We start from the raw sequence: 135,353 nt of genomic DNA on the forward strand, positions 1-135,353 counted from the left end.
ACAAAATATTCCCAAAAAGCTCTTACGAGCCTATTAAAGAAGAAAAGACAGCTAGTTCGTGCAAATAACAAGATATTATTGTTGTGCTGATAACATTTCCCTTACTTTTCGGGAAATGATAATGCAGCTGGGAGACACCGTGTCTCAACTCCCAAGTGATGAAAAGGGTATTCACCATTTCCCTCTTTATCTTGTTGCAAATAATACGTCCCATTTGAAGGGTATTATGGTAACACTGCAGAACAAGAAGTAAATGAAAAGGGTGTTACAGTAATTTAGTTGCTATATTTTCTTGCCTACACATGCTTTCCATACTCTGTATCTTCTGTTTTTCAGCAAGTCCTTCAGTGAGAGATCTCCAATCAAAGAGGAAGCCGGAAAAACGTTGGTCATTGATTTTCTGATTTAGGGGCGTCTCTTTGCAAATGGGTTCTGAGTTCTGACGTATTTTAGCCCGATATCTCGGTGGGTTAAGCAGGAAGCCTTCAAAAATTGAGAAGAAAATGGAAAGAGGTAGGGTTTGAAGAGACGTCTTTTAGGCGGGTCATTGATTTTTCGATACATGGGAGCGTTTCTGCAAATGGGTTTGGATGGATTTTTGCCAGGTTGAACAGAAAGTTGAAAAAATTCGAAGGTTTTGATCCCTTGTCTTTTAAAATGAAGGAGAGATTGAGGAGAATGTTCGTTTAATGGGTCCAGATTCAAGGTGGGTTGATGGCAGCGAAGTAGATTTGGAATCACCTCCTTGGTCTCTTCTCGAAGAGGAAGAGCAAAGGGAAGAACATGGGACTCTTAGAAGGAGGCTCTCTAAAAAGCCCAAGAGAGTAAACTCATTTGATGTTGAAGCCATGGCTATAGTTGATTCTCATGGCCACCATTCCAAGGTAACTTTTGAGTTCTATGCTTTTTATTTTGTGTGAAATCTCATTTGGTTCTTGATTTAATACATTGGTGGTGTTCTGTTTTGTGTATTCTTCGGGTTAATAAATATGCTGTTTTAGTGCTGAAGAAATTGACAATCACACAACACAACAATTTACGTGGTTCGGCAGTGCCTACTCCACGGTGAGATCTCTCCTTTGTTCTTTCATTCATAGGAAAAATAATACAAGTCTAGAAATAATATATAGAAGAAGATGTAACGGGCATGCCACAATTACTCAATCAAATCCCATGAGATTTACCCAATCTTCCAATTTAGAGATCAAGTAAATCTTCCAAGAGTAGAAACAAGAGTGCAACAGTAAAGAGGTAAAATGGCAAGTGGTGAGAAAGGTAAGACCAGCTTGCACATTCCAACACTCCCCCTCAAGTTGATGCGAAGATGTCAATGGAGCCCAACTTGAAAAGAATCTGCTGAAGTCTTGACTTTGAAACTGCTTTTGTGAATATGTCCGCAAGTTGGTCTTCACTTCGAGTATATGGAGGAGTGCTAATAATTTTCTCTTGAACCTTCTCTCGTACAAAGTGACAATCGACTTCTATATGTTTGGTCCGTTCATGAAACACGGGATTAGCAGCAATGTGAATAGCAGCACGATTATCACAAAACATTTGAATTGGTTTTTTAGCATAAAAACCCATATCCTGAAGAAAGGACTTTATCCAGACAATTTCACTACCTCCAGCTGCCATAGCTCTATACTTAGCTTCGGCACTGGATCTGGCAACCACAGACTGCTTTTTGCTTTTCCAAGTGACAAGATTACCACCGACCATCATACAATAGCCAGTTGTAGATTTTCTATCAATACTTCCAGCCCAATCTGCATCAATATATCCCATAATATCTATATTGGAATTATTTTTCATCCAAATTCCTCTACCAGGGGAACCGTTTAAGTATCTTAGAATTCTTTCAACAGCTTCTAAATGATTTGTTCTAGGAGCATGCATATATTGACTAACAGCACTCACAGCATGACTTATGTCAGGATGAGTAATGGTAAGATATATCAATCTTCCTACCAGTCTTTGATATCTCCCAACATCTTCAAGTATTTTTCCATCAGAGGGATTCATCTTGTTTTTTGTTATAAGTGGAGTTTCACACGGTTTTGCTCCCAATTTTCCAGTTTCTTTAGTAAGTCTAAAGCATATTTTCGTTGAGATAAGAAAATCCCCCTTTTTGAGCATGTGACTTCAATCCCTAGAAAATATTTTAGTTTCCCTAAATCCTTGATATCAAATCTATTACGAAAGTAAGCTTTTAAGTTTGAAATCTCATCTTCATCATTTCCGGTAATAACAATATCATCGACATAAATCAATACAATAATTATTCCTTTCAAATTTCTTTTTGTAAACATGGAAGAATCAGCCGAACTTCTTTTAAATCCTGCCTTAAACAAAGCATCACTCAACTTAGCGTACCAAGCCCGAGGAGACTGTTTTAACCCATATAGTGCCTTTTTTAATTTGCAGACAATTCCATGCTTTCCTTCAATAGGATGTCCTGGAGGAAGATTCATATAGACATCTTCTTCTAGATCCCCATGTAGGAATGCATTTTTTACATCCATTTGATAAAGATTCCATCCATGGTTAACCGTAATAGAGATAAGGATTCTAATGGATCCCATTTTAGCTACTGGAGCAAAAGTCTCCTTATAATCAATCCCATAGGTTTGGGTCCTTTGGCCACTAGCCTTGCTTTGTATCGCTCAATTGAGCCATCACTATTGTGTTTAATCTTGTAAACCCACTTACACCCGACGGGTTTTATCCCAACTGGCAATTGGACTATATCCCATGTATGGTTTTTGTCCAATGCAGAAAGTTCTTATTGCATAGCCCTCCTCCAAAGAGGTTGTGAGTTAGCGTCATGAAAGAAGGTGGGTTCAACTTTATCAGAAATTTTTGAAAGAAAAGAAGAGTGTGAAGCAGATACGTTACAATACGACAAATGATTTTGGATGGGATACAAACACGAGTGATATGTAAAAAAGTCTTTCAAGTGATGAGGGGGATGAGAGGTACGATTAGACCTGCGTAAGGGTGGAGAGTCAAGAGGGTGATCATCTTCAGGAGATCGGACCACAGGTACTTCATCTTGTTCATGGTCGCCTTGTCATCCTTGATCTCCACTTTCTTCATCATTATTTATAGGTCTTTCTTGATCTTCTTGAATTTGGACAAAAATTTTCACATTTTTACTATTTGTTACAGGAAACATCCCAGAATACCCCCCTGAGTCCTTTTTTCAGGATTATTTAAACTGTGTTCTTGGAAGAATGACTCATCTTCATTAAATTTGACATCCCGAGAGATGTAAAGTTTTTTACTTGTTGGATCGTAACACTTGTACCCCTTTTTTGTAGATGAATATCCTAAGAAAACACATTTAATGGCATGCGGATCCAATTTATCTCTTAGATGAGAATTATTATAAACAAAGCAAAGAGATCCAAAAATACATAAATGAGATAAATCAATCTTTCTGCCTTTCAAAATTTCAAGTGGAGACTTATTTCTAAGAATCTTGCTTGGGAGCCTATTAATCAAATAACATGAAGTGAGAATGGCTTCAGATCAAAAACTTTTGGGAACATTCTTCTCAAACATAATCGATCGAGCAACTTCTAACAGGTGTCTATTTTTCTTCTCGGACACACCATTCTGTTGAGGTGTGGAGATGCATGAGGTTTGATGAAAAATACCTTGATCTAAGAGATATTTTGAAAAAGTTTTATTTTTATACTGGGTTCCGTTATCGGAACGGAAAATCTTGATATTAGCATTATATTGAGTTTTAACCTGGTTTGAAAACTCTTTAAATTTTTCAAAAACCTCACTTTTAAATTTGAGTAGAAAAATCCATGTCATTCTTGAAAAATCATCAATAAACAACACAAAATATCTTAGACCATTATATGATCCAACAGGGGCCGGTCCCCACACATCAGAGTGAATCAAGTCAAAAGGTTGTTCAGCCTTATTTTCAGAGGACTGAAATGGAAGTCTTGCCTGCTTAGAGAAATGACACACATCACAATCATTAAACACTTAAGGTAATTCTGATTTTAAGCAATGTAAAACCTTATTAGCAGGATGGCCAAGACGAGAATGCCAAGTCCTACTCAGATCAACTTTATTAGCCACCAAAGCTTTATTTTTCTGATTCAAGTAGTACAACCCTCGAGACATTTTTCCTTCACCAATCGTCTTCCTCGTGACCCGATCCTGAAAAGAAACATAAGATGGAGAAAAAATAACATTACAATTCAGGTTTTGGGTGAGTTTGCTAACAGATAGAAGATTTGAAGGAAATGAGGGCATAAAAAGAACATCAGACTTGGCATTTTCTGAAAAGAAGTTAGTTCTTCCTACTCCTGTAACCGGAACAAGAGAACCATTTGCAATTGAGACAGGGGTTTTATTAGATACATCATGATAAGAGGTTAAACCGTTTTTATTTCTAGTCATATAGTCTGTAGCCCCTAAATCAATAATCCAACCACCGTCATTAGAAGAAAGACTTGATTGGAGAGCACATAGATTACCTGTGTCACGAGTAGCATCCTGTGTGGAAGAAGAGCCATTTTTAGCAAATTGTTGAAGAAGTTGGGCGAACTTTTCAATAGTAATTTGAGTATCAGCGGTCTGAGCAGATGAAGTTCCACCTTTTCTATTGTGATTGGGTCTTAAGTGATGATACTTCTGCCAACATCTATCAATAGTGTGCTTTGTTTTGCCACAATGATTATAGCGTAGAGAATGTCTGTTGGCTTGACTTTTTTCACATACACTATTTCCATCATATTCTCCCTTTCCAGGGACATTATTTCTAGCTCTTTTGATATGTTCAAAGTTTGGCTTAGTTGAAACAAAAGCAGATTTTTCATTTTCTTCAGGTTCATACTTTGTTTCAACACTCATAATTTTTTTCCGAGTTTCTTCCTTCATTAAGGCGGCACAAACTTTAGACAAACTTGGCAGTTCGGAAGAAAGAATAACTTGGCTCCTAACCTGCTCATATTCAGGTTTTAAAGCACGCAACAGTTGAAATTTTTTCTCTTGTTCGGCCCTCTTTTTTAACTCGGCAAGATTAGTGGTAATAGGACAATAGATATTCAATTCATCCCACATAGGTTTTAATGTGGCAAGAAGTTCAGTTATAGTCTTATTTTTTTGATTAACTTGAGAGATTTCTTGTTTTAGTTGAAATATTCTTGCAAAATTATCTTGGTGCCCATAAATCTCAATAATGGCAGCCCAAAGCTCTTTAGCATTCTCTGATTGTGTGAAAATTTCGGCTATAGCGGGCTCCATAGAATTTAAGATCCAAGACATAACTAATTGATCATTGGTTTGCCAATCATCAAAATTAGGATCAGTGATTTTGGGAATTTCCTTCTTCCCATTTATGTAGTCTAATTTTCATCTCCCACCAAGGGCTAACGATGCAGTTCTAGACCAAGACACATAGTTTAGCCCATTGAGGGGAACCGAGGTAAGTTTTATTCCAGTATTATGTTCATATTCATGAACAATATTTTTACCCTTGGATTGATCACCCATGATTCACAAATTTAACAAGAATAAAAGAGCGAATGTACCAATAACGATGCGTCAGAAGAAGACACCCTCTAAGAGCACCAAAGCCTCCACTTATTTTTACCCTTTAGAAGTTGGCAACAAGATACACTCTTCTTGTGACCCGTGCCTTTCAAAAAATATTGTTACGCCACCGATCATCTGACAATACAAGTCTGCCCAAGAGTCTTGAAAAACTTAAACCAGTGAGAAGTCTCGGGGTAAAGAGGGGAGCTAAAGATGAAAATTGAGGGTATAATTATCAAATAAAGAGGGGCATGAATTAATGGCTTGCAACTGCCTTGGGCAGAAATTAGGGTGGAAATAAATTAATGGGGTTGTAATGATGGGAATAAATTAATGAATTAAAAAAAGGATTCACGTAAGAGAGGGTTGAAAAAAATCTTGCCTCGTTCATAGAGATAAAATAACTTGATATAATAAAATAACCTTAGCCCTTCTTGTCTTTCACCTTGAAGAGACAAGAGTGCTAGCGGAAGAAACAAAATTGGATGTAACAGAAGTTTTGTGGGATAAGCAACAAAAAATTGGTTTTGTGAGGGTTGCAGAAACCCACTTTGAAGTGGTTTTGAAAAAAAAAATCAGCCTCACAGCAACGATGAGATTGGTGTACAGCAGACAACGGTGAGGGCCATGTTAGGGTTCTAGAACAAAAATAAGGTTATCTTTGGAGAGTTGCAGAAACCCACTTTCAACAGAAGTATGGCTATGGAGAGGGCGCAAAGGTTATAGCGGCTATGGATCTTGCTCTGATACCATGAAGACATTGACAATCACACAACACAACAATTTACGTGGTTCGGCAGTGCCTACTCCACGGTGAGATCTCTCCTTTGTTCTTTCATTCATAGGAAAAATAATACAAGTCTAGAAATAATATATAGAAGAAGATGTAAAGGGCATGCCACAATTACTCAATCAAATCCCATGAGATTTACCCAATCTTCCATTTTAGAGATCAAGTAAATCTTCCAAGAGTAGAAACGAGAGTGCAACGGTACAGAGGTAAAATGGCAAATGGTGAGAAAGGCAAGACCAGCTTGCACATTCCAACAAGTACCCTATCTATATTAATCCAGTGCATAAATTAAATTGTTCATTTTTAAGAGGAATTGGTAAAAAGGATAGACTGAAGAGGCATTCGTGTTTAATTCTCCCACCCTCAGTCATCCTGGTAACATCTGTAAGATCAATTGGTGTACCCTAAGCCATGGATTCGTGGACCCATTCATTTCTAGAACGTCTCCAACTGAGCCAACGACATGGGTCTTGAATCCTCTAGTAAAGCAAAAGGGGCTAGTGGGGAATGCCCAATATTTTTGGGACTGAAAGATGACAGATGGAACAGTGACCCTAAACATGTTTTTCAACGAGATAATGATCTATGATGCAATTTATCTTCTGTAAGAATCCAATTGCTGATAACTAACAAGATAAAGGGAGTAGTCCTAGGTGTTTGCTATTTCTCCTTTCAGATGGAAATTGTCTATGACCTGCTTTTTCCAACTTGCAAGACTTAATTATCTCACAGGCGAGATCTGTGATGGCTCTCTTGCCCAAAACACTGTATTTTCAATTGGAAGTCAGTTCCTTCTGGTAAACTTCTATGTGCAGAATCATTTCAATGGCAACTCTGAGGTCATTGTCATTCCAACTATTTACATTAATAATACATCAATATTTTGTCGAGTAACCACTGTTTGTTTTAGCATTCTTTTATTGGATTCTTTATGATAAAACAGACATAAAGGTGGTTTTGACTATACACCCAGATTGCAATTTTTGGGTTCCTGAAAGTTATGCTCGTTTTCTAAGAAACTACAGTCTTTTGATGTTGATCACTTTTTAAAGATAATTTGACGAAGTAGTTCCCGCTACAAATATAACCAAGAATAGTACTACATCAACTTTCGCCAGATTAGTTTTAACAATTTTCTTAGTCCCTTGTAAAAATCAAATGCGCAACTTTTCCCGCTTGTTATGATTTTTTTTTTTTTTTTTTTTTTTAATTTGTGTGAGTGTGAATGTATGCCTGCGTGCATGCGTTTCTTATATAGAATTTCTAGATTGCCAATTAGAAATTGTTGAACAATTACTAATACATTCTAGGAAACAGTGACCTCGTCTCAATTCTGGATGGAAGACCCTAACCTAACTGAAGTGCATCAGGAATATAAACCATTTGACAACTCTCGGGACAAAAAAATGTTTGATTACTTCATTTGTATAATCATTACTAGCAAGGGTGATCAATCTCAAATGAGTGCCTTCAGTGACATGGGCACTTTTGTCTCTTCTTGTATAATTATATGTATTTTTAACTCAGGACATCTCTTTCTGGGGCACCCTTGCGCTGGCATTTCAAACTCTTGGTGTGGTCTATGGTGACATGGGAACAAGTCCGTTATATGTATTCAGTGACGTGTTCAGCAAGGTGCAGATAAAATCAGAAGTTGATGTCTTGGGGGCTTTATCGTTAGTGATGTACACAATTGCACTTCTCCCTTTTGCAAAATATGTTTTTATAGTGCTCAAAGCTAATGATAATGGTGTGAAGGTACGCATTTATGAATCTGAACATATTCTTTTGCCTCCAAATTGTTTATATCCCCGTAGTCGAATTGTCAAGACTATTCTGTATAGAGTAACTTTTTCTGTATTTTCCCATGTATTACTCTGTATTTGTGATTATTGTGTTCATTGACCCAAGTATGGCACAGAGCCTGAAATACGATACTGTAACTGCAGGAGGTGCCTTTGCCTTATATTCATTGATTTGCAGATATGCGAAAGTAAATTTACTGCCAAATCAACAGCGTGCTGATGAACAAATCTCAAGTTTCCAGCTCAAACTGCAGGAGGTACCTTTCCAACTCCTGAGTTGGAAAGGGCACTGAATATAAAAGACAGCTTGGAACGGAGATCCTCTTTAAAAACCCTTTTGTTGCTCTTGGTTCTGATGGGCACTTCCATGATCATTGGAGACGGCATTCTTACTCTGGCAATGTCGGGTAAATTGAATGCTCCTTATGTAGTTGCACATTTCCTAGTTGTCTATCTTCTACTTGGATCTCATTAAGGCACATGGTCCTTTTCCATTGTAGTTATGTCTGCTGTCAGTGGCCTGCAGGGTCAAATTCCCGGATTTAATACAGGTTGTTTGGCTTATTTTTTTCATTCATTTTTTGTCATTTATGTCTTTATGTCAATGCCATTTATATCGTTTAGTCAGGGATCCTTATTGACCAGTTTCTAATCTATGATGTGAATTGATTTACTCTGTTGTTTACAGATGCTGTCGTACTTGTTTCAATTGTAATCCTCGTGGCATTATTCAGCGTGCAGAGGTTTGGGACTAACAAAGTTGGTTTCATGTTTGCTCCTGCACTGGCACTTTGGTTCTTCTCTCCGGGATCCATTGGAATGTACAACACAATTACATATGATATCACTGTTCTGAGGGCATTCAATCCAGTTTATATCTATTTATTCTTCCTGAAGAACAGTAGAGAGGCATGGTTTTCTCTTGGCGGTTGTGTTTTGTGCATTACAGGTTATCTCTATAAATTCCTATTTATGTTTGTTTCTTCACAAAGTCTCTTTTCAAAACCACCTATTTGGATTATTCATTCTCTAAATTTACTCCATGAGATTCACTCTTACTGCTTTTGTTTATTTAATATTCTTTGTTACTTTGTACACTTATATCTAGTTATGGTTCCATGCACTCGTCAATTCCTAGTTTTCATTCAAATGTGTACCTGGTGAACTTGACTGTCTGAGTCTAATTTATTCCGTGAGATTTTCTCTTCTTACTTTTTTTTTAAATTTCAAATCCATTGTTCTGTGTACACCTATAGCTAGTTACTGTTTCATGCATTTCTGGACCCCAGTTTTAACATTGAAATATATCTGGTGAATTGGGTGCAAATCTTTGAATAATATTCCATTTTAAAAAAAAATCTTTGAATAGAATTCCGTGCAACTTATGGGGCATGATAAATGACTGGTTAGATGTAATAAACTACTGCTGTTCTTGGCATTTGTTTTTCTTACTCCGTTATAGCGTTAAATACTTCCATAATTTGTTTGTTTGATTTTCCTTGCACGGTCCTGTCACATCTTTCTATCTTTGGCTTGATGGGTTGTTTGACCTTCTTGAGGAAAAGATTCCTATATGACTTGGTGATGTAGGATGATCGAAGGTTGAAATGATATTTAGCTTTGATACAAAAATTGACGGAGGATAGATCTATGGGAGGAGGATGAAGGAATATTTGCAATAGGAGGGATCTAAATTTCTGCAAAAAGTCTAACAACAGATCGTAAAAAGGATCGAACGGAACAATCCGACCGTTGGATTGACTTGACTCTTGGATATGTTGTAGGGGATATTATGGGAATGAATATATCCAATTTTAGTGCAAATCTGACCGTCCGATCGTAAATTGAGTGAAAATACAGAATCTGTAATTTTGGTCAATCGACGGTCCAAATCTAATTTCGGGATCAGATCCAAATGTTGGATTACTCCAGGTTTTGGATATGTGAGAACAACCTATAAGAAGTAACAAACGCAAAAGTTTGGCCTTGATCAGACTGTTGGATGGCCCGATTGGGGCTGATCTATAGAAATTGATTAAGAAATGGCTGATTTAGGGGGGGGGGGGGAAGGAAAAAGAAAAATGAATGAGAGATAGAAAGGAATGTTGGAATCTCACCGACCAAAAGACTACCATATGTTCCGATGCATTGCCCGTTATGGATACAAAGATGTCAGAAAGGAAGACCATCATGCATTCGAGAAACTTTTGGTTGAGAGCCTTGAGAAGTTCTTGAGAAGGGAGGCTCAAGAACTCGCACTGGAGGACACTTTAATGGAGATGGGATTCGACAGTGAGTCAATGAGGTCCAAGGAATCGGGGGAACCAAGCATTGTTCGGGAGCTTCAAATTCCATTAATGTCTGATGTGAGAACTGAAGAGGTGGGGAATACTAATTCAGAAACAACTGTCGCTCTGTTGCAGTCTAATGCGATGTCATCGGAAGAAAATGATATGGCTTGCAATTGTGGCTTGTTTTATCTTGCTTTTGATCGCAGGTTTTGATCGGACCTTGTTCGTTGATTTTCTACAGAAGTGCATTCGAGACCTATTTACAACTGCAAAGGTCCCCTCCCACTAACCTACTCTTCCATCCCATGCCCTAATCCCCCACCCTTCTCAAGTGATACAAGAAGTAAGAGCAATTAGGATTCAGAATCGATGTACAACACTTGCCCAATCCACTTTAAAGCTTCAACTCTGAAACAACTGGGAAGTTCATTGAAGACTTAAATAGATAGCAGCCTATGACTAAAAAAGGGCATTATGAGCTAACAATACTTTATTAGCGTAAGATTAACCAAAAGAAAAACCAATGCAAAGCAGCCTATGACTGAAACAGAGTGCTCAAAGCAGCCTGTGACGGAAACAAATGAAGATTTCTCTCAGCCTATTATGGCAGTAAAATCTAGAAAGGAAAAAACTGTTGGTTTCAGTACAGCAATGCGGTAGGAAAAATATTCCAACAGTGAGTCCAAATGAACATCAGAACTTGAAAATTTGAGGTCTGAACTCCTAAGACAAAAGATAGCATTTCAAGATATAGAAGACGGGAATTACACTTATGTTGGTGTTGGTGCTGGTTGGTTACTTTTACTTTTATGTTTAATTTTTGCACGATCAGATTGATTTGCCCGGCGGATTATCTTAACAAGAAGGTATATAATCAATACAGCTAATGTGATTAAGGCTTCATCAAGATGATTAAGAAATATCTTTTTTCATTCCCATCAGCCGTGGCTTCATGGCTTGGATTTCTTTTGTGAATTCCCATTTTTTCTAATAAACATTTCAATAATTTCTATCCCCCATCCTTCACATGAGGACTTTAAAACTGTTGGGGGGCTAAATTCTGATACATATCTTGGTAGGAGGGGATTAGGATGTATAACGCATATGTTTGAACAGCTTAACAACCATATGATACATCTAATGAGCCAAAACTAATCCCGAATTTATTTTTTTCACTGTGAGCAACCAAACAATTAGGTCATGTTCGTCTACACTCAATTTTCATTCACATGGAAAATTTCCACAAAAAAAAAACCCCCCATGTTTGTTTTTTTTTTTTTTTCAAGAATTTCTTATGATTTTTTATTAAAAATTCTTGCTAGAAAAATGGGTTGCGAAATTCAGAAATTTTGATTTTTGCGGAATTTTTTTTTCCAGAGTAGCCAAACATGTGGATCACTTATCTTGGTAATTGGGTTGAGTGAAACTCACCTTAAGACGTATATAAAATCAGCCCTCTAGATTATGATCTTAGGAAACGAATATAACAGCACCTCTATTTAAAGCATTATTCATGTATATATAAATCACAAATTACAAAACACATGGAAATTGTGTGCAACTAAAACATAGATAACATGCATGAAGAATAGACTGTTGATAATAATTAAGCAAGCATGATACATGATGAGAAAGGGGGTAGAGGCAGAGGATGAGTAGCCTGATTGATAAGCCCATCTAAACATTCATCTCATTTCTCACTTTCCGTTCTCGTCGGGCTATTGTGGACACTGTCATAAAGAATGTCAGGCTAACAAAATAAGGAATAATCATCATGCGCATCAACCACAACCCAATTACAATGGAGACGTGGTGCCAGTTCCCACACTGTAAGTAATCAAAGTGGAAATTAAAGCAGTCCATAAAGAGTACATCCGAGTGATACCATAAGACCCTCGTAGGAGGAGAGGGATATTCCATATCATGGATAGGATTAAGAAGACAGACGATGCAAAACCAATCGTATTTAAGAAGGTGCAAGCTGTGTAAGCATCACTATTGGTAATTCCCAACGATTGCCACCCCACTATAATCAGAAATATGGCTTGTATCCATTTTGTTGAATTCACCTTGCCAGACCCCACCAGGGGGGGCTTAGTCCGGCTTGGTAGGTCACCGTCGCAATAAGTATTGCCAACACCACTAGTGTGTCTCGTGCCTCATTTTCGTTCATCGGGTTTTCATTCCTTTCCATCGCTGCTCGAAGCATTCCCACGATTCTAACACTCTATATTGCTGGAAGCCACATCGAAGGCTGTTAATCCCTCCATGTTCATGGCATTTACGTCCATTCCAATGTTATGAAGCAAATATTTTATGGTCTACATGCATGGATGTTCAAGCTTTTAATTTAAACTTACATTATGATCAAGTCTTATATGGACTATATATACCCTGACTTCCTTTTAGAGAGGCAGAGGAAATTAAAGAAAAAAAAAGAAATTCTCAGCATTTTTTCCCCTTATATTGACTTAAAAACGATATCAATTATATTCCAGATGGTGAGGTTGGAGTTGGTGGGGTGAAATTTGATTAATTCGTTTTTTGTGGATTGTTTCCAAAATGTTTTTTTTTTTTCACTTCTGTGAAATTTTCAACCAACTAGACCTTGGAATCCCTTTTTCATTGCAAAACAAGATTTTCATATTTTTTTTTCGCAAATCCAAATGGCGCTAGGGCTATTCGAATAGAATATAGTTTTATAAGAGAAGATAAATTGTTAGGAATCCGTATATATTCGCAATGCAATTGATCTTCTTAGAGGGAAGATCGGCCTCTTGATCCACTTCGAGGGAACGATCAGTCCTCCTTTGTGCACAAGACACAATTTCAAAGATAATTTCTTCATTGATTTTCATTAACAATAACATCTACTTATATAAAGCACTCAAAAATAAACATAGAAAGATCTAGAAAGATCTTATTATAAGAACAGAAATAGCTAATTAGGGACTATCCTAATCTAGCCTAACTAATAAATATATCAAGATATGATCTCAGTCACTAAAATATCTAATTAATCTATTCCACTAAGCGGGACCCATCTAGGTACGTATCATTCGCACCCTATATTGGATAATTCGCACCTCAAGTTTACAAACTCGTCGCGCTCATTAACATCAACTAACTCTACCAACTTTTTTATGCACTCGAAAGTCAAAACGAATACGTTTGTGTTTACCACATAAGTGCAGAATTGATTCCCCACCATCTGTCAAGACCCGACTCGTTATAGCTTGGGCACTCACTAGCGCTTCCAAAACCTCAACTCGGCCTCTTATTGAAGTTGTATGGAGAGGAATCATTCCATCTCGATCAAGAACAAGACAAGTGTCAGGGTCTACTGGTAACAAATCTTTTACCATTGCTACCTTTAGAGGCAAATAGCCTTTGGAGTTTAATTGGAGAGCGAATTCCAATTTTCTGCTTAAAATCTCTTTGGCAAAACTGTCGTGTCCATAGAGAGATGCAACATGTAAAGAATTTCCTTCAACATCAATCACTTCACATTTATCTAGAATGCAACCGTTTTGTTTCAGAAGCAACTTTCCTGGCAGCGCTGCTTTGTAAACTTTATTCCACACACACACACTCTCTCTCTCTCTCTCTCTCTCACTCAGTGGTGTGTCTATTGAGTTGAACTGAGCTTTTATAGCAATTGTAAACTAACCGATGATGTAATTGGAAAACCTTTCTAATAGTACCAAAATCATGCCAAACGGATGAGATTTGATGCCTAAAAATTAGGCTACAAATAAAATGATGAAAATAATAGTTAAAATAAATAAATAAGAGACTTGTTCCATGCCAATGATCTGAATTTTCTTGTTGATTTTCATCTGCAACATTGATGATAGATTTATTTCTTTTGTCTATATTTCTAGAATTGCCAACGATCTTGTAGATTGATTGGCCAAATCAGGTGCCTTGCGGGATTCCATGTATATTGGGCAATCTTTGCCCGCCGACTTGCACTTGTAATCTTTTCTCTCTTTTAATGTTAAGATATGTGAGATCCACCGTTGGATTAGGTGTAGATCTCACCGTTAGATCTTCTTGTGGGAGATTAGGCAAATTGGTTAATGAGGCAACCCACTAGAATAGGCAGCTAGATTTAATTAGTAACTAGATTAGATTAGAATATTCCATCATTATCTCTTTCCATAGTCTGCTTGATCTCTTTCTATGTTTATCATGTATGAGCTCAATATAAGCACACCTTGAGCTCTATTGTAAATCAATCCAAGAATTAGTGAAATCTCAGAATTTTGTCATGGTATCAGAGCCAGCGATCCCCCGGCCCCATTATATCTAGGAACCCATGGCTTCCCGCTGCAAACTCGAACTCCTTTCTCCCTGTCTACTTCTCTCTTAGACCCTTCTACAAATAGCTTGTGGGCATCTCTTACAATTTAGAGATCTGCATCTCTAAATTGTTGCATCCCGTTTGCAACCTTGGAGTTGTGCCTTGGCCCTACTTCTGACTGTTCATCCATTGGAACCCTCGACAGAGGTACCCAAAGGCCATTCTTCTCAGTCCCCAACTTTCTTCTTTCTCATCTCTCATATTACGTATTGGTGAGTGAAGGATATGAAACAGAAACAAAAAAGAAAAGAAAAGAAAAGGTGTTCTTACTTTTGTTTGGGGAGGTCAGAAAAGACTGAGAGATAAAAAGCAAGAGAAGAGGGGTGGAAATTACATCGTAGTATTTTTCTCACACCACCCCATTTCATGTCTTTCAAATAATTTCTACACATGTACATGATATCTGCACCCCATTTCATCATCATTTCTTACCTTTATCTCTTTGCACTTTAGAACCACCTATATTTTTTTATCACATTCATCCCTTCAACATACCCCAAATGATAGTGGCACCCCTTTGAATTCAAATCCCAAGAAAGAGAAGATGTCATGTGCCACAATAGCACCCTTATTTTACTATGCACACATCCTTTTTTGTCATTAGCAATATTTACACTCCCATATTTGATATTTTCACCCCATTATTCTCTTGGAAACCACCACCTCGCCTTATCTAAGACCCCCAGATTTGATGCTTACACCCGCACTTTCTAAATCCGTAACATTCCTAGGCTTGTTAGAATGCTACTAATTTTTGCCGCATCATTTATCGTTCGTTGTCACTCCATCTTATTTTCTTTTTCTTTCAAACCCTTATCTCTCAAATCTTCTCCAATTTCAGTTGAGGTACCTTTCTTTAAGTGCGTGCCTGAAATATTGACTGATTTCTGTTGAGGTGCTTCATTCATTTTGAAGTGCGTGCCTGAAGGAGGATTTTTAGTTCCATGAGGATCGGTATTCAAAGCCGACCCATGCTATCTTGCCCATCAAGGCTCATTCTTGCCCATTCCGGCATTGGACCATTGTGACCCATTCTTGCCCATTCCGGCATCGGTCCATAGTGACCCAATTTACTCGCCCATCGAGGCTTGAGTCTTCTCTAGGATCTATGATACATTGGCTTTTATAAGCCCTCTTGGCGGCATATCAACAAGCTGCATTTCATCAACAACATCAGGATATTATAAGATCAAGGGAAATTCATCAGCAAAATTTGTCAGCGTGCTCAAATCATAGGATTCTATTTTCATATAGGGGATTTTTATTGTAATCAAACGTATATCGATTTTCAATCCCTATACGTTTGAGAGGGCATGTTAAGATATGTGAGATCCACCGTTGGATTAGATGTAGATCTCACCGTTAGATCTTGTGTGGGAGATTAGGCAAATTGGTTAATGAGGCAACCCACTAGAATAGGCAGCTAGATTTAATTAGTAAGTAGATTAGATTAATATATTCCATCATTATCTCTTTCCATAGTCTGCTTGATCTCTTTCTATGTTTATCATGTATGTGCTCAATATAAGCACACCTTGAGCTCTATTGTAAATCAATCCAAGAATTAGTGAAATCTCATAATTTTGTCATTTAATATAGTTATCTTTTGCTAAAAAAAAAACATGGTAGTGCTAACATCAATATTGTTTGCTCATTTCAATAACTTATTGTATTTAGTTGATAACGAATCTATTTTTTGATTTAAACTGACATTTTCAATATTTTTCAACTATCTGTAAATATTCCTATCTATAGGATTTGGGAAATATTGGCTTATATATCAAATTTATATGGGAGCAGTTTTTTGTATTTAAAAAATAACGAAAATCAAATAAATATAAAAAAAATCAGCGGATACATAGAACCGATAGCAATTGCTCACAACTGGTAAGGGAGATGATGAATTAAAGTCTAGACTTCCATCCTTAATTTGTGGGAGGGTTTATAGAGGAACTAGCTGTAGTAGCATGAGAACTTATAATGTCAGTTTTGGCTACAAATCATGTTATTTACTTATAATTGTTTTTCTATTGTTCTATTGTATCGTTCAACTCGTCTGGAAAGATGGTATTGTAATTTATGAAGCATGCCTAACCAATTAGGCCCAATTTGGATTGTTGAAAAAACTTTTGTCATAGAAATTTTTTTCCTAGGAAACATTTTTGTTGCCATGATTTTGGAAAGGGAACTGTTATCAGTACTACTGTATTTTGATTAGGGCACTCCCCACTTCATTAAAAGTACGGTATGGCCCACACCATAGGTTGATCCAAATCGTCCATTAGATGGGCAACAGCCTAAATAGGTTGTGCCCCAAAAATCATTTCCATAGGTTGATCCTAACCCTCCAATCTGAATGTTAGAGGGTTGATCCTAACCTTCTATAGATCAGAGGGTTAGGTCAACCTATGGAAATGATTTTTGGGGCACAACCTATTCAGGCTGTGGCCCATCTAATTGACGGTTTGGATCACCCTATAGTGCGGGCCATACCTTACTTTTAATAAAGTGAGGAGTGCCCTCATCAAAATACAGTAGTGCTGATAACATTTCCCTTTTGGAAAATGATATGGTTTTGTCTTATTTAGAGGGATATCATTATAAATTGAAGGTTCCTCTGTATAAAACTTGAACTGCAGTGCTTCAAGTTACTTTTTCCATTTGCAATTAAACAATGGAAAAATAAGAAGTTTTGGAAACGTTTATTTTCCTATCATTCCCAGAAAATTCTTCCATTCCAAACAGGGCCTAAGAAAGTATATACGCTCTTAAAATAGGGATCACTGATGTTGGATTAGTGGTGTGGCACTCTCCTTAAGATAAAATCACCCCCTTTAGATTGTGATCTTAGCAAGGAGGGTAACAACCTGTTACGTGCCTAATTGGCCGTAACGGAAATAAACAAACATAAAATAGAAATGAGGGGGAGAGGTTGATTCAAGGCAACCGGACCACCTAATGGCTCGATTTGAGAGGAACCATGACTCTCCTACAAAGTTTCCTTTGCTGTAACATTAGCTTCTTCTCCTCCATTTCATTGAATTGCTTTTACATAAATATAAACAAGAGGGAGTGCCACATCACAAGCACACTTACCCACTAACAAGACACATCATAAATAACTAACTCCAATGTTAGGTACCTTACCGATACGCCAAAAGCTCCAGAGCTGAAGGAACGCGTTAGGCAAGACCCTTTAAACATGTCCCATACCAGGCTGGGTCCCACCCAGTCCCATACCTAGGCGGGCCCCCACTTAGGACCGTAACATACCACCACGCTTCCACACTCGCCATCTTCAGCAGCTGACTCTGTGATGGCTTTTACTCTGACCTTTTTTCTAGGTAGCCCTCTTCAATTCACAGGTCGCTCCTTCCGTGACTCGAACATGGGACCTGGTGGTTGCTCTGATACCAAATGTTAGGTACCTTACCGATACGCCAAAAGCTCCAGAGCTGAATGAACGAGTTAGGCAAGGCCCTTTCAACCTGTCGCATACCAGGCTGGGTCCCACCCAGTCCCATACCTAGGCGGGCCCCCATTTAGGACCGTAATACAACCCTCTCTTTTTTAGCATTTCCCATGTACATAGGTCATAAATTATGTGACACATGACATCCTGCGGAACTAAAACAGAAATAACAGGAAGATTACTGGATCATTCATAACATCTAGAAAGAGGGAAGAGGCAAACACGAAGAGTAGCGCTACTATACATATAACAAGAATAATACATAACAAGAAAGAGGGAAGAGGCAAACATGAAGACTACTAGATCATTCATAACAAGAAGAGAGAAGAGGCAAACATGAAGACTAATAGAGAATTCTCAAATACATAACAAGAAAGAGGGAAGACACAGAGGAGCAACAGTAGCATCTGTTAAGAAGGAAGAGGCAGAGGAGGATTAGCTAAACTTCCCCCCCTTTTCTCTCTTCTTTAGGAGTTCCAACTTTTCTTGGCATTCGCGCAACCAATAATTTTCCTCGCCATTGTCCAACCAAGCGGGCAAAGGGGCCTCCCAGAAGTAGTAAGCCCATCAACCCCAATGAAAGGAACGTTACGGTTCTTTTTCTTGGACCTAGACCTGCACGAATTGCCCACTTACAAGTGTGGACAACTCCCACTGTGTAACTGATCACCATTGAAGAGATAGCAACCCATAAAATCACCATCAAAGCGATCCTACAACGCCTTCTTCGAATTGGGAATCCGCTTATCAACAATAGGATTATGCTCAGAGATGCTACAAAACCTATCGAATTAAAGATAATGTAATGGGTGTAAGCTTTATTATTTTTGATAGCCAGGACGGCCACCCCACTTTCATTTTTTGCCTTCAATTCCGTTTCCATTTTGGCCACCCCACTTTCATTTTTTGCCTTCAATTCCGTTTCCATTTTGGTCTGTTCTTTCTCATTATTTTCGAATTCACCTTCCCAGAAACCACCAGGTGGGGGGACGGCCACCCCACTGTGATTTTTTGCCTTTAATTCCGTCTCCGCTTTGTTATCTTCTGTCGTATTATTTTTGGGTTCACCTTGCCAGAAACCACCAGGTGGGGTTAGGCCGGATGTGTAAGTCACTGTCGCAATTAGTATTGCCACCACTATTAGCGTGTTTCTCGCGTCATTCAAGCTTGCTTCATTTTTCTCAAGCTGTTTCTTACTTTTGCCAATGCTCCCTCCTGAACACACCATCCCAAGGAACTGTACCATATTTTTCTTTTCAACTTTGGATCTTTTAGCTTCGGCGGATCGAAGCATTCGTTCTATTCGTCCATCACCACAGGATTCCTCTGAAGTCTCTAACAAAACATCCAAAGCTGTGAATCCGTTCACGTTCACGGCGTTTACATCCACTTCAGTTTTGTCAAGCAAAAATTCTATGGTCTGCATGCATGCACATGTTGATGTATTAGATTAGATATAGAAAGATCTGACCGGTTGATGACTATAATGGGAGATTAGGAAGTTATTTATTTATATATTTTGAATTTTAAACACAAGTAGTTATAGGAAGTTAAGCACATCTTTAACATGTTTTTTGGGGTAAGATGGTGAGCCCACCCATCCCCACAGTATGCATGGTTTTGGGTGGTGATTGTGGGGTGTTTTGAACAATGAAAAAGGTCATAGAAATATTCTATATAAAATAATAGTCTATGGGAAAAAAAAATCCAAGCTTTTGGAGGTAGTAGATTTGCAATTACTTTCAAAACAGATTTTTTTTAGGGAAATGATATCAGCACAACCATGTTTTGATATTTGCACTAACCCTACTTGTCGTTTATTATTTAAGTAACTATTGAAGGTTATTACAGTTCCTAAAAAGCTCTCAAAAGCCAATTAAAAAACAAAAGACAAGCTGAGTTTGTGCACTGATAAAGCATGGTTGTGATGATATCATTTCTCTTATTCCATTATGGAAAATAAATTTTAAAGTAAATCAGTTTACAAAATGCTAAAAATTTTATTTTTTATGAAAAAAATATAATAAAAATTTTCGTGGAAAAATTTCTAATATAATTTTCTAAGGAAAAATTCCAATAAATCATTTTTCTTGGAAAGAAATTTCCAATAAAAATTTTCCATGAAATAAAACTAATAACAAAAGGAAAGACTCACGTTTTAGTATGTATTATAGATAGATATATGTATCTTAGACAAAATACACTCTGTTCCTTTAGAACGATGGAGGAAATTAAGCCCTATTTGGATTGTAGGTATTTTTAGGAAAAGCTTGGAAATGATTTTTTTTGCAAAATTTCCTACTTTTTCAATGTTTGTTTACGCAAGAAAAACTCTACTGTTCAAGTTTTATTTAGAGGGATCTTTAATTAATAAATCAGTCCCTCTAAATAAGTCATAACAATGGAATGAAAAAAAAAGCCACAAGAAAAATTTCTACATGAAAAAAGTAACTCAACAACTGCCGTTCAAGTTCTATTTAGAGGGAACTTTAATTTATAATGATATCCCTCTAAATGAGCCATTATCAATATCATTTTTTTTGCAAAATCCCCATTTTTTATTATCTTAAACCTGATTACTCTATTTGCAAATTGTAAAACTAGAAGATTCTTTTTGCAAAATCCCCATTTTTATTAACTTAAACGATCTTAATATCTTATCTCTTTCTCTCTCTTCTTTCTGTTCGTGTGAGAAAAACCAGGAATGGAAATGGCATTTGTCATTTTGACACAAAAGATTATAAAGAAGAGGTGAAATTTTCCAAGTAAGAGGGGTTTTTTAAATTTTGTAAAACAGAGGTCTTTTTGACAAAATGGAAGATTTATTGGCGGAATCAGATATTGAGTTGATTCATGTTAGAAGGTCTGTCAACGAGAAGGCGGACGCTTTGGCTAGAAGAGGGGTGGTATGCATCTCGATGAATTGGTGTGATCAATTTCCTATTTGATGGCCTAGTCATTTTGTAATTAGATTTTTTTATTTTTTATTTTTTATATTTTTGTTCTATATCTTTGGGTTTTCCCTTTCGGGTGTCCCTTCTGTTTCTTTTATAAAATATGCCATTTCAAAAAAAAAGATAAATCATACCTGAAACTGTCTGTTAGCTGTAGAGAGGTGGAGGATAGTATTGTCATCATTATCCTTCATCTTGACTAACTCACCACGCTCCTTAACATCAACCAACTCTACCAACTTTTTTATGCACTTAAAAAGATCATTTTCCTGTTTCAGACATAAGTGCAGAATCGATTCTCCACCTTTTGTCAAGACCCGAGTCGTTACAGGTTTGGCACTCACTAACGCTTCCAAAACCTCGACTCGGCCTTTTATTGCAGCCGTATGGAGAGGAATCCTTCCCTCCGGATCACGAACAAGACAAGTCTCAGGGTCTGCTTGTAACAAATCTTTTACCATTTCGACGTTCCCTTTTGCCGATGCCAAGTGCAGAGGCAAATAGCCTTGCGAGTTTAATTCACGGACGAATTCTGGTTTTCTGTTTATAATCTCTTTGGCAAAATCGGCGTGTCCATGTAAAGCTGCAATGTGTAGAGGATTTCCTTCCATACCAAGCACTGAACATCTATCAAGAATACGCGCGTCTTGTTCGAGCAATTTGAGTAGGGAAGTTACACTCCCCTCCAATGCTGCTTCGTAAACCTTACTCTCCATTCTCTCTCTCTCTCTCTCTCTCTCTCTCTCTCTCTCTCTCTCTAGCTCTAGCTCTAGCTCTGAGTTGTGTTCTTCTTCCAAATTGAGTCGAGCTAAGCTTTTATATCATTTGTGAACAATCCGGCATCTAACTTATAGGAGCGGACATTTTGAAAAGGGGGATGATATTTTCACTCCCCCTGCATTATGCATGCGCCCCCATTGTAACCTGATTTGACGTGAACAGTGGGCAACTGTAACGCTTTTTGCCGTCACATCCGTGTCACTTTAGCCTAGACAGCTACAAGCATTCCACCGTTCATCATATCAATTGGTTGTTGAATCTAGGACGTGATTGGTGTGAGTTACACTATTCAATTAGGGAAATGATTTCGGCACTCCAATGTTTTGATAAACATGAGCTCCTTTTTTTTTTGTCGTGTAGCATTTAAAGGGCTGCAGGAGGATATTACGGTTCTCGAAAAGCTCTTAAAGCCCTTTAAATACTTCACGACAAACAAGTGGAGCTTGTTTATCAAAACATCGGAGCGCTGAAATCATTTCCCTTCAATTATTGGGTCTAGCAAAGTTCTATTTTGTGGATAATTTTCTAGCTACTTTTTAAAAAGCCATACTTTCTTTGCTGACATTGACACGTAGTGGGTCGTACAATTGTTTGAAAGGTAAAGAGTGAAACGTGTATCACGGGCTACGGTGAGAAATGGTGAGAAAAACGGAGTAAGGGGGGGTGAAAATATCATACCCTTTTGAAAATTATGAATTATTAGAAGGTAGTGCTCGGTGATGTTACGGTGAAAAGATGTACAAAAGGACGAACTTTCTTTTTAAAGAAATTGCAAATTGAATTAATGTGAACCGTAAATCAGCAAAGAGAATCTAGGATGTGATTGGTGTGAGTTACACTATTCAATTAGAGAAATGACCTCAGCGCTCTCTTTTTTTTCGTGTATTATTTAAAGGGCTGTCAGATGATATTACGGTTCTCAGAAAGCTCTTAAAGCCCTTTAAATACTTCACGACAAACAAGTGGAGCTCATATTTATCAAAACATTGGAGCGCTGAAATCATTTTCCTTCAATTATTGGTTCTAGCAAAGCTCTATTTTGTGGATAATTTTCTAGCTACTTTTTAAAAAGCTTTACTTTCTTTGCTGACCTTGACTTGATTGTTTTTGGAACTTTTACAAATAACGAGAGAGAGAGAGAGAGAGCCCATCTAAAAAAAGAGAAAGAGAGAGCCACCTGGTATTTACACGTAGTGGGTCGTACAATTATTTGAAAGGGAAAGAGTGAAACGTGTATCACGGGCTACGGTGAAAAATGTAGAGAAAAACGGAGTAAGTTTTAAAACCACGAGTCCAAGATATATAGCATCCCGTAGTCAAATAAATTAGCCGGAATTAGAATTAACCATATTTGCTTGATGAAGAGGCAATCAAGAAAGGTGCGTAAGTGAAGATATAATGTACAGAAAAGTGGGCTAATCCAACTAATCTTTATTTTACAATGAAAAGAGCCACATGTTTATATATCCCCCCTCGAATCAAGTTAGCCAAAGGCATGACTTCACCAGCCTATGCTAAAATTTCAGTCAATTCCTGGTGATATACCAATATCCACACCAAGAAATTAAGAACATAAATCTAGTAGCCCAAACGAGATACCAAATAAAAATTTTCACTTTCACTGATAAACTATTCGTACCAAAAGGGATATATGCATTGATAAGTTGTGAAGAGTTTAACGATAGATAATATCTTAACCATCACATCAATTAAGTACAGGATTCATTACACTGTGAAACATTACTCTGCCTAGGGCTGCAAAAACAAGCTGAGCCAAAGATTGGGTTGTTTGTGTTCGGCTCGCTTAGTTCGAGGGTCAGCTAGTGTTCATGACGAGATTTTTACTACTGGCTCGTGTTTGGCTCGCCAAAATTTAACAAAGATCGAGCTCAGCTCGGCTCGTTTAGTATACGAACGAGCCCGAGCCGAGCGGAGCCAGGCTCGAGCTTGGTTGGGTTCAGCTCGTTTAGTAAACACACCAAATAAATATCATTAATATATATATATATATATATATATATATATATATATATATATATGAGGAAAGTTAAGCTACACCGCCGGCTTAAAATACAATGGGCCCACATTGTTTTGGTGATCCAAAGAATTCATTTGATTGGCCCTCACATAGATAGGGTGTCCACCAAAAATCAGCTCCATAGGATCATCCCAACCCTACGATTTGTGGAGGCAAAAATGAACGTGTAAAAACCTTCACAAATTTATCGATTTTTGCCTCCATAGTTTGAAGGGTTGGGATGATCCTATGGAGCTGATTTTTGGTGGACACCCTATCTATGTGAGGGCCAATCAAATGAATGGTTTGGATCACCAAAACAATGTGGGCCCATTGTATTTTAAGCCGGCGGCGTAGCTAAGTTAGCTACACCGGTGGTGTAGCTTCACTTTCCTCTCTCTCTCTCTCTCTCTCTCTCTCTCTCTCTCTATATATATATATATATATATATATATATGAGAAAAGTGTAGCTACACATACGTGTAGCTAACTTAGCTACACCAACGGCTTAAAATACAGTGGGCCCCACATTGTTTGGGTGATACAAACCATTCATTTGATGGGCCCTCACATAGATAGGGTGTGCCCAAAAAATCAGCTCCATAGGATCATCCCAACCGTACGATTTGTGGAGGCAAAAATGGACGTGTAAAAACCTTCACAAATCTGTCCATTTTTGCCTCCACAGTTTGAAGGGTTGGGATCATCCAATGGAGCTGATTTTTAGGGCACACCCTATCTATGTGAAGGCCTATCAAATGAATGGTTTGGATCACCCAAACAATGTGGGCCCACTGTATTTTAAGCCGTCGGTGTAGCTAAGTTAGCTACACGTATGTGTAGCTTCACTTAACTCTCTCTCTCTCTCTCTCTCTCTCTCTATATATATATATATATATATATATATATATATATATATATATATATATATATATATATATATATATATATAAGGAAAGTGAAGCTACACCGCCGGTGTAGCTAACTTAGCTACACGGTCGGCTTAAAATACAATGGGCCCACATTGTTTTGGTGATCCAAAGAATTCATTTGATTGGCCCTCACATAGATAGGGGCTCCACCAAAAATCAGCTCCATAGGATCATCCCAACCCTTCAGACTGTGGAGGCAAAAATGAACAAATTTGTGAAGGTTTTTACACGTTCATTTTTGCCTCCACAAATCGTAGGGTTGGGATGATCCTATGGAGCTGATTTTTGGTGGACACCCTATCTATGTGAGGGCCAATCAAATGAATTCTTTGGATCACCAAAACAATGTGGGCCCATTGTATTTTAAGCCGGCGGTGTAGCTTCACTTTCCTCTCTCTCTCTCTCTCTCTCTCTCTCTCTCTCTATATATATATATATATATATATATATATAACGAACATAACCCGATCTTTTTAAAGCTCGGCTCGGCTTTATGAACCGAGCCTAAAAAATTCACAAGCTTGTTCGAGCCGAACTATACAAAGCTTGAGTTCGGCTCGTTTATTTGACGAGCCTAATTTTTGGGCTCGGATTCGACTCGTTTAGTAAACGAACGAGCCTGAGCCGAGCTTTTAATGAGTTGAACCCAAACATGTTCATGATCCGGCTCGGTTCATCCTATGGTATTTCAAATAACGAGAGAGATATTTAGATACTTTCTTTGCTGTCATTGACTGACTTGACTATTTTTTGGAACTTTTACAAATAACGAGAGAGAGAGAGAGAGAGAGCCCTGGTATTGACAGGAAGTGGGTCGGTACAATTATTTGAGAGGGAAAGAGTGAAACGTGTATCACGGGCTACGGTGAAAAATGTAGAGAAAAACGGAGTGAGTTTTAAAACTAAGAGTCCAAGATTTATAGCATACCGTAGTCAAATAAATTAGCCGGAATTAGAATTAACCATATTTGCTTGATGCAGAGGCAATCAAGAAAGGGGCGTAAGTGAAGATATAATGTACAGAAAAATGGGCTAATCCAACCAATCTTTCTTTTACAATGAAAAGAGCCACATGTTTGTATATATCCCCATCGAATCAAGTTAGCCAAAGGCATGACTTCACCGGCCTATGCTAAAATTTCAATCAATTCCTGGTGATATGCCAATATCCACACCAAGAAATTAAGAACATAAATCTAGTAGCCCAAACAAGATACCAACGAAAATGACGCAGAGACACGCACACTAGTGGTAGTGGCAATACTAATTGCGACGGTGGCAATACTAATTGCGACGGTGACTTCTGGTTATAGTGGGGTGGCCATATTTCTGATTATAGTGGGGTGGCCATCTTGGGAAAAGTAAAGGCTCTTAGAATAGTAGAAAATCCCCGCGTAGACTTTTCTAGAAACAAAAAATAGAATATAAACTTCATCTTTGTGTTGAGTTTTTATAAGCCGGGCACTAGGGGTGTTCGTTCGGTTATAACCGAACCGAAAACGAACCAAAATTTCCAAAAGCCGAACCGAAACCGAACCGATTAAAAATTCGGTTATAGTGGGAGAAAAAGAGGAAAAAAAAGTAAAATCTCGGTTTGGATCGGAGGGCTAGGATCATCCAATTGAAATGATTTTTTGAGCACAACCTAATTAAGTTGTGATCAATCAAATGGACGGTTTTGATCATCTTACGGAGTGGCCATATAGTAATTTTTTTGAAAAAATAATGGTTTTTATCCATAATTTCAGTTATTCGGTTAACCGAATTTTTTTTTGAGATAACCGAACCCGAACCCGAATAACCAAATTTTCAAAAAAAATAAAATAACCGAAACCGAACCGAAAAGGGAAAAAACCGAACCGACCAAACCAATTCGGTTCGGTTCGGTTATTCGGTTATAACTGAATGATGAACACCCCTACCGGGCACCATATAATTTCTCATGTGTTTATCTTTTCCTTAACATCAAATAGTTAGATACGGGTAAATTAAGTTCCCATACTATTAGCGCTGCAACTCGAGCCGGGTTTTACCCGACCCGCATCGACCCGACCCGAAAATAGCCTGGGTTGGGTTCAGGTTTCATGGGTTTCGAGTCGAGCCGGGTTGAGCATTCAAAAGCCCGCATGAATCTCGGGTCGAGCCGAGTTTGAAGGGGCCCGACCCGAGTTACATGTTATAGTATGTACATTTTTTTCTATTGTTAGTTAAAAGTTAAAAGTAAAAACCCACGCACCCACTATTATTGTATGTGAGTGTAATTTCCGCTTCTATGAGTTGAGTTGATTCAAGTGTTTGATTCAGCATTGTTTGATTGTAATTACAACATTGTTTGATTACAGCATTGTTTGATTCAAGTGTAATGTGAGTGTAATTACATCATTGTTTGATTCAAGTGTACTGTGAGTGTAATTTCTACTTCTATGAGTTGAGTTGCCTTGCCAAACAAGAATTTTCCTTAAAAATTTGCGTCAACGTGAAAAAACCCGACCCGACCCGACCCGAGATATTTCTCGGGTAGGGTTGGGTTCTCCAAAACCCGACCCGCCCGACCCGAGTTGCAGCCCTACATACTATATAAAACATCAGCTGCACTCAATTGGGAGATAAAAACACACACACACACCATTTAGAGAGAGAGAGAGAGAGAGAGAGAGAGAGGTTTACGAAGCAGTGCTGAAAGGGAGTGTAACTTCCCTGAATGAATTGCTCAAACTAGACGCTCGCGTTCTGGATAAATGTGCAGTGACTGATGAAGGAAATCCTTCACACATTGCAGCTCTATATGAACACGCCCGATGCCAAGTGCAGAGGCAAATAGCCTTTGCCAAAGAGATATTATGCCGAAAAACCGGAATTCGCCAGCCAATTAAAGTCCAAAGGCTATTTGCCTCTGCACTTGGCATCGGCAGTGGAAATGGTAAAAGATTTGTTAAAAGTAGACCCTAAGACTTGTCTTGTTCGTGATACAGAGGGAAAGATTCCTCTCCGTAATGCTGAAATAAACGGCCTAGTCGAGGTTTTGGAAGTATTAATACGGTAACAGATTCAGGTATGAATTATCTTCTTCTTCGATCTCTATTTTTTTTTTCCAAAATAAAAAACACCCCCCAATTTTCCAAAATTTTCAATCTTGTTGGGCCTTGGATTCTTTTTCATAGATATATAAAATTTCGCAGAAAGCCATTTCGCGGCTGACTTTTGCATGAGATAACGGCGCCCCAGGTGAATTAATTCAACGAAAACACAAAAAAAAAACACTACTGGTGGTGGTGGTACTAATTGTGACAGTGACCTACCAATCGGGACTAACCCCACCTGGTGGCTTCTGGCAAGCTGAACTCAACACAACGGCAAAGATACAAGCAGTTAGCCATAATATTTCCCACTATAGTAGGTTGGCGGTCATGGCACTTAAAAACTATTGTGATTACAAAATTTTTGTTTCCTCTAATTCGCTTGCTTTTGCAGTGTCCGTAGGCATAATCTTTGTGCTACTGGTTCCTAAAAACCCTCGAGGCCGAAGGGGTGTGATGACCACTTTGTTATTTGCTGTGGGTAGCATGTGTGCAGGTTACACCCGGGGAGTCACTACCATCTATCTCTCCGGGGGAAAACATTAGCCTATTCTTTTTATTGACGTTGTGTTTGTTTATGGAAGAGAGACACATGGCGAATGTTTAGATGGGCTTATTTTGGAATTAAGAAGAAAACTTTGCTCCAGACCGGAAGAAGTTTCCTTCAAGCCCTTGCTAATAATCTAATAGCAAGGGGTATGGAAATACCAATTCCTTCTGAAAATAAAAAGCAAGCATGGAATTGACATTTCCACATTAGAGGGGATGGAGGAAGTTCCTCCAGACCGGTCTGGAGCCAAGTTTTGTTCTGCAATTAATCATCAATCATACTCCTCCTCCTCCTATTCTGCCTCTTGCCTCATTCAAACATCCTATTTAATATTCTTATTATGAATGATCTAATAGCCTTTTGTTATGTATATTCTTATTATGAATGATCTGATTCTCTTTTGTTATTTATATTTTCGTTGTCGTGCATGCAGTTTATGATATATATGGGATTTATTAGGCACCAGCGCAAAAGTCATTTCACAGAAGGGCTGTGTTGCATGAGAGAGCAGCCACCTCGGATGAATTAAATGAATAAGACCAAATCTGTTGAAAAGTGAGCGTATGTGGCTGCTCTCTCATGCAACAGTAGGTGGCTGTTAAAGGCAAAATGGAAAATACAAAGTTAAAAACAGATGGTAAAATACATGGACATGTCATCCCGACCTGCGTTATGTTCATATGCGGCACGCTCATTATTGCAGCACCAACTCAGCAATTCCTTCCTAGGAATGAATATAGTAGTAGTTTATAACCATGGGAATGTAGATATGAAAATCCAGTTTCCATAGCTTCCCCAAGCTCCGAATGTTCATGTTCCAAGCTCGGGTCTTCTTCTAATGACATTATATTAGATGGCAGCATAGTCACAGGCTTCTTTTGAAGTAGAAGCTGTCAATTGAAGCTTCCCAACAACCTCCCCCATTCCGTAAAACTCACGGATTAACCCGGGAGGGTGTGGCTCTTTGGCGTAAAGTCATGGGTATTGTTAGACCTAAAATCGGTAAGGGATTTTTCATTACCCATTGGTCTGAGCTTTGATCCCCTATTTATAGGGAAAATCTGGTGAGGTGTCCTGGACAGGTGTCCAGGACAGGTGGCGGCCTGTGAGAGGCTGCAGCTCACCTACTCTGAGACAGGTGGCGGCCTGTGAGAGGCTGGTGTTTTCACACCCCATCAGGTATGCTCCCCAGTGACGAGCGTTCGAATCCCCCCTTGTTCAACCGATGCGCGTGGTCTACCGGGTGCCTGCGTGCATCCCTAGGGACTAGTCCCGGCCCACAAAGTGGGGTGGGGATACCCTATGGCATTAAAAAAAAAAAAAAAAAACTCACGGATTCGCTGTTGAATTCCATATTACCCTGTCGTCCAGTTCAAATTCTTGAGCCTCAAGAACTTCTCAAGTCTCTCAACCAAGAGCTGAATGCATGATGATGTTCGACTTCGAATCAGATACACCTATGTCATGATCCGTTCAGATTCCTTATAGGTCTTATCCTTTTCAGAGTGCTTTTCAAAACCTAATTTGAGTCTAGTTCACAATCCATTTCGAATCAGATCCTCTGTCGGACAATCCTAGGTCCTACTAACGTTGTGCATTGCCTAGGATTAAGGCATGGAAGAGGTAAGAAACTCAAGAGAGAGGAGAGTCCTAGGTCCTACTAACTTTGTACCTTTCCAGATGAAGACCATCGATGTAGCGTGCCACACATTGTGTCTCGGTCTCCGAAATATCGTTCCTAGACAATAGTTTGTAAAACTCCTCTTTTTTTATTCCTTACTGATTTACTACCTTGACGGCAAGTTTGGTAGTGCTGGAAGAGTAACAAATCCAAAGCCCCTCGAAAGGCTCAAGCCTTTCCCTCCACAGTATCTCTTATATGGATACAAAAGTTTATTCTACTTTCTAATGTGGGACCAAACTTATTGGGAGAGAAGTGAACAAGCTCAAAATTTTGAATTTAGATGGCAAAATTGTAAATAAGAGGAATCAGTTGAAAATGCAAAACTTTTATTTTTTATATTAAAATAGTAAAAGTGTGTTGTCTTATCTATGACAGAGGTAGATATATCGCATAGTAAAAGTGTGTTGTCTTATCTATGACAGAGGCAGATATATCGCTACTACTGAGATAGGAAAAGATATGATGGATAAAAAGATTTTAAGAACAGGTTTTGAAGGAACAAGAGTGTGGTTTGTTGTAATAGTGCCATAGACTTAAGCAAGACTTTCAAATTACTTAAATATTATTTAATGGATGAAAATGGGAGAATTTATAATCCTTATCCATGCAGGAACATCTCCAGAAAATAGACAGGATTTTAGGATTCCTCCATGAGGACTCCGAAAAGGTACTTTTGGAACACCTCAGTTTGCAACACATCACTACCGCACCAGGAAAATTGATATTTGGTATCACCATATCCGTGATGTGATTGAGAAACAGTTGAAGCAATTGGAGAAGGTTCATAGTAACATGAACCCATCTGATATGACAAGTAAGGTTGTACCTAGAGAAAAGCTCGATCAATTGCAAAGACATGGTCGCTATGGACTCCAAGTGAGGGGTTAAGGTTGGTGCTCCCTCTTCCATGGGGTTTGGGCGGAGGAGATTGTTGTCAGGTCCATCCCCATGATGTTAGTCCACGCCCCCCACACACATATAATTGCCTAAAATCCTATTTTGAATATGATACAAGTGAATGATGAGTGAATCCTCATTGAGAAAGGGATAGGAGACAAGAAGAAAGAAAGACCTCATTGAGGGTTTCTTATGTGTTTCAGGTTTGCTTTGGTATCGAAACCTACGGCTTTTTCGGGCACAGTCCTTAAAGATTTTTACCGTGGTTTTAATCCTCCTTATGTAGTAGACTTTGTGAGGGTTTGATTTCTCCATCCTGAAGATCAGTATGTGTATGTGGGAAGAGATTGGGATTTGTCGTTTCTAAGAAGGTAACCCATATATCTCTCTAATTTCTTATATTTTCTCACGATTTGGGTGAAAACTTGAGAGGGACATTGCATTATCTATTTTAATTAGTGGAGATTTTCGTCGGATTTGCCCCGTGGTTTTTCCTTTTTTATTAAAGGGTTTTCCACGTAAATCCTTTGTGTTCTATCGAGTGAATGTTCTCTTGATGGTTTGATTCTTTAATTCACATATAGACTTGTTTTACCATTTCAATAGTTGTTCTTCGAAAAAATCCTACAATAAAAACCCCTCGACAAACTCTTAGATCTCAAAACATTGGGCTAAATGCAACAATGTTTTAGAATAGGCGGTGTCAAATGCTCATTACGCGATCTAAAAGCACAAATTTTAGGTTCTTTACTTGCCTTGAGAGTTAGGACATGCTTGTAGGGTTGCATGCCCCATTTCCCATTTTACATTTATGATTGCCATTTATGTGGATCTTTATTCAAGTTTGGTAGTTTATATATGGAGAATATAAATGAGAATTTATTTTTCTTTAATTTCCTCTGCCTCTCTAAAAAGAAGTCAATGTATAGTCCATAAGATTCGAACATGCATTTTTATTTATGTATAAGAAATTAAGTTTAAAAGCCTCAACTTTGCAGACCATACAATATTTGCTCCGTAACACCGGAGTGAACGTAAATGCCTCGAATGTGGACGGATGTACAGCATTGGATGTTTGGCTGAACAATAGAGACTCATATGTCGATGTTATAATCAATGTTTGGCAGAACAAAAGAGAAAAGATGATGATGATGATGACATGTTTTCCTTTCTGTCTTATAGTGCAATTCCAACTAATAGGGATGCAAATATTTGTAAGAGAACAAAGACTTCAAATTCAAGCGAGTCATGTTGTGAATGTTTAGATGGGCTTATTGAGCAATCATAATCAGGCTACTTATCCTCTGCGTCTAGCCTGCCTCGTTCTCGGCATGTATTTGTTATGCTTATTATGAACAATCTATTCTGTCTTCTTCATGTTATTTATGGGTATTTATGTTTTAGTCATGTGTTATGTAATTTATGATTTATATGTACATGGAAAATGCTTGAAATAGAGGTGCCTTTACATTCCTTCCTAAGATCACAATCTTGAATCTTGAGGGCTGATTTAATCTTAAGGAGAGTGTCACTCAACTCGACCAAGGTAAGCGATCCAGCCTTTAAGGGCATGTTTGGATACTCTGAACAAAAAAACTGAAAATATTTCTCCACAAAAATCATTTTTTCCTAACTTGGTAAGCCATTTTCTACCTAGAATTTTTAATAAAATATCATCAGAAATCCTTATAGAACTTGGATTTGCCAGTTAGCAGTGTACAGTTTACAGTTATTGCATTGATTTGCCACTTAGCAGTGACTATCATATATGCTTGATATTTATGTTGTTACTTATAGAACTTTTTTTCTTTTTTTAATCATTTACTTATAGAACTTGTATATCTCATTGGGCTTTAGCACACTCGTTAGTATATATATTTACAGATGCTGAACAGTAAGTGAGGAAGTTGAGAAGAAAGTACTTTCAACACCAACCACTGCACATGTAAAGGATTTCTTTACATCTCAAAGTCTTCAGTAGTAAACATTCAGTAATTGATTTAATTAGTTGACTAAATTGTCATTCAGTGTAGTCCAGGTAGGACATGACATTTACTTTAGCTCAGCAGTATACTTTTTTACACATGAAACTTATCCATTTAAATTTATGAAATTATTTAGTTTAGTTATGCTCTGTTTATTGCATGGTTTGTTGGAATGCCTTGCATATCTGTGCACTTACGTGTGGCGTTGTCACGTGCCTAGGGCCGAGTTTCGGTTTGGGACGTGACAAAATGAATACCAACACAACTTCAAGGTGAAAAGCTCAACCAGAGTTGCACTAAGTACTATGGGTAAGATTGAGCACAGGCATTCACATGGATTCTTAACTGAATGATTTACACAACAGAGTGTATGATCCAGATGATGTTGACTAAGCAAAATAAGAAATCCAATAATTAAAATATCCAAACTTTAAAAGAGACTAATAAAGATACTTATGTATGATCCTTCAGATTAACAAATGAGCAGATCAAATAATTTAGAGGATCCGCATACACAATCATTTTTTCTTGTATTAGATACTCATATCTGAATCCAGGTAAAATGGATATCAACAACTTAGACAAGGTCAGATATCAACAATACCAGCAATCACATTTAATAGAAAAAACATTTTCCTATACTGAAGATAACTAAAACACAAAGTAGTTGCATAATAGTAACTAATTTATCTAGGGCAGTGATAAATCGACCCCTAATATCTTAAATCGACCCCCATCTCTCTCTCTCTCTCTCTCTCTCTCTCTCTCTCTCTCTCTCTCTCTCTGCACTGCCCTATATGGGGGTCAATTTAAGATATATGGGGGTCGATTTGTCACTGCCCTTTATCTGTTATCTACTTAGTGTGGAAATGACAGTTTCTAATAGCAACCGAGAAAGCATTCGCCTGGTTGGAACCAAGGATTTGACATGCTTGGCAATGTGGGTAAGTTCTATTTCAGAGCCCAGACAGGTGGTGTGATGACAGAGCTTTTGTTCATGTTCGAATAAGTTCCAGGATTTGGCAAGAGCTTTTGCTCATGTTCTTGGGAATGAAAAGGAAATAAAGAAAGTGTACAATATCTCTGGAGAAAAACAAAAAAAATTCCATAATTATATTTACATGAATAAATAAAAAAAGAAAACAGAAGTATTTACTCTCACATTCCACCTGAAATGACAGAAGCAAAACTTGGCAAATTTCAAAGACATAAAAATTCCAGTAAAACTTGCCTTCACCCATTTTGGTGCATTTCCACAGGTAAAATTCTGGCCCTGGGCAAGAAAAATCAGGAAGCATATCAATTACTACCAACTGATGAGTATTAGTATGATTTGCCTGAAAGTAAAAGGCTAAAATCACAAATGGGTTATTCTTTTAAACACAGGTTTCTATGGGGAATAAGCTATAAAAAGGCGAAATTGAACTTACTATTACATATATAATGTTTATGAAAAGAATGGCATTTCACTGGACCGTGTTGCTATACATACGACAATCAAACTTCAATTCAACCACGCAAAGTAACTCAACATAAATCTATTAAGCACTAAAACTTGGGGATTTAAACTAAAAGTCATAGATTCCATGTCTAAGTCCCATCAAAAAGGGGATTTAAACACCCATATTTGATATGATTTTATATAAACTTGGGTGATCCTCCTTTGCTTTCTTTTATTTTTAGATAAGGTCTGAAGATATTCAAACCTCATGAATCTAGCATCACTTCACATACTTGAGGCAGATAACCACCACAAACTTTTTCTTTCATGCCTATGAAGCTGACAAACAAAGCATGATCCCTCTTATGGGGTAAAAAGGACTCATAGGTCCCACAGAGGCCTATCTTCTAATGGGGATTAGATATGAGATTTCCTTCATTAGTAAGACGACAATTCCATAGAAAATGATATCTTAATTGAAATAAGATGCTGTCAAAAAAGAACCCAGGATAATCATCTCAGGTTGGAAATAGAAGTTGGTGGGAACAAAGGGCCATGAGAAAGATGTTATAATAAAATTTAAACACGCTCACTGATTCCTTAGCAATTCTTATCCTTCCTCCAGCTTCTCTATCAATGCTGTTGTCCTAGATTTGAATCCATCAAATTTTATTCATCTTGGAATAGCCGGCGTACTGATCCCGAGAAAGCCAACTTTTGAACTATGCTAAGTCAAACAATAAATAAGGGGAATGATATTGGCAAGACCAAGAACAAAGTAAATATAAAGTACATATACCTCAAACACTAACTACCAAACAGTTAAATATAATCAATTTATTGCAGCAGAAGAGAGAAAAAATAACAATGATCCATGAGAGAATGAGAGAAGGATCTACAAACACACCCCTACACTTTCAGTCTCTATCCTTACTCCCTCAAATCGACAAAGGCACGAGCAAGAGATGGTTGGTACCAGTCTCTATCCTTAGAACTTTCAAAGGCATGAGCAAGAGACCCTTCTCTTAGAGGAGACTAACGTCACCTGCAACAGACAGAGTCTCTACACTTTGAATTTAAGTTTCTCTTGGTCACAATAAACATCACCTAATATATAGATCAACTAGAAAGGAAAGCGCTCCATAAAATATAACCCAAGTTGATAGATCAGCTTGAGCATTAATCACTTGACATCCATATTTACATGCAATTAGGTTTAGAGATGAGAGCATGCATTCTAGAGTTTTATTGGGTATAGAAAATCTCTATACTATATCATAAGTTCACAATTAATAACTAACAAACAGAAAATTTAAGAAGTTTAAGAACAATATTAAGTGGAACACTAAAGTTCAACCAAGTCCAACGGAGAAGACGATGGCAGGCAATAAGACAGGAACAAATTTAGGAATGTAAAGAGCACAACAACTCAAATTTGAAATGGAATGAAAATGAAAACACAGTAAAGAAAAGGAATATTGCTATACTTATGACTTGCACTTAAACGGACACAAACAGTACTTGTTTACTGTTGTTGTGATATGTTTCAACAGAGGTTCCAAAGTGTGAAAAACCGAATTAGTTCTGGAGATAAAATCTATATCTAACTTGTTTCAATTTCAATGAAGTAAAGATTAAGGGATAATGAACTTTTCACAGTGGTTAACAATCAGTCGTGACTAGTTCCTCGATTCCAGGTCAATTTAGAGTGTGAAAAAAAACAGGTAAAGCAAATTCAAATAGAGCTGAACTCTGTATCTGATAGCAATATGCGGCTCAATTCAGACTTGCATTTGGAAGTAGTTCTAGTGTTTAATCTTCCAATACGTTGACAGTGGTCTTTCAGTTCAGTTTCAGTTACGTTCCTAATGTGGCAAGGAAAAGTGCGAATTAATTGCAAATCGTGACAGAATCCAATGTGAAAATACAAGCCAGATTGAGTCCTAAGTCCTAACTAACATCCGACTTTAATTTGATTTAGGATAGATTCGAATATGTCAAAGTTCTGCTCGGACATGCAAGGATTTTCAGAAATGGAAATCAACTACCTTTTGCTAATACTTGCTCAGATAAGATTTAAATTACCTAAGGACTTTCATATTATTTGAGATTATATAAGATTATATCCGATAGAGAAAGAGATGGGTAACGGTAAAATAAGTTTTGGGAGAGTTTGAGTTAGGGTTTAGAGAGAGAGAGGGGATGGGAAGGAGATGAAGTTTTCTGAAGAGAAAGAGAGGTCCGGTTAGGGTTTCTTCAAAATAGATTTTGGGAGGGTTTCGATAGAGGTTTTGGGACGATTTAGATTAAATATTTATAACAGATTATAAACCCTAAAATACGAGAGAGAGAGAGAGAGAGTATGATATTTTCCAAAACCCCTAAAAATTGGAAGACAAAAAAACCCTAAAAACAGGAATAAAGGATATGTAATTGATATTCAACCTAATCAGATTCACCTAAGTTCTGATGGATATTCATTTGGAATCGGAACCTCCATCGGACTATCCGAGGTCCTACTAACGTTAACCACTGCCCAGGATTAAGGCAGGGAAGAGGTAAGAAACTCAAGAGAGAGAAGAATCAGCTTTCAAAGGAAAAATGGAAAGGGCATTGATAAATCGACTCCCAAATATCTTAAATCGGCTAATAAAATGTTATTTGTAGTTTAAATTAGGTCTTTTAATATTACAAAATTACCCCTGACATGAATGAATGTACATATAAAAGGTCTTTTGTACACCGACCCCTTGGTCATGGACCAAAATACTTTTGTACCTCAGGATCATGGTTTCAAATTTCAGGTACGGAATGTCTTTCCGTCCTCACTGAAACTGTACAAAATTTCGGACGAAATTTGATGAAATCTAATAAAAGAATATTTTATCTGGTATAGAATTTCGAAGTGGGTCGAGCACGCTTGAGAATAAAATCGAGGTGGGTCCTAAACCAGACAATATTTACACAGTGGGATTGGGTCGTGACATGGTCCATCAGACCGTCTAGGTCCATTGACACTCCTACCCCTCAAGGATTTATATCTAAAAAAAGTTTTTTTTTTTTTTACTTAAACCGTATGCGTTGGCTATGTAGGTTACGAAAGAAGCAACAACGACTATGCACAAAATAATCAGGAACTAGTTGATTATAGGATCTGACCCATGAAGCCAGTGGAGGATAGACTGTTTTTGGCACTCGAAAATGTTGTCGCCTAACCAAAAATCAAGGCTACCAGTGTGGAAATTTGGTGAAGATGCACGAAACATCGATATTTTGGGCCGAAAATTTGGTAATTTCAGCTGAAATTAGGGAAAGGAATAAAAAATTAATATTTTTTTTTTCAAATTTTGCCGAAATTGACGAAATTTATTTGGTACGTTTCGCGAATTTCGGATTCGGACGTTTTGGTTTTGGTCTTGATAGAAATTGAAATTTCGGATAAATTTAAAACCTAGACTAGAACAAACCACCTGCTCACAGGCATTCAAATGGGTTTAAAGTTAATGACTAAACTAAACTACTTTCTTGAGAAATTGTTTGTAAAAAATTAAAATGGACGAGTGTATAGAACAGATTACAACAACAACAAAAATCATGTTGCTTAATTTTGCCAACTTACTAACGACGGATGGGCATGCAATCGATAACAGCGATGACTATCCGAAAAAAAAATAACAAAAGATATTTGTGGTGCTCAAAAGCTAACCCACGTTGGAGGGAAACTCCAAGGAAAAAGTGTAAAAACCCCTTTTCTCCACAAGAAAAGAACACTTTTCATTCAACACCTTAATTGTCAAAAACCAAGCTCTCCAAGTTCAGCCATCCACCTCTTTTACAATTCATCGGATTCTATTTTAGCCAACAAAATAAACAAAGAAGAATAATTTAGAAATTATCCTATAATACTAAGACAATAACTTAGAAACTATCCTATGTTACTAAGACAATAATTTAGAAGCTAGTCTATAACACCAAAACACTGAATCGTTTTGTAAACTTGACAAAACTAATATAGATTGCATCTGATGACACCAAGGCTAATAATAGCATCCTATAGAAAGCTTGCCTTTTCACAAGCACTTGCCTCTTGACATGCATTTTTCACAACAGTAACAATTCTAATAATAGAAAGCACTACTGATGGGCCTTTGGAAAGAAATCAACCTGTGTCTAAATGTCGGTCCCAATATTATCACACACGTATCATCCATGCAGCATGCTAATAATGTAAAATAAGCACTAGTTGTGGGACCTCTTGGGATGGTCCATCCAAACCGTGCAGACCTCGGCAATCCAATCATACAGTCTTGCATCAGTCACCCTCTCTATGAGAAAACTCGACCTCGACTTTGATTCAGTGTTGAGTATTTGGGGAATAAGGATCAGAATGGCCGTGATAGATATATAACTCGCTCTGACTTCAAACTGAAGTCCTTTTCAACGAATCAGATACTTCCACCGTGATATTAATCTGATACTTTTGGATGGACGGTGGACCTTGATTTTGCTAGAAAATGTGCTCTCGATATGCTCGTCGAACCGGGATAACAGAGGCAAAAAGAAGCCTTCACTACTCTCAAAATTTAGGGTCGGACAATCGTCGAGGTTGGGCCAATCTTCGTCCTTCACGGAATATATCTGGTCACCTACATAGTTCTCTTACTCTTTCAGGTGTTCCGTCAAGGCCTTGAAGTTCAACTGAAGGTCTCACAAAGCTCACCCCAGTTCTAGGCACAACTGTCGTTCCTCATGTAACTAGCATGTCAAATTTTACACTTGACATTCCAATTTACTATTGGTGATTTGTTGATCTCTCATAGGTGGATTTTGATGCTCTCGAGAACGATGCCGAGTGACTCGACTCCTCCAGGCTTGTTGAATAGCATATGTAGCCCATTTGATTCTCAAGTAATTGTTAAGGACAATTTTCTGACGAACTCAACTTTGAATAATAGTGGCGGAAGTAACTTAACTTCGGTATTCATTCTTAGCCCGGTACATTGTCTTTTGAATTGTAAGGCATGCGGCTTTCCTTCTAGCAAAGTCCTTGGCCCTTTGGGCTTTTTGCTTATGCATTTTTCTAGCCTGAAAATCTATGACCTGTTGATATGTTACCGATGCAAACATTTTCAAGAAACAACCACGTACCTCCTTCCAATTATCGAATGGTGGTTTTCTCAATTTGTGTTGCTCTTGTTCCATGAGTATCCATAAAGATTTGGCGCGATTGGCTACATTCTCCTTTGCATACCAAAATCAAATCTTTCTGGCTCAGTCCGTATAGCTCGCAATACGCCTCGATAGCCTCGATCCAAGTAGTGCACTCGAACTCACCATCGCCATAGAAGATAGGAATTTCACCTAGTTGCAATTGCTCCATAGATTAGATAATCATCGTCTTCCTGGATCTGCAGTAGATAGAACTCCCGCAGAGCCTAGCTCTGATACCAATTGACACCGGATGGGCATGCAATCGATAACGGCGATGACGATCTGAAAAAAAAAATAACAAAAAATAATTGTGGTGCTCAAAAGCTAACCCACGTTGGAGGGAAACTCCAAGAAAGAAGTGTAAAAACACCTTTTCTCCACAAAAAAAGAACACTTTTCATTCAACACTTTAATTGTAAAAAACCAAGCTCTCTAAGTTCAGCCATCCACCTCTTTTACAATTCATTAGATTCTATTTTAGCCAACAAAATAAACAAAGAAGAATAATTTAGAAGTTATCCTATAATACTAAGACAATAACTTAGAAACTATCCTACAATCTAAGACAATAATTTAAAAGCTATTCTATAATACTAAACACTGAATCGTTTTGTAAACTTGACAAAACTAATATAGATTGCTAATTAGAAATGCAGCTGGGCCCATGTAAGCTAAAAGAAGGAAGGGTAATGCCACACATGTGAAGGCAACCATTGAAAACCTGACATATCCAAACAAAGAGTTAGTTCTACCCCTCCAGTCACATGCAACCATTTATTTTCACTAAAACACCATTCCCTGTCAAACACAAATAGGAAGATAACTTTAAAAAAAAAAAAAAAAGTTCTACAGTCTAACAACAAATGTTCACTTACGCACCTTTTCTGTACATTATATCTTCACTTACGCACCACGCACCTTTTCTGTACATTATATCTTCACTTACGCACCTTTCTTGATTGCCTCTGCATAAAGCAAATATGGTTAAATCTAATTCCGGCTAATTTATTTGACTACGGGATGCTATATATCTTGGACTCTTGGTTTTAAAACTTACTCCGTTTTTCTCTACATTTTTCACCGTAGCCCGTGATACACGTTTCACTCTTTTCCTTTCAAATAATTGTACGACCCACTACTCTCTCTCTCTCTCTCTCTCGTTATTTGTAAAAGTTCCAAAAATAATCAAGTCAATGTCAAGCAAAGAAAGTATAGCTTTTTAAAAAGTAGCTTAGCTACTTTTCCCTAGCTGAATAGTGTAACTCACACCAATCACGTCCTAGAACACACCGAGGCAGTTGGCTCATCGGCATAAAGTCACGGGTCACGGGTATGCTCCCTGTTGACGAGTGTTCGAATCCTGCCTCCGACTTACCTGATACACGTGGTGCGTGCATCCTTGGGTGTAAGGGGTGGGGACATCCTACGTCTCCTATATTCTCTTTGCTGATTTACGGTTCACACAAATTCAATTTGCAATTTCTTTAAAAAAGAAAGTTCTATCTTTTTGTATATCTTTTCACCCTAACATCACCGAGCACTACCTTCTAATAATTCATAATTTTCAAAATGTCTACTCCTACATGTTAGATGCTGGGATTGTTCACAAATAAAATGATATAAAAGCTTAGCTGAACTCAATTTGGAAGATAGACAAAACTCAGAGAGAGAGAGAGAGAGAGAGAGAGAGAGAATGGAGAGTAAAGTTTACGAAGCAGCACTGAAGGGGAGTGTAACTTCATTGCACCAACTGCTTGAACAAGACGCTGGCATTCTGGATAGATGTGCAGTGGTTGGTGTTGAAGGAAATCCATTACATGTTGCGACTCTCCGTGGACACGCCCATTTTTGCCAAAGAGATTTTAAGCCGAAAACCGGAATTCTCCAGCCAACCTAACTCCAAAGGCTATTTGCCTCTGCACTTGGCATCGGCAAAGGGGAACATCGAATTGGTAAAAGATTTGTTACAAGTATACATTGAGGCTTGTCTTGTTCGTGATCTGGAGGGAAGGATTCCTCTCCATACTGCTGCAATAAATGGCCGAGTCGAGGTTTTGGAAGCGTTAGTGGGTGCGAAACCTATGACGACTTGGTTCTTGACAAATGAGGGAGAACCGATTCTGCACTTATGTGTGAAACAGGAAAACGATGATTTGAAGTGCATAAAAAAGTTGGTGGAGTTAGTTGATGCCAAAGAGCGTGAGGAATTTCTCAAGATGAAGGATAATGATGACAATACTCTCCTCCACATCTCTACAGCTACGAAACGGATTAAGGTATGATTTATCTTCTACACCTCTGTTTTACAAAATTTAAAATATCCCTCTTACTTGGAAAATTTCAACCCGGCTATTCTACCTCTTCTTTATAATCTTTTGTGTCTTTCTTCCAAAATCACAGATGCCATTTCCATTCCTGGTTTTTCTCTCACGACCAGAAAGAAGAGAGAAAACGAGATAAGATTTTAAGATCGTTTAAGTTAATAAAAAAAGGGGGATTTTGCAAAAGAAAGTTTTCTACTTTGCTTTATTTGCAAAAACAGAGTCGTCTAGTTTGACAAATTGCAAAGAGAGTCATCCGTTTGAGTGAATTTTCGGTTTATTTACAGGGATATCATCGTAAATTAAAGGTCCCTCTAAATAAAACTTGAACTGCAGTTGTTCGAGATACTTTTTTCATGTGCAAAAATATTGTTGCGAATTTTTCTTCATTCCCACAGTATGGAGGGAAATTATATTTAGAGTGATTTTATTATGAATTAAAGGTTCCTTTGAATAAAACCTGAAGTGTAGTAGTTAGAGTTACTTTTCTTCTTGCGTAATCAAACAAAGAAAAATTACGAAACCTTGGAAAAAAATTCATTTCTATGCTGAATCTTTTCATTATAAAATGAAGATTAACATTCATAATAAGAAAAATAAATAATGAGAAAGATGAGGCAGAGGGAGAGTAGCATATATATGATTATATATACCCAGTAACCCCATCTAAACATCCAACACATTTATGTGATCCGTTGGACGATACTCTTCTTTCTTTCTAATTATTCCCAACTTCCCTAGCAACCGTCCAACCCAACGGACAACTGGGCCTACCAGAAGTAGGCCCATCACCAGCAACGAAGCCACCACCACTTCTGTGAGGATCGGTAAAAAAGAAGGATTTCCAGCATTTTCCCCCGAAAAAGAAAATTTTTTTGTAGCATTTATCCATGGAGATGTGTTGAGTACTCTCACTGTGTAAGTCATCACCATTGAAGTGATAGCAACCCACAAAATCATCATCAAAGTGATCCTAGAAATCCATCTACGAATTGGGAATCCGCTTATCAGCAGTAGGATTATGCCTGGAGATGCTGCAAAACCCATTGTATTATAGATAATGAAATAAGAGTAAGCACCTTTATCTTTGATACCCAAGATTGCCAGACCACTGTAATTAGATATATTGTAATCTGATGTATTGCTTGAAACCGTTGTTGCATTGTTGAATTCACCCTGCCAGACCCCACCGGGCGGGCTTAGTCCAGTTTGGTATGTCACCGTTGCAATTAGTATTGCCACCACCATTAGTGTGTTTCCTGCATCGTTCAACCAATCATCCTCTTTCTTAAGTTGTTTCTTCCTTTTGCTCCCTCCGAAGCACCCCAACTGAGGGATATTTCGATTAATATCTTTGGATCTTGTATCTCCAACGGATCGAAGCCTTCGTTTGATTCTTTCATTGATTCGTTTGGTTCTCGCATCGACACTTGATTTGTCTGAACTCTCTAACAAAACATCCAAGGCCGTGGATCCGTCCACGGTCAAGGTGTTTACGTCCACTCTAGTGTTGCAAAGCAAAAATTTTATAATCTGCATATGATTTAAATAAAAATATAGAGTATTATCATAGAGATAGTAACTGTCATTAGGTTTTCCCTAATGAATCTACTAATCTCACCCACTACTAAGCAAGCAAGCAAATTAATGGACCAAATCAGGAACACTAAAAAGTCATCATAAAGTTTAAACTAGTAATTTTGAATTATAAAGTAGAAAAGAAAAATAAAATTAAAAACCATAGCTTGGACTCACGCAGACATCACGTCTGTAGTCACAGCCCTTTCCGGCTCAGTACTATGCATGCACACGCAACACATAATTTGCCTCGCTGTTATCTCTCCCGTTCTCTTCTCTCCCTTCTCTAGATCCATACCTTTTAGAAAACAATCTCAGCTCTTATAAGTATGGTAAGAATTTTCTTCAAAAGTAATGTAACGTAGGATTAATGAAGACACTCCATTACCTTTTCAGCCTTGGTCATCTCTTAGGTTAGGGCCCTACCCAGCTTCTGATTTGTCTCAGTGTATGACTTATAGTGTGGATAGTCTGAGGTATATGCAACAGCAGTGAGGGGATGCCGATCACTGTTCAGGCATGGGATCCTCTTAGCCGTGGACATTTCAAGTCGAATTTTGACGGCTCAAGCTTTAGAAACCCAGAGCTGATGGAGTAGGTAGACTTTTGTGTGATCATGATGGTACAATGATATGGGATTTCTCAAGTCCCATATAGGAAGTGCAGACTCCAATGAGGTGGAGATCATCGGTGTGCTTCAAAGAATCATGTTGATTGCGCCGAGCATGCTAGATCAGGGTGTAGTGTAAAGTGACGCTCTAAATGTGATAAAATGGTTGAAGGGTAGTCTCTCGCATCCTTGCCGTTTTACACACTGGATTGATGAGATTTTGGATCCAGTGGCAGGATCCTCTATCCCCTTTCATCACATGAGAAGATCGGCTGACAGTGAGGCCAATAGGCTAGCCAGGAGGAAGCTTCTAGGTCGTCATTGGAAATCTTTGATTCCTGACCCCATGAAGGGTCTTGGTCTGGCTTTTGTTGTTCTTTTTCTTTTGGGCTTGACTTTTTTTTTTAATGGTGGCTTGACTTGTTTTTTTATCTACTCGATCACTGGTTGCTTCCGCGGTTTCATTCTGTATTAATATAATTCTTTGCCATTCAAAAAGAGAAAAATGTAACGTAGGACTCAACTTTTGCACACCCAACATAAGGAGACTTTATTTGTCGATGAAAATGAAAATGTTTAGACTTTATTTGTCGATTAAAAAAATTCTCTTAATTTTTAAAAAAAAATGGAAATCACTTCTAAAACCGGATTCCGTGCTCAAAATAAACAAGGGGTGAATAAGGCTTTCTGAATTTGTCGATTTATTTGAAACATTAGAACTTTGATACAAATGAAGATCGTAAGAGATTCTGTTTGGATGCAAGGAAAAAAAATTCTTTAAAATTTGATTTTCAAGCATTCTCTAAAATAAAAAGTTCCCTTTGCTAAGAAAATTTCAACCCACCTGGACCATACATTTTTATGGGTAATATAATTTCCCCTTTCTAGGAAAATTTCAGCCCTGCAGGACCATGGATTTTTTTATGGGTTTATTTCTAAAATACAAAATTCTTTTGTAAGATTGCTGACGAGAGAGACATAACTTTTATTTTGGACAAAAATAGGAGAAGAATACCTGAATCTGTCTCATAGCTGTGGAGAGATGGAGGAGAGTATTGTCATCATTATCCTTCAACTTCACAAACTCATCACGCTCCTTAACATCAACCAACTCCACCAACTGTTTTTATGCACTCGAAACGATTACGTTTCTTTTTCAGACACAAGTGCAGAATCGATTCTCCACCATCGGTCAAGACTCGAGTTGTTACAGGTTTTGCACGCACTAACTCTTCCAAAATCTCGACTCGGCCTTTTATTACAGCACTATGGAGAGGAATGCTTCCCTCTGGATCACGAACAAGACAAGTCTCAGGGTCTACTTGTAACAAATCTTTTACCATTTCAATGTTCCCCTTTGCTGATGCCAAGTGTAGAGGCAAATAGCCTTTGGAGTTTAATTGGCTAGCGAATTCCGGTTTTCGGCTTAATATCTCTCTGGCAAAACAGGTGTGTCCATAGAGAGCTGCTATGTGTAAAGGATTTCCTTCAACACCAACCTCTGCACATCTATCCAGGATGCGAGCATCTTTTTCCAGCAATTCGTGCAAGTATGTTTCATTCCCCGTTAAAGCCACTTCATAAACCTTACTCTCCATACCCCCCCCCCCCCCCCTATCTATCTATATCTCTCTCTCTCTCTCTCTCTCTCTCTCTCTCTCTCTCTCTCTCTCTCTCTCTCTCTCAATTGTGTTTCTTATCTTGAAATTGGGCGGAGCTGATCTTTTATATCATGTATCGACATATGATCTAAAGAGACTTTACTTTTAGTTTTTTTTTTGCTGACATTTTCTAGGAAGCTAAGTTTTATGACTTTTAGAATTAGGAAAACATTTAGAAAACGGAACTCCACCAAATGCCAAAAACACTGAAAATGACTAAATCGACCATCATTCACATTGGAACATTTTTTTTCCGAACAGAGTTGATAGCTTGAAATGACGTGAGAGAGAAAGAGCACCACAACTAGTAGGAGACAAAAGAAGGGGCTACGTATCATAGGAAAACTCACAAAAGAAAACCGGAGACCCATATGGTTCTCCTATCTAGAAATTTCCTGGAATTGAAACATGTCCTTATCGCATGCTGGCTATATTGAATCGTTTGTTAAGGAAATTTTATCTCAAAGAAAAAAAAGCATATGCATGGTTGTTTTTAACAAGGTTTTGTGCAAAAAGAAATTTAGGAAAAAAATGGGTTACCAAATCTTGAAAAATTGATTTATGGGAAATATATTTTCAATTTTTTTTTTCATTATAGCCAAACAAGCCGTTAAAGTAGAGATCGGTTATATAAAATAGTATTTAAAAATGCGGATGACGTGCAAAACACGGCCGAAGAGAAATCCTTGTTGACTCAGCGTGGACGCGACCAAGAACGCAGTTGACGCGGTTAAGTACTCGGTTGACGCGGTCATAATTCGGGAGAGTCAAAAGAGTTTTTACTGACTCTGTAGGGCAAAATGCTAAACACGAATGCAGTGTAATGTGGAACATGGCAAGAGTAAAATGGGAGTCGACTCGGGGGAGTCGACGCGAACGCGGGGGAGTTTTAAAATTATGATATAAATAGAAACAAAGGAAATTTTCAGGATCACTCTCGACATCAATATGTACACACCCCATTTTGACCGGGCCCTAAAGTCCCAAAATTGAGTTGAAATCCAGAAACCAAAATTTCTCGAGATTGAACCCAAATGCAAAGAAAATCTGAAATTTTGTCAACCTGTTGTGCTCATTGATAGGTGCAAGCTTTCCAAAAGGTGGTCGTTATTTCAAGAAGCATGCTCGCAAAATTTCAAGTAAATTTGACAAAAAAATTAAGAATAAGACAAGTCAAAATCGTGCAAATATCAAAACAGGTTGTGCAGATATCATTTATCATGGGGTGAAATATCCAACTCGGTGTGTCAATACCAACCCCTTGTGTAACAAAAACAACATCTAAATGTCACCCCTCCTTCCTACCCGAGCCACCCCCTTTGTAGGGTAAAAAGTAGTTACAACTACGGCTGCAACAGGGTCAGGTTGGGTCGGGTTTTTCAAAACCCTAGCCCAACCCTAAATCCCACTATCTCGGCCTTGACCTGCCCTGACCCTAAGTCAGGGCCGAAAAACCTCAACCCATGGCCCGCCCTACATGCTTGCCCTGGCCCACCCTGATTGGCCCTGATTGGGCAAGGCCGGGCTGGGCCGGCCCTAATTGACCCTAGTGCAAATACCTGTTAAGAGTAGACCTGGCAAACGGGTGGGCCGGGCCGGGTCAACCCGCGGGTCATGCGGGTCAACGGGTCGGGTTATCAAATGACCCGCATTTTTGCGGGTCAGAAATCTCGTGACCCGCGCGGCCCGCGGGTGGGCCGGGTCAACCCGCGGGTCACCCGCAAATTCAAACAGTGGTTAATTTAAATGATTTTTTTAATTTGGGAAAATGTTAAAACTTAAAAGTAGGGTATGGCCCGCACCGTGGGATGATCCAAACCGTCCATTAGATGGCCCACAGCCTAAATAGGTTGTGCCCCAAAAATCATTTCAATAGGTTGATCCCAACCCTCCGATCTATAGAGGGTTAGGATCAAGTGATCAACCCTCTAACATTCAGAGCGGAGGGTTGGGATCAAATACAGGTCTTTCAAACATGTAGTTAAAAATTAAAATCAAAAGTTAGAAATTTTCACTATGAAGTATGTGTTGTTACCCAAGGAATACACAATGGAACAATCTCTCTCTCTTGGGTTCAAACATTCTTGACCCCACCACAGTACCAATAACAACAGCAAGCACATTCATCATCACATGCAAGCAGCACTACCAGTAGCAGCAGTTCTTCCTCTTTTTGAGTACCTTTGAACCATACGCAAGTTTGGAGACTTGGTTTTTGTTGTTTGTTGATGACCTGACCGATCCTCAACTTTCCATGAATGAGCATAGCAACAGAAAGTGCTGGAGGCACCATTGTCCCTCTCATTTGTTTCACTGCCTTCTCTTCTTCCATCTGCAAAACATAGACAAATGAATCAAAACCCCTTTAAGAAAACATAGATCTAATCGGCTAATCCACACAAACTAATTGATTCATTTGTCTTGGTTTTCTTAAAATACCACTTTAAGAAAACCAAGACAAATGAATCAAAACCCCCAAAAAAAAAAAAAATTGGTAACCACAACTCAAGTCCACAATGATCTAATCGGCTAATCCACACAAACCAATCGATTCATTTGTCTTGGTTTTCTTAAAATACCACTTTAAGAAAACCAAGACAAATGAATCAAAACCCCAAAAAAAAAAAAAAAAATGGTAACCAATGATATTTGGGTTTGGGAAAAACCGAAAATAAAATTGGTAACCAATGATATTTGGTTTTCTCAAATTTTCATTTTCATTTTCATTTTCAAAAAAAAAAAAAGCAAAAATATCGAAGACAGAGACTCAGAGAGAGTACCTGTGCGGCTGTGCTGTGCGGCTGTGTAGCTGTGCTTCGGCAGAGAGGCAGAGGCTGAGAGAGGGCGATGACTCGGCCGAGTGTAACTCGTGAGGGAGTGAGTTTGGGAATGGGGTGGGGGGGTGGCCGGTGCCGTCGCCTTCTCTGTGTCTTCGACTCTTCGTCGTTTGGGTTTGGAAAAAACCAAAAATGAAATAACGAGGAAGAGGAAGAAAGAAAGTAAGAAACTAGAAAGTAGAAACCCTAGGTAAGTAGTAAAGTAGCTAATAAGCTAAGTTAGGTTTTTTAAAAGAAAAAATATAAACTAAAAAACCAAAAAGCCCGCGGGTACCCGCGGGTTGACCCTGCCCAACCCATGTTTTTGCGGGTTGGGTTGCCCGCGGGTCACATTTTGGCGGGTCACTAAAACCCAGACCCGTGCCCGCAAATTTGCGGGTGGGCCGGGTCGACCCGCGGGCATGGGTCGGTTTTGCCAGGTCTAGTTAAGAGTGCCAAAAATAAAGCAACCACTTATCATAAAGAACAAAATGATCAATAAACAGAGAAAGCGAACAAAATAAGACAATATGAATTCAACAACATGACAGGCAACAGAGACAATTAATAATTATAATCTAAAGAAACACCAATCCAAGATAATAGAAAATATTAACAAAGGAAACATGCATAGATGGTTCAATTCTATAATAGAAAACTTAGGGTCGGGCCGGGTCAAGGTACCCGAGGCATTAACCGAGAACCCGACCCGACCCGAGTAAGGGTCTAAAAAAATGAGCCCTGACCCGCCCTCAGGGTTGGAAAATCCAGCCCTAACCCTGTTCGGGCTCAAGGCGGGTCAGGGCTGACAGGGCCAAACTTGCACCCCTAGTTACAACTTACAAACTTACAACTTACAAACAAAAAAAAAAAAACCTTACAACTTACAAATACACTAAGTGGGCTGTCCTCGTAAGAAAGGGCACTTCCCTTTATTTAATCCCATCTCATTGAGCTGCAGAGAGAGAGAGGGGGAGAGAGAGGGGGAGAGAGATGGGGGTTTCATCACTCTAAATAAGAAAATTGCAGAGAGGGGAGAGAGCAAGCCACCGGCCGTTCGTCGGCCCCTTCTCCCAACAGCAACCTCCATTGATTCCGGCGAGAATCTCTCCGTGCTTACCTCATCCAACCCACTTCTAACAGACCCCATTTTCCCCTCTCATTTCTCATTTTCATCACCTCTATCTCACATCCCCACAACCCATTACTCATTTCCCAAAAATCTGACCTCATCCCCTTCTTTGGAGCAGCCATCCCATCTCCATCATTTTCCTACATCTAGAACCCGTTTACTCCCATCAGATCTAACCCTCTATTGCAACTCCACCATCAAACCCACCTCGCCATTTATTCCGGCAATCCTCATTCAGCTCCGCTCTACAAAAAGGAGAAGAAAAGCGATCTTGGACGTACATCCACGGCCTTAGAAATTCCATCGGAGGTGAATCTCAGGGCCCCATCAAAATCAGTCCAGCCGGTTCAATTTGAGACTCAGGTATATCTCATTTTGCCTTCTTGGTTATGGTAAGTATAAGGATTGCATGAGTTGTGTTAGGATGTTAATTTGCTTATCTGGTGTGTGGTTGATTGTCCTTTACACATATTGGCTCTACACCAATGAGTACTCTTTTATTTTGAAGGATTTAAAGACTTTGATTATATTTGGGTTATGTTTATGAGCTGAGAATCCTTTGATTTTATCCACGAATGGTCTGATCATCCACTCTTCTATTTCTAGCTCCATCACTACTATCAACCATGTTGGTATTCCCACCCAATTTGACTCCCCATTTTTGGCCTAAAGCTACTGTCCATTTGCAGGACCCATGTCACTTTGATCATTTTTTTTTTGAATGGTCCCATGTCACTTTGATCATTCTCAGAATAAATTTTGTTTGTTTGTTTGTTTTGGTCTTGGTGCCTTAACCCTGGTGTGATTAGATCCATAACTTGCTTAAAAGTCTATGGTAGCCATGATGCTCCTTTACTTTTGTTGAAATAGCCAAAGATGAGCATGGTTTAGGAAGATATAGTTAGAGGGTATAATATCTCGGGTAATACTATTGTCAAAGAACAGGGCCATTGTTAAATCATAGTAACATGGATGTTAATTGGCAGTTATTGATATTGACACCACCATGTTTGTGCATGTATGTGACCTAATGTGTTTTTCTCTTTTGACGAGCTTGCAACATCCTTTTGGGAATTGTGATGATATCTTGACAATTCTTTGAATGATATCAGATTATGTGTTTTAATGTAAACATTAAAACATGGCAAGGTTACTGTTATTTTACACTTAGCTCAATTATTTTTTTGATAGGCATATGCTTCATTGAGTAGTAAAAGACAAGGTGAATAAGGTGTGATTACAATTTGATGCTTGGGTGAATATCTTTTTGTGAAATTTGGGATGTTTGCAAAACAACATAAATTTCCTGTTCTTTTTATATATGCCTGGGCATATGGTGTGGTGAGTATCTCCTTGTAACATCTGTAAGCTCAAGTTGTCTTAAATACTTGTAAGGTAACTGAGATTCCCAGGACATATGATTTGGGGATCATTTCTTCATGATGTATGTGAGTATAGGTCATTCCTGCATTTGTCAAAATTATGGAGATTTATCTTTCCTGTGTGAATTCAAGTCATTGTGGTAATTGCAAAACTAACTGAGACTTTATTTTCAATGTGTTCGGGTAATGCCCCAAAGATCATTTCTTTTATGGTATATTTGGGTTCAGGCTAGTGGGCCATTTGCAAGGAGATTGTGGGTACTTCCTTTTATGTATAACTTGGAGATTTTCTTTCATGCCCTGTGTAGTTCCAATCTCTGATTTCATAGTTGTTTACACTCTTTTGTTCAAATGGTTAAGGCGTGAATATTTTATTTGAGCATAGTCTATTTCATCTTGAGTTCTTTTCCATTTTGGCACTTTCAACTCATGGTTACCTGTCAAGAATTTTGACTTCCCATTGATTCCTAGCTGCAAATACAAGTAGAATGAATTTAATTTTCTTCTTCTAATCTCTTGGATGTTCCTATTGAAATGGTTGCTGATGAATACAATTTTCTTTTGCTTCTTGGAGCATCCCCTTTAAACTTTTGTTAGGTATAGAGGAGTGCCATGCTTTCTGAATTTAATTCTTATGCAGTTCGAAGCTTTGGTGTGGTAAGTAGAGGAATAGATAAGGTTGAGCTCATATCTTCAGGCTTGATTTTGTTTTGACCTCGGATATCATGCTGTGCATTCGAGTTGTATAAGAGTAAGGTCTGCTTCTTCTTGATCTCATTTATTTTATAACATTGGACTTTTGTGTTTGGATTCGAATGAGATAGAGTTGGTACTTGATTCCTAGCTAAGGTTGTCATCCTGATTTTGTACTCTTTAGTGTAGGTATTTGAATGATGTGGGCTTAAGGTTTGGTCCTTTGGTTGTGCTTCTTCTGAGATTTTCAATCCTGCGTGCATATATTTGATCAATACAGTGGTAGAGCTTCGTATTCAAATCTGATTTCGTTTGGATTTTAGTCTTGTTCTGTTAGTTCAATAAGAGTTGTGGGCTATGATGGGGCTATTCGGAGCCCCTCCTTTCTTCTCTCCTTTTCTCCCCTTCAGGATTTCAGTCAATACTCAGGTTTTTAGAGCTTCCCCTGTTTCCAGGACTTTCATTGGAGTTCGAGCTTCTTCATAGCGTTTGTCATTGTCATTGGTTTTTGGAAGCCTTCACTTAGGGTTCTAGCTATGACGGAATGTATCTTGAGCCAACCTCTTCCCGTCCTGCCTTAGAGCTTTCGCAGGTTAGGGGATTTCATAGAGTTTAGGATTCTGTCTTACTTTCATAGAGTTTAGGATTCTGTCTTACTTTCATAGAGTTTAGGATTCTGTCTTACCTTTATAGAGTTTAGGATTTTGTCTTACCTTCATAGAGCTATAGGATTCTGTCCTACCTTCATAGAGTTTATGATTCTGTCTTACTTTCATAGAGTTTAGGATTATGTCCTACCTTCATAGAGTTTAGGACTCTATCCTATCTTTTTCATAGGTTAGGATCAACCTATGGAAAAGATTTTTGGGGCACAGCCTATTTAGGCTGTGGCCCATCTCATGGATGGTATGGATCATCCTACGGTGCAAGCCATACCATACTTTTTAATAAAGTGAGGAGTGCGATCATCAAAATAGGGGAGTGCTGATAACATTTCCCTATTTTTATTTCTTTTATGGGGATTGGAGCTCTCTTATTTTGTCTTCTAGTGGACGTGGCTCCAATGAATGAGAGTTAGGAAGGAGAACGAGGAATGGGTTTGCTCATATCAAGAAAAATTGCAGATGACGAGGATCATGGTGGTCATGAAGAATAAGAAGAGGAGGGATAGGAGATAGTGAAGCACATTTTAGGCCCTTTGAGAAGCATGGAATTAAGATTTTCTCATCATCTAGTTGCCTGTATATGGAGACACAAGGGGAAGGAATCAGTCGTGGTTCCTTAAGAAATTAATCATAAACTATTTCCATGCATTCTTATGCAAAACACATGGCGTTGAACAAGTCTTTTATCTTTTATTTTCTCTTTTCGTCATTTTATTTGTTGTATTCTTTTGGGGCGCCAAATTTTGCTCTTTTGGTCTGATTTTGGTATTTTTAGAAAGGTTTTTCGATTACCTATCTAATGATCCAAAATTAGATTTACGTTGCAATTTTTGACCGATAAACAAGTAGCTCTTGGCTTCAGTCTGTAATTCCCAAAGAAATATAAGAACAGTTAAAACAATCCAAAAGACCCACCGGTAATGGGAGCTATTGCCCTTTTTACATAAACTTCTCAAAAATAAAGTAAACTACTCCGTTTGGTTGCCAGTTAAATTTTTGTCCCAGGAAGATTTAGTAAAATTTTGGTCCCATCCCATGTTTGGTTGCCTTTTAGCACTAGGTTTTTTTTTAATCCCACTCTTGTAATGATTGCTTGTGTGGTGAATTTTTTAATCCCACTTTTGTAATGATTGCCTTTTCATCTCATCCCAAAATAACCCCAGGAACAAAAAGAAACTCAGGAACCAAAAATAAGCTTGAGAAGAATTGTTTTCTATCCAACAGTTCAAGCAACCAAACAAAGGTTTTTTTTTTCCCACCATAATCCGGTCAACCAAACATGGAATTTTTATTTTACCAGGATACTTCTAGGAATTTTTTTTCCCCACCAATCTCCTGGGATTTTTTTCCGGCAACCAAACAGTGTGGCATCCAATAAGAGAAATCCCCAATTTTTGGAGACTCCTTGTTACAATGGAAGTTTGTGATAATGCTTATCTCATACTTCCAGATCATGAAAAATCTTCTAAACTTGATCATCGTTCCAAAGTGGCGAGTGGAGAAATTTTCTCTAACTCCACGCCATGTCATCTGCCACTTGTTACATTAAATTTTGCCCAACAACGTGCCAAAACTCGCCACATCCTCCGGTAGCTAAAAAGACACGTGGGACCCATATTGTTATTCGATTAACACCACCTCATCATGGCCAAAAAGACATATGGGCTTCCTCTAATTGGCATTTGTGGCCCCCTCCAATCGGGCCCACGCATAGCCACGATCCACCCGGATCATCTAAAGAGCCCAAGATTACACAATTTGGACTTGATTTGGTTAAGTTATAGGCATTTTACAAATATGATATAGGTATGTTGCATGATTACTATTTTAGGAATATTTTAGTCATGTTTCTACTTTTTCTTTATGTTGCTTTAGTTATAAGATTGAGAATAATGGTTAGGCAAGCATTTAGGGTTGCTGTTCTTAGGTTTTTTGCTCTCTATATAATGTAATGGCATGAGAAAAGAAAGAGAGAGTCTGAATAAAGTTTATTTTTGGGATATCACTTGTGAAGAGAGAATTGGCTCTTTCATGTGCGTGAAGGAGCTTTGCTCTTTCATGTGTTATATTGGAGTTTTTCTCCAAATAGTGGCATGGGTTTTCAAACACCCACAAATTATTTTAGTTGCTTCTTGTATTGATCTTAATCTTGGTGTTGCTGCTCACGCTCCCTGCATCACATTCCTACGATGGAATTGGAGACCTGGTGCTTGAAATATGAGTGTTCCACATACGAATATGGTCGGGATGACATAAATGGTTTGTTGCATTTGGCCCTACTTACTGTATCGGTTTTTAATGATAGAGAAGACATCAAAGTTTGAGGGAGAGGAACTAGCTGTAGTAGCTTGGATATTACTGTCTTGAATTGCAGGTTTTGTCGTTTACTATGCATGATTTTGCCGGATTTATAAGTTAGCATGCCCGATCAAACTGTTATTAGCAAATAACGATATGTTGTTAGTCAACAAAAGACAACTGATGATTATTAGGTGGTCGATATCTTGGATATAGTTGATAGCTCCTCCATTTGATTTCTTCATGTAGAGCTAGCTAAGGGGGGAGTATCCAGGCGGCTTTGGAAACCCTTGACTTTCTCCCCCTTGCCGAGTCTTTGAATTGTAGGCTTTTATTTGTTGTTTTCCGTTGTATTGTATTGTATTGATCATCTTGATTAACCGGGCCCTTCCCAAAAAAGAAAACGACCTCTTGTCTGTCGTCAACACTACAATGTTCACAAGGTATATAATCAAAGCAAATAATATGATCAAGGCTTCGATGAAGGGGTTTAAGAAACGTATGCTAATCAAGAGTATGTGGGAAACACTTAACAAGCATATGATGGGCCAAAACAAACTAATCAAGGTTTAGATTCTTCACTGTAAACAATCAAACAAATTAGGTCATGTTTGGCAATGCTGAATTTTTTATTGGAAAATTTCCCAAGAAAAAAAGAAGTGCACATGCGTAGTTTTATTTTATTTTTTTCAAGGATTTATGATTTTTTTATTAAAAATTCTAGCTAGAAAATGGGTTACCAAGTTCGGAAAATTTTGATTTTTGCGGAAAATATTTTCTTTTTCTTCCTTTTTCTTTTTTTCTTGGTTCAGAGTAGCCAAACGTCGCTTATCTCGGTAGAGTTGAGCGACACTCTCCTTAAGATAAAATCAGCCTCTAGATTGTGATTTTAGGAAAGAGTGTAACATCACCTCTACTTTAAGCATTTTTCATGTATGTATAAATCATAAATTACATAACACATGGAAATTGTGTGTAACTAAAACATAGACAACATGCAGAGTAGATAATAAGCATATAATACATGACGAGAAAGAGGCTAAGGCTAGAGGCACAGGATGAGTAGCCTGATTGATTGCCCAATTAGCCCATTTAGACATAGACCACAGCCATGTCTCTTCTCTCGCTCTCTACCAATTGACGTATCGTTTCTGCCATGCCTCTTCTCACCCTCTCTTCCGATTGACGTCTCCTTTCTGCCCTGCCTCTTCTCACTCTCTCTTCCAATTGACGTCTCCTTTCTGCCCAGTCTCTTCTCACTATTGTGACGAATATTACAATTAATTCCAAGCGAAGACAGAAAGGAAAACACATCAGCATTATGAACGACAACCCCATTACAAGGGCAGGAAAATAAAATTGAAATTCAGAATTTTTCCACGGAGACGTGTTGGCAGTTCCCACAATGTAAGTAATCATCATGGAAATTATAGCAGTCCAAACACACCACATCCGAGTGCCAGTGTGACCCCCAAGGCTAGGGATTTTCTGCATCAGCGATAGGATTAAGTAGACAGAAGCTGTAAAACCAAGGGTATTAAAGATAATGAAAGCTAAGTAAGCTTTAATATTTTTAATTCCCAAGATGGCCATCCCACTATAATCAGAAATATGGCTGCCAGTGAATTCACCCTGCCAGACCCCACCTGGGGGGCTCAGTCCGGCTTGATAGGTCACCGTCCCAATTAGTATTGCCAACACCACTAGCATCCCTCGTGCATCATCTTCGTTCATCAGATTAAGTGGTTGATGAAATTTCTTACCTCCCACTACTTTACGTCTCGCTGCCATAAGGATTCCCAAGATTTTAACATCGACATATGACTGTACATTGTGAGACAGAGCATCCAAGGCTGTCCATCCCTCCACGTTCAAGGCATTTACATCCACTTCAGAGTGATGAACCAAATATCGTATGGTCTGCACATGTTCAGGCTTTTAAACTTAATTTCTTGTGCATAAAAAATGCATTTTTTTAGAGAGGCACGGAGGAAATTAAATATAAAAAAAGTTCTATGCATTTTTTTATAGAGTTAAAATGATCTCAATTATATTATCAATAAAACAGCTAAGCAAAAATATAGGAATACGAGTAATTGATATGAACTATCAAACTTGAATAAAGAAATGTAAAATGGTCACATAATTGGCAATCATAAATATAAATATCCATTCATATGCACAAAACAATGAGGTTTTTCAAATGGTAAGCTTGAAATCGCTGGTGTACATATAGACTAGCTCATCGTATTTCACAGAAAAGGATGTCCCGTTATTGTCAGTTTCCTGGAAATTTCAAAACCCAAGAATAAAAGAATGAGATGCGAGCCATTCATTTGATGGGCCCTCACATAGATAGGGTTTGCCTAAAAAATCAGCTCCATAGGATCATCCCAACCCTTCGATTTGTGGAGGAAAAACGGACATGAGATTTAGATGGCCAGACCATTGGAATGTTCTCCAAAAAAATAAATAAATAAAAATTGAAGTGATGGGGATGAAAATAACCACCCAATCAGAGAGCTCCACATGTAAAAGGGCCCTCAGATGCCAAAAGGGCAGGAAAGTAATTCCCCGCACTCAACAAAAGACCCCTACAAGAAGCGGTATTCACTGCTCAATGCCATCCGCTCAAGGGCAGTATGGTAATCATACCATAAGGGAAATTACGAATTAGCCCTAGCACACCCAACCACTATAAATAGGGGTAAAACCTAGAAGGTAAAGAACACGATTCTCAAAAACATACTATTTCATTTGGGTTTTCCATATCCGTTGTGGTCACTGACTTAATTATCAAAGGGCCTTCGCGGAGTATCCCCTCCGCGTTGGTTTTTTAACCGTTTTCTCGTGTGCGTAGGACAAAGTAGCGAGGACAAGTCAAGATCGTCCGTCCGCTCTTCACCTCCAACTCAACCATAACCAAATTTTGACCGCAACATGAAGCAATTTACAATCTTGAGCTAGAAGGCATTTATCATGGAAAGCTCTCCAAAACATATGGATTGAGTCTGATTCAACAATGGCAGTTAACGTCATCATTGGAAAATTCAAATGCAGCTGGACAAAATGGGGAATCACTACCAAGATTCATACCACCTTAACTCAATTCAAAAGTTGGAAAATCTCACACTCATGGAGAGAAGCAAATTCTGCTGCGGATTATCTCTCAAAGGTGGACTGCCCATATAAAGGGGAGCATATCCACCCATCTCTTATTCCCTCTGCTCTCCAAGAAATTGTAACGAGGGTTTCCTCTTGAATTCCCTATATAGGACTGTAATCTCTTTATTTTTATTAATACACTGTTAGGGATCCAGCCAAACCCCAGCTTACTCACAAAAAAGAAAAAAGAAGAACAGAACGGCCACACACACTCTTTTAGATTTTGTCTTATTCATTTAATTCATCTGAGCTGACTGTTCTGTTATGCAAGAGAGACTCAGCTGTGAAATCCCTTTCATTCCCCGAAATTGCCTACCAAATCCCTGAAGGGGTTGTTTGGATGCAGAAAAAAAAAATTCTTGGAAAATTAAGCTTTCCAGCATTTGGCTAACTATTTTATTATGAATTGTTTCCAAAATATTTTTTTTCCCATTTCTGGGAAATTTTCAACCTGCTAGACCTTGGAATCCCTTTTTCCTTTCAAAATAAGATTTTCATAATTTTTTCCTAGGCATATTTGAATCGAAAAGAATTTTATAATTGCATGAAAAAAAATCAAGAGCCTATCAGGGTTGAAAGTTTCCTAAAAATAAGATGCGTTCTGGATGTGTGTGTGTGTGTGAGAGAGAGAGAGGATAATTCATACCTCAATCTTTTTGTAAGCTGTAGCAAGGTGGATGACAGTATTGTCATTGTTATCCTTCAAGTTGACAAACTCATCACGCTCATTAACACCAACCAACTCCACCAACTTTTTTATGCAATCTAAAAGATCATTTTTCTGTTTCACACATAAGTGCAGAACCGGTTCTCCACCATCTGTTAAGACCCAAGCCGTTACAGGTTTGGCATGCACTAATGCTTCCAAAACATTGACTCGGCCGTTTATTGCAGCTATATGGAGAGGAATCCTCCCCTCTGGATCACGAACAAGACAAGTGTCAGGGTCTGCTTGTAACAAATCATTTACCATTTCGATGTTTCCCTTTGCTGATGCCAAGTGTAGGGGCAAATAGTTTTTGGAGTTTAATTGGTTGGCGAATTCCGGTTTTCGGCTTAATATTTCCTTGGCAAAAGACGTGTGTCCATAGAGAGCTGCAACATGTAGAGGACTTCCTTCAACACCAACCACTGCACATCTATCCAGAATGCAAGCATCTTGTTTCAGCAATTCGTTCAGGGATGTTACACTCCCCCTAAGTGCTGCTTCGTAAACCTTACTATTCATTCTCTCTCTCTCTCTCTCTCTCTCTCTCTCTCTCTCTCTCTCTCTCTCTCTCTCTCTCTCTCAACTGTCTCTTTTTCTGTCTCTCTCTTTCTTCTTAAACCTAAAATTTTCTACAGTTAGGGAATAACAAGAGAGTCCTTGCTGTGAAATCAAGTAAAGAACCCAACATAAAATGGGAAATGGGACATGCAACCCTACAAGCATATCCTAGCTCTCAAAGCAAGTAAAGAACCTCAAATTTGTGCTTTTTGTAGATCACGTAATGAGAATTTTACACTGCCTATTCTGAAATATTGTTGGCTTTAGAACAATGTTTTGAGATCTAAAAGGGACTTGAGTGGTTTTTATCGTAGGATTTTTGTCGAAGAAAAACCACTAAAATTCTAAAGCAAATCTATTTGTGAATTAAAGAATCAAATCATCAAGAGAACATTCATACAAGAGAACACAAAAGGTTTACATGAAAAACCCTTTAATAAAAAGGGAAAAACCACAGGGCGAATCTGACTAAAATCTCCACTAATTAAAATAGGTAAAACAACTTCCCTCTCATATTTTCACTCAAAGCTTGAGAAAATATAAGAAATTAGAGAGATACATGGTTATTTTTTTAGAAACGACAAATCCCAATCTCTCACTACAAACACACATTTCGATCTTCAAGATGGTGAAATCAAATCCTCTCAAACTCTACATACATCAGGAGGATTGAAACCACCGTGAAAACCTTCAAAAAGTGAGCTCAAAAAAGCCTTTGGTTTTGATAGCGGGGTAAAACCTTAAACACATAAGAAACCCTCATTTTTCTTTCTTTCTTCTTCTCTCCTCTCCCTTTCACAAAGAGGATTCACTTATATACAATTCAAAATAGGATTTTAGGCACTTATATGTGTGTGAGACTTTTAAACCTAGAGGTCAGCTGTTCGATGGTTATTGTGACCAAGAGAAACCTAAATTCAAAGTATAGAGACTGGTGTCTCTTGCAGATGAAAATAGTCTCCTCTAAGAGAAGGGGTGTCTCTGGCTCATGCCTTTGACAGCTCTAAGGGTGGAGACTGGTATAAACCACCTCTTGATCATGCCTTTATGGATTTGAGGGAGTACGGATAGAGACTGCAAGTATAGGGGTGTGTTTGTAGATCCTTCTCTCGTTCTCTCACGGATCATTTTTTTTTTTTTCTCTCTTCTGCTGCAATAAATTGAAAGATCATTGTTTCTTATATATTTAACTATATTGTAGTTAGTGTTTGAGGTATATGTATGTGATATTTACTTTGTTCTTGTTCTTGCCAATAGGACTTGGGATATATTGGCTTATATCAAATTTACAAGGGTGCAGTTTCCTATTTACATGGGTTATATCAAGTTCCTTTCTTTTAGTGAAATAAAACATGAGTCATTACCAGTTAATCATTGTGTGAAACCTTTATTAACGTACTGACTTGACCTCAAGCCACCATGACCTACCAATCAGCACATAAGCTAAGAAAAGAAGTAATAAACTGATTTCAATCCTCATATATATCCTTGTTTGAATTGTTTACCAAGTTATTGATCATAATTCAAGCCACCATGACATACCAGCTTGCACACAGGAGAAGATATATAAATAAGAAACTGATCTCACTCTCCTCCTTGTATCTGTTTTCATTGGATCAATTGGTTTTTTGAAAGTCTGATATCATTGTTCGAAATGTTTGTTAAGTCCCTGATCAGAATCAAGCCACCATGACCTATCAGCCAGCACATAGGGGAAGAAAGAAACTAAGAAACTGATCACGATCTCCATTTCCATGAAGAAAGTGGTTGGTCGTTTCCTCAGTCATGACAGTTCTCTTAATATAAGAGAAGTTGCTGCAACAAATTATCCTGAAACAGACTTGGAAAGGTCGAAGAGGAGAGAGGATATTGGTTGAGTTCTTTAGGTCTCAAGGTAAAACATGTTGACTGAGAAAGCAACTTTTTTGGGGAAATACCAGAAAGATTTTTATAAAAGTAGAGTCAAAGGAGCAACTTTCCCCAATTTTTTATTATTTTGGAAGGTGATTTACATAAGAAGTTGATTGGAGTTTCTGCTAAGGCGTTCTGTGAAATAGAAAATAAAGATACTTCGGTTTTCTTTCTATTGAGAATAGAATTTTTGGAGTCTCAATAGAGTTTATATGTTAAGAGCTTAAGGTCTGAAATTTACTACTAAAACCAGAAAAATGCAGAACAAATAAGCAACAATAAAACCCTAGAGAAACATAAATCCATGACAACCTAATTAAGAAGCAAACCCATTGCTCGATTAGACAACAACCAACACAAATATTAAACAGAAGATTAGCATAAATCCATGCATCCAATAACAGAAAACCAACTAATTGTCAAAATTAGTAGCTGAAACAAAAACAAAAAAACAAATTAGATAGTTGAAATCAGAAAATTCCAATTTAATTAAGAAGAAACCCATTGATTGATTTCGCAGATAGAAAACTGATTAAAAACCATCTTTTACTTGGGTTTTTATGATAGAAAACTAATTAAGAAGAAACCCCATGTAGGATGATTCGCACCACTGTAACGTGAATTGACCATCTTTTACTTGGGTGCGAATTATCCTACAGGGGGTGTGAATTTATCATCGGCCTAATTTGAAGGCAGATTCGCTCTTCTAGTTCTATCTACCAATTTCTATGAGGCCTGTGAGCTATTTTGTGAATGACGGATGCCACGTTCACGATACTTGTATTCTTGGCCCAATGGCTCTACCCCATCAAAATGTACGTGTAAAATGGTGGGCCCATCCTATGCATGGGATTTGGTGGAGATTGTGAAACCACCCAAACAAAACGTGTGGTTAAATGGTGGGCCCCACTCGATGCATGGGTTCACCTGAAGTTAGTGGAACCCATCATATCAAAATATAAAATGGTGGGCCCCACCCTATGCCTAGATTGGGTATGGTTCCTATCTTCAGGGTAGAATGCTGTGCACGTTGATTTATGAATAATTGATTGCTACTTATTGCTTATTCTGTTGCGAGAATGTATGATTCAAATTCTCATAAATTAACCTGCGAACCCTAGGTTTGCATTATAGAACCAATCTTTGCATATAGTGATGGACAAGTGAAGATGGTATGGCTAACAGGTCTATAATATCACATAGTTACCCATCTTTAAGATGGGACCAATCATTAGCCAAAATTCAGTACCACTAATAGTCGGCAAATGTCTTTCACACCATTGAACCAAGAGACTTGAAGAAGGATGGATGCTAATTAAAACTCTATTGCACATAGAAATTTGTAGTAGCTCTCGGTTGCATTTTGATGTTGAATCCTACGAAGTTGATGATCTTAACACTGTAAGGTGAAGAGATCCAATCATGCAAGGATGAAGGGAAGCAATAAAATTAGAAGTTCTCTATAACTCTTCGCCTCCTATTTTTTACACCATTTGTTGGATATTATGATTAAAGGGGTAACAGAGGTGATTGGCTACAAATTGACTGATCGACTTGTAGTTTCTCCAATCGGCCAGCCCTAATAGCTGAAATTAGCAAATTCTTCTGGAGAAATTTTTTTTCCAACTCAGACAATTTAATTCTTAAGAATTTTAATTTTAAATTTATTTCAACGAAACATATTATAAAGCAACCATCATCAACAAACAAGGAAACAAGTTATAAAGCAATCATCCCAAAAACCACCTTGGCAGTTTCATCCTCTCTTTGATGAAATGTTCGATTGGATGTCACGATTCTCTTGGTCTTTCTCTCATATTCGTCACTCTGCTAATCAAGTGGCCGATTGTCTTGCGAGGATTGGTGTATCTAAGGATACGTTGTGTCTTTATGATTCTCTCCCCCCTTAATTCTGTATCTTTGCTTATGTGTCTTTTTTCTTCTTTGGTTTGATCCTATGCATATTGACCATCTTGGTCGTCTATCAATAAATTAGCTATCATTTAAAAAAAATTATTAACAAACAAGGAAACAAGGAGTTTCTATTTGCAATATGAAGGCTTAAGGAGGTCCATTATCATCCATTCACAAAAAAAAAAAAATCTTTAAAAAAATATTTTTATAAACTCCTTTTTTAAGCCCAGCCTGTCTGGACATTGTGAATCACCATTTTCCTAAATCCATCCTGAGCCTTTTCTTCCACCTCTCCTCTGCAATCCTCGATCAAACTTGCGTTTCCAGGCGCTATGAAATGGGGGGCACTCCTTCGCCTATCGTATGTACCGGCTTGGCTTCGTCCCGAACCAAGGAGGCATTCTAGCCGGGGCATGCGTGTAGGAATGCCGACTATAGAGACTAGAAAGACTTAAAGATGAAGGAAGAATAATAGGAGTAATAAGTACGAATCATATGTTGATTACTGCAACATTTCGCCATATATCTTCGAGAAATTTAACCTTGCATGGATTTCATTGCATGAACAAAAAAAAGATGGTATGACTGTCAATGCAAAGCGAAACAAGAATGAAAAGAAAAAGTAAATGATGGCAAAAGCTTGAAGATCAGCCTCTAAATGAAGATTTGAATTGATTGTACTTCTCTAAAATATCTTCCCCCTGGCAATGAGAGAGCTACATAAATAGAAAATGTAGGCTACATATATTGAATTTTAGTTTATGAATGCAAAAGAGAAGCAAATGATACTTACATAGAGGACACTGGGAGAAAGAGGAACCCATGAATTCTTCTATGAGGAAGCTCGGCCTCCTCAGGTCCTGTAGTGAGATCGTCACAACAAAAAGTATGGACAGATAGTTAGGAACATATGTTTGTTAGGTTAAGATATGAGTTCAATTTTCATCATAATTGTTTTAAGAGAAAAGATAAGGGCAATGATATTTTCACTCTCCCTGCATTAGCCATGCACCTCCGTTAGAACATTTGACCTGAACAGTGGGCAACTTTAACGCTTTTTGACATCAAATCGCGTTCTAAGGGGGGGGGGAGCATGCCTAATGCAGGGGGAGTGAAAATATCATTGGTCCTTCTAAATAAAGTGCGTTGATTGTTCCTTTAATTTTATGTTTGTCTGCTCCATTATCATTTTTTTTTTTTGTGCCCTTACAAATGCACTTTGTTGAAGCAAGTCTTGTCAGATTGACGATTCAGATCATTCAAAGGTTTTATTAATTGATCTGTCTTTACTTGTTCACATATATAAGACAAAAACAACAAAGGTGTCATCTCTACTTCTACAGTGTCTATACCGGCCCCTTTCTCTTAATAGAAAAAAGTGAAATGACAACACCATGCTTACTTTAAAAAAAAACATAGGTGTAATGGCAGCTACCGATTCTAAACTCTTTATTAAGATGTCATGAAAATCCAAAGATACCAAACGAATATATAAAGCAATACATCCTTGTGTGCAAGATCTCTTCCTTCCGTGGGCGAAGAAGCACCTCAAAACCCTCTTCGCTACAAAAATTACATAAATGTGTGACTTATTATAGTCATTAAAGTGGAATCCTAATAAGGGTAAGGTTTGGTAGGAAACACATGGCACATGCGGAGATTTAATTAAGTTATTGCCCGGTACGACCATCAAAATCTCAATTCAACTTGGCTGATCCCAAGCTGAAAAGTGATCTTAATCCGTCAAACCAAAACAGGGTTTTTTGAGGTTTTATTTCATTGAAAGATTAAAACTACAAATGTGCAGATTGATTTGAATTAAACAAAATCCATCTTCATTGGCAAAGGAAACAAAGGTAAGTAACCAATACCTCTAATGCAACTCCAGTACATAATGGTAATTGATCTCAATGTATTTCATATGTGCACGAAATACATAGTTTAGGTCGATGTACAAAGCATTGACTAGGGCTGCAACTCGGGTCAGGCGGGTCGGGTTTTGGAGAACCCAACCCTACCCGAGAAACATCTCGGGTCGGGTTTTTTTTCGAAAAACCCACGATTCCCAAACCCGGCCCTACTAATGATAAATCTCGGGTCGGGTTTTTTCACGTTGACGCAATTATTTAAGGAAAATTATTGTTTGGCAAGGCAACTCAACTCATAGAAGCAGAAATTACACTCACATTACACTTGAATCAAACAATGATGTAATTACCCTCACATTACACTTGAATCAAACAATGATGTAATCAAACAATGTTGTAATTACAATCGAACAATGCTGAATCAAACACTTGAATCAACTCAACTCATAGAAGCAGAAATTACACTCACATACAATAACAGTGGGTGCGTGGGTTTTCACTTTTAACTAACAATAGAAAAAAATGCACATACTATAACTTATGTAACTCGGGTCGGGTCGGGTCGGGTCGGGTCGGGCCCCTTCTAACCCGGCTCGACCCGAGATTCATGCGGGCTTTTGAATGCTCAACCCGGCTCAACCCGAAACCCATGAAACCTGAACCCAACCCAGGCTATTTTCGGGTCGGGTCGATGCGGGTCGGGTAAAACCCAGCTCGAGTTGCAGCCCTAACATTGACCTTGTCACAAAATTAAGCTAGCATGGTAGGTGGATCACGTAGGAGGAATGACATTCATATAAATTTTACGGTAAAAAGACATAATGGACGATACTCGACCTCCGCACTGAACCGGCAAGGTGCATTGCTTCTTAGCACCTATATCTTACTCACAATCCCACCAGATCCCTTATCCGTTAGATCCTTTTTCGAGTGCTTTTCGAATCCTACTCTTTGAGTCATGTCATGATCAATTTTAATTGAGGCGTCCTCTGTGTTGTATGCCCCCACTTACATTCGACACGGTTAAGGCCTAGGGTGAAGCCAAGGAAGAAGGAAGAAACCCAAGAGATACATATGAGAATCATCACTGAAACTAAATTTGGAAAAAAAAATGGCATGTTATCAGATTTCTGAGTGACCCACTATCTGACAGGAAGGCGTGTGGTTATTACCCTCGGGGCGTGGGAATATCATTCCAACAGATAAACACGTTATAAATGTAACTGGAAAACTTGGGAGGCCCCAAGGTTATTCAAAACCTTATCTGTGCGACATTTCAACATATAATGGGAAAGCTAGGTTATTTAAAACCTTATAAAGGTAATGTTGGCTTAAGCTTTTGGAGAATTTGGTAAGTTAACATGGTATCAGAGTAAATGCCTGGGCTCAAACCTCCCCGGATAGCAAAATTCCACATGCAATAGCTAAACTCAAAAGAGGAGCCACATGTGCCACGTGTAGGCCAACCGAAGAAAGAAGGCCCACACGTGACTGAGAGTGTTGGCTTAAGCTTTTGGAGAAGTTGGTAAGTTAACAGGTGAAGTTTGCTTTAACTACGTTAGACACGACACTGAAATTTTCCCATTTATATAGAATAGATATCTACACCTTCACATTAGATTAATATATTTGTTGTTCAGTTAGGTGCCGCCGAACTAGAAAAAGGGCATCATATTAAACTACACGTGACTTGATTTTGTGTGTGTGGGTCGGAAAGAAGATTGAGATCCACTACTGCTTTGAGTAGGATAATTGTTCACTCTTAAAATCATAATTAAGCAAGAAAAGAGCGTAGATTAAATTATATAGCTCCAGAGTATGAAGATTACAAGTCAGGAGTAAGCTTATCCGTAGAGTTTCTTATATCCTTTACTAGGTATGTAGAAGCTAGAAGAAAAAAAGATAAAAAATAAAATAATATATTAATAAATATAAAGAAAAATATTAAATAATCACAAAGTTAAAAAGTTGTCTTTTTATTCCTACTTTTCAAGAAAGAGGGTTGTGAATGGAGGGGGACGAGGATAAGTTGATCAAAGATGCCTGATCTGATAAAATATCTAGTCACGACATGTGATGACAAGCTATAGTTGGCTTTTGATGGGCGATGAGAGCTCCTTTTGAGTTCAAACACTCTCACTAGGACATCTAATTAGGGGTGCAACTCGGGTTGAACTTTTGAGTTCAAACACTCTCACTAGGACATCTAATTAGGGGTGCAACTCGGGTTGGGTTCAACCCGAAAAAAGGTCAGGTCGGGTTTGGGTCGAGGGTTTGGCAACCCAACCCAAGTGAAACCCGACATTTTTTATATATATTTTTTATCCTTTTAAGCTTAAAAACTTGGGTTGTATTGGGTTGAAGTCGGATCGGGTTCGAAAAATGGGTTCCCCGGATCGGGTCGGGTTGGGTCGGATTCTGGTTGGAAAAATGGGTTCCTGACCCGACCCGCCCCGAGTTGCATCCCTTCATCTAATGGGGAGGTCGGAGAGGGAGAGAAGGTCATGAGCGATCAGATTTCACTATCTTGCACCTATCTTTCATTATCTTGCACCATAGAAATGATTTATATAATCTGGCTCCTTGATCGAGTGGACCACAGTAATAGAGTTAGTTACTTCCGGCAGATCACACCTCAATCAAGATCATTTGACCCTTCGATCAAGATGCCCAATTGAATTAGGGTATCAACCACTCGTAAAGGATTGTATGTGTGATCAGGGCTGTTGATCTAGTGGGCCACTGTTAGTTCAACAATCCAATGTTAATAAGATGATTTTACTTTTTCGCCAAAGATTTTGGATTTTTCTTCTTCAATTACGCTGAAAATCACAGAATTTTAATTTGAAACTTCCGCTGCCCCCTCGAAAGAAGAAAACTCGGACTGTAATTCCAAGCATGAATTTCCTAAATCCATATCGGAGAATAGAGAGACCCTAGATTTCTCCCAAAACTCTGCTTAGATTTCCAGAAACCCATGAGATTTAGCGATTCCATCCATGACTCCGAGCTTGAATTTCCCGACGACGACCATTACTTCACCAAATTCCAAACCAAGATTGAAAAACAGAAATCTTCAAAACCCCAAAATGAGTTCGCGAATCGAGTCTGTGTAACAGAAGCAGCATCTGTCCCCCATCCTTATAATAAATCTCTATATCTCTTTCCTTACCAGATCCCTAACTTTCCCTCAGATACCTAAAAGGGAACCCTATAAAAGTGGTCCTAAAATGGGGAAAGATCTAGATTTCTTCTAATACAGATCGAAAACCACTAATCCAGCGAAAGGACAAAAGGAGGAGGAGTTAAGGACGTGGACGTGAGTGGAGACCGACTCAGAAAAGCACTAGAAGATATCTGTAAGCTTCGTGGAACCTTTTTCATTTTTGGACTCTTCCTTTTTTAACTCAAATCTGCTATTCTCCGCCATTAAAACGAGAGCTATGTCGTTTTCTCACTCACCTATAATCCTATCTCTTCTTCTTCTTATCACTTTCCAGATCTTTCTTCACCTTTCCACGATTACAGACTCTTTCTGCACTCCTATCTCAACCGTACACGTGGCTAAATATATATATATAGTATCCGATGGGGTCCACTTTGGTGGGGTTGCACCAACATTCTGTCGATTAGAATTCCATCCGGCTTTGATGAGTTATATTCTGATTAGATTTGGTCCAATTGACAGCCCATCGTGGGCCCCGATTTGACCCTATTACGTCCACGTGTATGGTGGAGATTGATGCGCTAACTGTATATGATTAATACGAGACCTACAAGTTGGTGTCTCCAGTATAATTACTCCGTAAAGTCGGTATTGGTGTTGGCAAACGGAACGGGACGGATGGAAAGCGATTTTTTGCGGAATATGTTCCTTTCTGTCGGCCCCTTGAGTTTTGAGTCGAGTGAATCGGTGAGTCACCTCGGTTACTTGATATCGAGTTAATTTAAATACTCTTTCTTGCCATTTTCCCCTTTCAGAAGGCTGCAATTAAATAATGCTTCTTCCTTGGGCCACCCACTTGTAGTGTGAAAGGGGAGTCATATAAATTCACTAGTGGGGGCTGGGCCACGGGAAAAAAAGGTGGTGAATATATATATATATATATATATATATATATATATATATATGGGAAAGGTGTGCGTACTCGGTCGGGTTAAAAACAGTGGGGCCCACATTTTTGGGGTGATCCAAACCATTCATTTGAAATGCCCTTACCTAGATAGGGTGTCTACAAAAAATCAGCCCCATAGGATCATCCTAACCCATGCAACAGTGGAGGGAAAAATGGGAAAAAAATGGACAGACACAGCTTGTCCACAAATCTGCCCATTTTTCCCTCCACTGTTGGATGGGTTAGGATGATCCTATGGCGCTGATTTTTTGTGGACACCCTATCTAGGTAAGGGCCTTTCAAATGAATGGTTTGGATCACCCCAAAAATGTGGGCCCCCACTGTTTTTAACCCGACCGAGTAGATAAGCTTATCTACTCGACCGAGTACGCACACCTTTCCCTATATATATATATATATATATATATATATATATATATATATATATATATATATATAGAGAGAGAGAGAGAGAGAACATTTCTTACACACTTGTGTAGGTAAGTTACTTACACACTACCCTAAAATACAGTGGGGGCCCACATATATATGAGGAAAATGATTGTGAGCTTGAAGCTCATATAGCTTATATGAGCTTGAGGGCCCAAACACATGTGGGCCCACATTGTTAGGATGATCCAAAGCATTCATTTGAAAGGCCCTTACATAAATAGGGTGTGTACAAAAATCAGCTCCATAGGATCATCTTAACCCATCCAAAAGTGGAGGGCAAAAATGGACAGACACCGTTTGCCACAAATCTGCCCATTTTTGCCCTCCGCTTTTGGAGGGGTTAGGATGATCCAATGGAGCTGATTTTTTGTACACACCCTAATGAATGGTTTGGATCACCACAAAAAATGTGGGACCCATGTGTTTGGGCCTCAAGCTCATATAAGCTATATGAGCTTCAAGCTCACAATCATTTTCCTCATATACATATATATATATATATATATATATATATATATATATATATATATATATATATATATCACTTCTCTTATCTACTACGCCCTTTGGATGGGCCTTGAATCAAAATTTACTTCCACCGGTCGATTCTAACCCTCCAATATGTGGCAGTTAAATGGACAGAGGGAAAAACAAAGAAACAATGGTATGAAATCTCACTTGGGCCACCAACTTGCATTGTGACCCACAGAAAAAGGGGGGTGCCTACATCACTTTTCTTTTCTATTCCGCCTTTGGATAGGCCATGAGTCAAAATTTACTTCAATAATGTGATTCTAAACCTCTAATATGTGGTCGTGGGGTGGGAAAACAAGGAAACTATTGTTGGAGGATTAAAACTCTATGGTGGGAGGTAATTTTAAATCATGGCCCATCCATCCAGATCTAACAGTCGAGGCCCTGTTTGTTTAAGATTATGACAATTGATGGTAAGTGCCAAACCGATTATTGGAACTTAATTTTGAGTCCAATAATCGGCTTAGCACTCACTGTCTATCGATTAATCTTAAATAAACAGGGCCTGAATGGTTTGAATCATTAAAATCAAATAAATCCAAAGCAAAACTATCCTCTTGGACTCATGTGCCATTCATACATAAATGGGAGGGTATTTTAGTCAGCTCAGTCGTTCTATATCGAATTACTGTAGTCAAATTTAAGAGTGAAAATCCGACCCGAGTAGGGAGCTCTCGTAACGGTGCTTCCCGAAACGTACAATTTATCCCGTTTTCGTAACAGTTAGCTTTAGCCAAAAAGTGCCCTTTCTTCATATCACTACGCTACTCGACGTTTTGCAGATACAGATGTAGAGATCACCTACACAAAAAAAAAACAAAAGCAGAGAGGTAGAGAGCTGAAAAGAAAAACCCACCAACTCCAAAACAACTCCCTGCAATATTCTAATCCTCTGAGCCACTCCTTCCAACCATCCTAATCTCATTTTGCATGTCTTTACTATATTGTTTAAAACTCTTCGTGTTTCCCTTCCTTCTAATTTTTTAATTCACCTGTCTCTACTGATGGTTGAACTGCTAATTGGACTCGCGAGAATCGTTCTCGTTTAAAGAAAAAAGAAATCCATTTTCTCTTTCCTCTAAAAAATTGTATCTGGTACTGGGGTGGGCGTTTTTCTTTCTGGGTCATCTTTGTATTCCTAAAACTTACAGCTGAAATGGTTTTTTTGAGATTTTGAGCCATCCAGACATGGATCTGGAGAATGGGTTTTACAGAAATCAAGTCAAGGTAAGATGGGTCTCGGCTAAAATGCAGCAGTGGGTGTTGTAGAATAACCCTGTCTCTGATTTTTTGACTAGACCTTTTGTTGTTGTTGCAGAAGGAATCATGGAGGACGGTTTTAACACTGGCATATCAGAGCTTAGGTGTTGTCTATGGGGATTTAAGTACCTCTCCTCTTTATGTTTACAAGAGCACCTTTGCAGAGGATATTCAGCACTCAGAGACAAACGAGGAGATTTATGGGGTTCTTTCATTTGTGTTCTGGACTCTGACTCTGATACCTCTTCTGAAATATGTGTTTATAGTGCTCAGGGCGGATGATAATGGGGAGGGGGGAACATTTGCACTCTACTCTTTGCTATGCCGGCATGCTAAGGTGAGCTTCTTGCCGAATTGCCAGGTGGTGGACGAGGAATTGTCGGCGTATAAGAAGGATGGTGGTGGCAGGGCAGATAAGAGTGTTGGGTCTAGAGTGAAATCTGTGCTGGAGAAGCATAGGGTTTTGCAGAAACTATTACTTGTTCTGGCTTTGATTGGGACTTGCATGGTCATTGGTGATGGAGTCCTCACTCCCGCGATTTCGGGTACTCATATGGCTGCTGTTGGCTTTGGCCTTTTTCTGTTTTAGTTTTGGTGGATTTTCATTTGAATTTGGAATTGGGGATCGTTAATTTTTGTTGTTGGTCTTGCTGAAATTTTTGGTTTGTGGTGATTCCTGCAGTTTTTTCTGCGGTCTCGGGTCTTGAACTTTCTATGTCAAAAGAGCATCACAAATGTAAGTTCTTACCCTTGTACTCTTTTGTTATGGAAGCTTGTATTTGGCAATATCCTCTTAAGACAAGTAGTTCCATTTGGGGGTTTAAGTGAAGGCAATGGAGAACTCTTTTTACCTTGAACAAGACTGCAGGATGTTTTTGTAAAGAGTGCTGCTACTCTATTAAGCCTTGCTTTGTTGAAGTAGCTGGAGATAATTGTGGCATAGGAAAGCATATAACATCATTTATAGCCATAGGTATCTAAAGATGGGTTCCTTGTTGAGCAATGGATCACATCATTTATAGGTATCTAAAGATGGGTGCCTTGTTGAGCAATGAAGGGGTTTAAGAGGTGTGCTCGAACCCTTTTACTGTTGGCCATACAAAGAGTAGTAGTCACTTTAGTAACCGGCTTTAGTTTGCTACTGGTCTTATGGACCTTCCAATTAGCAGCCATATGGATATCATTCAGAAGTCAGGTCATCAACTACATAGCCATAGGTTGTTTTTTTTTTTTTTTTGAAAGACATATTTTCATTGATATTAGAATTACATTGGGGACCACGAGTCCCATCCTGTATTACAAAATATCTAAATATCAAAAGACTGATCCGCTACATAGCCATAGGTTCTTTCTTTTTTTTTTGAAAGTTGACATATTTTCATTGATATTAGAATTACATTGGGGACCAGGAGTCCCATCCTGTATTACAAAATATCAAAATATCAAAAGACTGATCCGGGCATACCCTGGATCAGTAAATAGTAAGGCAAGAAACAAAATACAATAACTGGGACATGTCTTCCTTCATCTTGTGAGTAGCAAAATATATACTTGAGGCTCCAAGGGCGCTTCTCTGTACCAAGCTCTTCCATCAGTCATTTTTACAAGCTAAACTCCAATTAATCCTATTAACCCCGTTACTAACAAACACCAGGGTTTCAGCACGTCTATTATAACCATACCTCCAGCACATCTAGTATCATAGCAGAAATATTTAGACAAAAGCCAGTCTAAGCGAAAGACATAGTCTCTCGAGCCAAAAATGGTCACAGATTATAGCTCATCTGAATACAAACAATGAGTAGATACTTTTGCTACTTGCCATAGGTTCTTTAGGAGGAAAGGAAAGCCAATCTAAGCAAAGACTATAATCGAATCAAGTCCCCTTTTGTACAAGCCGTCATCTGATATTCTGCCTCAATACTTTGCCGTCCACAGAACTTTTGCTATATTCTGCACCATGGCTCTAGCTCCTTCCCAATTAAGTTACAAATGCACCCATTTTCGACGATGCGTTAGATGGATTTCCTAGCAAATGTAAGGAAAGATGTTTACTGGTGCTTTATTTAAATACTAGCAGCTTTTTCCATTCATAAAAAAAAAAAGATGTTTACTGGTGCTCTAAGGGGCATACGTTACAAATGTATCTGTAACAAGAATTCAATGTGTACTTCATGTGTAAGAACTCATAAAATACTAATCCGTACTCAGCTCTAGCTACAGTCTTGACTTCCAAAACAAGATTTCTATTGGCACTTGTCTTCTTCTAATGAAACTCTAATATCAAATAAATGTTTGACATTGGTCTGATGTCATAAACATGATTAATCCCCACTCTTTTTCTACTGGTAGTTTATTTCTAGTTTTGCTTCATGTGGTGTGAATTACAAAGTTGAAAGTTACATGCAGGGTTTTTTTAGTGTCATGATGAATGATGCTAGTCTTGGTTCTAATGTGCAAGTCCTCCAAAATTTTCTAAGAACAAGAAATTTCGGTAACTTGGATCCATGTCTTTGTATTTAGCTCATACTCATCAATCTCTTCTTCTTCCATTCGAAGGGATCCATGAAAATAATACGCATTCACAGTCATCATTTTGAGTGGGAGATGTATCTCTGAACTAGTGGACTTCTGACACACAAGATCCTCATTGATAATTATCTTGTCTTGGCATATCACAAAATCCTTTAGGTGCTCATAGAATATGGTATCTTAAAATTGTGCATGTATTGACACAAATTGTTGTAAAAGTAATGCCTAGAGCATGACAGGGAAATATTGGCTACACGTCCTACAAGCCTCTTAAAGCAAACTATTTATTGTAAAAGTAATGTCTAGAGCATGAAACTGAATTATTTGCTTGACCTCCTACAAGCCTCTTAAATCTAGCATTGTTTGGAAGAAGATTCTCCTTTTTTGACTTTATGTCTCATATTAATCTTTTCCAATTGAAGGGATACTGGGACAGCTCCGATACTGATATAACTCGATAAGTTATATGACTTGACCAAGTTGTAACTTTTTTGTTGCTTTTTTTGCTTCTTTTTTTTTAAACAAAAAGCGCAGGACATGCTCATCCCTTTCCGGTATTTTTTCCACACTATCCATGTACTATTTGGAATGTGTTAGTACTGCCCCATATGCGTTCATACTTGCCAAGCCATGAGTGATGTAGAATGGTGTTTTTTTTTTTTGATGAACATTATTGATGTAGGATGGTTTCTGATGCAGGCTGGGGCAGATCACTTTCTATGTACTTAATCGTCTGCAAGCATTTGCTTTAGTTTGTTGCAACTTGCCAGTATTTAGTTATTTATATAGCATAGTGTCGCATGTTTAGTTTGATAATCTACCTTCTCAAAGTTCCCTAATTTTGCAGATGTTGAGGTTCCCATTGCTTGTCTCATACTGGTATGTTTGTTCGCCCTCCAACATTATGGTACCCACCGGGTAGGGTTCTTGTTTGCACCAATCGTCATAATATGGCTTTTATGCATCAGCACGATTGGTCTGTATAATATTTTCCAGTGGAATCCACATGTATACCAAGCACTCTCTCCATATTACATGTACAAGTTTTTGAAGAAGACCCAACGGAGCGGTTGGATGTCGTTAGGTGGAATCCTTTTGTGTATTACAGGTATTTGACAGTGACTTAAATGAATATTGGTCATCAAGGCACTAATTGCTATGAGTACATTTTTCAAATATTCATTTTTGTTCTTTCAGGTTCAGAGGCTATGTTTGCAGATCTTGGACACTTCTCTCAGTTATCAATCAAGGTTCGCAACGATAACAAAATAACATTGGTTTATAGATTGAAGTTTCTTTCACAGCTACAGTTAGCAAATGATTTGACATGATAAAGTTTGAGTGGAAGTTGTTTTTCTCATTTGATGAACCTCTTTACGAGCTATTTATTTGTTCCAATCGAAATGTTTTTAATAATCTTTATAGCACTATTTGTAAAACAAGAGCGGGTTTCCACTCATTCATAATGCTTTCCAAGTTTACAACTATGACAAAGTCTCTTGCGAGCTTTATTACATTGAGAAATAAAAGTCTAGGATACTGAAGATTGAAGGATTCTATCATTCCTGTGTGAGACGATGATGCCACATTCTTCGCAATAGAGAGATGATGAGCAATGCTGAGAAGACTTCTATGTTGGACTTTGAATGAGGTTCTGGGAGGCATGATGCTGACAAAAGATAGAGATTAACTCAACGAAATCCTCAGAGTAATGATGAAAGAGTGACAGAATCATAAGAGACTTGAAGGGTACCCATATCCATTACCCGAGAAGCTTCTGAAGATGTTGGCAATGAAAGACCTCTCATTTGATAAGTGAGGGATATTGGGGAGTTTTATTTGTACTGGGCATTAAAATGATTATAGCGGTTCATAGCGATATAATTCCTTCATCCACAAATTTGACATCTTGCAGAAGACTGAGGCAAGCGTGAAGCAGCAGTGGAACCTGAAGTCCAAGGATACATATGTGGGCAGGGAAGGTGTGGGCAACAGTACAAGAAAAGACTCCTTGAGGAGGTCAACCTTCACCTTGTCCACGTCATTGGCCAAGGTACTGATTTTAGTGGCAGCCATGTTGTATTTTATGTGTGGAGCTTCACAGATCCCTTTCTATTTGGTATAAGGCGCTCGAGTAGAAATATGTGCAACTTAACAAATATGGGTGGATATTCACTACATGACGATTTAAGTGCTAAACATTACAAAATATGGTGAAGTGTTGTGGGCATTCTCTGGGCCGATTGGTATGGTAGATGCTAGCGATGCAGAGGTTCGTGCCGTTCACCAAGGAATTAAGAGTTTGATGACGGAGGACTTGAATAGGGTGATAGTCGACGGTGACTCCCTAACACAGTCCGTTGGCTTAGAGGTTCTTCGGTCCCTCCATGGAGATTTGCTTCCCTATTTGACGAAATCAGTAACAGAATTGCTGGATCTTCGATTATTTTTTGCATGTTAGGAGGTCTGCCAATAGTGTAGCAGATCGTTTGGCTAGGGAAGGAGTAGAGAAGTTACGTTTGGAGATGTATGGCTTTCGTCCCCCATGATGCATCGAAATATAGATTCGCACATGTTCTAATCTTTCGAATGATCTAGATTAATATACTGTAAGTATAAGGAAAGGAAAAAACAACACCAACCTGTCAATTTTGGATCCAATTCGGGATTTTCCTTGGGAGGTATTATTTTGCGTTTTTTTAAATTTGATTAAAATGAAAAAAAAATTCTAGTGCTAGTGACTACTAAGGAAAAAAAATTACACCAAAACAGTACCTTATTTTGATATGGATTATAGGATCCACCTAATAGTCTTCGATCGATTACGTATTAATCAATATTCGATTGATTGGTCCGAGGTTATTGAACTCAGATCGTGGGAATCGCCGGAATACTTCGTATCAACAGATACTTCGTATATCAATATCGATTAGAACCCTAGATTCAAAGATTGAAATTCTTGAGGGGGCCTTTTTTTGTATTTTTATTTTCGTCTATGCTTCTGTGTATCCTTTGGACTGACTCTCTCAGTCCGTTTTATTAATGAAATTTGCTACCATTCAAAAAAAAAAAAAAAACGTTACATAATCATCCCCTGAAGCAGAGGAGATGTAGCAGACCTTATGATGCTCACCTAGCAGCTTTTGAATGGCAGCAAATTAGTCAAAGTGATACTTAATTTTACTGAGAAACATGGCAATCGAGAGGCTACTTTTGCGACAATTGTTAAGTTACCTTATGATGCTCATCTAGCAGCTTTTGAATGGCAGTAAATTAGTCAAAGAGATAATTTTACTGAGAAACATGGCAATCAAGAGGCTACTTTTGTGACAATTGTTAAGTTCCATGCGAAGTAGCATTTTATAGGATTAAAATTATTGCGAATGGGACTTGTGTAGTAATCCAAAGTTCGCGTGAGGGTGAGATGTCAAGTACTTGAACAAATACTTCTGGCACAAGTGTGGAATTCATCCACCAAAGGATGAGCTGATATTTGCACATTGTTCTTCTTATGCTGTATTTCTTTCCCGAGAAGGATGCTTTTTCTTTGCCAATGGCAGTTGCCTCCCCCGCTTTTAATAATTTCAGCAAGTGCTGTGGAGATGCCATTCAAATGATCCAAAATTCCTTGGGAATGAGCAGGAGTGGTTTTTCCCTTCCAAAGAACTTATCATGAGATAATTTGATAGTGACAAGTTGGGTAAAAGATGTGAAAGATGAGTTGTTAATAGAAGAGGGGGCCATAAGGATGTAAAGATATGTATTGCTAAGAGGAGGTTTAGAAAGGAAGATAATGGGAAAAGGAGGGTTAGGGTTTCTAAATTTTGAAAGGGAGGAAATAGGGTTATGAATGGACGAGGGGTTGAAATTAGGATTTTGGATGAGGGGTTGAGATTAAGTTTTTCGGATGAGGTCTAGATTAGGCTTAGGGTTTTGAATGGGTGGTTAGGGTTTCAAATGAATTAGAGGGCAAAAATAGAGTTTCAAATGGACAAAGGGTTAGGATTAGGCCTTCAAGATCTAGGTTCAAACTTCTAGATAGTATGACCTCAAGATTGAGGATGCAGGAACTCTGATAGTGGAGAAGCAATAAGTCTAAGGCCTCAGAGCCGATACCAAAATTGAGTGCCTAAAAACCATAAGAGAATGAGTCTAAGTTCTCATATCCAATAGCAGAAGGGAGCGTCAAAAGACAAGATGAGGAGGATAGATGGCTCAGTATTGAAGATTGGGATGTCCTTCCTTCGGAGAATAGAAGATCTCCTCTTGAATTTTTATTTACCTTATCTCTGATACCATGTATTTACTATCATTTTTTTTTTTATCACCAAGCTGGGGTTAGGTAGACCCCCACCAGAATTTATTAAGAAAGAAACAAAAGTACAAGAGAGAACACAAGAGGACCATAGCCTCCATACAAGCTTACAACCTTACATATTCAATTCCAATCCTATCTAGGTGCAGTATTTGTAATAATTCTTGAGGAGATAAAGGCAGAGGAATATGCATCCCTTTACAAGGGCATGACCTTTTAGATAGTAAGTCTGCCGCTGCATTTGATTCTCTCCAGATGTGCGATATCCTCCATGAGGAGAAGGAACTTAGCATAAGCACAATCATTGATATCATACCTTCCTTCCTCCAGGGCTTGTTGACCCGATCTGTTATAGTGTCCACTGCAAACAGGGAGTCTACCTCTATCCACATTTGCTTGATACCGAGAGCCTGGTCTTGTCGGACCCCATAATGAATGGCTGTGATCTCCAGCTCGAAAATCTCCTCCTTTTCGACGTTTTCAGAAAATATACTGATTGGCATTCCATTTTCATCACGGATAATTCCCCCAATACCGCCCCCATCAGCCTCCAGGGACGCATCAGTATTTAACTTGAACTCCCCTGTTCTTGGCTTTACCCAACTGCTTGTCTGAATCTCCTTTTTGACAAGAGAGAATTTGTAACCAAAGTTGCTGGCTATCCTCTTCTTTGTAACGCTATCATCATCAACACAATTCAAACTGTTCAGTTTCACTCTAATGTCAGAGAGAATCTCTCTGAGGATTTGAGTCTTGTGCTTCTTCTTGTTTTCAAATGTTCTCTTATTTCTTTCCTTCCAAATGTGGTATATGGAGGCAGCAAATGCTAACTTTGCTGCCATTGCAGATAGTTTCTTCCCTTTCCATCGGTCTCTTACCCAAGCCTTCTCTTCTCCAAGGGAATTGAAAGCTCTCCTTCTGCTGTTTAATCTCCACAGAATTGATTGCCATAACCAGCTCGAGTAACCACACCGGAAGAATAAATGGTCTATGGTCTCTTTCTCAGTACAGCATAATACACATCTGTCATCAAATCCTGCATTTGAAAACATGATGTGGTCCTTTGTAGCCAGCTTCTTTTGGACTCCCTTCCATGCCAAAATAGCATGCCTCGGAATGTGGCCAGGAAACCATATTGATTTTGTCCATTCCAACTTTGGATGAGATGGTCTGATCATATTCCACGCATTCTGAACCGTGAAAATGCCATCAGTTGATGATTTCCATATCACTTTGTTGATCTTGCCTGTGTTGAAAACAGCTCCAAGAAGCAGTTTTTTCTCCTCAATCAGGGAATCTTTGTTTAGAAGTTGGTGCCAGGCTCCGTTTCTGTAAATATCAGAGAGTAATTTGGTTGAGGCTAGAGATGAATCCATTGTGTTTCTTAACAGAACTGCAGATAGAGGGCCTTTTGGGTGCCATGGTTGCTGCCATAATTCTACTTCAAACTCGTTTCCAACTGAGTAGCAATCGAAATTTCGAGCCATGTCTCTAGCATTGAAAATGCTTCCGACTCCCCAAGATGGCTTTGATGGAAGAGGTATTGTCCAGAAATTCATTCCTTTCAGGTATTTGGAATACACCCGGTCTTTCCACAATGAATTCCTGTCATGTATGAGATTCCACAGAAGCTTTAACTGCAAGGCTTTACTGATGTCTTACATTCTCCTTAGTCTCAGTCCTCCTTCAACCTTCGGCCTGCAAATATTCTTCCAGGAGATTGTATGAATTTTTTTCTTGTCCTCCTTTCCAGACCATATGAAATCTCTGAGCATTTTTTCCAACCTGTCTATCACAGATTTTGGGATTTTAAAAGCCGCTGACCAGTATATCTGGTAGGAGTATAGCACTGATTTCACCAATTCAATTCGACCTGCCTTAGAAAGGAATTTGTTTTCCCAACTCTTGATTTTCTTTTGAACTTTTGAGATTATTGGTAGGCAATCACTTGCTGACATTCGAGTGGTGAACAAAGGGAGCCCAAGATATCTGATGGGGAGGGAGCCTTCTACAAATCCCATTTTCCTGACTATCTTTCTCCGATCAGTTTCCTATGTATTTACTATCTTATGTGAAAGAGAAAGGAAGAAGATGAATTTCGTAGAGAAGACAGGAAGAGAGAACCCTCACAATTCGCATGGCCTTTATGTATTCTATTTCATATAGTGTACATCCCTAATCACTTGCTTATATGAAGATCTAACTTACAAAAATGGCAAGATTGCCATTAATGAAGTAACACACCATAAGACACTTGTATATACATCACACTTGTGTTATTTCTAACAATTTATAAGGCAAGTGCTGTCTCTACGCCATTTAGTGAAAAGTAACTGAAAAGTCAGAATTACACTTTTGAAGATCGTATTGCTATGCTCATACCAAGGACTCCATGACTTAGTAAAGAAGATCAGCATCCTTAGTGATCGCATCCTTTCATTGTAGAAAGAGATCTCCACAATCTCAAAGTGACCCTCTATTTGTAAGTTAACTGTTTGCAACGACAACATTTGTACTGTACTAATAAGGGCTATACCCCCTTAAAAAAATCTGCACACTCTTGCTAGCATCACACCCTATTAAATCCCTATCACGTAAGTTCTCATATTATTTGATCAAAATGTGAAGAAGCTTTGTCTTCTGTTGTCTAAGTTCTCATATTAATGTTCTATCGAACACCCATACAGTCATACCACTCTTAACAGGTGAAAAGGCTTTTTTTTTTTCAGCATACCAGCTAATAGGCAAATAATGTATTTGGAGAACTCTGCATTTTACTATTTCATATGATACTTTTTCAGTCACTTAGCTGATTTTTTCCTTATGATATGGAGAAACCTTTTGTTATACTGCTTAGCTGCGCTATTGGCTTTGGACATCCCTATATTGCCATTTGGTCAGAGTTCACTTTATAGATTCATTAGCAGCATAAATTGTTTTTTCCTGCCATTCTATCTGCAGGTTCTGCTGTATAATTTGTTATTGGCCTTCAACTTAATATGTTGTTTGAACCCAATTATAATCTTGCTTGCCTCCAAATAACCTCTATTACTACTCTTCTCCGCAGCTGGTAAAAAAAGAGGAAAAAAAAAGAGCATTCAACTGATAAGTTTCGTTAAAGGACCTTTTCTTTCCAGCATATGTTAAATATTTATCGAATCTTACAACTCCGAACAAAGTATCTGTCTATGGATCAATTGATGCAATCCACTCACTTCAATGTTAATTTCTGGTCATGGCAAATTGGGTTTCAGGATGTGTCTGTAATATTAAGGGCAAGATATATTTGTTACTGTTGGGAATATGATATATCACTCTTCATATTTCTATGCCTCTGGTTGTCAATTGGACATTGTAATTGTAACAACATGGGACATGGATAATCTCTCTAATGAACAGCCACTTGTGCAGATTGCTTTCACTTCTGTGGTTTATCCATCCTTGATTCTCGCTTATATGGGACAAGCAGCTTATCTATCTCAACATCATGATATCGAAAGCAGTTATCGGATTGGATTCTATGTATCTGTACCAGGTATCTGTTATGGGCCTTCTATTTCAGAAAATAATTTATAATAATAGTGGTGTGATCTTAAGAAAATTACACCATTTTTTTAATAAAAAAAGAAAAAGAAAAGAAAATTACACCATTGCTCTTATCATGGCAGAGAGGATACGGTGGCCAGTTCTGGCAATAGCCATACTTGCAGCAGTGGTAGGAAGCCAAGCCGTCATAACTGGAACTTTCTCAATCATCAAACAGTGCTCCGCTTTGGGCTGCTTTCCAAGAGTGAAGATAGTGCACACATCATCTAAAATACACGGTCAGATTTACATTCCAGAGATCAACTGGATACTTATGATACTATGCTTGGCTGTTACTGTTGGCTTCAGAGACACAAAACGCATGGGTAATGCATCAGGTATGACCATAAAAAATTTGACAAGTCTTGAGTATTTTATCTATAACATAATCCAATTTCGTGCCTATTATTTTATATGGGGCCACAGGCAAAAAATCCTAAAAACTTTGTTAACTTCTACGTTCATTGCAACCAGTTTTATATCGCTCAATGACCAAATCCCCCAATCTTCCTGAATGACATCTTTGTCAGAGCTTAATGTCTGAACTTCACCTATTGAAAATGAGCTTCACCTATTGAAAAATGATTAAAATAAAACAAAGGATAAATAATAAAATTGAAATGCATTGGTCATCTTGAAATCCAATGAAGTTCAGTTGTTTTTTTTTCAGTTGCTTCTTAATGATCAGCCCTTCATAATGTGATAGTGCTTCTACTTTCTTTGGAACAGGGTTGGCAGTAATAACTGTCATGCTGGTTACCACTTGCCTAATGTCTCTGGTCATTGTCCTATGCTGGAACCAGAGCGTCTTTCTAGCCATTCTCTTCATCTTCTTCTTTGGCTTTATCGAGGCGCTCTACTTCTCAGCCTCCCTCATCAAATTCCTGGAAGGAGCTTGGGTCCCTATCGTGCTCTCCTTCATCTTCATGATTGTCATGTACGTCTGGCATTACGGCACACTAAAGAAATACGAGTTTGACGTCCAAAACAAGGTCTCCATCAACTGGCTTCTCGGCCTTGGCCCCAGCCTAGGCATTGTGCGAGTGAAAGGCATCGGTCTCGTAAACACAGAGCTTGTATCTGGAATCCCTGCCATCTTCTCTCACTTTGTGACAAACCTCCCAGCCTTCCACCAGGTCCTTGTCTTCCTTTGCATCAAATCTGTTCCTGTCCCATTTGTTCGACCTGAGGAACGGTTCCTTGTAGGCCGTATTGGCCCAAAAGAGTATAGAATCTATAGGTGCATAGTTCGTTATGGGTACCACGATATCCACAAGGATGACTTAGAATTTGAAAAGGACCTTGTTTGTAGTTTAGCAGAGTTTATCCGGTCAGGTAGACCAGAACCCAGAAAGTCAAACGATGATGAGAATATGACAGTTGTAGGAACATCAATGCACACGGATGGGGTCCAATTATGTGAGGATGAAGATCCTAGTGGAATACCGAGCACATCGGAGTTAAGGGAGATACAATCTCCAGTTGTGGCGAGGAAAAGGGTGAGGTTTGTGTTGCCGGAGAGCCCACAGATGGATGTGGGTGTGAGGGAGGAGCTGGAGGAGCTGATGGAAGCGAGGGAAGCCGGGATGGCATTTATACTTGGGCATTCCCACGTGAGGGCGAAGCGTGGTTCTAGCTTGATCAAGAGACTGGTGATCAATGTGGGGTATGATTTCTTAAGGAGGAATTGCAGGGCGCCTGTGTATGCTCTGAGCATCCCTCATGCCTCAACTCTAGAGGTAGGGATGATATATCATGTTTAACGTGATCATACTTGTGTATCTTCTGCGTGTAATCATGTCTGAAAAATTAAGGCTTCGCATAGGATTGTAGATTGGAAGAGCTTCCACAAATTACTTAGGCCCTGCTCCTTTTAGATTTTGATAATGATTTTGGAATCCAAAACTGATCATTCGACTCTAAGGTCTGTTTGTTTGGCTCTGTTTGAGAACTGATTGAGTCCAAAAACTGACTGTTGGACAGAAAATTATGTTTAGGCTCTGCTCATTTAAGATTATGACAACCGATTGTGAGTGCCAAACATATTATTGGACTAAAAAATTAAAGGAAAGTTGAAAACAAACAGCGCCTAAATTTTGAGTGCAATAATCAGTTTTGACACGATCCGTTCTCAAAATCCAAAACAAACAGGGCCTAAATTGTGTTTAATTGAGTCCAGTAATCAGTTTTGGAGTCAATCGATTCTTAAATCCAAAATGAGGCCCTTAATCTCAGAAACAAAGATGGAGAGAAATCATGGAAAGAGATCATAACTGATCTGTTACATGTGTACATGATCTGGATCATTTATATGGCGAGTCTCATCACGAATTAGCCATTGCCCGAATGCTACATCAATTGGGTGGTCCTAATGATCTTATTAGAGGACATTTGCTGACTGAAACAGGTGTTTAGAAAAAGAAATTTGACAAAACAGCCTACGTCAAATGGATGAAAAGCCCTCCAATCAGATGCTTAGGTTCATCTTGCTAGTGTGGTTTCAGGCGATGGCACATTTAAAATGGGGATCACCAGATTAACGGTCCAGATGACATTCACACATGCCACTTCGGCTGGAGTTTGTGTACAATACCATCTAAAGTGGCTTCTCAAATTGTAGTTCCACATGTTCCACCCAGACTAACCGGGATGGCTTGAGATGATGGATTTAAATCAAATCCGTTTGTTGGTAGGGAAGAAAGAAGGTTGCAACCTTTTCAACATCAGATAATCAAATCCAAAGAGTCCCATAGTCATCGAGACTGGATTCAGGAATGCTTTGTTCGCCTTGGTAGGTTGGTGTAGATTAGACCTGGCAAACGGGTGGGCCGGGCTGGGTCAACCTGCGGGTGATGCGGGTGCGGGTCGGGTCAGGAAATGACCCTCATTTTTGCGGGTCAGAATTTACGTGACCTGCGCGACCCGCGGGTGGGCCGGGTCACCCGCAAATTCAAACAGTGGTTAAATTCAAACGATTTTTTTAATTTAGGAAAATGTTAAAACTTAAAAGTAGGGTATGGCCGGCACCGTAGGATGATCCAAACCGTCCATTAGATGGCCCACAGCTTAAATAGGTTGTGCCCCAAAAATCATTTCAATAGGTTGATCCCAACCCTCCGATCTATAGAGGGTTAGGATCAAGTGATCAACCCTCTAACATTCAGATCGGAGGGTTGGGATCAACCTATGGTGCCAGCCACAACCTATTTATATTCTATGATGCCAGCCATAACCTATTTATAATTATATTGGGCCTAATGATTTACTCTTTTTCTTAATCACACGAATCTAAAACAACCTCCATCGCTAATCTACAACTCGCCGTGGAGCTCTGAAAACATTCAGGAACTAAATAAGTAAATATGACTGGATATCTTCATAAACCTAGATCAAAGAGTTTCAGTAAATGAGCAGCATGAGGGAAATAACTGCATTGAATTTATTATTCATCAGGCATCAAACCCTTGAAAAATAGATTAGCATGACAAAATCACCATCCTTTGCATTAGAAGGTTAATCCCTTGATTGCATGACTAAACTCAGTCTGCCTGTTGGATCTTTCAGACATTTTCAAACTGAACTATTAACTTCATATCAATATATCATATCAATTGATTAAATATAAACTCAACAGTCAGTAAACCAAGAACTGCGCACAAGTTGATATAAATAAATATCCACTCAATTTAGAAAAAACTTGAGCTCAACCAACTTATCAACCTTTGATGTTAAGATTGGATTTATAGTAATGGTGCCAGCCACAACCTATTTATATTGTACCTGATTCTTCATTTGCATGGGATCCTGGAGATACATTGGTATCAACCTGCACAAATGTTCCTCATCCACACATCATGCCCATAGAGTGCTCTAGTAAAACATATATAAAGTATTTAGTCTATCATTTCCCAAACTTAGATACCTAAAAATAAAAATTCAAAAGTATGGGGAGCATGCTCTAATGGGATCCTGGAGATACATTGATACCAACCTGCACAATGATCCTCACATCATGCCCATAGAGTTTATGCAAACCTCTTAACAATCACATGGAGATATATAGTATTTCCCCTCAAAGGAATACAAGAACAATCCAATGTCAAGAAATGAACCAAAGAATCTCATTTTACAACATAAATCAGAAAAATGCTTTGGGAACTAACCTTTTTATACTTAACCATCCAGACATCATAGAAACATAATTGCCATTAAATCCATAAGTAAAACATCATAGAAACTTTTCCCAAAAGAAACATCATAGAAACATAATCCCCATTAAATCTAACATCATAGAATAGTCGAAGAAATATTAATAACAAAAAGGTCTTGCATTTGCTTGCTTCTATGCTTTAGAGTTGTGACAGTTGTCTCCCAACTCCGGTGAAGAAGGCTCCTGCAATGAATAGAAGCTATATGAAATCAATGAATATAAACTATACCAAATCAATGAAAAGTCAACTATTGGAAAATATTGAATAGAAACTATAACAAATCAATGAATAGAAACAATGAATAAAAACTTTAACAAATCAATGAATAGAAACTATACCAAATCAAATGACATTAGTGTTAGTTGATCCTCTTGATTCCAAAGGAGAAACCTTGGATAATGGTACTACGAGTTGTTCATCCGTAGGATCTTCACCTACATTTAGGAAATGTAAGTAATTAAATATCATAGGATCCTCATCTAGTAATTATTAGTAGTCGTAAATGTTTCAAAAAATATTAGTAGTTCTATGGACTATGGTAGGTAAACTAAATATTAAAACTTACATTGATCTTGATAACCAAATAACCAATTGCGAGTGCAAATTACGGCTTCGGCATTTTCCGGTCTTAGCGAACTTCTATATTTGGTGAGAACTTTAGCTCCAATGCTAAAGGCCGATTCCGAAGCAACGGTAGTTATTGGCACACTCATGAGATCACGTGCCATCTTAGAGAGAATAGGATATCTACCGGCGTTGTCTTTCCAATACTCTAAAACATTCAACTTTTGTTTATGATCAAACTTTGTCTCCTCCAAGTAGAGGTCTAATTCGGATTTCTTGGAGGTACAAAATTCACTCTCATAGTAATCGAATTCCTAAATTATTTAAACATCAACTATATTAGATATACTTCTTAAAAAATTAAATACAATAAGAATATTAAAAAATATGTAACTTACACTAAAGTCATCATCAATGTAAACGTCGCCACTAGTCATAGCTGAAGCGTGATTCGAAGTGTCCACAGAAAATTGGGAAACATATTCTTGAAAGAGTAAATTCAAAGCCGCTAGGACACATGCCACATTTTCCTTGTATGTGTTGTCATTAATCTTCTTATAGCAAAATTCCACAATATTCAACTTGTACCGAGGGTCGAGAACATCAGCCATAGCGAGCACAACACTGTAAGACTCCCAATATTTTTCAAACTTTGGGATCATTTCATCTGACATGCTACTAATTACAACATCTTCGCTTTCATTCTCTTCAAGTAAACGGATTTGAATTTTCCACACATATTGGAAATATAAGTTTGCCGTTGGGTAATCGGAACCCGATAAAAGCATTGTAATGTCATAAAACGGCTTCAGCATTTTGCAAATTTCCTCCCCCTTTTTCCATTCATTAATTGATGGACAATAGTTGTACCCTGGTTCTATCATAGCATAACGTTGAAATGCAAGACGATACTTGATGGCACTTTCAAGCATTAAAAATGTGGCATTCCATCTAGTCGGTACATCCATCCGCAAACCCATGGAGTGTCTCACTCCAACTTGTTCACAACACTCAGCAAATTTTATTATTCTACCCTCAGATCCCTTAACATATTTCACACTTTCTCTAATCTTCTTTATGGCTACATTAGCAATCTTCAAACCATCTTGGACAAGTAGGTTTAAGATATGGGCAGAAATCAAACATGGAAAAAATCACCCTTACATAACAAGGCATCTTGCACAATAAGTTGGTTTTTTTAAATTTCTTGCATGCTATCATTGCTAGATGCATTGTCTAAAGTAAGAGAAAAAAATTTCTTCTCAATTCTCCAATCCTTAAGAAATTGAAACACTTTATCTGCCATAAGAACAGCGTTGTGTGGGGGAGGAAAGTGACAAAAAATAATAATTTTACTATGCCACCTCCAATTGTCATCCACGTAATGTGCCGTAAGACAAATATACCCCTCAGTTGTGATTGATGACCATACATCCGAAGTGAGACATATCCTACTTGAAACTTTCCCCAAAGCAACCATAAGCTTCTCTTTCTCTCCCTTGTATATTTTCAAACAGTCGGATTTAGCGGTGTTCCTACAATAGGGTTTTACATCTTGATTCAGATAGATGTGAAGATCCCTAGTGCCTTCATGTTCTACCATAGAAAATGGATAATTATGTTTCATAATGGATATTGTCACTTTCTCACGATAAGTCTCTTGACTTATTCTTTTGCCACGCAAGGATGCATCATAACCTATATGCATTTGATTTGCATCCTTATGTGAGCGTCCAATAAATATTCCAACAGTTTCAACATGCTTTTTCAAATTTGATGTCCCATGACTATTACTACCTATGGCAAAACTTTTTGGGCATTTCTTGCACTTTGCTCTATCTTTTCCATTCTCATCCTTATACGTTACAAACTCATCCCAAATACGAGATTTGCATTTAGAAGTGTTACCGATAGTAGCAATACTTATATCTTCAGAAGGACTTTCGTCACCGCTGTCCGCATTCGTAGGAATATTGTTGTTCATAGACTCCATAAGACCTTCAAAATAACATTAAAAAGTCTATTAAAAGTAAAACATAGAAAATAAACATCTCCATGTGGATATCATAGGAAAATAAACATCTCCCAGCTATCAAGAATTCCTCCAACAATGTGGGGGTCAGATGATAGATACCTTGAGGAAAATCAATGATGAAATTTTCTTCCCAGCTATCGAGAATTCCTCCAATAAGAGATCTGATGAAAAAAATTGAAATTTGAAAACAGTTAAAATTCATGAAAGCAAACGCCATAAATCTATAAGGAAAGAATTCGAAGTAGGTTTTACCTTGAAAGAAATCGAATTACTTACAAAAAAGAGAAAACCCTAGGCTGCACAAACATACACCAAAAAAAACCCTAATTACTGCACACACACACACACCAAAAAAAAAAGGCAGTGATATCCCCCCCCCCCCCCGTTTAACAGAAATCGTTTGGATATACAATGGGGTGGAGGCGCCACCGTTAACTCCTACAGGCTTAAAAGTTAACGATTTCTGTTGGGGGGATATGAGGATATCCACTAGGGGGGGGGGGGAGAATATTACTGTCCAAAAAAAAAAGCCGAGAGTTTCTGCAAGAAAAGGAGAAACCCAAATCTTTGCACAAAAAAAAAAAAACCAAATCTTTGCGCAAGAAAAGAAAAGGTTCTGAATATTTAATGAATGAAAGAGAAGCACAAAAAAAAAACCCAAATCTTTGCACAAATTGAGAATAAGATTACTCTAGTTATTTGAGATCTGCAAATAGAACAAATCCTATTAGGGTTTGAAGCACACATTTATAAATCGAATCTCTATTGAGGGGATTTTCATTTTTTTTTTTAAAAAAAAGCAAAAATATCGAAGAGAGAGAGAGAGAGTACCTGTGCTTCGGCAGAGCGGCTGAGAGAGGGCGATGACTCGGTCGTAACTCGTGAGGGAGTGAGTTTGGGAATGGGGTGGCGTCCCCTTCTCTGTCTTTGAGTTTGGCAAAATAACGAAGGAAGAAAGAAACCCTAATAAGTGGCTAAGTTAGGGCATAAAAGACAAAAAAAAAGTTTGAGTCTTTTTTAGGTTTTTTAAAGAAAAAATAAAAACTAAAAAAAGCATAAAACCCACAGGTTGACCCGGCCCAACCCATGTTTTTGCGGGTTGGGTGGCCCGCGGGTCAATTTTGGCAGGTCACTAAAACCCGGACCCGTGCCCGCAAATTTGCGGGTGGGTCGGGTCGACCCGCGGGCACGGGTCAGTTTTGCCAGGTCTAGTCTAGATTGATCAAAGCTGGGGCCCACAATAGTAGATTTCACCATATTTTGACGGGATAAGACCCTGTTCGTTTAAGATTATGACAACTGATTGTGAGTGCCAAACCGATTATAGAAGTCCAAATTACATTTTTGACCCTCACAATCGGTGGTCATAATCTTAAACGAATAGGGCCTAAGCGATCAGCCAAATCATTGGCACTTCTAAGAAAAAGAGAAAGAGCACACATGCCAAACAAACACACATCTTTTATTTCATCCAAAAGACTAGTGAGTCTCCATGGACTGTCCCTAGACCCTTTAGCCCACAAGACTGTTAAGAGGAGTCACTTCCCATTTCTAATCTACCTTCCATTTGTGAAGAAAATTGTCAATCCTTGATGAAGTGTGTGTCACTTTCCACTTCCACGAGTGTGGCTATCATCCTATGGCTTAACTTCATGTCTCATTTGGAAGGGTAGGATTCCCACATCCTTCACATCAATCATTCCATCTGACCCACATCCTTTAGTATCAGTCACTCCATCTAACCCACATTGTGTTGATGGGTCAGGTGAGGTTGATCTTTTGGAAGGCTAGGATTATCACATCACGTCAAACACCAAATTGTGTTACTGTTTGGGCCACAACACGAATGCAATCAAAGCGATCACTACAAAGAAGAGCACATGATGGGAGCTGGGACTCTAATTGTAAACAACTTTTCCAAGAGCATCTTTGGATTGCACCAAATTCAGCCCATGTTTGCAAAGAAGATTTTTTTTTAAGTTAATCTTATCTTCAAAAAGGACATGAAGGCCTATTAGGAAACAATTAATTGAGTCATTTATAAAGCCATTTTAACCATTACAAGAAAAACGACACCTTCAAGATGGCCAACATGGTTCTAGTTCCACTTACTAGTGCTTTAAACAAAAAGGGTTTCCTTTAATCATACTTTAGGTTAATGCAATGCGAGTGCTTTCATCATCGTTCGTAATTTCATGAGAATTTCTATCTTGCTTTCCTTTTTGTTTCTTCGTGTGATCATTTTGAACACTAATTGGCCAATTCAAGGTGGTTTTCTTCTGAAGATCTGCAAAAGCTAACAAGACCAGCAATGCCTTTGATGGATCTGTTAGGCTCATCTTAATTAATTGCACTAATATAGGCCTCAGCAAAACTTATGTCAAAGAGTCTAAAAGTAGGGAGTTGGAAATTTTGCACAAAGCCATTTTGTGGCCTCTCCTTGTAAGAGAGAAGAGCAACCAAATGCGATGGTCGGCCCAAAGTGGGACCACATGTGCCACGTGTTTGCCAAGTGGGCCACACGTGCGGGGGAGTGTTAAAGTATAAAAGATAAATAACGCCTTTCTCCAACAGTTTAAGCTTTTGGAGAAGTTGGTTAGTTAACAAACGTAGGGGCTAGGCATAAAATTGTAATGTTTTGGATACACCTAAAAATTATTTGCATGTAATTTTATATGCAATTAAAATTATAATCTTATTTAATGCCTCCCAAAGCAGTCTTAATATCCCATTTGCAAATGAGATTAACTTAAAACAATCTTATTAGAGAGAGAGAGAGAGTCATACATTTTATGAAATAAGTTTTGATATAATTTAACAAATTTTTCTTTTATATTTATTATTCAATACAAATAAGAAAGTGAAGTGACATATTCACCCCATTTTCCCCTGGGCCAGCCACTTCTAGCATTTTTACAATACAGGCGGGTCGCCCAAGGAAGAAAAAGGGGCAAATAAAATATATCATTTCCCATAAGAAATTCCATAGCAATTGATGGATGTGGTGGAATGCATGTGCACATGACACCACATCCATAACATACAGTGTGGATTAGGAAATAATCATACATAACATCAAAACAATCTGCAAATAAGATTATATGGAAATATTTAGTGTTATCAGATGGGGTGTCCAGATCAATCAAAGGTGTTGTTCCCCTTGGTGTTGCCTCTAGAATATAATCGTACATAACATCAAAACAATGTGCAAATAAGATTATATGGAAATACTAAGTGGCTTCAGATGGGCTGTCCAGATCAATCAAAGGTGTTCCCCCTTGGTGTTGCCTCTAGAAACATCCACCCCCCACGTTTTATTTAACCAAAATCTCCAATCCCTGTCTTTATGAATCAGTTGGGGTGTCACGAATCAATATTGGGGTCTAATATATTCATATGTATTATCATCTTTTACCTATAGATCTAAGAAATACTCTGGATGCCCAAATAAACGTGAATGCTGTTTTAATTGGGACAACTCTCATCTACCTAATCTTGGTTTCTAATATTATTTCCATAAGATCTCATTACCAAATCGAGATCTCTTTAAAAAAATTGGAAGCATGAATGGCTCACAAATAGCCATGTGTTATATTTCGAAACTCTTGGCATGTCACCAACAGACCAGATTCACGTCTGAGTAAATAACAACGTTATATGTAAGGCCAGAAGTTAGTTTAGTTTAATTGGATTCTTCAGTAGCCATTTATTTTTCTGGGCCTTCATACAAATGATGGGATCTCGATTCGGCATGAGAATTAGTATTGAATTATAAATGATTAAATAACAACTCTTAACCACTTAAGCTTTTGGAGTAATGGTTTCAAATGGTATCGAGCTATACGTCTTGGATTCAAAACCCAACAACTCCTTGATATTAAAATCCTCGTGTAGGATCAACCTAAAAGACGGGCCAAATGTGAGGAAGAGTATTGAAGTATAAATTATTAAATGACACGACCGCTTTCGAGTAATTGGTTGTTTCACAATTTGACACGTACATAGGGATTCCAGTGGACCCAATTTGCATCGGATCACCTAATCTGTTTCAAAATCCACTTGAATCATTACTCATTCGGGTCCTACCTGATAAGATCTGCAGATCTCCTATTTTTTGTGTTTGCCGGTCCCATTAAAAATTAAAGCATATGTGAAAGTGCCTTAAGTCTTAGGGGGTTTTACTCGAATCAAATTTTGTCCTATTTGTTTTCAGTACGTAACAAAGAGAATATCTGTGAAAGTGCCTTAAGACAGGTGATTTTTGTTGGGTATGTAATATAACCCATGTATGTTCTAATATAAGCCCAATAAGATAATTGACCTGTGTAGTGCGCCTATATGGAATGCAGCCCATTAATTAGTTATAACCCTAGTGTATCTCTATATATAGGGGCTGAGGCAGCAAACTAGGTGTTCCAAACTAGATACCTGGGGTGTAATGCTTCAAGCAACCTTGCTTGATTCTACAATTTCTTGGTGAAATGAAGACGGCTTCTGACAAATGGGTTTTAATTAGGGTTCGTTGAGAAAGATGGAGAGATATATGTATATATGGAGACTTCATTCGTTTGATTTGATTCATTTGAATATGTGGTTTTTTTTGTTTTTTTTTTATTATATCACCAGGAATACCCCTCGTTCATGTTTAGCTTGTAACTAAAAAAACATGAAGGTTATCTTTGTACTATAACAAAATATTTTCGGATTTGAGACCCTATATGGGACTTTTTTTTGACGTTGTCTACCTCCCACAGGCCTATCCAATAGACTCAACAACCCACTCTAAGCATTACTACCGTTATGACCCGACTGTAATACAGTAATGCACGCCCACCTTTGCCTAGTCAATACATTCACTTAACAGTGGCCCGAAAATCACGCCATTTGGACAATCATATTGTCTAAATAAATGTATTTCTGCCTGTTGAATATGAATTGTTGAATGTGTATAGCTTTTTACTGTATATTTATGGACTAGAGATAGACAAAAGATCATAAAAAAGTTTCAAAGATAGAAAAAGAGAGGAGGATATGTGTGAAACCGTAGAAAAATTTCAAAAAAGAAACGGCTTGTATTCATTGACTAAGAATATTGTTTTTGCTTTGCTTTCACACCAAACTTTGGATAAGGGATTTACATCGTTTTTGCTTTGAAAAAGAAACTCACACCTCTCCATTTCCTCCCCTTCAAGCCACTGCTACTGTGTCCTGATACTTTCAATAAAATATTCCATTTTTCTCTTGTTTATTTTTGCACGCAGTCAACATGACAAAGATACTTGCAAATTTTAAATTTCTTTCAAACCGACCCTTATTTTATCTAAACATGCTTATTTATTAATATTCAGAGCTCCTAGCTACTTTAATCTTTAAGATAATTTATAGAATACATTCTCAAGTTGCCTGTATAAGATCATGGTTTCTGAGGGTGAGTTGAGATGAGAATCGTATTTTATATATAGGGATTTACTAGGGACCATCGCAGAAAGGCATCACCTCAGATGAATACGACAAAATCTGCTGAAAAGTGAGCCTGTGTGGCTGCTCTCACCTGCAACAGCCCAGCCGCAAAATGCCTTCTGCGATTGTTCCTAGCAAATCCATGTATGTATTATAGCAGAATAGAAAAGGAAGATTTTTTTTTCATTTTTTTACGTAAATTCTAAATTGGGTTGGGATGATCCTATGGATCTGATTTTTTGTAGACACCCTATCTATGTGAGGGCCTTTAAAATGGATGGCTTGGATCACCCAAACAATATGGGCCTCCACTGTATTTTAAGCTAGTGTGTAGAGAACTCTCTACACATATGTGTAGGAACCGTTTTCTCTTTTTTGAAATATAAAAGATGAATATGGCATAATTTTAGCTAACCTTATCTTATACTCTACCAAATGTTAATGTAAAATGAATTAATAAAGTGCAAAATTGCAAACCATCTAAGCATGTGTTAAAGACCCCATCACTTGAATTTGAAACTGGCAACAATTTATAACGTGCTCTGAAAATATGCATATTAATTGTCATTCACTACTAAAATACCCTACTCCATTAGGAAACGATTGTGTCACTCTTAATCCTTTATGGGTACAAGCGTTAATTGCGCACATGTGCCATTAATGAAGTCTATATTCATCTATCCGAGCTAGGGATGCACAATACGGACCCACTGCAGCATAGTTGATCAAAACTGTCTATTTAATATACGCCTTGCTTGCCGCTTGGGACCAATATCGCCCAAAAATCGTCAATCATCAAATTGTAACATCAAACAATGTATATTTTTGTTTATGAATGTACTAGAAAAAAACTATACATAGCCAACTTTTCACATCCTACAACTAAGGCCTTGTCGGTTCTAGATTATGACAACCGATTGTCAATTCAAAATTCACATTCAACAACTAAGGCCCTGTTCGTTTTTAGACTATAACGACTGATTGTCAGTGCAAAACCTATTATTGGACAAAAAAATAAGGGAGATGATTTTTTCGCGCCGCCCCCCCCCCAGGATAATGTGCCCCCATTTAACGTGAATTGTGAGCAGACTTTAATGAGTTCTGATGTCAAAAAAGGGGGGCGCATTATCGTACAGGGTGTGAAAAAATCATCACCCAAAAATAAAAGTAATTTTGAAGTTACCCAAAGGGCCAAAGGTGGGTACAACTGCATGTGCTTCGTTTTAGAATGAAGTTACTCCCACTGATCCTCTCATACTATCTATATTACTGTATAGACAAAATTGAGTTAAAACTTTCTAGTAGTTCTTCCATTCCTATACATTGGACTTGATCACTAATAGCAATTTTCAAATGTCTCTCTCTCTCTCTAGAAATATACAAATTTATGTGAGCATTCCTACGCCAAACATGCCACATGATTTTCAGGCAAAACATGAGGCGTGAAATCACAATATACACCACGCATCTCACGCATCTAATTGTATGCTTCACGACACCATGTTGCGTGTAGTGGTCCATGAGAAAGAGAGAAAGAGAAACAATTAAATCCGACATATAAACATGGGTAATTAGTATAATCGAGTAAGTCCATGGTGCTATCCCACCCCCAAAAAAGAAAAAGCTACAACCTCGGCCCCCTACTAGGCACATATCACTCCTAACACCTAACAATCAATCTAATCACACCCATTGATCTTATAGACCACCACCCACATGAAGACACGCTAGTTATAGGATTGTCCAAACAGCACTCCTAATGTTGGCACGTATTATAAAGAAGGGTTATCATTGTTGTTTTATATAGAAGCAAGGGTTATTTTGTCATGTTAAAAACAGTAAGTGGAGCACAATACGAGGATGTTAGTGGGGTGTGGCTAATAGGCTAATACCGAGTGTGTTTCTAGCATTTCTTCCGACTTAAGGAAAAGATATTATTAGTAGAGGCGTAGAAGATACGTTTAGAACATTCCATATACGAGCGGGGCCCACAAGTCGGGTTTTGGATAAGGACGAGTGCAACCGTTTTCCAGCACACCGGACGCGGCGACCAGTTAATGCGGGCCCCGTCGGTTTTAAGGGCGAAAACATGTCGTCTTCGCTCACCATTTTCTCTACACGTGTCCCATTGTGCCAAACAAAGATACCGGATGACGTGGACGATGAATGCCACGTGGATACATCGGGTCCCACTTGGTGCGGTCGTTTCGACTTTCGAGGACGAGGAATTGTTCCACCCTATCTCGTCCAAGATGTGGGAAACGAGAAAGGCTGGAATCCGTGTCTACATCATTTTATCCATATCGGATGAGTCACCCAATAAAGCGCACCCGCTTTGATCTTATTTACGGAAAGAACATTTATTGGTGGGACCTAGAGTCGAACAGAACAAATAGTTAGCAATCTTTCCATTCGGCACTTGGGCCCATCTGGACCGTCCATCTTATAGACAATACTTGTGATCCTTAATGGGACAACTGTTATGAAAATTGAAAAACCTAATGCCAATTACCAATACTAGCAAAAAATCCCATTAGATCCACGGGCCGACAAAGAATTGTACAGACCACATCATAGGTTGATCTAAACCAGGACATATGATGAAACACAACATAAATAGGTTGTGCCCGTAAAATAATTTCCATAGACTGATCCTAGCTCTCCAATCTATAGACGTTTTCATAATTGTTGTTCATCTTAAGGTGCCCAGAATTCATCAATATTTTTATAGGTGTCCTGCATTCGTAATATCAAATTTTTCGTAATTTGACCCGCACATAGTGAATAAGGAAAAGTAGTTTTTTCGTCATCGTTAGGGGTGAAACTTGGGTCTCAACCCGACCCAACCCGAGGAACCCATATTTTCCAACCCAACCTGATTTCCAACCCAACTAGGTTCAACCCGACCCAACCTGATTTGCAATTTTGTCAACCTGGCCCAACCCGATTTCCAATTCGGGAGGGGTTGGATCGGGTTGACCCGATTTGATATGGTACCAATTGTTGACCACCTCAACTCAAGCCAGGTTGTTTTGGATTTTGAGATCCAATAGTGAGTCACCAATAATCAGTTTTTAACTCACAATCAGTTCTCAAAATCCAAACCAAACAGGGACTAGCAATTAACAAAGGGAAATGTTATCCGCACTACTATATTTTGATGATCACACTCCTCACTTTATTAAAGTACGGTATGGCGTGCACCATAGGATTATCCAAACCGTCTATTGTGGACTGTGGAGACTATTTCAATGTTGAAAAAGAAAAACACATATACAGAACTTCTTCAGATGGAAACCAAATTCGGGCTTCGGGTCGGGTCGGGTTGCCCGACAGCCCAACCCGACCCGACTCGACCCGATTTTCAATTCGGGTTGATTTTTTCCAACCCAACCCGGCCCGACCCGATTTCCAATTCGGGTTGATTTTCTCCAACCCAACCCAATCCGATTTCCAATTCGGGTTGATTTTCTCCAACCCAACCCAACCCGATTTGCAAAAAAGCTTAACCTGACCCAACCCAAATTCAAGTTGAACCCGACCCACGTGGGAACATCCAAGTAACAACGATGGTTTCAAATTATATATAGTGCTAATGTCCTCACTACCATATTTTATAATGGCACTACTCACCGTATTTTGATGATCGCACTCCTCACTTTATTAAAATGTACAGTATGGCCCGTACCATAGGATGATCCAAACAGTCCATTAGATGGGTCACTGCCTACATATGTTGTGCCCCAAAAATAATTTTCAGAAGTTGATCCGAACTCTCCGATCTATAGAGGGTTATAGGTTGATCCAAACCGTCCATGTGATGGAACACAACATGAATCGGTTGTGCCCGTAGAATCATTTCCATAGGTTGATCCTAGCCCTCCAATCGATATAGGCTGATCCTAGCCCTCCAATCGATAGAGGTTTCCATAATTATTATTCCTCTTCAGGTGCTTGGAATCCGTCAATATTTTGCAGATGTCTTGCGTGAGTAATATAAAGTAGTTCTTTCGTCATTGTCATATGTCTTTACCTTTTGTTGGTAGTTTTTTCCGTAATTGTTATAGACAAGTTCCCTGTGTCGGTACTTTTCGTATGTAGATTATGATTTTACCCTCAAATAATTTCTCATAGAGATAGATGTTAGATATCAGCAAAGGCGTTAATGGTTAATGGTAAAAGAGTAATGCTGACATGTAAATCTCAGATAAAAAGAAAAGAAATTCCTTTTTCTCTAGCTATATAGTAGTAGATATATGTAGATTACGATTTTACCCTCAAATAATTTATCATAGAGATAGATGTTAGATATTAGCAAAGGGGTTAATGATAAAAGAGTAATGTTAACGTGTAAATCTCATATAAAAATAAAAAAAATTCATTTTTTCTCTAGCTATATAGTAGTAGATTTATTTTGTCATTTAATGTGGACCGTTGCGAATTCGAAGCCTTCAACCCTTCACATTCAATGAACAAAAATATAAATTATTAAGTGGCCGTTTCGATATGGGGATTTTAGAATCTTAGTTTCGGTGTAAAATTCTAGACTGTACAATGGAAGTAGGTTGCATATGTGGGGAAAGTAAGCTGTAGATGAAGGATTTAAATAAGAAATTCAGGTTTTAGAAATCTATCCCCCGTCCTGAGATATCTAAAACTTAGAAACATGGGCGGGGATCTCCTTCTATTTGTAACCTACTTCTCCCTCTGTAATCTACTTCGGTTGTAAAATCAAAGGTGGGGGCCATTATATAATAGGGAACATGTCAAATGGCTTTTTCTTGCCGCTATTTACGAAAATTGCAAAGAGCCCTACCGCGACCGTAAGGGTAATTTGGTAATAATCGACAAGGTAGTGGCAATGACTTTAATCTATCCTTATCCACAGGCTTGCCAGCTTGGAAGTCGCGTGGTCGGGCAGCGGCGTTCAGTCTTACAGCTGTCAAAGAAAACTCGAAAAACACGCGTTGCTCTAATTTTCATTCCTGGTCCCACAATAATGCGAACAACCGTCCGATCATAATTCAAAAAATATTCATCGGACGGTAACAAGATGGATGGGATGGGACTCAAAAAAGCAGTAAACACAATTTTAATCTGGATTAGTCTCCTTTAATCCCATTGACTTCTTCCAAATGATTTAAAAAAAATAAAAGAAAAACAGCTAACTTTTTTTTCCTATTTTAACTGTGATTAGGTGAACCAAACTTTCACCCATAATCCTTTTCTAATTTAGGTGAAAATTAGTCTCCATAAACCTACTAACCCCTCATAACCCAACAAAAATTTTCCTTAGTTGTGAATTAATAAATTTTTAAGAAAATTCAAATCTAATTATCTTAAAGCATATCATTTTAAGAAAGTATTTGAAGTTGTTATCTCCATAACCAAGGGAAACGCACACAATATTTTTCACCCTAAGCGGGCCCCACCTGATCACCGCCTTATCTTTGATCGAACGGTGATGAAATCAGTTCCAAAATTTTGTGGGGTTGGGTTGGGTTGGGTGTCGGTGAAATTTAAATAATTTATTTTAGAGTCGGATAAGTTTCACCACCTGAGTTAAAAATTAACCCTAGTAGTGGTCCTCTCTCTCTCTCCTTTTTAAGCCCCTGCCTTCTCTTCTATTTATAGACACAACGGAAGGTGCCTTTTCTTCTCTGTCATTACGAACGCCGTGAAACTCATATTCTAGCCGGAATCCGACGAAAATATCGCCGGAGATCGCCTGAATCTCGACGGAGCCTTTATTCTCGAAATTCGCTCATCGGAGATCGAGATTTCTTGAATCCGTGTACATTTTCCTCTGAGATCTTTCTGCCTTCCGGTAAGATTTCTGAATCTGCCTCTCCGCTACTTTTTTTTTTGCTTTTTATGTTGAATTCTAGGTATTTTTTATGCTCTTTGCCATGTGTTTTGACTGAATTTTAACGAAAATTGTTTCTCTCTCGAAATCTGTTTGCCTAGGTGAAGCAAGATCGGTAATTTGTTTTCTGTTCTGATTTTTCTTTCTTTTTCACGTTTTCTTTTGTTTCTGTTGAGTTGATTCCAGTTCCTATCTTTGGAGATCTGAAACATAGCCTGAGTTTGAAGAGATCACCGTTACAAGTTTTTTTGTTCCTTCTTTAGATATTTGCGTTTGTATTTTTTAATGGTATTAGAAACTCTTGAAACTGTTTGAAAGGCATGGCAAGAAGACTATCCAATATCGGAACATATCAAACAAGTTGCATAATTCAGAAAAAAAGAAGACTCCTGATTTATGTAGGACTGTTGATTTTAGGAAATTATAGAAGAGAACGGGAAAATATCTGGAAGATTTTTTTTTCTTTCCCTTTTTTTACTCATCTGTGATGAGAGAGAAATAAATAGGAAATTGGATACCTCATGCATTTGTATTTTGATTTGGATTTGAGTTTTGGATATAAAATACATCAATCATCTTCATGATCATGTTTTGAGAGAGAGAGGGGGGAGAGATGTCTCGCTGCTGCAGGAGCAACGTTGAGGAGCAACGAAGGTGAAGGAAGTTGCCACAAATATTGATTTCCAAACAATGTCTCGCATAAAAGATTTGAAAATCGGAATTTTTTGCACTGTTGTAGCTGATTTGGAAATCTAAGGATCTGATCCAGTTCAAAATATCAACTAAATCCAAATCTAAATCTTGTGGGTATCCAAACGTGGTCTTTAAGGCAAAAGAAATCCTAAAAATCACAAATAAATAGGAGCTGATTTGGAAATCTAAGGATCTGATCCAGTTCAAAATATCAACTAAATCCAAATCTAAAATCTTGTGGGTATCCAAACGTGGTCTTTAAGGGATAAGAAATCCTAAAAATCACAAATAAATAGGAGGCAACTATGGGGAAAAAATCCGTAAATAAGAAATGTACGTGAAGATTATGCCGAATAATCTATAAATGGTAATATATGGGCTGAGAAAAGGGGAGATGGACAGGAGAGTTAATTTTTTGGAAAATAGGAACAAAAATCTACAAGGATTTTCCTAAAAATTAGAATGATGCTTATCCATTGGTGCATTGAATGTTTGAGATAAATCCATTAGATTTATTTGGGATTTGTTTGAGCAAAATGGATAAGAGGAGGCGTAGGGAGTCGAAGGGGCTTACTCGTACTCTTTCTATTCTTTGCTCTTTAACATTGAGCGAATCCTGGCTTTCTCAAAGATGATTCTTTATGCAACCTGTTATTCAGCGAAGCACAAGTTGACTGGAACCAAGTGAGTATTTGTTTTTCAGATCTAGTTCTTTGGAAAACTTTTTGTTTTATTCTTTTTCAGTGTTCTTCGAGTACCAAAATCGAGTTTTCTTATGTTTCTTCTTTTTTTTCTTTTTCTTTTTAATTCAGTTGGTTTAGCTAGTTTTCTAATTAACCATTCCAATTCTAGAATACTGGCAATAATCTCCATGACTAGACCCTAAAATCATATTCAGTTGTATTTGTAGGAGCTCAATGGTCTTGGACTAAACCAATGAATTTTGTATAAGTGTGTTATTTTTATTAATTATAAGGGATTTGCTAGGGACCATCGTTCAAGGCATTTTGCAGACCCGCTGTTGCGTGAGAGAGCAGCCACCTCATAGAATAAGACAAAATCTGTTGAAAAATGAGCCTATGTGGCTGCTCTCTCATGCAACAGCCTGTCCGTGAAATGCCTTGTGCGATGGTCCCTTGCAAAAATATTACTATTTTAATATATTAGTCGGGTTACGGGTCGAGTTGCCCGGTACCCCAACCCAACCCAACCTGATTTCCGGTCGGGTTGACAATTCCCAACCCGAACCCGAACCAGGTTCAACCCGTCGGGTTCGGGTTGACCCGACCCAAGTTGCACCCCTAATGATTTTGGCTTTATAATATAATATTTATAGCTTTAGTAACTCTCATTTTAATATACATATTTTGCCATTTAGGCTTATCAAAAAATAGAACAAAAAAAGGCTTGAAATGCTTTTCAGCCTTTGCTTGGTCAACGGTGGTCAGTATTTAATATGATCATATCAAAACCTGACAAGCGTATTATAGTCATTTTGTTGCAGAAAACCTGAGACAATTTCTTATCTAACAGAAGCAACATAAGTTCATATTAAGATTTGGGACTTTAAGCTGGGATTGATTGTCAGTTCACTAGATCTTGACTCAATTATTTACATGTGGAAGGGTGTCACCTTCCCATGAAAGTCAGGGGTATGACAGGAAACAAACAATTGTATATGAGTATGGCAGGAAACAAGCAATTTTATTTATGAGTAACATCCATGTAAGTTACACATTGGTGCAGCTATATGACAATATTTATAGTAGCATATAAATGTTAGTGAACATAATTTTGTTGTGTTAGGGACCCGAGACTGCAGATGGACAACACATCCCCACTGGTATACATAGCAGTTGTGAATAATGATCAGGGTGGTTTACCTGTTAGCTAGTCCACCGACAGCCAATACAGTGGGCCCTGTTCCTGTGCCAAATGGAGATCCATCTGATGGATCATGCCTGCAAAAAATTTTGCTGTCTGAAAACCACACATTTAAAATGTTTTCGACCAACAATCATCAATTGGGATGTACCGTTGTAAACATTTTTGACCTTCATGTTCACCATATAAAATCTCGTATTAAAAGATCTGAAAACAAAATATAAAACAAATTAAGATTGGGAATTGATATCAGCACAAGAATGCTATGATATTTTCATTAATGCTTCTTTGTCTTTTAGTATTTAAAGAGCTGTCAAAAGTTTATTACAGTTCCGAAAAATCTCTTTCAAGCCAGCTAGAAAAGAGAAGATAAGCTGGGGGTGTGTGCAATTATTAAAACGTGGTTGTGTTGATATCATTTCCCTTAAGATATTGTCTGAATACTGTTGATATTTAGCATTGCGTACACTTGCATTCAGATAGATGTGCATATTAATATGAAAGTCGATCCATACTAACATTCTTTCACATGCATTCCATACAAACATTCTTTCACATGCATATCTGTGTAAACATATGAACAATTTCAGAATGCGTAAATCACAACGCTGTTACAGAAGATTTAGGGTGATATAGTGTGAGGCATTTATCGTTTGGAATTTTTTTACAGGTATGGCGGACATTAATACTCCGCAACAGGAAATCGGATCACTATTTGATTATTTCTACGATTAAAGCTTCTTGGAGGTTCAAATTTGCAGAAAATAGACGGGCTGGCTGTGGACCATATCCCGTTTCATGATTGGATATCAAGTTAGAGAAACTGTTGTGTGACAACCATGGCGTCAAGATCATGTGCGAACCTTTTGGATTTGGTATCTGTGGACCTATTGGATATCCCAAAGACTACAAGAAGAATTCCGCGGGTGGTGTCTGTCTTAGATGATTATGGCAGTAACGACGGGGATTCGGATGTTCTTTCATCTGTATGTCAGGAGCGAGTAATTATAGTGGCAAATCAGCTTCCTCTACTTGCTCAAAGAAATACCGTGAGTGGCGGTTGGTGCTTCAGCTTGGATGAAGATTCCCTTCGGTTACAACTGAAGGATGGTTTCTCCTCCGACACTGAGGTTATTTATGTGGGTTGTCTTAAGGTTGATATAGATGCAAGTGACCAAGAAGAAGTTGCTCAAAAATTGCTGGAGGATTACAATTGCGTACCCACATTTTTGCCCCCTGAACTTCAGAAAAAGTTTTACCATGGGTTCTGTAAGCAGCAACTCTGGCCTCTTTTTCATTACATGCTTCCCATTTGTCCTGATCATGGTGATCGGTTTGACCGGTCTCTATGGCAAGCCTATGTCTCTGCCAATAAAGTATTTGCAGATAAGGTCATGGAAGTGATTAATCCTGATAATGATTATGTCTGGGTTCACGATTATCACCTTATGGTTCTACCCACTTTTTTAAGAAAACGATTCCATCGAATTAAGCTTGGTTTCTTCCTTCACAGCCCATTCCCCTCCTCTGAAATTTATAGGACTCTTCCAGTTAGAGATGAAATTCTGAAGGCATTGCTGAATTCTGATCTAATTGGTTTTCATACATTTGATTATGCTCGACACTTCCTGTCATGTTGCAGCAGGATGCTGGGCCTAGACTATGAATCCAAGAGAGGTTACATTGGACTTGAGTACTATGGTCGGACAGTAAGCATTAAAATTCTTCCTGTGGGTGTTCATATGGGTCGGCTTGAATCTGTATTAAATCTTCCGTCTACATCCAACAAAGTTAGAGAGATACAAGAACGGTTCAAGGGGAAAAAATTGATTGTGGGTGTTGATGACATGGACATATTTAAAGGCATCAGCCTCAAGTTACTTGCAATGGAGCAACTTTTGAAGCAGCATCCTGAATTGCAGGGCAAATTAGTCCTGGTTCAGATCACCAATCCTGCAAGGAGCATTGGGAAAGATGTCCAGGAAGCAAAGAGGGAAGCATATTCAACTGCCGAAAGGATCAATCAGACCTATGGGAATCCAGGCTATGATCCTGTGATCCTGATTGACTATCCTGTTCCTCTTTTTGAAAAAATTGCCTTTTATGTGATGGCAGAATGTTGTATAGTAAATGCGGTGAGGGATGGGATGAACTTAGTTCCATACAAGTACATTGTCTGCAGGCAAGGAACTCAGCAGATGGATATTGGTGAGGAGTCCCCTCGTATGAGTACGCTCATTGTTTCTGAATTTATAGGTTGCTCCCCATCTCTGAGTGGAGCTATAAGGGTCAACCCGTGGAATATCGATGCTGTAGCCGATGCCTTAAATTCGGCCATTACCATGCCTGATGCTGAGAAGCAATTGCGCCATGAAAAGCATTATCGGTATGTTACCTCTCATGACATTGCTTATTGGGCCCGCAGCTTTGAGCAGGATTTGAAGAGAGCGTGCAAGGATCACTACAGTAGACGGTGCTGGGGCATTGGGTTTGGTTTGGGTTTTAGAGTTGTTGCCCTTTCCCCAAACTTCAGGAAGTTGTCCATTGAGCACATTGTTACTCCATACAATAGAACTTGTAGAAGGGCAATATTTTTGGACTACGATGGTACTGTAATGCCTCAAACTTCTATCAGTAAAACTCCCAGTTCTGAAGTCATTGCTGTTCTGAACAATTTATGCAGTGACCCTAAGAACACTGTATTTATTGTTAGTGGTAGAGGGCGGAGTTCTCTGAGTGAATGGTTTGCCCCATGTGAGAAGTTGGGCATTGCCGCTGAACATGGCTACTTCATAAGGTACGGTTACCTTACTGTTCGATCAAGTTAGCTTGCCATTTCAATCATGCGCTATATAAACTGAGGAATTATGGTCTTGTTTTATACTTATTTGATTTCCTTTGTAGGTGGGGTAAAACCTCTGAGTGGGAAACATGTTCCTTAGCTACCGACTTTGACTGGAAAAGTATTGCAGAACCTGTCATGAGACTATACACAGAGACTACTGATGGCTCTTACATAGAATCAAAGGAGAGTGCACTGGTATGGCATCATCAAGATGCTGATCCAAACTTTGGATCCTGCCAAGCCAAGGAACTATTGGATCATCTGGAGAGTGTACTTGCGAATGAGCCGGTGGTAGTCAGAAGGGGTCAGCATATTGTGGAAGTCAAGCCGCAGGTATGATCATTCTGTTTTATGTGTTGTCTCCTTTCTTATTTTATTTATAGTCATAATCAATGTCCCAACATTCTTTGGATAATAAATTCGCAGGGAGTAACCAAAGGGTTGGTTGCTGAGAAGCTTCTTTCGGCAATGGTTAGTAGTGGGAAGCCACCAGATTTTGTGATGTGCATTGGAGATGACAGATCTGATGAAGACATGTTTGAAACCATTTCCAGCACAGTCTCGTGTCCGTCACTCCCTGTTGTTCCTGAAATTTATGCATGCACAGTTGGGCAGAAGCCAAGCAAAGCTAGGTATTATCTGGATGATACTGTGGATGTTGTAAAATTGCTTCAAGGTCTTGCCGCTTCCTCTAATCAGCAACCAAAACGCACCATTCTTACTCAAGTTTCCTTTGAAAGTGCAGCTTGAGATGGAAGAAGAATGACATTCTTGGTATGGATGGAAGTGAATTGGGCTGGAATAGCCGTTCTGTATATTTTGATGGGGTTCTCTTACTGATTTTCATAGTATGATTTTAAAGGATGCACCAGAGAAACAGGATAATTTTCAGTTCATATTAATCCGGTTGATACATTGGATTTTGCACATACAGTTTTGTTAAGCTTTCCAATAGAGAATTAGCTGACGCAATGAGGAAAAAGTGGCAATTTCTTGTAGAAGGAGATACTGTTGTTGTGGGTCATTTTGATGTAGCAAGCATATCATTTGTGAAAGCTGTAGCTAGCGATAATCAGAGTGAGTATGTTTGATCTTCAAGCTTCATTAATTTGTACAGGCTCTGATCTTCTCATTTGAATCAGTTGTATGTCTGACATTCTGCATCGAATGACAATGTCTTGCTAATTTAAATTCAACCAGTTTGCCAGCTTCATTTGCTTATTCTTCTTGCGTTTGTGGGGGTTTGTTTGATAGCTCCTGTTCTTTCTTTAAAGGAGAAAACCGGATTTATCTCACATCAGGAAACTGAAATCAGTGGCAGCTTCCAGAGGCAGTGTAAAACATCAGGACGTGTAAAAGACATTAGACAGGAAATAGATAGAAGATTAATGCAAAGCTGAGATTTGGAAAGTGGAAATACTGCTTATTACAAGATAAGCTTAGGAATTGGGATAGTAGAATTCCTGAATCCCTACTTTATCCAATGTTTGGCTATTCAATTAGAATCGGAATGGACATTTCATGTAGCCTTTTTTTTCTCTTATCCCTAGCATCCTTGTGTGAGTGCAACTCTATCTAGCTCAAAGCTAGAATTGGAGTTGCCCTAACAATTCCATTAGGTGGTTGCATCTTCACTGGGATAATTCTAAATCACTATAAATGAAGGAATTTTTTCGTTCCACTAATCTCAAAGGGCAATTCCTTCATCACTAAATTTAGACACTGTTGGATGATCCAGACCGTTCGTATGAGAGGCCTAAAGTGGAAGGTTTCCAACAAAAATACATCCTCTAGACAATCTTACTTGCTCTAATGACCATTTTCTTTCCGACGGTTCATTTGAGTATATTTTTGTATCATGGGCCATCCATGTTGGGCCAATCATATAGATGGTCAAGATCAACCGATGAGTGACATGTTGGACCCTCCCTGAGCCCAGCCCAGAGACAACAACCCCATTTCTGTCTCGTTTACTTGGGTCTATTGATTAGACATTAGACCACCACCAGCCACCGTAAGTTCAGCCAAATGCCATTAAGAACACCTTGATCGGATGATCCTAGGGTTGGTATTTCTTCGGGTTAGGTTGCGTTAGGGTTTGAGGCCTTGGCAACCTATGTATATCTCTTAGGACATGTGGCACATGTTTGGTTAGGTGGAATTCTAGTCACTACCATGGGTAACCACCCCTCTAAAACCCTCACCAATTTGATAATGGTAACCTCCATTTCTAAACCAACATATGTCATGTGTCCAATTGTGAGGCACTTCGCCCTTATACTCCTTTTGGATAGTTTGATAGCATTTGAATGTGCCTAAAAGTTTTTCTGATGAAATCAATTTCTACGAAAATCAGTTTTATGCAATTTGCATTTTCCAACTTCCATGGAAAAAAACTATTTGAGGGCGTACCGTCACTAGGGCTCTATCAAATGACCCAATTAGGATTCGATCCACTTATACCTGGGTGAAGATCCGTTCGGATCTTATTCCTAAATCTTCGTATCATTGGCCTTCATATGTACATTCAATAAATAAATTATACGATGAATGGGCGTATAAACACATACTCATCATCCCATCCTTGTCCTTGATATTTGATCCAACAACAGCTCGCTTTTTAAGAAGCTGTTGTTGGATCAAATATCAAGGGTGGGACTTCCATCGTACCACCTTTACGTCTTTATACACCCATTCATCATATAATTTCCCGTACATTCAACATGCAAATGTTCTATATATTGATGACCAGGATGGTCTGATTGGCACGAGCTTTGGAATGGGACCCACTTATGATGCTCTGGGTCCAAGTCTCAAAGTTGGGTTAAGGAATGGGGGCCCATGCTGTATCATCCTATGTGATCATATCTTGGGGCCCAATGGAACAGAAAATAGTTGTTGCTCTAAAAATCGATGTTTTCCATAAGATGATCGTATATGAAAAATTGTTGTAAAATAGACTGCAAGGTATAGAAACCTTCACAAATCTAAGGTTAGGATCATCCTATAGAGAAGATTTTTGAGCCTATCTACCTCAAAGACCAACAAATGAACGGTTTAGATCATCCAATTATATGTACCCCACTCTACCTGGATGCAAGCTACTTGTATTTTCCTCTCACATAAATAAAACATAGGAAATTTATTTCTGCGCCAATAAATCCCAATATATCAGGTCATAATAATTGGCCAATATTGCAAAATATTCTGCACTTAATGCCATTGGACATAGGTGTCAATATCAATTTTAATGGAAAAATAGAAAGAAAAGTGTATTCTTTTCAGCGGTTAGTCAGGGAACGAGATTTGGTTGGCACCCAAAGATAGGGGTGTAAACGGATCGAATTCGGAGCGGATATGGCTATATCCGAATTCGATTACTGTATACACTATCCGAATTCGGATTCGGATTCGGATTCGACGGATATTTAATATCTATTACCGAATTCGTATCCATCGGATATTGTTCGAATTCGGATATTATCCGCATCCGTTTATCCGGTAAATTCGAACATTTTATTGCAGCACTTTATCTTTTTTCTCCTACTTACTCGAATGAATTTTCCAAACCCTAAAACTAGACCTCTACATTCTCTTCACAAAATTAACTCTCAAACCCTAAAATATATGAGATCCTCTTCTTCCTTTTAAAACAAAGGCAGAGAGAGAGATAGAGAGGGAGGCGATGGGGATGGATGATAGTGTTGGTAGTGGTCTTTGGGTTTTTCCTTCTTTTTTTTGTACATGATGGATTGGGTTTGGGTTATTTTGATGGAATGGGTTTGGGCTATTTTTGTTTTTTATTTTATTTTTTCTAAAAAGAATATTCACTTTTCTTATAGAAACAAAAGATAATGTGTCATTACTAAAAATAAATATTAATGATATTATTAATAATAAATAAAAAGGATTTACTTCTCGGATTCGGATGTTAAACGGATCGGATATACCATTTACCAGATTCGCATCCGCTAAAAGCCGGATATCTCATAAACGGATTTGGATAATATCCACTTGAAACAGATTCGGATAATATTTGCTTTAAACTGATTCGGATGTGGACGGTAATCGAATTTCCGAATATCCATTTACACCACTACCCAAAGACACCAATTGTACGTATTTGAAAATTGACAGCCGAAGAAGGGATATTTTGGTCATTCGCACTGAAAACAAACGGTCATATCACTATCTAATAGCTATAGGCCCCGTGGCTAATCCTAAAGCCATGTCACCCTCAGGTGAGGGTGAACGATCATGGTATTGGTATTCAATCACTTAAAACAAGATAATAATATCCCAATTCAATAGAACGTATTATGCATTGGTCATTATGCTAAAAGGAAAAGCTAACCGGAAGGGTGCCCTTAAGAAACACCAGCTAAAAGGGCACTCCCATTAGACCTTCTTACCAAATTTCATAAATAAAGAAAAAATTAAGGGAAATGATTTTAGCACTCCACTCAAACTTACCAAATTTCATATAGAATAGAATAGAATAGCAGTCCACTCTTTTTTATAGCCACCTATCAAAAGAGTGGAGTGCTAATATCATTTCCCAAAATTAAATCTATAAATATGCACTTTGGTGAGGTGGTCCGATGGGGGTGCCTTGGTAGCTGGTTTTTTCTTTTGCTAGCGCACCCTTTAGTTTAGCATTCCTCTTACGCTAATTGACTTTCACACGATGATGCAAGTAATTATACAAACCAAAATCATTAAGCGCTTTGTGCCCTAATTATGATTTTTATTTTATTTTTTTGCAAATTTGGGCGCAAAATCAGGCTTTGGTTGTGACGAGCACGGCAGTAACCCAACCCGATTTTGGACTGGGCATAGGAAGTTCCCATATTCCCACCCAAGGTTGATCCAAGTATCCAACCCAACTGAACTAAAGTCTAAAATCAAGTTTGGTCTGTTCGGGTTGGATTCGACCCGGCCCAAGTTGCACCCATGGTCATGAGAGAGCTCAGTAGACCTGGCAAACGGGTGGGTCGGGCCGGGTCAACCCGCGGGTGATGCGGGTGCGGGTCCACGGGTCGGGTGAGAAAATGACCCGCATTTTGGCGGGTCAAAATTTACGTGACCCGCGCGCCCGCGGGTGGGCCGGGTCAACCCGCAGGTCACCCCCAAATATGCCGCAAATATGGGATTGTAATAATTATTTTGATTTGACAGCCTCTATTTGCCCGTAATTGTCATAACCTCCGATATGTGATTTGGTATTTATTTCATAATTTTAAAATTTTATAACCCTTTCTAGGTAATTTTTCATTCAAAACTTTATAATTTAGCTGATTTACTTTTTGTGTGTAATGATTACTTTTTTACGTATTTTCTAGGAACATTTTAGCAACATTTGGATGCCCCCCATCTTTGCATACACAAAGGCCACTTGCCGAGAAATTGCCAAAGGAGAAGCTTGATAGCAAATTCTAATAAAATAAAAACCACATTTAAATGTTATCAACACTACTGGGCACTCTCACTTTATGTATGGCCCACACCATAGGATGATCCAAACCGTCCATTAGTTGGGCCATAGCCTAAATAGGTTATGCTCCAAAAATCATTTCCATAGGATGATCCTATCCCTCCAATCTGAATGTTAGACGGTTGATCCTAACCCTCTATAGATCGGAGGGTTAGAATCAACGGATGGAAATAATTTTGGGGAATAACCTATTTAGGGTATGGCCCATCTAATGGACGGTTTGGAACTTTGGATAATCCTACAGTGCAGGACATACCGTACTTTTTATAAAGTGAGGAGTTACTCATAAAAAACAAACAGCAGTGATGATAACATTCTCAAAAAGATTAAAAAATACTGTAAAAATGCGGGTGCCCGCGGGTTGACCCGACCCGACCCGTGTTTTTGCGGGTTGGGTCACCCGCGGGTTGGTTTTTGACGGGTCACGGAAACTTAGACCCGTGCCCGCAAATTTGCGGGTGGGCCGGGTCGACCCGCGGGCACGGGTCACTTTTGCCAGGTCTAGAGCTCAGCACTGCTAGGTCCATACCAATACAGCCTTGTCTGTGGGTCCAAGTGATATAAAGCTTATTTAGCTGAAAAACAAGAGGAGCCTCATGTGTGTCTGTTATTAACAGTAATGCATAGCTAGCAAGCCAAAGAAGCAACACTACCAAGCGGCCTCCTCTAGTGTATTTATGACTACCCTTTTACACTACAAGGGTTGGTACAAGCAAGAAAAAGAGGCGAATTCATCATTTACCAAAATAAAATACCACAACCGAGAAGAGTTCCAAAGTGACTATTTGGATATTATGATCAAGCTACCTTTTGGGTGGATAAAGCAAAGAAAACAGCAGGAATATTATTACATCACCCCCAAAAATCTCAAATCCTTACATTGCACCTATCTATGTAAGAATCCATTCAAAACATAGATTATGAGAGAAGATGCACAATCCACACCCACACACCATAGAAATCAAATGAAACAGAAGGAAACATAAAATTAGAAAAAGGGGTTGTAAACAAACAAGGGTCAAAAGCAATAAAACCACTGCCTTGAAACTTGTGAACAAATTGAGATAAACTCTCTCCTTTTTCTTAGGTTGCTCACAAAATCAGCACTATATGGGTTAAAACATAAATTTACAAATCATTTTATTAAGACATAATCAGAGCACATGATTCCTTTTCGCTGCCTGTCTAATCCTCCTTTGCCCTTTGCTTTTTATCCCCTGAAAGCAAAATTATATTACATTGCATAAAACACACTCTCCTTGTCTCTTTCACATCTCCCTCGAAAAGGGTTCTAGCAAGTGGGTGAAAAAAGCAGGGAATGAGGATGGGTTTTTTCTTATTTTTCAACATCTGATATTCAGATGAGATTTGTTAAAGTGAAGCGAGATTGAAGCTTTCTTTGTCAGTTCCAATTTATTTTGTTTCCTTTTTCTTGCTTAAGATTACAGCAGAAATGGGGAAGAAAGGATGTGTTTTTATTTTCATCATCATCATCATTATTTTCCTTGGAAGCTTTTCATCTGTCTCAGCTACTACTCCAGGAAGTGAGTATGGAAAAACCCACATTAGGGTTTATTTTCTTATACATTTTCAGCTGATACCTCACAATTGTTTTTTGCAGGATTTCTTGGTGGGTTTTTCTCTAATGCATTCACTGCCCTTTTGAAGTGGCTGTGGTCATTAACAGCTACTACAAAAACAGGTAAACATTTTCTATTATTCTATACAATGGAGGGCTTGATGGGTATTATTCTATACAATGTAGGGTTTGATGAGACTCTGCTTTTTCAGCTATTTCTGGGCGTCCTTTGCTAAAGTTCGAAAGTGGGTACAATGTAGAGACAGTTTTTGATGGAAGCAAGGTTGGTATCGAGCCTTTTTCTGTGGAGGTTTTGTCGAGTGGTGAGATTTTGGTATTGGACTCTGCTAATAGTAATATCTACAAGATCTCAATGCCACTGTCTCGCTGTAAGTGGGTTTTCTCTTCTTTGCTTATTTGTTGCCTCTGAGAAAAACCCTAACTTTATTTTGCTGGAATCCGTGTTGTGGGTTTGGTTATTTTGTTAAGTTTCTGTATAAGACATTTTTCATTTTCTTAAATTTGTGTTTTTGATTATGTGCCTATCGCCAATGCTATTTTTCTTCCGAGATTTGGGGGTTTGTTTGAGTGAGTGGAAAATCGTAGACATCCAACTCCATTTTCATGAGACCTTTTGATTATTTTTTCCATGTTATAGTGAAAATGTATCTCCATTTTATCTTCTGAATTCCGGTTTCGTTGATGGAGTGTAGAACACTACTTTCACTTATCTGAGATATTTTTATTTTCATTTTTTAATAAGTCTGTGCAAAACCCCAAGTACATGTTTTTTTCTGGATTTTGGAGGTTTAATTTAGTGAACTAGAAAACGCAATTCGATTTCTGAGGATTTGATCTTGTTTTGTCTGGATTTGCTTCTTTTAAACTCCTAAAAAAACATCCTGCATTTTTTTTTCAAGTTTTTGGTTATACTTTTCGTTTATTTTTCGAGAGCCAGGCTCATTTTTAAATCATCTGTTCCTCTTCTTCAATTTTGCAGAAATTATGATACATTGGGGCTGTTAGTTCTCTGCAAGAGTCCTACTGTATTTCTCTCAAATGCATTGCTTTTGGTTCAATGTCTGCAAAAACCTGAACCATTTAAAAAAAAAAGGGGAGTGATAAATCGACTCCCCAAATGGATAAATCGACTCCCCATGTATCTTTCTCTCTCCTCTAGGTTAGAGAGAGAAAGAGGAGAGAGATAGACACATGGGGAGTCGATTTATCACTGCCCAAAAAAAAAATGGTTTGTAATATCAATTTGTTTCTGACTAACACCAATTCTATGTTATCTGAAGTTTATTGCCTTGGTCTGTTATTCTGTTATTCATTAATTCAATGTACTAACTTCATATTTCTGAAACTATGCTTCCCATTAATTTTCTGCGAACACTCGACTCTTTAATTTTTAAATTTGTTCTGATTTAACTTTACCCCGTCTTTTTTTTTGGTCTCTGAAATGCATACCAAAATACAGATAGCAGACCAAAGCTGGTTGCCGGATCAACAGAAGGATACTCAGGTCATGTAGATGGGAAGCCAAGAGAAGCAAGAATGAATCACCCAAAGGGCTTGACAGTGGATGACAGAGGAAATATTTATGTCGCAGACACGATGAACATGGCAATCAGGAAGATCAGTGATGCAGGTAAATGCGAGGCTCTAAGTTTTTTTTTGAATGACTCATATTTCACTAAGTTAAACATCAAATGATACAAATATTTGGAAATCTATCCCAAAATGGGGATAAATTGAGAAAAGCATTCCTGCGCTGCAGCGCATGGAGCTTAACTCTTTAGTTATTTATAAAGCCTCCCATTGGTTCCTTTCTTGTGGACCCGCTATACTTTTCAAAGGGGGACCCGCCATAGGAACCAAAGGGGGGCTTTATAAACAACTAAAGCACAGTTAAGCTCCTGAGCTGCAGCTCAGGAATGCTTTTCTCATAATTGATTTTCATTTTTTGGTACGTTTTGCTAACAGAGTGAGATAATATGAATTATGAAACAAAAATGTTTTTTTTTAATGAGGACTGACTAGTGTGTATATAATGTGCTTATTGTCTAGATCTTTTTTTAGCTATGTAAGCTGGATTGAACCTACAACCTCAAGGTTGAGTTTCAGAGCCTCAACCAATTGAGTAATAGGCCAATCCTGTCTAGATCTATTTCTTCCCTATTAATGTGTTAGAGTTTCAAATTGAGATTTGTTTTAAAAATGCTGGATGTGAGAAGGGTAAGCTTCAATTTTTATTTTCATTGAGTTATTTGAAATATTGACTGAGAGATTAAGCAATGTGTGTGGACATTCTTGCTGAGCTCTGACTTCCATGTGATTAATAACCTTTTTTAATGCATTTTGGTCTGTTCGGCTGCTTCTTTCACTATGTGTGGACCTTCTTGCTGAGCTCTGACATCCATGTGATTAATAACCTTTTTTAATGCATTTTGGTCTGTTCGGCTGCTTCTTTCACTATGGTTGTTGGGAGATTTCAATTTTGAAACCAATTTCCACAGTAGTTTTTAGGAAACTATCCGATCACCCATTTTCTGAACTACCATTGTTTCCATTCTTTTGTGTCTCTCTCTAGTATCTACACTTCTATCTTCAGTTTCCTGAACATATTAACTCCTACATCGAGCTCACTGTATAGTATTGTTAAACTTTTACTAAAATATCATGAAAAGATTCGTGAGTTGAAAAGGTGTAATTTAGTATCTCATAGTAAACATGAATTCCTTATTTTCTTGATATGCCTGTAGTTATGAATTCCCAATTTTCACTTTTGAAGAAAATAGTTTGTACAAAGGAATAACAATTGAATTCCCGTACTATCAATAACATAGGAAATAAGTAGACTTATTCCCTGCTATAAAAGAGCAAAATGATATTCAGGGGATTTTTGTCTGATTTTTATTATTTCAATGTCTATGTTGTTGATGGATCATGCCTTTGAAATTTATATTAATAGAAGTTGTATGAGATTGGGCAATGCCTTATGGCTTTCAGAAGTTTATCCAGAAGAACGAAGCATAAACGATGAAGAAATATAAACTAGAAATCATGACAAATCTCAATCTTGGGCATGGGTTCCAATTTTTGTGCAGGAGTTACAACGATTGCTGGAGGGAAGTGGAGCCGAGGAGGGGGGCATATCGATGGACCAAGTGAAGATGCAAAGTTCTCTAATGATTTTGAAGTGGTTTACATTGGAAGCAGCTGCTCTCTTCTTGTTATTGACAGAGGAAACCAGGCTATTCGGGAGATTCAACTCCACTTCGATGACTGCGCCTACCAATACGGATCGGGCTTTCCTCTAGGTGAAACATGATTCATCATTCTTATTATTGTCTATATATTTAATATATGCTTACCATGCAGTATATATATATATATATATATATATATATATATATATATATATATATATATATATATATATGAGAAAAGTGTTCATGCAAACGTAGAGTAGGCATTGGATATAGCTGAATGGCAAATCTGAATCACCGCTGTTACAGGGATTGCAGTGCTTGTCGCAGCTGGCTTCTTTGGTTACATGTTGGCTTTGCTGCAAAGTAGAGTAGGTACAATGGTTTCCTCCAAAAGCGTGAGTACTCTCTACTTTTCATTCCATATCTCCCTTTGAGTATCAATAGTCTTTGTTGTTCAAATTTATGTCAGTGGATCCTTTGGTTTAAATAATAAAAAAAAGAAACAAGCATCTTAGAACCTTCCCACTTCCCAGTGACCACTTTGCTTTCCACGTTTTTCGTCAATACATATATCCATAAGGTAATGGTCTTCTTTTCTTTAAGGAACTTTCAGAATATGGCATACCATTTTTGTTATTCCTACTTGACTGAATCTTGGACCCCCTCCAGAAGGAATCACTAGCATTTACAACTTTGAATAACGAACGCAAGAACAGGTAACCTGAAAGACTTTTTTTTTCTCTTTCTTAACAGGAGGATCCCAGAGCTCCTAGAAAAGCAAACTTCACATCTAGTCCATATCAGAAGGCATGGAAATCATCGGTCAGACCACCATTAATCCCAGTGGACGATGAATTAGAGAGTCAAGAAGGCCAGTTTGCGTCTCTCGGGAAGCTTTTCGTCAATGCGGGTACATCTGTAACTGAAATCATTGGAGGATTATTTACAAGAAAGGCACAGAACAATCAAAATCACAACCAGCGACGACCAAATACTTGGCCAATGCAAGAAAGCTTTGTCATCCCCGATGAAGATGAGCCGCCTACTCTGGAAACAAGGACCCCAACTCCACGAAAAACCTATGCATTTATGTCCAATGAGGCTGTGAAAACGAACCAATTCCGACTTGGGCAACCATATTACAATGGATGGGATGGTGATTCGCAGCAAAAACAGCAGCAGCAGCAACAATATCCGCAGCGCCATTATTCGTCGGGCACACAAACTTACTATGAGCAGAGCTGTGAAACAACCAAGGAGATTGTGTTTGGGGCAGTTCAAGAGCAGGCTGAACGACGTGGGATGATGGAGATAAAACCAGTGGATCATGGAGATCCCATATATGATCATCACAATATTCGCGCCCGAATCAACTATATGGGTTACACCCGCGACTATTGATTCTTACATGGAATAAAAGATAAAAAAGGGTGTATGGTGTTTTCATAGTTAAAGAGAAAGGGGTGTGTCAAAATTGTTTTCAAGATGAAAAGTATGTGTTTTTGCTGATAGAAAATATATGTGATAGGGAAGCAGCTATATGCTGGTTTTTGTGGAAGGAACTCTTAAGATCACTGGGATTTTCTGTTTTGCCGATTGAATGAATGCATCATTCCCTCCTCACCTTTTTTTCTCTGCTACATAAGATGGGTAGTTGCACAAAAAAGTAGAAAACTAAGGTGATGTTATTGGCAGTTCTCTCAACATTTTCAACTTCTCTGGTCGTATCCTGTTAAAAACTTGGCAATCACAATCAGCGAGAGAAGCTGAAATAGAGGGGTGTCTACATCAATATATTTAATCAAGATTTAAGACATGGGGTTTATTTTTCGAGTATTTTAAAATTGGGATGTGGGTCATGATTTGGTGGAGAGCACAATTGAGTACTCAATTGACATGGCTGTGTACTCAGTTAATGCGCACCTAAATCATGGGAGTTAACTCAGTTTTGATTGATTTTAGAAGGCAAAATACGGGCTAAGATGAGAATTTGGCCAGGGTAAAAGGAAGTCGACCCGGCCGAGTCCATAAGGATGAAGAAGAGTTCTGAAGCTATGATTTTCGCCCTTACCCTTATGGCATTCTCAATCTTTTTAGGCAAATTTTTCCCCAAAATAAAATAAAGTATTAAGAAAGCCATGACAAGGATAAGGATTGAGGTATGATTTAGAGGCCACAAGGGTTCGAGGAAGATGGGTAGAAAAGACAATTTCAGTGGAGTTTAGGCTGAAGAACTATGAGAGAGGGGTTATTAACTTTAGGCTGAAGAACAAAGTTGGAACTATAAAAACCTTTATTTTGTACCTTCGATTTGTGGTGTGGCCTCGAGTTGGACCGGATGATGTTTTTTAGAGAAAAGAACAAGGCCAAACAGGCTTACAAGACAAATACACATGATTGGTACTTAAGAATTGTAGGCCACAATGGATCCAAAATAAGGCCCATCAAATGGACGATTCAGATGAAACAAAAGTATGGAATTACAATTAGATTCAAGCTGCACATCTGGGTAGTAGGATTTTCCATTTTGAGGGCTGTTTGGTATGCAGAAAAGAAATTCACCCCATATCCGGGTAGTGGATTTCACTTCCATCTATGAACTAGAGTGAAATTCGATGTTGAACTATGTGGATAAAAGGGGCGTAAATATCATTTCCCTAAGAACTATCGTAGCTACATACCCTTATCCAGCTCTCATCTAATGATCCAATGGCTATATCTCATTTGATTTACTCTAACAATGTCCATTCATTTGAAGTATTTTTGTAAACTTAAAAAAACCCTATTCAAAACAATAAACTGCTACGCCCAAACTGAGTACAACATAAGTAAGACCAATGGATGGTCCGATTTGAAACTCCGAAATAAATCCAAGCGGATCATTACCAAGACAAAGAGGTAGGATCGGATCCAAATGGGTCCGTTGACACCCTTGTCCTTCTCTTGTGGATGGACATGTGGTTCAGAAAAAAAAAAATTAAAAAAGAATCTTCCTTGTCATTAATTGCTCACATGTGAAATGATACGACCTCATTAGTCTAAATTGGAATCTCAGCGGTTGGTTCTAAGGAGATAGGCTAGCAGACGAAATCTGAATCTCTTCTCTCTTTGCTTGTCTTACACGCTAATCACGTAATCCCTTCCCATTTTAGCTTAGATTATCGTCTAACACTCTAACCTCTCCATCTTAAACAACCACCACTCATCAGCACAGAGCAAAGTCCATCATGGCCATGGACTCCCACTACCTGCAACTCCATCACCATCCTTCCCTTTCCAAACCACCTTCACCCACAAACAAATCTCCCTTCAAAACCACCACCCATTTTCACCCATCCACCCCCTCCCTAAACACACCTTCACTTGTTCTTACCATCCATAATCAACACTACCTTCAGAGCAAGATCAAGATGAGATGTTCCTCTCCCTCTATGGCAACAAAAAATAATCCCAACACACCCGAATTTGATCTTGACACACCCAACAACGATCTCAGGCCAACGACGCCATCGGAGCGAACCTTTTCCGGCTGGGAAATGACCAGTTTATGGGTAGGACTAGTGGTGGGTGTGCCTACCTACTACCTAGCGGGAGGCCTAGTCGACCTTGGCATGGCATGGTGGCAAGCAATTTCAACTGTTATAACTGCCAATATTATCCTTCTAATCCCCCTCATCCTCACTGGACACCCCGGTACCAAATACGGCATCTCCTTCCCCGTCCTCGCCCGCTCAGCCTTCGGCATCCATGGCGCCCATGTCCCCACTCTACTCCGCGCATTGGTTGGTTGTGGTTGGTTTGGCATTGAGACTTGGATAGGGGGTGAAGCAGTATTCCTTCTACTCCCTCAATCACTCAAGAATTCATCTTCTTTAACCCTCCCCCTCTCCTGGCTTGGCACTTCTCCACTTGAATTGGCCTGTTTTATCGTCTTTTGGTTCGCACAAATGGCAATTATATGGAAAGGGATGGATGGGATCAGAGACTTGGAGAAGTACTCTGCTCCAATTCTCATCTTTCTCACTTCTTGCCTACTCTGTTGGGCTTATTTTACAGCTGGTGGGGGCTTTGGCAACATGCTCTCTACTCCTTCACGCTTAACCTCTTCTCAATTCTGGTCTATTTTCTTCCCTTCCCTCACTGCCAACATCAGTTTCTGGGCTACTCTTGCATTGAACATTCCCGATTTTACTCGATACGCCAAGTCCCAAACCGATCAGATCATTGGCCAAGCCGGCCTTCCAATCTTCATGGGTGCCTTCACATTTGTTGGCCTCGCAGTCACCTCCTCCACCGAGGTCATATTCGGCCGTGTAATTTCGAATCCAATTCTCCTCCTCGGAATGATTTGCAAAGGGATCCCCACTCTGTTCCTTGCCATATTCGGAATTAGTCTTGCCACTCTCACAACCAACATTGCTGCCAACGTCGTCGCTCCGGCAAATGCACTGGTCAATTTTAATCCTTCCAAATTCAGTTTCAGAACTGGAGCTCTACTGACAGCAGTTCTGGGTATTGTTTTTCAGCCATGGAGACTTCTTAAATCCAGTGAAAGCTTTATATATACTTGGCTAGTAAGCTACTCTGCACTCTTGGGTCCAATTGGAGGTATAATTCTTGCTGATTACTATCTTGTCCGACGTATGGTTTTAGATGTCAGTTCACTGTATTCCACTAGCCCTCTAGGGACATACTATTACTGGGGAGGTTATAATCTAGCTGCAATGGCAGCTCTTGTTGTTGGAATTGTGCCTGTAATCCCTGGTTTCCTTCATACGGTCGGAATCCTAAAGGAGACCTCAAACATGTTTATTATCATTTACAACAATGCCTGGTTCATCAGCTTCTTCTCCGCGGGGATTGTTTATTGGGTACTGTCATCTTTGACAGGAACTAAAGAGACTACTCAAGGCACCGATCCTCTCCTTCCTGCGTCATCACTGTAACTAGCTCATATGTCAATTAAAATAGCAGGGATAAGATTGGAGGAAAAAAAAAGAAAAAAAGTGATATTACATGAATAATTGAATATAGTTTATCCATTTCTTGCTGGTTGAATTGAACAGAATTTATGTATTTGGAATCAACTTAAAACAAATATCATCCACACAATCTGATGCATTTCTGTTGTTTGGACATTTTGGGAACAGAAGCTATATCAAGGAGGACATTGAAATGAGCTGTCTAAAAACTGTTTTGTTTAATGCTCTTTTGATACTCTCCATCATGTTTAGGCTTGGATAGTTCCTATATTTAAGCAGTACTCAGCTGATTGATTTCCACTCTTTGGATACTCTGTCATCATCTGATAACCAATTCTTCATATAACAGTTTATGTAAGTAGATTGAATTGCAAGTAAAAAAGAAATTAGACAATATCTTAGATTCCGTCAACCGTTACTAATCTACTACTTTTTTTCTCTGTCAAATCCTTGCTTATTTCCATTCAGCATGGTTTCGGAATGAAAGCCATTCCAGACAGAATGAGGTATCTTGCCCTTCTTTAATTAGATGGGAGACAAGTCAAGAACACCTTCACTTGACACATGATCAATTGACAAGCCCCGGTGGGGTGTGTGTAGAATCTGTGATACCAATAGGGTTGGCAAAGGAGTACATGATACCCCCCAAAGAGTTTCTAAAATGCCTCCAATACCTGTCATGCCTTTGTTGCTAAGAGAGCAACCGTGAATGTTAAGTCTGATGACATTGCTAGGAAGTTGTTTTGATCTTGCGACTACTTTTGCTTTAGAAATCCTACCTCTCTATATCAAATCCCAATTTGATATCTGCTGACTGCTGAGTAGCCCAAGAAACTAATGTTCCAGACCACCCGGTTTGGAGTAGAGCTCTACCCTTAGAAAAGGGAAATGATTTCTGCACTCAAGTGTTTTGATAAACATGCGCTCCACTTGTCTGTCGCGTAGTATTTAAAGGGACATCAGAGGATATTACGGTTCTCAAAAGACTCTTAAAGCCCTTTAAATGCTACACGACAAACAAGTGAGCGCATGTTTATCAAAACATTGGAGCGCCCGAAATCATTTCCCTAAAAAAAATATGGAAATTCTTCTCCATCAAAACAATCATGATGACAACAAAAGGAGTGAAATTTAGATGAATCCAAACTCTGCCATTTTTTTGTCATAGTAATTTGACTTATAGGCATTCCTCCCATTATGAAACATTTGGCTCATAGGCATTCCTCTGAGTCTTTTGTCGATATAGCAGCAGTGAAATCAATCTTAATTTCAGCCCGAAGAGCCCATTTGCCCTAAGCTAACCCGAACCCAACCCAACCCAGCCTGAGTTGCACCCTCAGTTTCTCGTCACTGGCAACCTGTTTTCTTTCTTGTCCACGTAAAAAGTTCCATTAGCAGGTTGCCAAAACTGATCGAGCCAATGGTAAGATTGGAATTAACTGGGAAATGCATGGTGCAAGTGAATGTATGTTGTTCTACTGCAATTCTAAGACAGTGATGTCTGAAAAAGTATTTTCCATTGGCTAAATTTAAAGCAATTAGTCCCTTTTGATATCCATGTCTGAAGATGGGTTTTCCATTGGCAAAATTTGAAGAAATTAGGCTCTTCCACGCTATACTTCAGGTGTATTCCAAATTACGGGTATTTCCCCTCTCAAGAAGGGAAAAGAAAAGCCAATATACGAAAGAAAGAAGAATCTGCCACCCATTTGAAGATAATTAGAGTTCAGTGTATGGTTCCAGCATGAAAATGTCTTGTTTGAAATAAACACACTGATCATCAACTACTGTCAAGTCTTGACCTTCTCTTTAACTAAAGTTACTAAACCTGGGCTGTCAAGTAAGAAACCCTGTAATGGGCCTTCCTGTTTAGCCTGGTTGTCGAAAGCTGAAATGTTAGCTTGTATCATATCATCCACCTTTCCATGGCATTAAGTAGAAACATAATCTTTCTCATCTACGTGGTTGATAGATTTTTTAGCATCTAAAACATTGAAGCCTGCACCTGAACTCATCAAATCCTTGAGTGATCAGCACAAGTGTGCAATTTTAATGTACATTGGTGACTTGCAGCATCCAAATCAAGTAAAGAAATGGGATTCCCCAGCAAACTCCTGTTTTCTGCTCTATGAACTCTAATGTAAGGGAAAGATTGGATAGACTTAAGAAGACAATCCTCCCCAAGAGCATATAAGGAGTTGAGCTAGCAATTGCGCTTTTGATGTCGGAGCAGATTGTCAGTATTTGTCTCCCCAGAATGGTTTGGCAATGCTTCCACATCTTGTCGAAAGAGTGGCCGCCTGAGGCGCCCTGTCTACAAAATTAGGGCAGAAATAAGTTGAGTTTTCCAGGGTTTATCACGGAATATCAGATAGAATAAGAGTACTTACATGAGAGATAAGGAACGGACGAGCTGCAAACCCAGAAAGCAAGCCAACGAGCAAACATAGGACTCCTATCACAGAGACCAAGGGCACCCCTAGCTCTGAAAAATAAATAAACATGACAATGAAATGTATTCTCGAGTAAAATTCAACATAAATGAGATTAATAAGATGGGAGTTTAATTTCTTTTTGTCCTCTCTAAAACCCAGTGTGAACTTAACCATGCAAGCAATTAATTACTTGTAAAGGAATATTGGGCATGCCTTTATATACTTGCAAGTTGCAAGTAAACCCATATTACCCAGAGCCAAAAGATATAGAGGAGGATTATTTAATTCAATTTTCTAAACTCAAGAAATCATCCAATGTCCTCAATGTTCAAGGGGTAGAGGGTGTGGCCCTCTTCATGACAGAAGTCATAGACTTATGTCAGGTTTCGATCTTCCTGAAGGTCCTGAACCGACTGATGTACCAAGAAGGTTGAGAATTATGACCACCACAAATGCACCCATATTAATAAAAAAATTATAATTTTAGAACAGCACTTGCTATTTGTTTTAGTTGACTCAGGCCCTGTTTGTTTAAGATTATGTCAGCCGATTTTGAGGGCTAAACTGATTATTAGACTCAAATTTAAACATAATTTTGAGTCCAATAATCAGTTTGGGACTCCCAATCAGTTGACATAATCTTAAACGAACAGGGCCTAAATGAAATGCTTAGTTTGCTTCACCTCAGGCACGAAACACTTGTCATCTTTCCTTCGTTACAAACAACTAGATCAAAACAGACATTGGTGAGGCGCATAAAATATTGTATCAATTCACCACTCAGCTGCAGAAAAGCTCTAAAAACAAACAATACAGATGTTTCATCAAGAATGATAGCAGCATGCCCAGCATTTCAAGGTTAATGATGATGCAATCATTACATTACAGATACCATTCAAAAAAAAAGGAAAAAAGAAAAATCATTACATTACAGATAGCCATTGCCTCATTGAAGGAATAAAGCATATCACCAAAAACTAAAGACAGCCTTTAGCTGCAATACCCAAATAATTACATTCATGTCATCAAAACGTAGAGATGGCCTTCAGCTGTAATAAGCTTAACCGAAGACAGACTTGGGTATGACCATATATTAATTGCTTGAGAAACAGAACAGAAAATCGATGTGATCTATCTGCGATAATCTGTTAGTGCACAAAGAGTATACAGGTTTTGGGTGGCTGACATTAGCCGTTTTGGTTTTATGCTATTTATCCCATCCTTCCACATAAGGTGAATGATTTCATTGGAAGCTCGCTTTGCTGCAATGGAGCTTTGGAGTAATGGAGTTTAAAGCCATATACCACCTCTCAGCATTTTTCCAAGTGTTAAATAAATCATGCACAATGCAAGCAAAGTTCATGAACAAGCCCATAATTCAGTAAACATTGTGTGAGAGAAAAGACAGACTGAGATCGAAAGGAAAATAGGCCCAAAGGCGGCTGATACATCATGCAAACATCAATAATAGGCCCTACAAAACTTTTTCCATCATAGAAGTTGGCAGATTGAGTCATTATAGCATTATAATTTAAAATGACTTTATTATTTTTTATCTAATTTTTGGATAAAGTTGAAGTAGATTTAGGTGATGTGGAAAGAAAATGTAAATATCATTTTTAGGTCATAATTCCGTGAACCATTGCTAATCTGCTGCTTTTTTCCCTGTCAAATCCTTGCCCATTTCCATTCAGCACGGTTTAGGGATGAAAGTCATTCCAGACAGAATGAGGTACTTTGGCCTTCCTTTATTAGATGGGAGACCAGTCAAGAACACCTTCAATTTCCTTACTGATAATATGGCAAACCCTTTACAAGGTTGGAAGGGTAGACCTCTCTAAAGCTGGTAAACTCACTCTAATCAAACCTGTCATTGGTAGTTTGGCAATTCATGCATTTGCTTATTTTAGACTTTATATTTCAAATCAATAACTAAAATGTGTGAAGAGCAGAGCTACAATGGAATTCCTTTTGGAGGACCTCTGATCAAAAGAAATTTCTTCAAATGAAGATGGCAGGCTTGCTATTCAAAATCTCATGACCATGAATAAAACCAATGAGGAAAAAAGATTGGTACATTACATATACTGAAAATGATCCAAATACCAAGTTGTGGTAGGATACTTAGGAGATCAGCCTTTGGATTGTCTTCCAAATGTGCAGCCTGGTGCATCAGTGAAAAATCCAATTTTGTATCCTCACCCTTGTCACGAAATTGCTGCCACTCTCATTGATCACAAATAATTGGACTGAGAGTAAGCTCCAATCTAGGTGGGAACAGCCCATTGTAGAGAGGGTCAAGGAAGTTGAACTTCATACTCATCAGAGCGATGATGAAGTTATTTAGAGGTTTAACACACACTTCTGATCTACTGGTTATGGGCCACCAAAAAAGGAAAAAAAAAGGAGTCACTAGAAGCACCCGATTTGGCCAAGCGATCAGCCATAATGTTGGTACTTCTAGGAATAAGAGAACAAGAAAAGCTTCCATACAAGCACCGATCTTTAATCTCTTCAATTATTTTTTCATATAGCCACAACACATAGTTAGATGAGCCGCTTTTCACTTCCAATCTACCCTCTATCTAGTTCATGAAGATAGCCAAGCCAGCTCCGGTGGACTGTGGACTGCTGCTTCTATGGAATCTGTGATACCAATAAGGCTGGCAAAGAGTTTCTAAAAACGCCTTCAATACCTGTCATACCTGGGTTGCTAAGAGAATAACCGTCAACATTAAGTTTGATGACATGCTAGGAGGTGGTTTCGATCTTGCTAACACTTTTGCTTTGGTATCCCAATTTGGTGTGTCGCTTTTAGGGATGCAACTTGGGCGGGCTCAACCCGAACCCGACGGGTTCAACCCGGGAAAAAGTCGGGTTGGGTTGAGTTCGGCTCGGGGTCGGGGTCAGGTTGGGTTTTCTCAACCTGGGTTGAGTTCAGGTCGGGTTCGGGTTGAAGGCTTGGGCAACCCGACCCAAGTGAACCCTACCTATTTCGGTCTGAAATAGGTACCGAAACTGAAATTTAAAACCTTGATCATGATCACACCAAAAGGTGTGAGATTTAGATAGAATCTAAACTCTGCCATTTTTCTCTAGTAATTCGGAGACGATCTCTGTGTGTCTTGTAATGTCCTATTATCATATATGTATATTTGGAATGAAGCTCAGTCTAACCCGTGGAAAGAATTACCTCTAAAGATACCATATCCAATTTCGTTCACAAATGATGGATTTCAGCTCCTTCTTTGGGTAGGCTTCTGAACATTTGGCTTATAGGCATTCCTATCTGTTGCAGTCCTGAGTGGACCCGCCTAGGTATGGGATTGGGTGAGACACAACCTGGTATGGGACAAGTTTAAAGGGCCTTGCCTAACGCATTCCATCACCTCTGGTGCTTTTGGTGTATCAGTAAGGTACCTAACATTTTGTATCATAGTAGCCACCACGTTAGGGCTGGCAATTTCACCCGAAAAAGCGGGGATCCACCCAGCCCCGCCCCGTTTGGGGCGGGGATTCCCCGATTTGAGAGGAGAAGGGTAAGGGGAACGGGATTTTAAAAATTCCCCGGTGCGGGGAGGGGAAGGGGAAGGGGATGGAGTTGTCCCCTCCCCGCCCCGCCTCGCCCCGTTAATGAATGCCATTTTTTTGTATATTTTTGTTTTTTTTTTAGGAAAACTACTAAAAACTCTGTGGATTGGCTACAAGATTCCCCCAAATATAGACTTAGCTTGTCTTTTCTTTTTAATTAGCTTCTGAGAGCATTTTGGGAACTATAATAACATTTTGACAGATGTTGAAATAATAAAGACAAGCTGAGTGAGTGAGTGTATGCAATTATCAAAAAATCGTAGTGCCAACATCGGTAGCCAAAATAAATTGCATTTTATTATTAAAAGTATGGTATGGCCCGCACCATACGATGATCCAAACCATCCATTAGATGGGGCACACCCTAAATAGGTTGTGCCCCAAAAATCATTTCCATAGGTTGATCCTAACCCTCCGATCTATAGAGGAATAGGATCATTCAGCACCTCTACAGATCGGAGGGTTAGGATCAACCTAAGGAAATGATTTTTTGGGCGCAACCTATTTAGGGTGTGCACCATCTAATGGACGATTTGGATCATCCTATGGTGCGGGCCATACCTTACTTTTAATAAAGTCAGGAGTGCGATCATCAGAATACAATAGTGCTCATAACATTTCCCAAAATTAATGATCCAAAATGGGGTTTGGATGTTGGGTACTCTAAGTGGCAGGCTATGATACCACTTGATCTAAAATTGAAGTTGGAACGAATCCAATTAGCAATGTGCGGAAATCCCATCATCCAACAACAGCTACTGTCTGTCCAATGGGTCCATCTATCCATCGTACACACACAAATACCGAATATGGATCTGCCCTCTCTTATTAAATCTTCAAGTAAAAAAACACTGCAAACAAGTGAAATCTGGACGTTCGTTGCTGCTCAGCATTTCAATCAATATATAAAGAAGAGAAGACAAACTCCTTATACTAATCTCTTGCTAATTTAATTAACAGCTAGCTTATCGATTGTTAGTTTATAACATTTTTATATATTGAAATTGCATCAAGTTGATTAGGGACACCCAGCATTAGTGTTTCAATGACTAAAGAGGGGGTGATGTTGGGGCGGGGCGGGGCGAGGATTTTGTCCCCGAAGAATGCGGGGAGGGGAAGGGGATTAGATATTCCCCGCAGGGAGGGGGATTCTCCACCATCCCCGCAGAGGAGAGGGGGGGAATTCCCCGCAGAGGGGAAGGGGTAGGGGACCCCAACATCCCGCCCCGACCCGCCCCGTTGCCAGCCCTACACCACGTCCCGCGTTCGAGCCACAGAAGAGGGGACCTGTGGAAAGGGCTACCTGGAAAAAGGCCAGAGTGAAAGCCGTCATAGAGTGGGCCACCGAGGACGGCGGATGCCGAAGCGTGGTGGTATGTTACAGTCCTAAGTGGGGGCCATCTAGGTCTGGAACTGGATGGGACCCAGCCTGGATGAGTCAGGTTTATAGGGCCTTGATGCAGAAGCGTGGTGGTATGTTACAGTCCTGAGTAGGGGCACGGCTAGGTATGGGACTGGGTGGGACCCAGCCTGGTATGGGTCAGGTTTAAAGGACCTTGCCTAACCCGTTCCATCAGCTCTTGAGCTTTTGATGTATCAGTAAGGTACCTAACACTCATTATGAACATTTGGCTCATAGGCATTCCTCTCGGTCTGTGCTCGATATTGAAGCAGTGAAATCAATCTTAATTCCAGCATTAAGAACCCTATTGCCCTTGGCTAACCCAACCCGACCCAATTCGAAAAAACACGGGTTAGTCATGTAGGGTTAGGGTTGAGGGGTTTCAAAGAGGGTTGGATTAGGGTTGACCATCCTTGACCCGAGGCTCAGGTTAGGGTTGGAGGGGCGCTAGTACGGCATGGATTAGGGTTGGCCTCAACCTGACCCAACCCAACCTGAGTTACACTCGTCACTGGCAACCACTTTTCTTTCTTGACCTAAAAAAAGTTGCATTAGCAGGTTGCCAAAACTGATCAAGCTAATGGTAAGATTGGAATTAGCTGGGGAACGTATGGTGCAGGTGAATTTATGTTGTTCTACTGTAATTCTGACAATGAAGATGGATTTTCCATTGGCAAAATTTAAAGCAATTAGTCGTTTTGATCTCCATGTCTGAAGACGGGTCTTCCATTGGCAAAATTTAAAGAAATTAGGCTCTTCCTCGCTATATGTTAGGAGTATTCCAAATTAAGGGTAAATCCCTATCAAGATGGGAAAAGAAAAGCTGAGATATGAAATAAATAAGAATCTGCCACCCATTTGAAGATAATAACAGTTCCGTGTATGATTCCAGCGTGAAAATGTCTTTTGTTTGAAATAAACTCACTGATCATCAACTATTCTTGACCTTCTCTTTAGCTAAACCTGAGCTATCAAGTAAGAAATCCTGTAATGAGCCTTCCTGTTTAGCCTGGTTGTCGAAAGCTGAAATGTTAGCTTATATCACATCATCCACCTTTCCATGGCTGTAATTAGAAACATCACATTTCTCATCTACCTGGTTGATAAATTTTTTAGCATCTAAACATTCAATCCTGCACCTAAACTCATCAAATCCATCAAGTGATAAGCAAGAGTTTGCAACTTTAATGTACACAGGTTACATGCGGCATCCAAATCAAGTAAAGAAATGGGTTTCCTCAGCAAAAACCTGTTTTCTGCTTTATGAACTCTAACATAAGGGAGAGATTGGATAGAGTCAAGGAGACAATCCTTCCAATATAAGGAGTTGAGCTAGCAATTGCGCTTTTGATGTCGGAGCAGATTGTCAGTACTCGTTTCCCCAGAATGGTTTGGCAATGCTTCCACATCTTGTCGAAAGAGTGGCCGCCCGAGGCGTCCTGTCTACAACATTTGGGCAGAAATAAGTTTGAGTTTTCCAGGTTTTATCACGGAATATCAGATAGAATAAGAGTACTTACATGAGAGATGAGGAACGGACGAACAGCAAACCCAGAAAGCAAGCCAACGAGCAAACATAGGACTCCTATCACAGAGACTAAGGGCACCCCTAGCTCTGAAAAATAAATAAATATGGGAATAAAATGTATTCATGAGTAAAATTCAACAGAAATGAGATTAATAAGATGGGTTTTGGATTTTACACTACTTTGATCATGTTCTGCTCTAGCTTTGTTTGTGACGACTGATTGAAATGTTTGTGTGATTATTCAATTCCCTAGCAAGTGTTTACTTTTGGTGGATTCCCAGTAGTTTGCTAACATCAATCTGTCAGAATGTAGTACTTTTTTTTTTATGGGTGAATCTTGTACATTTTGCCTTCTAATATTTTGGCATTTGCCTGCATTTAGATTACAAACACACTATTATGAAGTAATTATAATAAGTTGGAAATAAGGGTGTGTTATAGCTTCAAAATCTTATCATTACAACCCATGGCTCACTAGCTAGCATCATCAAAATACTAGGATCTTCACATAGACGTTGCAAAATGAAGAATTATCATTGGAGGAACCTTTTTTTTTTTTAAGATAATGGATATTAAACCAAAGAAAATGATTATAAAATGGCCATTCTTCTTTCATTTGTCAATCTCGAAGTATCATTATCCTTGATATGTACTTTAAAAGGGTTTCCTTGCTCAAACAATGAGCTAAATGGATAGTTGTGGATACTTCAATCTCTTTGTTTGTCTGAGGGCATTTGGAAGGAGCTAACTTACAAGTGATTTAAACTCAATTTAATTGCAACATCTAGGGCATTTCGAAACAAGACGAGTTTGGGTTATTGAGGACTCGTTAGCAAGGTTTTAAATTTCGGTTTCGATACCGGTTTCGGACCCCACCAAAAATGAAATTTCGACCTAAATTTCGGCCGAAATCCGGCGAAACAAGAAAAAGAGTATTCTATTTGATATAAAATTTGGGCCAAAATTTCGGTAATTTTGGTAAAATATTAAAATAATTAAAAACAGGTTTTTGGGTTAAATTTCGACCGAAATTCCGAAATCTCGACCGAAATAAAATACCATTTCGGGTAATAGGGATTTCGGTATCGTCGGATTTCGGTCGAAATTTAAAACCATGCTCATTAGAGAACATTTTCGTACTTTTTCCTTGCCTGATAAAATTGCCTCCCAATTGATTAAAAGGAACATGTTCTATGAATAATTAAGTCGATGCCATTAATGAATAAAGAAATAGCAAAAATCATGAGCTATGCAACTCATCAATAAATACCATTTTTCAGCGTGCAAGCTGTAGTTAATTGTTGATATAACTTTTTTGTCAAAACCTTTCAAGAAACAGGGGGTTGCTTACCCAATCGCGACTCACGTTCACAGTCCTCTGGTTTCAGATTCATTTGGCGGACCAATCTATTACCTCGATCAGAAATTAACAAGGCACATATTTTAGGAACAAACACCAGATCAAAATCATCTGAGAAAGATGCATTCTGAGCAGGCCCATCACTACGTCCTGGCTTCTTGGAAAAGCCTCCAGCAATTGTGGTCACACCTAGATGCCATCAATGAGAAAAGAAGAATGTACTTAAACTGCATCCCAACAAACCAAAGTAGTATAATCTCATAAGCTGATATGGGAAGGTAAAAAGACAACAACTCTCTCTCTCTCTCTCTCTCTCTCTCTCTCTCTCTCTCTCTCTCTCTCTCTCTCGTGGAAGAAAACCTGATTTTGGACCTCTAGATTTCACCACCTAATACAGATGCTCCTATAGTTTTCTCAGTTTTCTCTCTCAAACAGCTATTATGGATATAATTATGTGATATGGGATATGATATCCAAATATCCCTTTTTTTAAATGGTGATATCCAAATATCCTTGTTTTAATCACAACTCTTGTCTCTCTATATATTGAACACTTCTCTAATTAAATGTTATAGGCTGTTACACCTCCTAAAAGCAATCAATAGCTAATTAGAGAAGTGCTTAACAAAGTATGCAGTGAGGAGAAATAATGGTAATCATACTGAAAGTTCAGATTCATTGGTGCAGAAATAGAAGTTTCGAATTCATTCCTCCCTGAGAAAATTTCAACAAAAATCACTTTCGGGAAGTTTAATTGATACAGGGAAAAGAAAGAGCAATGATATGGGAAGACTTGTCTAAATGAAAAAACAACAGAAGCCTTTTGATTTCTGAACTAATGATTTTGGTCACACACAAAAAATAAAGAAAGGTGGCTCAGGCACCATACATGTCGTGTGTACATAATCGATTCCATTGAACTGGTGGGCAATCGTAAGTCAGGACTAGTGAAAGTGGCCCCACCATAATTCGATGATCTTAGAACCTTGATCAAATAAGGCATCTTTAAGCTCCGGCCAAATGAAGCTAAACTGTTGATTTTTTGCCAGTTGATCCTATAAATGGGGTATGCATGTGACATGGGACTAGCATCATGCAGGTCACCTCGTGGGGATCCACCAAATCAATATCTTGATTACACATACATGTAGGACTTTTAATACACTTGCATAGCACATGCTTTGGCTCCTGTAAAAACCGTACTGCAGTGAATGTTTGATTAAAGTAAAGAGTAATCTAGATCGGCACGTAGACAGTAAGTGATGAATAAGGTTTTGAGCTGAGAACACCTTAGCTAGGTGTGCTCACGTTGAAAGGGGTATGGTAATGGATTAATAGTGTGCGTGTGGGCCGATGTAAGCCCAATAAGGTTAGCGGGCCTATTTAAGGAACAAATTACTCTAGGGTTTTCCTTCGAGTTATTATAAGTATGGGATTAGTCCCTGTTCTCACGCATAAAGCCGTTATTTCTCCTTGTTGGAATACACAGGAAAGCATGGATAGAGTAGAAGACCGCCCCAGATTGTTCTTCGTTTTGCAAAGTATCAGAATCATCTCAGGATCGGGAATTCAAGTGAGTGAAAAAAAAAAGGAAAAGATCTGGTATATAGCATATACACCAACTATTCGGTGTATACTGTGATCAACCGGTGCTTAGATGTGAAGCCAGCCAAGAAGAATCCGCTCCTCAGCAGGTAATGACGCAACTGGCCATCTCTTGACGAGAGCAGACACCGAATAACCGGTGTATGTTGATACACGGATCATTTCACTCAGAAAAAAAAAATACAGGTAATGAATTCCATGGAAATGTTAAAAAAGAAAATGAAATTATTTGCACTGCAATAAAACAAAACCTAACAGAGACCGTTTTAGATAAACCGTAACTTTTCCACAACGAAGCTTTCATCCATGGCAAAAGAAGAAAGAGATATACCTGAACTACTGATCTTCCGAATGGCATGGTTATTCCTGTCGGCAACATAAAGCGTCCCCTTCGAATCAACTGCAAAGCTCCGTGGATGATGGAACATGGCAGCCAACGGACGTCCGTCAGATAATCCGGTGCCATTGCCGGAAAATCGACTTATCCCGCTATCTGTGACGATCAGGCAAGAAAATGAAAAAAAAAATGAAAAAAATAAATAAATCTTTTTTTTTTCTTTTTTTTTTAATTTCATACCTGGAGAGATGGGAAAGGAGACAATATAGAAGTTGCTGTTAACAGAGTCGAGAAGAAGAAGGTCTTGGGTTCGAGCTCGAGGAAGAACAGAAAAGGGATGTATAGGGATTTGTAGCTTGTCACCGTCGAGTACGGTCGTCACCGTATATCCGTACTCTAATACGAGCTCGGAAGAAGCTGAAATTTTTAACAGTAAAAGGATGATGGATATTAGATAAAAAAAATCAGGGAATTGACTGAAATTTGAGAAGTAATTATTCTTTGTTTTATTTTTATTTTTTCTACTGACCTGGTTTTGGATAAAAGTTGGCAAGGAGGAGGAGGAGGAGAAGGAGGAGAGCGGAGCAGGGAAACTCCATGTTGAGAGAAGCTCGGTTTGATTGAAGTTTGGTAAAGTCTCTTCTTCTTTTATTAACCAAGGGCACGAACTGGGGTCCACAGTCCAGATTCCACACTTGGTCACGAAGTTTTTATTTTAGTTTCGGAGAGTGATGTTGATATGGACACCCTTTCCTTCTTCCCTCTTGCATATATAGGGAATTTGCTATGGACCTTCGCAGAAAGGCATTTTTGGGGCCGGCTGTTGCATGTGAGACGGCCACGGAGGCTCAATTTTCGTTAGATTTTGTCTTATTGATTTGATTCATTGAAGTGGCTGCTCTCACGTGCAACAGCCATCCTCAAAATGCCTTTCTATGGATGATCCCTAGCAACTACTTTGTAGAATTAGGTAACATCCAATTCTGGATGTTTTTACAATGCCTAAAAGCAAACAACAGCCAAACAAGTGTAATTTAAAGAGAGGAACACCAATATAAAAAAAATAAGAGTGCCTCTTTCATGTTCTTTTTTAAAATTAGCTGTTAAAAAGCACTATCAGACTTGCCAAACACACTGTTTGGTTGCCGGGTTTTTTTTGGTTCCTAGGTTTTATGCGGGAGAAAAAAAATCTAAGTAGATTGGTGGGGGAAAAAAGTCCTAGAAGTACCCTGGAAAAATAAAGATCCCATGTTTTGTTGACCGGACTATGGTGGGAAAAAAAAAACTTTGTTTGGTTGCTTGAACTATTGGGAAGAAAAAAAATTCTTCTCAAACTTATTTTTGGTTCCTGGGATTATTTTGGTTTCAGGGATTAGTTTTTGGGATGGTATGAAAAGGCAATCATTACAAGAGTGGGATTTAAAAAATTCACCACACAAGCAATCATTACAAGAGTGGGATTAAAAAAATTCTAGTGCTAAAAGGTAGCCAAACATGGGATGAGACCAAAATTTTACTAAAACTTCGTAGGACAAAAATTTTACTGGCAACCAAACGGTGATATTTGTGTTTAGAAAATGGTTGAAATCTCTCTTTCTATGATACTCGTTTTTATGTTTTTTTTAATAGATTCACCCCAACATCTTATAAGAAAAACTGCAAGGCAAGAAGTAATATATTCACCTCCTTTTCTTCCTCGGTCCACCCCTCTCTAGTGTATTCTATGACTACTACTTTTAAACTACAAGGGGATGGCTAAGGAAAGAAAAGGGGGAGAACTTAGTACATTTCATATTATTTGAAAAACAAATATCAATAAGCATCATTGTTGAGTTTCAATACAAGAACAAGACATAAATAGTTTCTTTTGCAAAGAACCATTTTATGTTTCCATACAAGAATAAGACCTAAATAGTTTCTTTTGCAAAGAACTATTCCATGTTTCTATTTGGAATGTTACAGTTATCTTATCTAAATTCGAGTTAAGCTGTATCATTAAGTTTAGAATGAAACAACTTTTTCCAAAAATGACATGTCATCAAATGTAGAATGACACAAAACAACTGTAAACATAAAACATATCAAGTGCTTATCTTGGCCAAAAGAGGGAAATTCAAAAATTCAAAATAACATGGATGTAGATTAAGGCCTGTCTATACAGTCTTTAATCCCATCTTCCCCACAGTTTTTAATATTTGATCTTTGTTCAGTCCCTTTATGAGAGCATCGGCCAAGATTTTATTCGATGCCTCTTTTTCGTAATTTTTCTCGTAGACCTTACTTGATTATTACGAAGAAATTTGCTAGCCACCTTTGAATAAAACTACTTCCGCCCATCCTTTGCATGTGATGACAGCCACGTCAATGAATAAGAC

The 135,353-nt window shown here is 38.5% G+C and overlaps 9 protein-coding genes, 5 long non-coding RNA genes and 1 pseudogene across 20 annotated transcripts; 8 read left to right on the forward strand and 7 right to left on the reverse strand.

Moving 5' to 3' along the window:
* Nucleotides 1–6,888: 6,888 nt before the first annotated feature.
* On the forward strand, nt 6,889–9,365 carry LOC143878141 (putative potassium transporter 12; annotated as a pseudogene). Its single transcript, XR_013250883.1, has 6 exons — nt 6,889–6,959; nt 7,032–7,152; nt 7,883–8,113; nt 8,277–8,567; nt 8,661–8,711; nt 8,849–9,365. The product of XR_013250883.1 is annotated as a putative potassium transporter 12 (transcript).
* Nucleotides 9,366–18,495: 9,130 nt separating this feature from the next.
* LOC143879323 (uncharacterized) lies at nt 18,496–22,137 on the reverse strand. 2 transcript variants are annotated; one of them, XM_077381664.1, is made up of 3 exons: nt 22,011–22,137; nt 21,378–21,972; nt 18,496–19,709 (listed from the first exon to the last, which is right to left on the reverse strand). In XM_077381664.1, the coding sequence occupies exons 2-3, from the start codon at nt 21,957–21,959 to the stop codon at nt 18,729–18,731; spliced, it is 1,563 nt and encodes a 520-aa protein (XP_077237779.1). In that variant the 5' UTR covers nt 21,960–21,972; nt 22,011–22,137; the 3' UTR covers nt 18,496–18,728. The 2 variants fall into 2 exon arrangements, with proteins under 2 accessions (XP_077237779.1, XP_077237778.1); XM_077381663.1 differs by having other exon boundaries at nt 21,378–22,075.
* An 8,761-nt stretch (nt 22,138–30,898) lies between these two features.
* Nucleotides 30,899–32,661, forward strand: LOC143878246 (uncharacterized). The gene is made up of 2 exons (XR_013250903.1): nt 30,899–31,551; nt 32,179–32,661. It is a non-coding gene; the product is annotated as an uncharacterized LOC143878246 (long non-coding RNA).
* Nucleotides 32,662–34,074: 1,413 nt separating this feature from the next.
* Nucleotides 34,075–37,222, reverse strand: LOC143878247 (uncharacterized). The gene is made up of 3 exons (XR_013250904.1): nt 37,066–37,222; nt 35,514–35,651; nt 34,075–34,438 (listed from the first exon to the last, which is right to left on the reverse strand). It is a non-coding gene; the product is annotated as an uncharacterized LOC143878247 (long non-coding RNA).
* Nucleotides 37,223–41,634: 4,412 nt separating this feature from the next.
* LOC143878142 (uncharacterized) lies at nt 41,635–42,099 on the forward strand. The gene has a single exon (XM_077380451.1). It carries the CDS (start codon nt 41,635–41,637, stop codon nt 42,097–42,099), a length of 465 nt encoding a protein of 154 aa, XP_077236566.1.
* A 583-nt stretch (nt 42,100–42,682) lies between these two features.
* Nucleotides 42,683–59,381, reverse strand: LOC143878143 (uncharacterized). Its single transcript, XM_077380452.1, has 6 exons — nt 58,785–59,381; nt 56,072–56,893; nt 53,468–53,538; nt 45,589–45,835; nt 45,342–45,446; nt 42,683–43,671 (listed from the first exon to the last, which is right to left on the reverse strand). Exons 1-6 carry the CDS (start codon nt 59,364–59,366, stop codon nt 42,805–42,807), a joined length of 2,694 nt encoding a protein of 897 aa, XP_077236567.1. The 5' UTR covers nt 59,367–59,381; the 3' UTR covers nt 42,683–42,804.
* Nucleotides 47,976–49,026, reverse strand: LOC143879319 (uncharacterized). Its single transcript, XR_013251196.1, has 2 exons — nt 48,768–49,026; nt 47,976–48,319 (listed from the first exon to the last, which is right to left on the reverse strand). It is a non-coding gene; the product is annotated as an uncharacterized LOC143879319 (long non-coding RNA).
* Nucleotides 49,550–51,704, forward strand: LOC143879320 (uncharacterized). The gene is made up of 2 exons (XR_013251197.1): nt 49,550–50,298; nt 51,127–51,704. It is a non-coding gene; the product is annotated as an uncharacterized LOC143879320 (long non-coding RNA).
* An 11,578-nt stretch (nt 59,382–70,959) lies between the features above and the next one.
* On the forward strand, nt 70,960–83,732 carry LOC143879321 (potassium transporter 6-like). Its single transcript, XM_077381662.1, has 8 exons — nt 70,960–71,427; nt 71,519–72,005; nt 72,143–72,196; nt 74,840–75,100; nt 75,190–75,242; nt 81,719–81,842; nt 81,976–82,230; nt 82,622–83,732. The coding sequence occupies exons 1-8, from the start codon at nt 71,389–71,391 to the stop codon at nt 83,653–83,655; spliced, it is 2,307 nt and encodes a 768-aa protein (XP_077237777.1). The 5' UTR covers nt 70,960–71,388; the 3' UTR covers nt 83,656–83,732.
* A 2,468-nt stretch (nt 83,733–86,200) lies between these two features.
* Nucleotides 86,201–86,805, reverse strand: LOC143878701 (uncharacterized). The gene is made up of 3 exons (XR_013251082.1): nt 86,669–86,805; nt 86,442–86,537; nt 86,201–86,285 (listed from the first exon to the last, which is right to left on the reverse strand). It is a non-coding gene; the product is annotated as an uncharacterized LOC143878701 (long non-coding RNA).
* A 185-nt stretch (nt 86,806–86,990) lies between these two features.
* LOC143878144 (zinc finger BED domain-containing protein RICESLEEPER 2-like) lies at nt 86,991–102,781 on the reverse strand. Its single transcript, XM_077380454.1, has 5 exons — nt 102,757–102,781; nt 102,605–102,701; nt 88,802–88,863; nt 88,100–88,665; nt 86,991–87,761 (listed from the first exon to the last, which is right to left on the reverse strand). Exons 1-5 carry the CDS (start codon nt 102,779–102,781, stop codon nt 86,991–86,993), a joined length of 1,521 nt encoding a protein of 506 aa, XP_077236569.1.
* Nucleotides 99,803–106,671, forward strand: LOC143879325 (putative alpha,alpha-trehalose-phosphate synthase [UDP-forming] 9). Its single transcript, XM_077381668.1, has 4 exons — nt 99,803–99,989; nt 103,276–105,402; nt 105,510–105,783; nt 105,877–106,671. The coding sequence occupies exons 2-4, from the start codon at nt 103,445–103,447 to the stop codon at nt 106,198–106,200; spliced, it is 2,556 nt and encodes an 851-aa protein (XP_077237783.1). The 5' UTR covers nt 99,803–99,989; nt 103,276–103,444; the 3' UTR covers nt 106,201–106,671.
* A 5,438-nt stretch (nt 106,672–112,109) lies between these two features.
* On the forward strand, nt 112,110–117,359 carry LOC143879326 (uncharacterized). Its single transcript, XM_077381669.1, has 7 exons — nt 112,110–112,488; nt 112,566–112,646; nt 112,736–112,912; nt 114,004–114,174; nt 115,634–115,846; nt 116,045–116,133; nt 116,492–117,359. Exons 1-7 carry the CDS (start codon nt 112,398–112,400, stop codon nt 117,137–117,139), a joined length of 1,470 nt encoding a protein of 489 aa, XP_077237784.1. The 5' UTR covers nt 112,110–112,397; the 3' UTR covers nt 117,140–117,359.
* Nucleotides 117,360–118,820: 1,461 nt separating this feature from the next.
* Nucleotides 118,821–120,780, forward strand: NCS1 (permease, cytosine/purines, uracil, thiamine, allantoin family protein). Its single transcript, XM_077381670.1, has one exon. It carries the CDS (start codon nt 118,966–118,968, stop codon nt 120,682–120,684), a length of 1,719 nt encoding a protein of 572 aa, XP_077237785.1. The 5' UTR covers nt 118,821–118,965; the 3' UTR covers nt 120,685–120,780.
* A 1,674-nt stretch (nt 120,781–122,454) lies between these two features.
* On the reverse strand, nt 122,455–133,657 carry LOC143879328 (uncharacterized). 5 transcript variants are annotated; one of them, XM_077381671.1, is made up of 8 exons: nt 133,508–133,657; nt 133,219–133,395; nt 132,973–133,134; nt 131,028–131,225; nt 129,669–129,763; nt 129,398–129,587; nt 123,111–123,205; nt 122,455–123,034 (listed from the first exon to the last, which is right to left on the reverse strand). In XM_077381671.1, the coding sequence occupies exons 1-8, from the start codon at nt 133,575–133,577 to the stop codon at nt 122,924–122,926; spliced, it is 1,098 nt and encodes a 365-aa protein (XP_077237786.1). In that variant the 5' UTR covers nt 133,578–133,657; the 3' UTR covers nt 122,455–122,923. The 5 variants fall into 5 exon arrangements, 3 of the variants coding, with proteins under 3 accessions (XP_077237786.1, XP_077237787.1, XP_077237788.1); XR_013251198.1 differs by lacking the exon at nt 122,455–123,034 and having other exon boundaries at nt 129,398–129,591; nt 133,508–133,656; XR_013251199.1 differs by lacking the exons at nt 122,455–123,034; nt 123,111–123,205 and adding an exon at nt 128,960–129,212 and having other exon boundaries at nt 129,398–129,591; nt 133,508–133,656.
* Nucleotides 133,658–135,353: the final 1,696 nt, after the last annotated feature.

This window comes from Tasmannia lanceolata, unplaced genomic scaffold, assembly GCF_043159265.1.
Source record: "Tasmannia lanceolata isolate RefF3 unplaced genomic scaffold, GAP_Taslan_0.1 ptg000006l, whole genome shotgun sequence".
Taxonomy (NCBI): domain Eukaryota; kingdom Viridiplantae; phylum Streptophyta; class Magnoliopsida; order Canellales; family Winteraceae; genus Tasmannia; species Tasmannia lanceolata.

Coding starts and splice junctions, on each gene's coding strand:
- LOC143879323 (XM_077381664.1), bottom strand. CDS start 21,959: ATGGAGAGTAAGGTTTACGAAGCAGCATTGGAGGGGAGTGTAACTTCC. Junction 19,710..21,377: donor CAGCTAACAGACAGTTTCAG/GTATGATTTATC, acceptor GCATGCATGCAG/ACCATAGAATTTTTGCTTGA.
- LOC143878142 (XM_077380451.1), top strand. CDS start 41,635: ATGTTGCGACTCTCCGTGGACACGCCCATTTTTGCCAAAGAGATTTTA.
- NCS1 (XM_077381670.1), top strand. CDS start 118,966: ATGGCCATGGACTCCCACTACCTGCAACTCCATCACCATCCTTCCCTT.
- LOC143878144 (XM_077380454.1), bottom strand. CDS start 102,781: ATGAAGGTCAAAAATGTTTACAACG. Junction 88,864..102,604: donor GTCGGTGGACTAGCTAACAG/GTAAACCACCCT, acceptor TTTTTTCATCAG/ATCTCTTATTGGAGGAATTC. Junction 88,666..88,801: donor CATCATTGATTTTCCTCAAG/GTATCTATCATC, acceptor GTTATTTTGAAG/GTCTTATGGAGTCTATGAAC.
- LOC143879328 (XM_077381671.1), bottom strand. CDS start 133,577: ATGGAGTTTCCCTGCTCCGCTCTCCTCCTTCTCCTCCTCCTCCTCCTT. Junction 133,396..133,507: donor CAACTTTTATCCAAAACCAG/GTCAGTAGAAAA, acceptor TAAAAATTTCAG/CTTCTTCCGAGCTCGTATTA. Junction 131,226..132,972: donor TCGGAAGATCAGTAGTTCAG/GTATATCTCTTT, acceptor GATGGCATCTAG/GTGTGACCACAATTGCTGGA.
- LOC143879326 (XM_077381669.1), top strand. CDS start 112,398: ATGGGGAAGAAAGGATGTGTTTTTATTTTCATCATCATCATCATTATT. Junction 114,175..115,633: donor CAGGAAGATCAGTGATGCAG/GTAAATGCGAGG, acceptor ATTTTTGTGCAG/GAGTTACAACGATTGCTGGA. Junction 115,847..116,044: donor CGGATCGGGCTTTCCTCTAG/GTGAAACATGAT, acceptor CCGCTGTTACAG/GGATTGCAGTGCTTGTCGCA.
- LOC143879325 (XM_077381668.1), top strand. CDS start 103,445: ATGGCGTCAAGATCATGTGCGAACCTTTTGGATTTGGTATCTGTGGAC. Junction 105,403..105,509: donor GAACATGGCTACTTCATAAG/GTACGGTTACCT, acceptor TTTCCTTTGTAG/GTGGGGTAAAACCTCTGAGT. Junction 105,784..105,876: donor TTGTGGAAGTCAAGCCGCAG/GTATGATCATTC, acceptor ATAAATTCGCAG/GGAGTAACCAAAGGGTTGGT.
- LOC143878143 (XM_077380452.1), bottom strand. CDS start 59,366: ATGAATAGTAAGGTTTACGAAGCAGCACTTAGGGGGAGTGTAACATCC. Junction 53,539..56,071: donor GAGACATGGCTGTGGTCTAT/GTCTAAATGGGC, acceptor TGGGAATTACAG/ACTGAAGCCAAGAGCTACTT. Junction 43,672..45,341: donor CAGCTATGAGACAGATTCAG/GTATTCTTCTCC, acceptor AATCATATGCAG/ATTATAAAATTTTTGCTTTG.
- LOC143879321 (XM_077381662.1), top strand. CDS start 71,389: ATGGATCTGGAGAATGGGTTTTACAGAAATCAAGTCAAG. Junction 81,843..81,975: donor ATTCTATGTATCTGTACCAG/GTATCTGTTATG, acceptor TTATCATGGCAG/AGAGGATACGGTGGCCAGTT. Junction 82,231..82,621: donor ACGCATGGGTAATGCATCAG/GTATGACCATAA, acceptor TCTTTGGAACAG/GGTTGGCAGTAATAACTGTC.